The sequence below is a fragment of the Malania oleifera genome, chromosome 5 (assembly GCF_029873635.1).
Source record: "Malania oleifera isolate guangnan ecotype guangnan chromosome 5, ASM2987363v1, whole genome shotgun sequence".
Classification (NCBI taxonomy): Eukaryota; Viridiplantae; Streptophyta; class Magnoliopsida; order Santalales; family Ximeniaceae; genus Malania; species Malania oleifera.
Window position 1 is genome coordinate 65,008,336 of NC_080421.1, and position 144,179 is coordinate 65,152,514.

Below are 144,179 nucleotides of genomic sequence, written 5' to 3' on the forward strand. Positions count from 1 at the left end.
ATTGACCTATGTCATTGGTGATTTGTATGATACAGGGATAGGTTAGGTTACTTATTCACCCTCGGGTCCCATTACTAGGTTCGGGGTGTGACAGCTTGGTATTAGAGCTAACCAGGTTGTTAGGTCTTGCAGACTTGGTTAGGCATAGCTGTGTGTACATACTATACCATAGGAGGTTGGATATGGGTAGAGTTGGTTGAGGGATGTTTTGTTGCTAAATCGAGACTCTTCAGCGGTGTTCTGTGTTTTTTCTAGAATGACAATTTTAGTAAAATCACAGCAAACCATTGTTGACTTTCATGTTAGTGTGATGGGACAGACCTGGACCTGACAGGTGATAGTTAACATTATTAGGGTAAGATAATTATGTAAACTGTACATGTTGTAGGAGTCTTGATAGAACTCTGTTGAGTTTTTAGAATGGAGCCCAAGGATAATGACCTAGGAAGTGGCTCCGAGGAGACGGCGAGTGATGAGTCTCCTACTGTGCCTCGAGGACTAACGAGACATGTCCTACTAGAGATCGGGTGGAGTGTTAGGAGACGCGAACATTCTCCTACGTCTGTGGGATGCACCATTGAGAGGTTCACACGCATGCATCCTCTGACGTTCTCAGGGGGACATGACTTGACAATAGCAGAGGACTGGGTCGAGAAGATTGAAAGGATATTGGAGGTCCTACACTGCACAGACAGGTAGAGAGTTCTTTATGCTATCTTCCAGTTATTTGGGGAGGCAGGGCGATGGTGGACTGTCGTGAGTCTGCTGGAGAAGCAGAGGGCTGGTCTTGTGGAGATGTCTTGGAGCCATTTCAAGGAAGTGTTCTTTGACAGATACTTCCCGGCTTTTGTACATGACGCTAAGGTGTATAAATTTTCTACACTAATTTAGGGGAGTATGACGGTGCAGGGGTATGCTGCTTGGTATATAGAGCTATCCCGGTTTGCATCGTGTTTGATCTCAAACGAGTATGAGAAGACTCAGAGGTTCAAGAAGGGCCTGAGGAAGGACATCCGTAGAATAGTGGGTATGCTTCAGATTAGTGAGTTTTTGGTTTTTATGGATAAATCCACTGTGATTGAGACTGGTATCCGAGAGGATGAGAGGAATCAGGAGTCAAAGAAGAGGCTAGTACCTTCTAGTTTTCAGTCTAGATCTTGTTAGGGATTGTGGAAGAAGAGAAACAGGGGCTCGAGTTACCAACAGAATACCGAGCATCAGGGTTCTTAGATTAGCTAGGTGGGTGATCGTTGTACTAGGTGCCGCAGATGGCATAGCGGTGAGTGCCAGGCATTTGGGGGTAACTGCTACAACTATGGCTAGTTAGGTCACATGGCTCGAGATTGTCACGCACCGAAGAGGGGTATGCCTTCTTTGAGTCAAAATCAAGGGGTAATCAGGTATTCCGGGCAACCCACCAAAAGAACACAGCTCCAGCGAGGGTTTACTCGCTTACTCCAGCGGATGCTGAGCACGCGGGGAATGTGGTGACAACTACTATGATGTTGCTTTTAAATAGAGATGTGGTTTAATTTGATTCGAGTGTGACCCACTCCTTTATATCTGTTAATTTTGTGAAACTGTGTGGGGCGGCGACCCAAGTCATGGAAGAGGAATTGTTTGTAGCCACACCATCTGGGGCTATATTATTCTGTAGGAGGATGTTGGAGGACTGCCCAGTGGTAATCCAGGGGAAGCTACTACAAGCAAACCTTGTAGTATACAACATGTCAAGGTTTGATGTTATACTGGGAATGGATTGGTTATTTTCTAGAAGGTGGTAGTGTTCGGACCTCCTGAGGAATAGGAGTACGAGTTTGTGGGATCATGTATGCGTTTGACGCCACAGATTCTATCAGCATTGCAGGCGAGGAGGTTACTCGTAGATGGATGTCAGGGGTACTTGGCTTGTGTAAGAGAACCATCATGGTATGAGTTGAGGCTTTAGGAAATTCGGGTAGTTAGCGAGTTCCCAGATGTGTTTCCAGATGATTTACCCAATTTACCTTCGGATCGTGAGGTGGAGTTCGCAATAGAGTTGTTGCCTGGTAAGACACCGATCTCTAAAGCTCCATACCGGATGGCTCCAACAAAACTTCGGGAGTTGAAGGAGCATTTGCAGGAATTACTGGACAGGGGTTTCATTCGACCTAGTGTTTCGCCCTGATGAGCTCTAGTACTATTTGTGAAGAAGAAGGACAGGTCGATGTGCATGCGCATTGATTACAGTGAGATTAACAAGATAACTGTGAAGAATCACTACCCTTTGCCTTGTATAGATAATCTCTTTGACCAGCTACAGGGGACACAGGTCTTTTCGAAGATTGACCTACGATCAGGGTATCATCAGGTGAGGGTTAGATCTGAGGATGTGGCGAAAACTACTTTCTGAACTAGATATGTCCATTATGAGTTCTTAGACATGCCTTTTGGGTTGATGAATGCTTTGGCAATGTTCATGGATCTTATGAACAGGGTTTTCCATGAGTACCTGGACCGGTTTGTAGTGGTATTTATTGATGATATTCTAGTATACTCGAGGAGTTTGGAAGAGCATGAAAGTCATCTGAGGTTGGTATTATAGATTTTGCGGGAGAAGAAGCTGGATGCTAAGCTGAAGAAGTGTCAATTCTGGTTGAATCAGGTGGCATTCTTAGGTCATGTAGTAATTGGTGATGGTATATCAGTTGATCCTAGCAAGATCAAAGTTGTAGTTAACTGGGTGAGGCCGAAGAGTGTGCAGGAGGTTCGGAGTTTTCTAGGACTAGCGGGTTATTATCGTCGGTTTGTGGAAGGGTTTTCTAAGTTGTCTAGGCCTCTGACTCAATTGACCAGGATGGGGGTAAAGTTTGAATGGACCAGTGATTACAAGCAATGTTTTCAGAAGTTAAAGCATCGCCTAGTTACTGCTTCAGTGTTAACCATTCCTTCTAGGGAGGGCAGTTTTGTGATTTATAGAACGCGTCTATGAAAAGTTTGGGTTGCGTGCTTATGTAGCGGGGTAAGATAATAGCTTATGCTTCTCAGCAACTGAAGGATTATGAGAAGAATTACCCTACGCATGATCTAGAGTTGGTTGTTGTTATATATGCACTGAAGATCTGGCGACACTCTTTGTATGGTGTGCAATGCAAGATTTTCACTAATCACAAAAGCCTCAGGTACATTTTCACATAGAAGGAGTTGAATATGAGGCAGAGACGGTGGCTTGAGTTGATTAAGGACTACAATTGCACCATCAGTTATCACTCAGGAAAAGCTAATGTGGTAGCTGATGCGTTGAGTCGGAAGTCGGATCACATGGCAGTATCTGCAGTTGTAGCTCAGCATCACATCAGACAGGATCTGGAGAGCTCAGGTATAGAGTTAGTGCGTGGTGATCATAAGGCTTTCCTTGCTAGTTTGGTGGTCTAGCCGACTTTGTTTGAGCGTATAAAAACCGCGCAAGCTAGTGATGCACAGTTGACAGAGGTTGTGGAAAACGTACAGCAGGGATTGGCTTTAAAGTTCAACATCTCTGAGGGAGGTGTGTTGAGGTTTGGGACCAGGCTATGTGTTCCGAATGATGATGAGATCAGAAGAACGATTCTGGAGGAAACGCATCGCTCTTTGTATATGGTACATCCAGGTAGTACAAAGACGTATCGGGTCATGCGCGAGACCTTCTAGTGGAGTGGTATAAAGAGGCAGATTGCTTAGTTTGTGGAGCAGTGTCTGACGTGTCTATAGGTGAAAGCTGAACATCAAAAGCCTGCCGGGCCATTACAACCCTTAGCTATTCTGGTGTGGAAATGGGAGCATATTTCCATGGACTTTGTGACCGGATTGCCGCCAACACTTCACAGGCAGAATGTTATTTGGGTGATCGTGGACAGGTTGATGAAATCTACTCACTTCTTACCGATGAAGGTTAGCTACCCTTTGAGTAGGCTAGCAGATATGTATATGCATGAGATATTTAGAATGCACGGGGTACCGGTGTCCATTGTATCAGATCGAGACTCGAGGTTTACTTCTCAATTTTGGATGAGCTTCTAGGAAGCATTGGGGACGAAGCTTACTTTCAGTATAGCGTTCCACCCTCAGACTGATGGACAGTCGGAGAGGACGAAACAGATCTTGGAGGATATGTTGTGGGCTTGTGTGTTAGATTTTGGTGGTAGCTGGATACAGTTTATGCCACTATTAGAGTTCGCTTATAACAACAGCTTCCGGGCTAGTATCGGGATGGCACCATTTGAGGCTCTGTATGGTCGGAGGTGTCGATCTCCTCTGTATTGGAGTAAGGTTAGTGAACGTTAGCTGTTAGGACATGAACTTGTTCAGTAGGTATCTGAGAAGGTAGGTTTGATCCGAGAAAGGATTAAATCAGCTTAGAGTCAGCAGAAGAGGTACGCAGATGTTTGCCGCCGTGAGTTGGATTTCGAGGTGGGGGTAAGGTATTTTTTAGGATCGCTTCGATGAAAGGGGTGATGAGATTTGGGAAGACGGGCAAGCTGAGCTCAAGGTACATCGGACCATTCGAAGTTCTTGACCAAGTGGGTCCAGTAGCCTACAGGATTGCACTACCCCCAGCACTCTCGAGGGTCCACGATGTGTTTCATGTATCCATGTTGAGAAGGTACGTGTTGGATCCTTTATATGTTATTAGCTACGAGAATGTGGAGATTGGGGATACTTTAGCATACGAGGAGACACCTGTCCAGATTCTAGACCATAAAGTTCATAAGCTACGTACCAAGGACATATCTTTGGTGAAGGTATTGTAGCGGAATCATGAGGTTGAGGAAGCTTCTTGGGAACTGGAAGCAGAAATATGCCGAAAGTATCCACAGTTGTTCTGAGTTATGTACATTACCCTACTTTGTATTGGAATAGGTGGTTGGTCCTAAGGAGTGTGTGTATTTTTGAACTCCTGAGACGATTTATGTTTGTAACCACGGTATTCCTCCGCCATAAGTGAGGGTATGTATATGTTGTGACGGGGCTGCGTTATAGTAGTCGCCGGTTTTCTTCCTAAAGTTGAGTGTATAATTGATTTCATGAATGAGTTTATGAATAAGAGATAGCAAATTTTGAGGACGAAATTTTTGTAAGGAGGGGAGGTTGTAAGAACCCAAACCGTGATATAAGGAATTAATTAATTAAGAGAGGAGTAAATTGGTAATTAAGCAAGCTTCGTCGACAAAACCAGAGTTCGTCGACGAAGTCTTTGTAGTTCTTGGCAATGAAGTGCAGAGTCTCGTCGACGAGGAGTGGCTGGGTCAAAGGGTTATAAATAGATATTTTCATTACTTCTCAGCTAAGAAAACTCAAATTCTCTCTCTATCTCTCTAGAAACTCAACATACTCTCTATCTCTCTAGATTTCTTCACCGTATGTAGTGGGAGTCATAGATCTGACGTTACCACGAGGATCAGGGAAGGATTCTTTACAAGTTCTACGGATTGGATTTTCGTTTCGGGCTTTCTTAGGTTTTGGCCCAAAATAGAGGTTAGGCTTGGTTTTCAATTCTGATTCAGTAATCTTATAGGTAACAGAGTTGTGAGTGAATTTTGTACTATGGGTTATAGGTTTTGGAACTCAGTTTGCGGTTTAGGGGCCTTGGAGTTCAGGATTTGTCATTCAGGAAAAGGTAAGGGGATTTAGTTTATGTCAGTTATTTTTCAAATCGGACTAGGCAAAACTGTGGTTCACGGTCCTATGTGCGTTTCGGTTACTCATTTGGGAAAATTTAATGGGTAAAATTGTGGGTTTTTCTTATAACAGTTTTTTGGAAAAATGGGATACTGAGCTACAATCCCTGGTTTTGTTGGAAAATCTTTGGTATACTGTGTTATGTATTGTGTTAGGGATGGTCATGCCTTGACTTTATTAAACTGTATACGTTTGGAAAATCATGATTTATAGATTACCAAATGGGTGTGGTTTGTTTGGTTATATGAGCATGCATGGTTGTGTTTTGATGAAATGCAATAGGAACTGGGTTCCAAGTTGTTCTAGGTACTGAAAGAGTGTCCGGCTCTATATCCGAGGGCATGTGTTTATCACCTGCCATGTTTTGCAAGAGTGTCTGGCTCTATATCCGAAGGCGTGAGCCTTACCAGCTGATCACCAAAGGGTGTGGATCCACTAGTTGTACCGATACGATGCCATAGGAGCCTGGGGTTCACCATGTGCCGGGGACGCCGTGTATCGCGGGCCGGCTATGAGCCAACGCCGAGTATCATGGGCTGGCTTCAGGTTGAAGGGTATGACAACACCGAATTACTTGATCATGTGTGTGTGCGTGTATGTGCTGTTTTGAAACTATTTTGTGAAAGTACTAGAATTGCATTTAACTGTGTATGTTTTGCTGTCATGATAACACTCAAATGCCACACACTGATATAACCTGTATCTGCCTTATTAAGAGGTGTCTCACCCCTGTTGTACATACATTTTTTCAGGTCCTTCGGCTAATCGGAGCTAGCTACCTGGTTTAGGAGCGTAGTGTTGGTGTAGTGTGGGAAGTACCTAGGTAAGACCTAAGCTTATGCTGGGTGGTCTTTTGGTGGTTTGGACTGCCACCCAGATTTGTGTTGTATTTTGTGGAGTTAGACTCCTTTGTATAGACTTTGCTATGGCACTATACGTGTATAGAAAGACTTATCTTCCGTCGTGTTTCTGTGATATATGTGGATATGTATAGGGTTCCTGGGAACTCCACGGGGTCGGACCCTCATTCATTGTACTGTGTCATTAGTGATTTATATGATACAGGGACAGGTTAGGTTACTTATTTACCCTCGAGTCCCATTACTGGGTTTGGGGCGTGAGAAAATAAATTATACCAGGCTTTATTTTAATTTGAACTAGTTACCTTTGAGTACAAATAGTCGTATATTTATACTATGATTTTCTAAACGGTTTAGGCAATTGAAAATAAAAGCTTTGAATATAATATATATTTAGGAAAAATTGTGTGCCATGAGAATAATCATTTATAATTAACTGGTTGTGAATACTGTTTACTTGGGAATACTATTCAGTTGAGATACTGTCTGCTTGTGGAAACTATTTGTTTGTGAAAATTGCTTGTCTGTGGATATTGTTTGATTGAGAATACTACTTGGTTATGGATTATGTCTAGTTGTAAATACCGTCTGGTGGTGAATAATGTTGTAAATGCATTGGATGTGCAATGTGGTTCATGTAAATTGCGATATAGTGTTGGCAGTGGTATGAGGAGGTCATTATATAGTACCTAATATAAATTACCATCTAACGTTAGCATTGGCATGAGGAGGTCATTATATGATCATTTTAATTAAGGGGTAAAATGTTGGTAGTGGAATGAGGAGTTTGTTTTACCGCTTTACTTTGAAAAGGGTTGTGTGTACGGAATGGTAACCTGTGTGGTTATGAAGCTTGTGTAGTAACCTGTGTGGTTATGAAGCTTGTGTAGTAACCTTTGTGGTTGTGAATCCGATGTGGATATGGACCCTGTGTGGGTGTGAATGAAGTGTGAGGTATCCTGTGTGGATGTGTTGTGGGTATGTGTATACATGAATCTTTGTGGAATGATTAATATTGTATGTGCGTGAAGTAAATTGCATGAATATTTATGACAAAGTAAAACTCTCCGCCCAAGAGCTTACTAAGTAAGGTGAGTGCCCTAATCAATATCAGTTGTAGCCACACCCAGATTAAAGGGTACGGTTACAAATTGTATTAGAGCAAAGGGGCGTTACATATATGGGCGTGTAAACTCCCCAATCCTCAAGAACTTTGGCTATAAATATTGGTTATGTTTGTATGACTACAGTCTATATGCGCCTTGCTAGTTGTTGTTGATTAATTAATGAATATATTTTGTATCAATTAAAAATCCTTTTGCCACACATTGTTATAGTTTACTTCTTCCTTACTGAGAGGTGTCTCACCCCGGCGTATTATTATCTTTTTTAGGTCCTTCAGGGGATCAAGCTTAGAAAGCTCTTGGGGCAAGGTTTAGAATTTTGGTGATATTAAGCAGTTAAAAGAACAGTTTATGTTCTAAAATTTTTGGTTATGTAATATATGTGAATGGACACTCCTTTTTGGGTTGTATATAGTACTCTAGTTGTCACGACGTCCCGGGCCCGCTAGAACACTCTGGCACGGGTGCGACTATGAAGTGGGAAAAAATGTGTGTGAATTTTGAAAAAAGAAAATTTTCGCGGAAAAAGAAAGTGTGATGGAGTCGCCACTAACCTTTTGAAGTGTGGTTAGAGCACTTGATTGCTTCCCTATTAAGGGTAGTATCGGTCTACGTTACCAGAGTCGGGGTCAAGAGTACGGTTATGCGAGGGGAAGGTGTTAGCACCCCCTACGCGCCTGTTCTTATGAACGGTACCAGATTAGTTGAAAATTATCCCACAAGTCAAATGTAATAAGCCTTTAAGATTACTCCTTTCCAAGAATCAAAAAAATAAAAGTACTATATAGATATTCCCTCATAACCGGGGCATATCATGCTCTAGGGCTCATGTCTCACTTTGAAATCATTGAGATGGAAAATCGAGAAAATAGTTTACGAAAATACACTCCCAGGGTTTTGAAATCCTTGTAGAATTTTCTAAGTGAAAAGTAATATTTCGGGAGGTTTTTGGGAAGTTTTCCAAGATGGAAATCATTTTCTGGGCCTAAAATATTTTTGTGATTTTTTATAAGTGTGAAAACATTTTTGTGCTTTGGGTGATTTTTTTGATTTTTTTCCCAAACTTTAAAATAGCATAAATAAAATTGATACGAAAACCATGAAAGCAAAGTTCGAAAATATTTTTGTGACTTTTCTAACTTTTTATGTTTTTGTGGATTTTGGTGCATTTTGGAATTATTCAAGTAGAAATGACACAAACTGATCCGACTTAGCCGCGGTTCAGAGGACCCGACCTGTTCGGGGAAAAAACCAGAAAGGTCAACCTACTTAGGGTTTCATCAAGACCAAGTCAACATGCGGTGCCTAAGGAGCGCACATGTTAGCATGTGTTTTAGTGTGTGCGTGGAATGTGTGTAAATGTGTATGTGCATTGAGGGTACGTATGCATGTGCAAGAGTTGTGTACGCACATGAGTGCGTGCGCATATGTGACTGTGCGTGCATGAGTACGTGAATGTGAGCATTGCATGTACGTACATGCGTGAGTACATGAATGGGTGTGTCTAATTGTGTGACTACATGCATGTATATACATGAGTGTGTATGAGAGTGTCACGCACATGCATGTACGTGCATGGGTAGGTGTTGGTATATGGAAGTGCGCGCACGTATGTGTATGAATGTGGCGAAGGCATGTACATGCATAAAGGTATGAACGAGTAGTATGCATGTGCATTAGTGTGTGAGTTTGTATGAAAGAGTGTAGACATGCATGTGCATGAGTGTGTGAATTTGTATGAATGAGTGTGGACATGCATGTGCATGAGTGTGTGAATTTGTACAAATGAGTGTGGACATGCATGAATGAAAGTGTACATGTGTGGGGGTGTACGTACATGTGCATGTGTGTGTGTGTGTGTGTGTGTGTGTGTGTGTGTAAGCAAGAGGGTGTGAGAGTGCTTGTGAATGAACATGTATGATGGAATTATTTTCAAAAGGACTTAAAATATTTTTTGGGAATTTTCTCTTATTTTTCTAGATTTTTTGGCATTTTTCCTGAATTTTTACGAGTTTTTATGGATTTATTTAAAAGAAATTATTTTAAATGACATCACCGGTAGGAACCAGTTTGAGGAGGGGGCTAGACCGGTCAAACGTTGACCGGTCCAGGAAGACTAGTTTTAAGGTCTAGGTTAGGACCAAAACGCCACGTGGCGTACTGCGAATGGATAGGCAAGGTGAATAGGATCCACGTCGTGGCATCATCGTGAACATTTGTGGGGGTGCAGATCCAACAGCTAGCACATGACCATCTCAAGCATTAATGGCGCTAGGGATGGGCTCACCACATGTCGATCACTGAATGGAGACACGTATGATCATTAATGAGGACTATTGGCTCAGAGAGACCACAGCCATTGATGAGAACAAAAATCCAACAGTGTAAAGACAAGGGCATTCTTCGACATTGATTGCCCACTGAATAGGATGGACATGCATTAGCTACCGAGCGGAGGTGCATGCATGTGTTAATAATGGCTTCTGACCCAAGCGAAATACTTCCTGTTGGCATAAGGAGATCGAATGGTTGGGAGATGAAGTGCCTCCCTGCACTGATGACAATGGTGACGAGTTTGCCACGTGTTGCTCAGAAGGATGGGTCATGATTAATGCTTATGACATGATGATCATATCCATTGAAGCCTCGCAGGGATTGAACAGCAACGATCGAACATGTCAGAGGTGCTAACGTTGACGACATCGTGGCCCTTCAAACAAATCTAGATCGAACGGTGGTAGATCTTTTGTCAGTATGGCATCATCTTGAGCGTTCATGAGATGCTGATCGTGTGGTCTCGAGAGTAACACGTGGCTTTCGGATTGAACAGGTATGAACCTGCCACGTGGCGTGATCCTTGGGCTCCGAGGCTTTAGATACTTAAGCCGAAATTTTTAGTTTTGTTCACTTTTGTCCCCCATTCTCTCGAACACACCCTCTCTCTCTTCTCTAGTCCTCTTCTTTCTTGCTTTCTTCTCTCGATTTCCCTTCTCTTAGTCCCTCTTTGTTCTCTTCTCTCGATTTCCCTTCTCTCAGTCTCTCTCTGTTTCTCTTTTTTCTCTCCTTTCTTCTCTGTTTCTCTAGTTCTCTCAACTGCTTCTCTCACTCTCTCTGATCCCCTTTTCTCTTTTCTCTCAGACAGAAACCCCTTCTGTCTCCTCACTCCCCCTGTTCTCTCACTCTTTCACTCTCTCTGTTGTAGGCCAAGATGAGGCCCAAGATCCTGGAAAAAAAAAAGAGGGAAGCTTCAAGACTTCCCAAATTGATTCTGTGTTCAATGAAAGGAAAAGGGGTCCTCAGTAAGATAAGTTTTTTTTATTTTTTATTATTATTATCTCTTTTTTTACATCTTTCATTCTGTTTTCTTTTCTCTTTTCGTGTGTTTTTCTTTCTGGTTATGGAAAATAATGGGGGTGTGATGCGCTTGCTTGCGTGTCAATGATGGTGGGGATTGTTGCTTGTTAAGGCGTCGAATTCGAAGCCTCCAGTTGGATGTCTCGCTGCAGGATTGGTGTGGAAGACGAGTGAACTCGTCTTTGGCTCAGTGAGGAGAGTGAGTGCATGGGTTGACTCGTGCAAGTCAACCTAGGGTGACCGATATGAGTCAAACCAGGTTGACTCGCACGAGCCAACCCGGGTGGGTGGTGTTAATTTGAGTGTGCCACATGATTGTCACGTGTAGACTAAGTACGTGTGAGTCTTGGGACGAGCTCAAGTGGATTGGGCCTAAGTCAAACGGGTCAGGTTTTTCTTTTGAAAGACAGAACCGAGTTTCTTTTTAAAAAAGGGGGCTGGCCCGCCTCTGATTTTTTTTTTTTTTTTTTTTTAAAAAACAAGGTCCGACTTTTTTAAAATGGGGCTAGCCCACTTCCTTTTTATAAAAACGGGGGCCTAGGATATTTTAAAGTGGGCCGATCCACATCCTTTTTTAAAACAGATCCTAGGGTCTTTTAAAATTAGGGTCGACCTACTTCTTTTTAGAAAACAGGGGCCTGGGGTATTTCAAAATAGGCTTGCCCACGTCCCTTTTTTAAAACAGGGCCCAGGGTCTTTTAAAGTAGGGCCGAGGTCATTTAAAATCAAGGCCGACCCACTTTGATTTTAAAATGGGAGCCTTATGGGGTAAAAAAAATGGGCTCTAATTCGGGTTGTTCAAACCCGAGTGCAAGTTGGGGTCTAGGGTTCGGGTCTGGTGAGCGTTGAGAGATCCGAACTCGAGTTTGGGTTTCAGTCGGGTATTGGGAACCTAAGTTCAGGTTCAAGTATAAACCTGAGACCTGAGGTAAAGAGAGGGAGACCTGCATTCAACATTCTGCATTGGTATCCAATATTACATGTTGAATTTACCTTAAGTCTTGTGGTCCTCCAGACTTCTTTTCCAGATTCTGTGTATGTCTGGCTCTCTGATTTCCTTTTTGAATTCTGTAATTCAGCTTCTCTGCTCCTACATGTATGAACCTCAATGATTCAGACCTCTCTCTCTGCTCTCTACACTGTATAGTGCAGAGCTTCTCTCAATTTCTCACCCAAATTTTCTCTCAAATTCTGCAGAATCTCCCCTTTCTAATTTTTTTCCTCTCTCAATTCTTGCAGAGTCTCTATATTTTCTCCCCCCCCCCCCTTTGCTACAGTGTCAGGACTCCCTATTTATAATGAGTCTGGGGTGGCCTTTGGCGCCAATTCCCCTCACGGAATGTCAGAGGGAATTTTCACATTTATAGGTGTCGTTCTCTCCTTGTGCATATGAATTCCCATTTCTATTTTCCTGAATTTTCCCTTCTAACCACCTGATTCCTTTTTGTACGAAGGGGATTTGTTGAGCCAGATGGCAACATAGGAATGGCGGGCAAAACATCTGCCATTACTATTGCTTATTATTCTATTTTTATTTATTTATTTATTATTTTATTTTATTTTTTTCAATTTCCTTTTCTACTAACTAACTCATCCGTTTTTCTTTTCTGTGTGTAGGTGAAAGTCCAAGTGGCCAACCATAACTTGCGGGCTTTTGGGGTGCCTCCAAGTCACAACATGGGAATGGCGAGCCTTTGGGGTACCTCTAGGTGGTAGCCTGGGGGTGGAGGATCAAGAAATTGCTTTTTTACTTTTTTGTATTGTGTATCTTTATTTGTTCATTTTTCTATACTTGTATGCGGATGTATGCACTCCCGAGTGAACCTTTTTGTACATTCCTTTGTATTTGCAACATTTTATTATCTTACATGCTCCCTACAATGTCCTTTTGGAAATTTTATATTCCTGCATGCTCATGTGCACACACGTACACTCTGTGCAGATGTACACATTCCAAAGTCACAAATCCTATTGACCAATTTTGACTAAAGAAAATCGATCGCTTTTTACTAAACCAATTAACCGATTTTGACCAAATCAGTCAACCAATTTTGACCAAATTTGACCAAACAAACATGGTCACTAGGATATAACTTTAATGTCCAACACAAGCTAATTCTAAAATTAAGACCCAATCTCAAATAGTCTGAAGATTTTAAAAGCTCGATTTAAAATTTGAAAATTCTCGTGTTTGTGAAAATGTCAAGGACTTGGTCAACTAAACAAATTTCTACGTTTTGGAATTTAGAATTAGGACATCAAAGAACCATTAAAGAACTATATTCTATCAACATAAAAACTTTAAATCAACCTTGGTTTGAAATTAAAATTAAATCAGGAGATTAGGACCTAGACTTAATATGAAGGATGATGATTCTAAAATCGCAGTACTATGCGAGATAAGGACGCTTGATTGCTACCCAATTAAGGGTAGTATCGGTCTGCATCACCAGAGTCAGGCTCGGACGTCCGGTTACACGAAGGGAAGGTGTTAGCACCCCCTACGCACCCGTTTTTACGAACGGTACCAAATTAGTTGAAAATTATCCCACAACTCAAATGTAACAAGCCTTTAAGATTACTCCTTTCCAAGAATCGAAAAAATAAAAGTACTATATAGGTATTCCCTCAAATCCTGGGCATATCATGCTCCGAAGAGCTCATGCCTCCTTTTGAAATCATTGGGATGGAAAATCGAGGAAATAGTTTACGAAAATGCACTCCGAGGGTTTTGAAATCTTTGTAGAATTTTCTAAGTGAAAAGTATTATTTTGAGAGGTTTTTGGGAAATTTTTCGAGATGGAAATGATTTTGTTTGCCTAAAATATTTTTGTGATTTTTTATAAGTGTGAAAACATTTTTGTGCTTTGGGTGATTTTTTTGATATTTTTCCCAAACTTTAAAATAGCATAAATAAAATTGAGACGAAAACCATGAAGAGCAAAGTTCGAAAATATTTTTATGACTTTTCTGACTTTTTGTGTTTTTATGGATTTTGGGGCATTTTGGAATTATTCAAGTAGAAATGACACAAACTAAACCGACTTAGTCGCGGTTCAGAGGACTCAACTGGTTCGGGGAGAAAACCAAAAAGGTCAACCTGTTTAGGGTCTAGTCAAGACCAAGTCAACATGCAGTGCCTACGGGGCACATGTGTAATGACCCACCTATTTTAACGTAAATATTTTTTTTTCATAATAACATTTAATATAATAATCATGTACAACTGAATAACATAATCAACCTGGACCCATGGGTACCAAGGATATACGCGGAATACAACTTAGATACCTAAGTAGCAGGAAATGTAGTCACATACATATCATCCAGCCAATCACATTACCAGAGTTCTACTAAACCTGTTATATATACAATCATCCACCAAAAGGCCAAAAGTACCCTAGGGTCTCAACCCAAAAATAAACCTGACCCTAGCTCAACAACTCGGCCTTCAAATAGGGTAGCCCCACCGGTCTCTACTGTCGCAGAGCTCTATCCACTCCTCTACCTAAAATTCCTAAAATGTTTATATATAGATGGGGTGAGACACCTCTTTAAGGGAAATAAACTAATATCGGTGTGTGGCGTTATAAGCATTTTCGTGTTACACATATAAACAGTATGATAAGCATATTTGGTAAAATCTATATGTAGCAGAACTGAGTAAAATATGATGTGTCATATCATAATAAAGCATACTAGATTGCTATACATGAAAATCATCTTATATAATTGTACAATACTGAAATAACACTCTGGATGGATAGATAGTTGATGTCATGTCTTACCCCCACATGACTAGGTTGTGCCTCCTAGTCCCGGACCGTCAGGGGGACTACTCCACTCTACACTGAAACCACATCGAATGTCATCTCTCACACTACTAGTCATGTGGTAGCACTATTATAATTCTGAACATATAGTTATGGTACCGAGCTCCTAAAATTGAACTAAACCATACCATTCGGGTTTCGATAACATATAATATGTCTCATATATTGAACTTAACTGTTTCGTATTTCATAAATTCTGTCTTATCATACATGATTATAGCATCTGCACCAACATGAATCTCAGCATTTGCACCGGCATAACATAACATGAATCACGGCATCTACGCCGACATAACATAACATGAATCACTGCATCTGCACCGACATATCTTAATATACTGAACATAATTTTTCTATACTGTTTAATATGTAAAATCATGGTTCCTGCATTGTTTCATAATTGTCTTGAAAACTATCATATCATGCTTATTCTGGGAAAAGCATATTATTCTGACATACATAATTATATGGAAATTTAAACTTATGCCACAGAAATGGGTAATCTACTAAATGTAAAATCTGTTCCCAAAACCACATTTTCTGATAAAACATGTTTAAAACATAACCCTATTCATAACAGTATTTCCCAAACATAATTATATAATATATGTATTTTTCTGAAATTTAATGTTGTAAAATAATAAATAATTTCATGAAAATTTCTAACTTAGTTTATCCCCTTACCTAGCTTACTAAGAAATCCACAAAACCCCCCAATTTCTACACCTGTAGTGTTCCCAACACAATACCCTGAAATTAACATTTCCCTAACAAAACTTCAGTATTATCTTTCCTAACATATTCTCCTCAGTACAAAATACCAAATATCCAATAATACTAAAATTAATTAACTTATCCAAATTTTGGTATAGTTCCCAAATTAGCCTAACTAATGATCCACTCCTACAGAAATGAAGAGAAACTTCCCAGGAGTAGCGTGGCGGCTTCAGATCATCGATCCAGCGAAGAACCGAGCTGAAATCAAAAATAGAAGGAGTGAAGGACGGTTTTTAGTGAGAGACAGAGAGAGAGAAAGGAAAATTGCATGCAAAAATCTTGCTAGAAACCATAGTTTGAGGTATTTATACACCTGCCTTCGTCGACGAGACAAGTCACTTCATCGACGAGACAAGTCACTTCGCCGACGAGGCCAAGTAGAGAATTTTTCGATGAACACTTATTCATCGTCGACGAGTTTCAAACCCTGAAATGGCCCTCTTGGTAATTCCTCGTCGACGAGACACGTGTCCCCGTCGACGATCTCAATAAGCCGCTTCATCCACGAATGCGAGAACCTACTATGACCTCGTTTAAAAATTTCCTTTTCTCCCTCTTTTATTATTTAATTACTATAATTCTTCGGTCTCTACAGTACGTGTTAGCGTGTGTTTTAGTGTGTGCATGGAATGTGTGTAAATGTGTATGTGCATTGAGGGTACGTATGCATGTGCATGAGTTGTGTACGCACAAGAGTGCGTGCATGAGTACGTGAATGTGAGCATTGCATGTACGTACATGCATGAGTACATAAATGTGTGTGTCTAAGTGTGTGATTGCATGTATGTATATACATAAGTGTGTATGGAAGTGTCACGCACATGCATGTACATGCATGGGTGGGTGTTGGTATATGGAAGTGCGTGCACGTATGTGTATGAATGTGGCGAAGGCATGTACATGCATAAAGGTATGAACGAGTAGTATGCATGTGCACGAGTGTGTGAGTTTGTATGAAAGAGTGTAGACATGCATGTGCATGAGTGTGTAAATTTGTATGAATGAGTGTGGACATGCATGTGCATGAGTGTGTGAATTTGTACGAATGAGTGTGGACATGCATGAATGAAAGTGTATATGTGGGGGGGGGGGGTGTACATGCATGTGCATGCGTGTGTGTGTGTAAGCAAGAGGGTGTGAGAGTGCTTGTGAATGAACATGTATGATGGAAATATTTTCAAAATGACTTAATTTTTTAGGAATTTTCTCTTATTTTTCTAGATTTTTTTGACATTTTTTGTGAATTTTTACGAGTTTTTATGGATTTATTTAAAATAAATTATTTAAAATGACATAAACCGGTAGGAACTAATTTGGAGAGGGGGCTGGACCGGTCAAATGTTGATCGGTCTAGGAAAACCGGTTTTAAGGTCCAGGTCAGGACCACTGCTGACACGTGTTGGCCCCCAGGCGGAGGCACATGTGAAGTAAAGACTAGCTACGCGGTAGCATTATCATCATCCACTGAAGACCAAAATCCGACGATTGAGAAGGAAGCACGTGTGCTTCCATAAGTGTGTGGGGCAGGGTGGTTATGTGTCATGATCCTGGGCACACCCTACAGGAAGGAATCCAACAGCCAGGGCGCGCGCATGTTCGCTTCCGTAAGTGTGTGGCGTAGGAGACATATGGGACACGCGGTGAGTGAAGCAGTAGGTGTCATCATTGTTGCTGACAGAAGAGGATCTTAGCCGTTGATGAGGTGCTAGATCCAACGGTGGTGAAAAAGGCACTTTTCAGCATTGATTGCTCTAGGAACAGAGCTGACGCGTGTCGCATAGAGGAGCAGAGGGGCAGGTGAGCGTGCTAGTCGCAATCAATGCTTTGGGTATGGTGAAATCACCACCATTAATGGTGCCCAGAGATCTCAGCGTGGAGATTTGATCCGCCCAAATTGCTGTCGTGGCATGATCTCAAACGTTCAGTACTAACTCTGAATGAATGGTTCAGATCTGATCATGCACATGATTGATCCTGGGGTCATGGATTTTCCACGTGTTAACATCCCCTAGTTTCTGCGTTGATTATATAAAAACCAAATTTTCTTCTATCCCTCATATTTTCAGTTTTCCTCGAATGCTTTCAGCTTTCCTCCTCTCCCCTCTCTTCTCCTTCCTCCCCTGCCTTTTGCAAAACCTAATCCAAATCTTCTTTCTGCAACTCTCCAGTGCTCATCATCTCGGCAGTCCCTCTTTTTCTCTTACCTCTCTCTTTCCTACAATCTGTTGAGAAGATGATGCCTCATATGTCAAAGCTCTTCCCTCTGACCATGAATCAGAAGAACAAGGTGATGAAGCTCTGAGTGATTCGGGGGAGGTTAGATCTGAGGTTTGCTTGGATGTCCAAAAACGAAGCCGAAGGCTAAGTCCTCTTTTCCCTTCTCTATTTTACTCCTATTTATTCTGAGATTTCTTTGTTTTTAGATTTTGATGTGTGTGTGTGTGATACCAATGCTGAGTTGTTTGTGATGGTTAAGATGCTAGGGTGCATGAGTGTCGGACTTGCATATAGGGTTGCAGGTAGGATCAGGTCTTAGACTTAGGGACAAGGATGAGTTAACTCGTCTCTAGCTCACTAGATGATGCTAGGGTTGATTCGTGCGAGTCAATTCAGCGTGTCATGCGGCTTTGTGTGGGTCTAAGTGAAGTGAGTTGAACCGAGGTTGACTCGTGCGAGTCAACCCAATGAGTGTGTGAGTCAAATTGGGGTTGACTCGTGCGAGTCAACCGTGGTGAGATGGGTGGACTCAGGGAACCCTGAGTGAGCCACGTGGGCTTTATTGCATGCTCAAGTCACGTGCTTAGGTCACATGTGGACCTTAGGATTTATGGGGACGGGCCCGAGCGACTTGGGCTTTGGCTTGATTTTGAAGAATGGACTTGAGTTATAAAATGGGTCAGCCCAAAAAAATTTTAAAACAAGGCCTCCTCAAGTTTTAAAAACAGGCCGACCCAATTAGTGTTTTGAAAAACATGGCCTTGTTTATTTAAAAAAATGGGCTGGCCCAATTTGTGTTTTAAAAACAAGGCCTTGCTTTATCAAAAAAAAAAAGGGCCGACCCAATTTGTGTTTTAAAAATAGGGCCTCATTTTATTTTTAAAAAAAATGGGCTTTGAAGTCGGGTTAGCTTTCAAAACTGAAATTGGGCTCCAGTTGGGTCACTAAAGACCTGAATCGGGTTCCTGGGCCTGTACAACTGGGTCTAAAACCGGGTTAAACCTCAGTGTGGGTTCGGGTTCTAGACCCGGTTCGAGGATTCAAAATGGAGTATGGGTTCAAGGGGGGTTCAAATCGGGTTTGGGTCCAAACCTAGAGGTATTGATCCGAACCCAAGTTTGGGTTCAGTTTTGCATCTTGCTTAGTGGGAATTCGAGTGTGAACATGTATACTGAGGGTGATCACACCTACACATAAACATTCACACATAATTGCATGAATTGAAATGGTTTAGAGTTTACCCTTCTACTTAATCTCCTTCTTCCTTCTCTTTTGGACTCTGTGGATCTGACTTGAACATCTGATTCCCCAATTCTGATTCTACTTCTGGGTTTCTGAATCACAATGATTCGGAATTCGTTAAGCAGAATCTCCCCCTCTCTGTTGACTGAACCTTTCTACTCTTAATTGCTCCCTTTTCTCTCACGATTTTCGCAAAGTCTCTCTGATTTTTCCCTTTTTTTTGTAGAGTATTTCTATGCTCTCTGGGGTCCTTTTGCAATGTGCGAGCCTCCCTATTTATAGGGAGGCTTGGGTGGTATTTGGCACCAATTTTTCTTCTTCTAACTAGTTTCCTCACCAACAAACTTGGAAGGGAATAATTCCCTTTAACCACTCCCATTTGTGATTTTATTTTTGACTTACTTTATTTCTAAATTTCTGTTAACTAACCAGGCCATTCTTCTCACATGCGCAAGTGAATTTGAGGAGGGATCCAGGTGGCATGCTAAGACAGGAGGGCTAGGAATCTTGGCCAGGTGGTGGTTTAGGACATGTGGGCGTTTTGGGAGCCTCCAGGTGGTTGCCCGAGAGTGGAGGGTTCAGAGTCTTCCTTTTTTATTATTTTTGTTTTCTATAATTTTGCATGTATGAACCCCCATGCCCCCTTTTCTGCAACACTTTTTTGTACCACTTTCATTTTCATTTTCCCCTGACTTTATTTTTATATGCTCAGTATGTACCCCCTATGTAACATTCTTCAGTGTGCACCTCGCTGTGCACGCGTATGTCATTAACCACAATTTATTTTATTTTTACTTCAGAATTGACCAAATAAATTGACCAATTTTGACCAACCAGTTGACTGATTATGACCAAGCAAATTGACCAATTTCGACCAAACAAACACAGTTATGAGGACATAACTTTAATACCTGAAATTAAGACTCAATTACAAACGGTCTAAGATTTTGAAAACTAGATTCAAGGTTTGAAAATTCCTGGGTTTTTGAAAATGTCAAGGACTTGATCACCTAAACAAATTTTTGGTTTTTTTAAAATTAAAGTTAAACTGTTAGATTAATACCTTGACCTAATATGAAGGACGATGATTCTATATCCGTAGTACCATGCTAGATGAGGACTCTGAACTAATTGAAAGTGAAGTTAAAATTGGGAATTTAGAGAATGGGATTTTGACTTATTTCAAAGAACAAAGACTCCCAAGTTAAAAGATCATAAACCTTAGCCTACCATGACTTCAAGAACTAGGAACTCCACTGAGGATGCTTGAAGGGAATTAAAAGGACTCGACTTTTATATTTGAAAATCCTGGCTGCTTAGGGTCCTAATTTTAGAATTCTGAGTCCTTTAGATATCAAAGTTAAGTTTTGTTTGGCTACGTTTGCTTGGGGTGGCCTGGTTAAAATTGGGGTGTCGACACTGGTATTTTATTTGGAGTATGTTTAATTATTTTTTGCTGCGTGAATGGTATTAGAGACACACGTGAATTGTCTCATCACACCCCAAGCCCCACCTGATGGGTTCGAGGCATGACCAATTGGTATCAGAGCTTTAGGTTATAGGTTCTGTAGACTCTAAGATGGATTAATACTAGAATATAGGTTCGAGTTAGGACAAGGATAGAAATGGGTAGATTAGGATATTGTTAGGACTTTTGAGTTTTGTTTCGTAAGCTTGGGGGCAGAAATCCCTTGATGGTCTTCTGTGTTTTTCCTAAGCAGTAGCTAGCTTCAAAAAATCACGGTAAATCCATCAATGGTGATGTTCCCAAACTAAAAGACTAGAACTTGAAATTAGAACTCGAAGGTTAGGATGGTTGATTTTTTAGGATAAGCCTCTGAGAGGGAATTTTGATAATTGAAGTGTTGTAATTTGATAATTGAAGTGTTGTAATTTGATGATTGAGGTTAATTGAGTGTTTGATGTTAATCGAGGATTTGAATATCAAACTAGTTTTTATACTTTATAACTATGCTAGTTATGTTAAGATGTGGGGATTGTAAACTTGCCTTTGTCCTATCTTCAGGATGGATCCTAGGAGTAAAGGTGTGGACGCTGGAGGAGATAAGGATTCAGGGGCATCCAGTGGAGATGAAATTGAAACCTCCAGACTTCTATGAGGTATTGCCCCATAAGTTAGGGCAAAGATATGACGGGACCCCAAGGAATCGAGCTGCCCACCAATGAACTAGGGTTGTTTGATCGATCAATTCACCCTCCTAAAACCCTCTACTTTTGCGGGTGGCACTGACCCAATCACGAATGAGACTTGGATGTAGGAGATGGAGAAAATATTGAAAGTGCTAAATTGCACTGAGGAACATAAGGTTCTTTTCGCCACATTTAAGTTGACAGGAGAAGTTGAACGGTGGTGGCTAGCAGTGAAATTGCTAGAAGAGCAGTGGGCGGTACCTACTATTATGATATGGAGGTGTTTCAAGGAGGTCTTTTATGACCGGTATTTCCCCGCCACTACCAGGAATGCAAAGGCAGAGGAATTTTTCAACCTAACTCAGGGGCACCTCACAGTACAGCAGTACGATGCTAGGTTCGTGGAGCTTTCTCGCTTTTCTCCTTTTATGGTCCTGGATGAATATCAAAAGGTGAGAAGGTTTGAAAGGGGTGTGAACTAGAGGATCCATGAGCATGTGGTAGTTTTGCAGATACATGACTGCTCAGAACTGGTGGATAAAGTCACTGTAGAGGAGTTAAGCCTGCAGAGATATGCAAAAACATCAGAGTGGAGGAAGAGACCCATGCCTCCCAGTTCCCATGCAGATATCAAATAGGGTTCATCGAGGGGAGACAGAGATACTGCGGGTCAGAGGCTAGATAGAGAGGATCGAGGATGTTAGGGCGATCCGTCACGCCCCTATTGTACTCGATGCAATTAGAGGCATTGGGGTGAATGTCGGGGCAGGGGTGCTGTGTGCTATAGGTGCGGCAGATATGGCCATATAGTCTAGGAGTGTCGGGGACCGCCAAACAATGCACCCACTCCTGATCAAAATCAGAGGAACAATCTGATACCTCGCGCAGACCAGCACGTGTCTATACACTTGCCCCAATTGAGACAGACATTGCTAGAGGCGCAGGTAACATGTTTATGTTTGGATAAGTGAACGTTTCATTTACTTATGATGATACAATTGTTCGCATGCTATAATATATTGGATGTGTGAATGTGTGTTAGAGTATATTAGTTAATGAATTTTGACGACGAAATTTTGTAAGGGGGGAGAATGTAGTAACCCGAATCCACAAAAATAAAATAAAATAAATAAATAAAAGAAAATATATAATAAAAAAAAAAGCAAAGGAAAAGAAAGGAAATTTGGAGGGCAACATAGCAAGGCCTCGTCAACGAACGCCATGTGCTCGTCGACGAGGAGATCCCGAGAGTAGGGAAAATTCAGGTTTTTAAACGATTCGTCGACGAATCTAATCTTCTCGTCAACGAGTGTCCTTCTTTGTTTCATCGACGAACCCTTTAGACTCGTCAATGAACGTCGGCCTATAAATAGGCCCTAGATCCATTTCTGCGTAAAATTCTTTCTCCTATCTCACTCTCTCTTTAAAGCTATGACTCCTTCCCCTTCTCTCATCGATTCTGGCTTGGATTCAGCGTAATTCATAGATCAGAAACCACTATGAGGTTCTTGGGGCGATTCTCTTCAAGTTAATCGAAGCAGAATCGTGATTTGGAGTTCTTGGGCACCACCCCAAAACTAGGGTAAGGGAGTTATTTATGAAATTTATTAATTACTTAAAAGTATGGACTTGAAAATTTTAGGATATTAGGCATTCTGGGGGCCAAAACTAATTAAGATAGGATTTTTGGAATACAAGATCTCGTTTTTCGTTCGGTAATGCAGAATTTCGAAGAACCAAGTAAGGGGAAATAAATTATACTAGGCTTTATTTTAATTTGAACTGGTTACCTTTGAGTATAAAAAGTTGTATATTTATAGTATTATTTTCTGAACGGTTTAGGCAATTGAAAATAACGGTTTTGATTATAATATATATTTGGGAAAAACTATGTGGCATGAGAATAGTCCTTAATAATTAATTGGCTGTGAATACTGTTGGTTGAGAATATTGTTTGCTTGTGAATACTGTTCAGTTGAGAATACTGTCTGCTTATGGAAACTGTTTTTTTTTGTAAATACTGCTTGTTTGTGGATACTGCTTGATTGAGAATACTACCAAGTTGTGGATTTTATTTGGTTGTAAATATTGTATGGTGGTGAATAATGTTGTAAATGCATTGGATGTGTAATGTGGTTCATGTAAATTGCGATATTGCGTTGGAAGTGGTATAAGAAGGTCATTATATCGTACCTGATATAAATTACCATATAACATTGAAAGTGGCATGAGGAGGTCATTATATGATCATTTATATTAAGGGGCAAAACGTTGGCAGTGGAATGAGGAGTTTATTTTACCGATTTACTATGAACAGGGTTGTGTGTGTGGAATGGTAACTTGTGTGGTTGTGAAGCTTCTGCCCAAGAGCTTACTGAGTAAGGTGAGTGCCCTGATCAGTATCAGTTGTAGTCACATCCAGATTGAAGGGTATGGTTACAAACAGTATCAAAGCAAAGGGGCGTTACATGTATAAGCTTGTAAATTCCCCAACCTCAGGAACTTTCGCTATAAATAATGGTTATGTTTGTATGACTATAGTCTATATGTGCCTTGCCGGTTGTGGTTGATTAATTAATGAATATATTTTGTATCAACTAAAAACCCTTTTTCCACACACTGTTATAGTTTACTTCTTCCTTACTGAGAGGTGTCTCACCCCCAATGTATTATTATCTTTTTTAGGTCCTTTAGGTGATCGAGCTTAGAAAGCTCTTGGGGTAGGGTTTTGAATTTTGGTAATATTAAGCGGTTAAAAGAACAGTTTATGTTTTAGAATTTCTAGTTATGTAATATATGTGAATGGATACTCCTTTTTGGGTTGAATAGAGTACTTCGGTATTTTATTTGGAGTATGCTTAATTATTTTCCGCTACATGGATGGTATCAGAGACGTGCATGAATTGTCTCATCACACCCCGGGCCCCACCTGGTGAGTTCGGGGAGTGACACAAAACCCCCTTCCAGCGACGCTTGCATGGTTTTGGGTGAGTGGTCTCTTATTCTTTTATTCTCTCTGTCTTTTGTTTTCTCCATTGTCAGCAAACACTTTGCATCTGTTCATCATCCACCCATCCATTCTTTATTACCCTAAAACAATGCCTCGGTCCTGAATCTATGGTTTCTTCTAAACAACCCTAATCGTCTCGGGCCCCCACCAAGCAGAAGAGGGCCCCTGTTCAGCTGCGCAATGAGACGTCATCCAGGTTAGAGCACACACCACTCGCACCGGTGCCATAGAGTGGCCAAACAGCACAACCACAGCCTGAGAAAAAGAGAAAAGGCAAGGCCATGCAAAGGATGACTCTAGATTATTACGATTTTCGGCCAATGTATACATTCAAGCAAGATGCGACTCAAGCTCATGAAAGGAAAAAGTGTTGTTTTGCGATCCTTGAAATGCAACAATTCGACAACAACATAACCCTGCCAACTGCTGCTTACCATCTAGAGCTAGTTCAAAAATTTTATCAAAATGTGCAGCACAATCCAAACACCAGGGTCTAGTCTACTGATGTTCAGGGCATATGGATTGAGCTCACTCCTAAATTGATTGATTGGGCATGGTCCCACCGAGAGGCTGACACTACGCCATGGGAAGCACTTGATTCTTTAGATATCGACTACATCACCATGCATATGTTCCATGGACAGTATTATAATAGAAGTAATGCGCTGCGTGGTACATGTACAGCTCAGAGAAGAGTACTAGATTACTTGCCCCTTTGGGATCTAATTCTTCAACGAAATATCTGTGCTTCCGACCACCATTCCGGGTGGTGCAAAATTCATCTCTTGGCCCTCTATGTTGTGCACAAAGGTATGTAGAGGAACATCCCTCAGTTGATTATGGATGAGATGATCACGTTCTATATGAGGAACGTGAAACACCCAAAGATGAGGAGGCTGTCGCCAAAGCCCATACATGGACGACCTGCTAAGGAACTGAGGAAACCACTCATTCTTTACGCCCAGCTAATCATGGCAATATTGATGCATCTAAAGATTAACCTAGGTGACCCTCATGTGCACATCCCTATTTACGAGGTTACAACAGAAAGGACGTGGCACCAAAGTCTACAATTGGTAGCCATGGCCCGACAAAAAGTCAACAGATGGGCATCTTTCGAAGGAGTACCGGGGTCTGATTTTATCATCCCAGATTTCTATTATGACCACGAGGATGATCTAGCACAACCACTTGTGCCACCTCCTCCCCACACACCGAAGAAGAAGAAGAAGATAGTAGATATACCCTCCACGTCGGCAGCAACCCCCATAGAAACACTGCCTCCACGAGCATCCCCTTCTAAGCCTCAAATAGGGGATGACCTGGGTTGTCTACGCCATGATTTTGAGCATTTTCTTTTTGAGATGGCAGAGATAAGAAGAGAAATGCACCAGAGTTTTCGGGCCATCATCAAGATTCTTCGTATCACCTTCCCACAGGCCGTCGAGTCAGTTATCTCTCTAGGATTCACTACTGCGTTGTAACCAACTGCAATCCTGGCTCCCTCTTCCATACCCTCTATCTCTCTGCTCCATCCACCTTCCCCCGTAGCATCACCAGTGGCCCAGTCACCATTCCATCCATCTCCTTCTCCTTAGGCGACCTCACCAACCAGTCCGGAAATTATGATTGAGGTTGATTCCTCTGGCGAGAGGGCGAATGATACCTTCTCAGCTGAGACCTCACTATGAGTTGTTACCTCAGGCCAGGCTCAGTCCCCTATGCATTCTATTGACGAGCCAGTTCCTGAGCCTTCAGCACTTCTGTAATAACTCGAAGAATAATGATATTTAAATAATAAAAGGAAAGGGAAATGGAAACAGAAACAGAAGGAGGCAGCAAACTTCGTCAACGAACGCTTTGCATTCGTCAACAACGTTGCACTTTGGGATGCAATGACCAAGAAAATTTATCAGGTCCTCGTCGACGAACACAGGGGATTTGTCGACGAACACAAGGGATTCATCGACGAGGGTACAAGAGGGCCTACGAAGACAAGTTTTGTCGACGAGAATATACCGAGAGAGCATTTTGGGGAAATTTGAAATTCATTGATGAAGGTGTAGGTTCATCAACGAACTCTCTACAGGACTTGTCGATGAGGTGACGTGTCTCGTCGACGAATTCGGCCCTATATATAACAAAAACTCAAATTTTTAACGCATAAATTAAGAAAAATCGCTCCCTTTCTCTCTCTCTCCCTTTGGTTTCTCTCTCCTCTCTCTTCGATTTTGGCTCCGTCACTCACTGGATCGACGATCTGAGGCAACCACGACGCTCCTGAGGAAGTTCTCTCCAAATCTGCCGGAGTGTATCGTTGGTCGAAGCAAGTCGAAATTCATCCCTGAGTTGAGGCAAGACTTTTTAGGCCAAATTTGGTCTTACTATAGTTATAGGAAATGATATTCACGTGAAAATACCGAAGTTTAGTTCTGTGAGTTATTGGTTTCAACGTGTTGCTCGGGGAACCCTACAGGTGCAGAACGAGTAGGTTTTTAGGGGGGTTTTCTTTTCAGTGTTAGGTAAGGGAATAAACTAAAGTAGTTATTTTTCATGCAAATTATTATTATTTATCAGTAAATTTATTTTCAGGAAAGCATGTATTATATCTGTGTATTATGAAGGAAATGCACATTTGGGGAAAATACTGCTATTATGTTGAAATGTATACATATGTACAAGATGCATGAAATTATGATTTTAGAATATAATGTATGGTTTTCTACAGCAAATGTGTGGCATGAATATTACTTTACGTGAGAAGTATTATGATATGACTATGTTATGAATGAAGCATATTTTCAGGAATATGAAATATTACAGTACAAAATGATGTTGAAAATACATGATAATTGATTTATTATTCAGAATGATATGTATGAGATATTCGGCGCAAGGCCGTGATTGATAGTCAGCGCGAGGCCGTGTTTTACATATGATTTTGGCGCGAGGCCATATTTATTAAATGTTTGACGCGAGGCCATATTTATGAAATGTTATAATGCTATCAATCCATTTATGTTAAACGCTATATTATCATATATTATATGTTATCAGAACCCGGATGTTAGTTTAGTTCAGTTCAGGAGCACGATACCATAGCTTATAGATCATATATCTATACTCAGATTGGGGCTAACCACCCCACAAGGGGGTGGGAGATGGATAGTCGATATGGCTTTCATTGTAGAGTTGTAGACGTCCACTTGGCAGTTTGGACCAGGGTGTGGCGGGCCCATCGTACTTACAGACATTTTTGACTCGGCAATGGTCGGCCAGCCATTGTCCGGTCCCGCCTTTAGGCTGCACAACCTGTCATGGGGGTAATACATGACATTAGTTAGTTATTCATCTTGGGTATGTTTTTAGTATTATTAGCTATACCAGACAGTTATGATTAGTATAATTTATTAGAAATATGAAAGTATATGTTTTTGCAGTTATTAAATGATGAATGTTTTCTGGTATAAAGATTGTACTGTATATCTATATTATCATTAAGAATTCATGTTGCCACACAGTTTTATTTAGTTTATTTTCCCTTACTAAGAAGTGTCTCACCCCCAAACATTAAATGATTTTCAGGAAACCCGAAGAGACCGGTGGGTCAAGACCACCGCTAAGTGAGTTGAGCTTCCTTGCTAGAAGGGTAAGTTCTGAATTAGGATCAGGAGATTTTTGTTATAAGATCCTAGGTTCATTTTGATATTTTGGAGATTGTATATATAAATACAGTATCTTTGGAAATATAATAGACTCTGGTATTATGAATTATTGGTTGATGGTTGTGATTTACATTTACTACTGCCTAGGTTCCACTATGTATGACAGGTGTCCCCGCTACCCACGGGTTCAGGTTGACTATTTTATTTATTATGTTTTATTATATATTAAGATAAGTAGGATGTTACAGTTTGGTATCAGAGCCTAGGATACTAGGTTCTGTAGACTCTTGAGTGCAGCAGTAATAATAACAGAGTATAGGATAAGGAATTTGAGGTCTAGTTTTGAAGTCTAAATGCAGGACTTCCGTGGTGGTTTGTGTGATTTTCCTAGGGTGACAATTTTAGGAAAGTCATGGTAAACTATCGTCGGGTTGGGTATTTAGGTTGCAGGATTGAACCTTGAATTAAGATCAGAAAAGATGAATTAATCAAGAGTATATACTATATTGGTTGGGTGATATGTATAGTGAAGGGGTTCTAAGTTAAGTTCTTTGTTTTTCAGGATGGACCCTAGTGGCAGTAGTGCCCACACTAGTGGGAATGAGGATACTAGGCCCTCAGGCACTGCGGGCGGTGATTCAGATGTAGTCTTACACAGCGTAGCACAGCAGGTAATGGCAGAAATTACCAGGAATTCTAGGGAGCTAGGTGGTTCATCTACGGGCCACGGTAGTTCGATAAAGAAATTTATTAAGATGAATCCTCCGGCTTTCTCAAGAGGGACAGATCCTGCAGTCGCTGAAAACTGGGTGCAGGAGATAGAGAAAATATTTGCAGTGTTGCAGTCTTCTGAGGAGCAGAGGGTGCTATTTGCTACCTATAGACTGACTGGAGAGGCCGAGAGATGGTGGTTAGTAGTGAAACTTTTAGAGCAGCAGAGGACAGTACCTGTGGAGATGACATGGGAGTGGTTTAGGGAGATATTCTTCGATAGGTATTTTCCAGCCTCGTCTAGGGAGGCTAAGATTGAGGAGTTCCTGAATCTAAAGCAGAGACAGCAGACTATACAGCAGTATGCGGCGAGGTTCATCGAATTGTCTTGCTTTGCCCCATACATCATACCGGATGAAGCAAAGAAGGTACGGTAGTTTGAGAAAGGTCTAAGGAAAGAAATTTATAAGCAAGTGTCGATACTAAAGTTGCAGGATTTTGCTGAGTTGTTAGATAGAGCCACTATAGCGGAGATTGGAGAGCGGTTGGAGGCTGAGGAGCAGAAGCAGAAGAAGGGATTCGCATCTTTTAGTTCCCGGTAGGGAGTTAGTCATGGTTCATAGAAAAGAGGTGGCTATTACAGAGATCAGAGATAGGAGACCGGGAATCGCAGTTACCAGGGTGTGCAGCCATCTCCAGCTTACCCATCTTGCATGAAGAGACACCTGGGGGAGTGTTGTGCTGGGCGAGGTATCTGCTACTAGTGTGGAGAGCCAGAGGATGAGGGATTGTCAGGCTCAGATTGGTGCTACTCCTGCTCCTAGACCTGCTTGAGGAGGCTACCAGGCGCCACGTGGAGGCCAGCAGCGGAATATGGCCTCAACTAGGATTTTTGCTCTGACGTCGGGTGATGTTGAGGCAGCCGGGCGACGTGGTGACAGGTACGGTTAATATGCTTTCATTTAAAGTTATTGCACTTTTTGACTTATGAACCACGCACTCATTTGCATCTGTGGAATGTATTAAATTGTGTGGGGCCAAAACATAAACACTAGATAATGAGTTTTTAGTAGCTACACCAACCGGGTCAGCAGTGAGATGTAGTTGGGTGCTTCGTGGTTGTCCAGTTGATGTTCAAGGGAGGATTCTATTTTCCGATTTGGTAGTGCTAGACGTGCATGGGTTTGATATTATTTTTGGCATGGATTGGTTGGCAGCTAATTTTGCCAGTATAGACTGTCATGCAAAAGAAGTAATCTTTAGACCACCAGGAAGACTAGAGTTCAGATTTATAGGGTCACAAGTGCAATCTCTACCTCAGATGGTTTCAGTTGTTCAGACGAGGATACTGATCTTGAGTGGTTGTCAAGAATTCGTGGCCTTCATAAAGGAAACAACAGGAAATGAAATGAAGCTCACCAGTACGCCAGTAGTAAAGAAGTTTACTGATATGTTTCTAGATGAATTGTCAGGTTTGCCACCTGATCGTGAGGTAGATTTTCGTATTGATCTACTTCCAGGTACAGTGCCGATCTCTAAAGCACCGTACCGAATGACGCTAGTAAAGTTGGTAGAACTGAAAGATTAGTTGCAGGATTTGCTTGATAAGGGCTTCATACAACCTAGTGTATCTCCGTGGGGAGCTCTAGTACTGTTCGTAAAGAAGAAAGACGGGTCTATAAGGATGTGCATAGATTACATGGAGATTAATAAAGTGACCATCAAGAACAAGTATCCTTTATCCCGTATCGATGACTTGTTTGATAAGCTCAGGGTACACAGGTATATTCTAAGATCGACCTCAAGTTACGCTATCATCGAGTAAAGGTAAGAGCAAAAGATGTTTCAAAGACGGCTTTCAGGACTAGGTATGGGCATTACGAGTTCCTTGTTATGCCATTTGGTCTAACGAATGCTCCTCTGATATTTATGGATTTGATGAATAGGATTTTTCATCCATATTTAGATCAGTTTGTTGTTGTTTTTATTGATTTACTGGTCTATTCGAGGAGCTATGAGGAGCACGAGATACATTTGAGACAGGTTTGGCAGATCCTCAGGGAAAAGAAACTGTATGCAAAGTTCAGAAAATGTGACTTCTGGCTCGAGAAAGTTGTATTTTTAGGTCATGTTATCTCAGGAGACGAAATTTCTATGGATCCAAGTAAAATTGAGGTGGTAGTGAATTGGGCTAGACCGAGGAATGTCCAGGAGATCAGGAGTTTCTTGGGGTTAGCTAGTTATTACCGTCGTTTCATTGAGGAATTCTCAGTTTTATCAGGTGCTCTGACATAACTAATTAGGAAGAATGCTAGATTTGAATGGGATGACAACTGTGAGCAGAGTTTTCAAGAATTGAAGCAGAGGCTAGTCACAGTTCCAGTACTGATCATCCCGTCTGGGGGTGAGGGTTATACTATCTCTAGTGATGCATCCTTGAAAAGACTTGGTTGTGTATTAATGCAGCGTCGCAGGGTGGTGGGATATGCGTCCAGACAGCTGAAAGAGTATGAAAAGAACTACCCTACCCATGATCTTGAATTGGCTGCAGTGGTACACGCATTGAAAATTTGGAGGCATTACTTATACGACGAGCAGTGTGAGATTTTCTCTGACCACAAAAGCCTAAAGTATTTCTTCACCCAGAAGGAATTAAATATGAGATAGAGAAGGTGGTTGGAGTTAATTAAAGATTTTGATTGTACTATCAGTTACCACCTAGGGAAAACAAACGAGGTAGCTGATGCACTGAGTAGAAAGTCTGGGGAATCAGCATTGACGGTTATGGAGATCTAGCATCCGATCCTGATGAATCTGGAGAGACTCAGCATAGAGTTGGTAGAGAGTAATACTCCAATATGTATGGCCAGCCTAGTGGTACAACCTACTCTGCAGGAAAGAATTAAAGCAGCCCAAAAAGAAGACCTTGAATTAGTAGAGGTGATGGATAGAGTGCAAAGTGGTTAGGGGGAGGAATTCAGTATTGGAGACAACGGAACATTGCGGTTCCGTTCCATATTATGCGTTCCTGCCGATACTGACATTAGGAAGACTATTTTAGAGGAGGCTCACAGATCATTGTATACAGTTCATCCTGGCAGTACGAAAATGTACAGGGATCTGCGATAATTTTATTGGTGGAGTGGTATGAAGAGAGAAATTTCTGAGTATATAGGCCAGTGCTTGACGTGCCAGTAGGTAAAAGCTGAGCACTAGAGGCCAGCGTGTCAGTTGCAGCCACTATTTATCCCAGAGTGGAAGTGGGATCATATATCCATGGATTTTGTCTCAGGACCGTCGACATCGCATGGCTAGAATGCGATTTGGGTGATAGTAGATTGGTTGACTGAGACCGCCCATTTCCTCCCTATCAAGACCAGCTATTCCCTCAACCATTTAGCAGAGATTTACGTTCATGAGATAGTTCATTCTCATGGAGTGCCTGTATCTATTGTGTCATATCGAGACCCGCGTTTCACTTCATGATTTTGGAAAAGTTTGCAGGAAACTCTAGGGTCTCAATTATCATTTAGCACGACATTCCATCCCCAGTCAAACGGGCAGATTAAGAGGACAATACAGATACTAGAAGATATGCTCCGACCGTGTGTATTAGATTTTGGGGGTAGTTAGACTCAGTTCATGCCGCTGGTGGAATTTGTGTATAATAATAGTTACCATTCCAGTATTGTCATGGCACCGTTTGAGGCTTTGTACGGTAGGAGATGTCGATCTCCTTTGTATTAGGATGAGATGGGTGAGCGGCGAGTGGTGGGGCCAGAGCTGATACACCAGGCGTACGATAAAGTTCGGCTCATCAGGGATAGAATCAGTGCAGCTCAGAGTCGACAGAAGAGTTATGCCGATAATTGCCACAAGAATTTGGAGTTTAATGTGGGTGATCATGTATTTTAAAGATAGCTCCGTTAAAAGGAGTTATAAGGTTTGGTAGGAAGGGTAACCTTAGCCCTAGTTTTATCGGTCTGTTTGAGATTTTAGAGAAAGTGGGACTGGTTGCCTACAGGCTAACTTTGCCACCTACACTATCTAGGATGCACGACATATTCCACGTATCTATGTTGTGGAAATACGTCCCAGATCCTTCTCATATTATCAGTTATGGTGAGTTAGAGCTCAATGATTCACTAGTCTATGAGGAGGTATCAGTGTAGATTCAGAACAGAAAGGAACGAGAAATATGTAATAAGAAGATTCCTCTGATAAAGGTTCTATGGAGGAATCATGCAGTAGAAAAGGCTTCTTGGGAGCTTGAGGAACAAATCAAACAGAAATACCCGCAATTATTCCAAGAAATCCATATGTGATAAAGAAATGTGAGTAAATATGTAATGTTTCTTTTGCAGGTACATGTAATATTCTAGTAGTAAGTGGTATTTTAGTTTTGGGGGAATTTTCTTTTGGTTTATGTAATCTCCCAGGACTTGAAATGTAACCACGGTATTCCTCCGCCATAAGTGAGGGCAAGTAATAAAATAAGTAGACCATTTTGTCTATGAAGGGATGATGAATTATATGGATTGTAAATTTCGAAGACGAAATTTTATAAGGAGGGGAGAATGTAATGACCTGAAGAATAATAATATTTAAATAATAGAGAGGAAGGCAAATGAAAATAGAAACAGAAGGAGGCAGCAGACTTCATCGACGAACGCTTCGCGTTCATCGACGACGTTGCACTTTGGGATGCAATGACCAAGAAAATTTATCAGGTCCTCATCGATGAACACAGAGGATTCGTCAATGAGGGTACAAAAGGGCCTCGTCGATGAAGATAAGTTTCATCGATGAGAAGATATCAAAAGAGGATTTTGGGGAAATCTAAAATTCATCAACGAAGGTGTAGGTTCGTCAACGAACTCTCTACAGGACTCGTCGACGAGGTGACGTGTCTTGTCGATGAATCCGGCCCTATAAATAGCAAAAACTCAAAATTTTAACGCATACATTAAGAAAAATTACTCTCTCTCTCTCTCTCTCTCCCTTCGGTTTCTCTCTCCTCTCTCTTCGATTTCGGCTTTGTCGCTTACCAGATCGACAATCTGAGGCCACCACGACACTTCTGGGGAAGTTCTCTCCAAATCTACCGAAGCGGATCGTTGATGGAAGCAAGTCAAAATTCATCCCTGAGTTGAGGTAAGATTTTTTATGCCAAATTTGGTCTTACTATAGTTATAGGAAATGATATTCATGTGAAAATACCAAAGTTTAGTTCTGCGAGTTATTAGTTTTTGCGCGTTGCTCGGGGAACCCTGTAGGTGCCGAACGAGTAGGTTTTTAGGGGGGTTTTCTTTTCAGTACCGGTTAAGGGAATAAACTAAAACAGTTATTTTCCACGCAAATTATTATTATTTATCCGTAAATTTATTTTCAGGAAAGCATGTATTATATCTGTGTATTATGAAGGAAATGCACATTTGGGGAAAACACTGCTATTATGTTGAAATGTATACATATGTATGAAATGCAAGAAATTATGATTTTAGAATATAATGTATGGTTTTATACAGCAAATGTGTGGCATGAATATTACTTTACGTCAGAAGTATTATGATATGACTATGTTATTAATGAAGTATGTTTTCAGGAATATGAAATATTACAGTACAAAATGATGTTGAAAATACATGATAATTGATTTATTATTCAAAATGATATGTATGAGATATTCGGCGCAAGACCGTGATTCATAGCCGGCGCGAGGCCATGTTTTACACATGATTTCGGCACGAGGCCATATTTATTAAATGTTTGGCACGAGGCCGTATTTATGAAATGTTCGGCATGAGGCCATATTTATGAAATTATAGAAAATGTTATCAATCCATTTATGTTAAATGCTATATTATCATGTATTATATGTTATCTGAACCCGGATGTTAGTTTAGTTTAGTTCCGGAGCACGGTATCGTAGCTTATAGATCAGATATCTATGTTCAGATTGGTGCTAGCCACCTCACGAGAGGGTGAGAGATGGATAGTCGATGTGGCTTTTGGTGTAGAGTTATAGATGTCCACCTGGTAGTCCAGACCAGGGTGTGGCGGGCCCATCATACTTACAGACATCTTTAACTCGACAGTGGTCGGCCAGCCATTGTCGGGTCCCGCATTCAGGCTACACAACCTGTCATGGGGGGTAATACATGACATCAGCTGGCTATTCATCCTGGGTATATTTTCAATATTATTAGCTATACCAGACAGTTATGATTAGTATAATTTATTAGAAATATTAAAGTATACGTTTTTGCAGTTATTAAATGATGAATGTTTTCTAATATGAAGATTGTACTGTATATCTATATTATCATTAAGAATTCATGTTGCCACACTACTGTATTTAGTTTATTTTCCCTTAATGAGAAGTGTCTCACCCCCGAACATTAAATGATTTTTAGGAAACCCAAAGAGACCGGCGGGTCAGGGCCGTCGCTGAGTGAGTTGAGCTTCCCTGCTAGAAGGGTAAGTTCTGATCTAGGATCAGGAGATTTTTGTTATAAGATCCTAGGTTTATTTTGATATTTTGGAGATTGTATATATAAATACAGTATCTTTGGGAATATAATAGACTCTGGTATTATGAATTATTGGTTGATGGTTGTGATTTACATTTGCTACTGCCTAGGTTCCGCTGTGTATGACAGGTGTCCCCGCTACCCACGGGTTCAGGTTGACTATTTTATTTATTTGTTTTATTATATGTTAAAACAAGTAGGACTTTACAACTCCAGCCACCTGTCCCGGCCATGACCATATCTTTAATTCTGTCGGTAGACTTCTAGAGGCTCCTAGTGCCTTTCCAGGTACAACCACCTCCCATCATCAGGAGGTATGGTAGAATTCATACAAGGAAAGTTCGCTCACCATCTACCTATTCTGCTCCATAGGCGATACCTGCACCTGTCCCACAGGACCTTACTCGTGTGCCATCCCCTGCTCATGCTTTGCATGCTTCGCCAATTGTAACTGGCCGTATTTCGGAGGAGGCAGAGCTTGCTATGAGTACGAATTCTTATGAAGGCCACCAAACTATGGTGGGCACTCCATCAAATGCTTTCGGTGACCTAGGTGGTGGCAAGTCGGATGACAATGACAATAAGTCAAACGACAAGGAATAGGATGCGAATAGGGCTCGTTTGGATGATCATTCGATTGTATTCTTGGATGTTAGTGACAAACACTTGGCTGCAAAAGGATTGACCTTGTAATTTTGTTTCAATAGAATAATTTATTTCACAAGATTCATATCAGTTGTACATTCAACAATTTCTGTTTTCAAGGCTTTATTTGAAAATTCAATCCAATCAATATTTTATGTTAAAGACCAGTTTGAGCAAAAACTCAGATTTTCTTTAATTATTGAATGAAGATGATGTCAAATTGAGTTTCAAAATATCAAATAAATGAGTTTCAATTTTAAACATTCAGCACTTCAATATATCAATATCAAGTTCAAACCTTGATATGAATACACAACCAATATCAGATTTTAGTTTTGCTTTTGAATATGTCAATCCAAAAAACAATATAGTATGTTGATAAAGAATCAAACATAGAAATTCAGCAGCCTTTCAAAATTCATTCATCGATATCTATCAATCAACACACTTCCTTTAATCAAGGTTTCCACAAACAATTAATCAACGTACTCCCTTTAAGGTTTCACAAAAGATCAATTAACATACTCCCTTTAATTAAAGTTTCCGCAATCTCAATAACAAATTAATTTCCAACACTTAAATAAACATTCACGCAATTTATATATGCAGAAAATTAAAGAGTAGGGAAGAGAGTGAGACCAATTTTTTTTATGAGGTTCGGCTATATACCCGCCTACGTCCTCGCCTTAGGCTACATATCTAAGGATTCCACTACACCACTCCTTTACGGGAAGAGCAAACCTTTACAACACTCCTTCAGTAGGTTGGAGCCCTCCTCTCCGAGTGATACCCCACACTTGGTACACTCCTTCAATTAGGGTGGAGCCCCCTCTCCAAGTGATACCCCACGCTCAATACAACGATTCAACAATCCTGAATTGTCAAGAAAATCAAGAAACAAATTGGTGTACAAAAACACTCTCAACAAGAATAGATTAGTACAATTGAAAACAATATACTTCAATCAAATAACAATATAGAAAGATGAAGTTCAAGATAAATATCAACCAAAGTTGATCTTATATTTGAAATCTCAGTATAACGATCATAAGCTTTTGTACTTCAGCAAGAACTTTCAGCAGTGTGTATTCAATAAGAGAGCTTTTTGAAAGTATGAGAATAAGATTGTTTTGCTGCTTGTTGGTTTTTAATCCTTGGGTTTAACTTGTATTTATAGAGTTAAAAAGTGTATAAACGTATTCCCCAACTTACTTTGAGTATTCTCCAAGTTTTTACAAAGTTTGGTGGCAAACAAATCACTTTTGAAAGTTTTAAATGTTGTTTTAAAATAGCCGTTATGAGGTTCAGGTGCCTGGACTCATCGGGGTCAGTCGCTTGGAAAGGTTCTGTTTGTGTTCAGTCGCCTGAACAAATACAGTCAGCCGCCTGACAACTTTGACTACCTTTCAGTATTTCAGGTATAACATTTTCTATACAACTCCAAATTAGACCTTATTAGTATCAACAGAAAACTAAGAGAAAATCCCACAACTTTTATGTAGATCATTTATTAAGATAAGGAGTGTTTGATAGATAAAAATGCATATCAATAAGGATATAAAAAAAATAACAGAATTTGGAAAATTCTGTTTTGGTGCTTTCAATTTTCAAAAATAATTTAACCTTTTTGAAATAACTTTTGACCTTATAAAAATATTTTTCAAGTATTTTAAAAGATATCTAGGTCCAAGAAGAGTTTCATGTATCCATATTGAATTGTTTAAAATACTAACATAACGACTTCTTAAGACTTTGACATTCTAAGCACTTAAATCTTCATGCTTGTCTTTCTTTGACTCCATCTTGTTTTCAAGCTTCCATATACTTTAAGTTTCATCAATTTTTCTATTTTTAAATCTAAGCTTTTCTTTCTTCAATTTTCTTTTGTTTCATCATGGGCCAAGTATAATCTTCATGTGAGCTTCTTTAAATACTTGAACTTGATCTTTTATAAGAACTTTTGAATTTGATCTCTTTATGAAAGCTTTTAAGCCCTAAAACGTATCTTAGTAAAACATGCTAAGTTCATATAGTTTGTTATCATCAAAATAAAATTCTAAACTTTGTGAGACCAATAATCAACACTTTGAATATCTCATAATTACTAAGATAAAAAAAATCTATATTTCAATTAAAGAAAAAATTAAATAATTTTAAAACAAAAATACATTTAATATTTGAAAATATGAACTTGACAATATGTTACGTTTAGATTTCTAAAAATCCAAATCCCAATTTCTATTATATTTTTGAAAAATCTTTGAACGAAAAGATATATGCTTATTTCTTCACTTTATCATATTTTATTTATTTGATTTCAAATACTTTCAAAATTAAAATGATGGTTTTGTAGTTCTAAAGATAATTTAAAATTAATTTTCAAAATAATTTAGAAGCAAAACATTAGATTATATTTTCAGAATCTAAGTTCAAATTTGTTTTCAATTATTTAAAACTTTTAAATGAAGAAGATATACCTTATTTTTTTATTATATTTTTAGAATCTAAGTTCAAATTTTGCTTTCAATTATTTAAAAATTTTAAATGAATAAGATATATCTTATTTCTTTTATTGAAAAAACATAAAATCACTAAAATGTTTAAAAAACCAAAAATGCCATTCTTAATTTTCTAAAAAAAATCCATATTTTAATTCTTTAATTTTAAGATAATTCCAAATTTTCATTTTTAAGAATAATTTTTGAATATTTTTAAAAATATTTAGTTCATTCATATGCATAGAAATCAAGAAACTGAAATATTACTAGCAAATCAAAATATCGAGATATCTTTTTCAAAACTAATCAAAATCACGAGTTTTTGCAAGTGACGTTTTTTTTTAAATAAAGAAAAAAAATTAATTAAATTATATTAAATATAAACATTAAATTGAATTCATATTTCGACACATCGTCTCCCTACGAATGAATTTATTTGCTACTAAAGTTTATATATATATACAAAGGATACCAATCCGGGCAACCCACATCACTACTTAATTATAAGTCTTTTTTGAATAGTGGACGGATATTGAGCTGGGCACGTGTCTTGCACGTGCCCCTCCTACTAGTTTTATTATACAATATACACAGCATTTAAACTTGGAGTTTTTTCCCGTTTTATTATTAAAATAAAATAAAATATTAAATAATACTCTATTTAGGAAAATATTTCCCAAATTTATGCTCACCTAATCTCGCAGCTTGGTGCTACGAGATTTAAAGCTCAACGAGTGGGAAGGTGACGCGTGGCACGAAGCTCAGGAAATCTCGCAACACCAAGTTGCGAGATTTAAAGTTCCAGCCTTTTGTCTGACGACGCGTGGCAGAAATCTTACAGGACCAACCTGCGAGATTTAAAGATTCAACCCTACTAGTGGTGACGCATGGCACGAGTTGAGCAAATCTCACAGGACTAACCTGCGAGATTTACCGGCTATATATATAATATATACACATATATAAATTAAAATTTAAAATGCTTATAACCAATTAAAAAAATAAAATAATTTAATTCGAAGTTAATAAACCAAAATGTGTTTTAATTGTAAAAAAATTATAAAATATTTTCCAAGGAAGGCTTTTGAATGTACTCAATTTTTTCAACAATTAAATTAATAATTATTTGAAAAAAAAAGTTCCAAAAAATAAGTATTTTTTAAAAATAAATATACTAAAAATACTAATAATAGATAAAATTATTTTTAGATAAATATTTTTCGAGATAAGTATTTTTTGTAAAAAAAAATCTTTTCATTCAAGCATAAATTATTTAAATCTCAAGGAGTTAAATTTTAAAATAGTCCTTTTAATTAATAAAATTTAAATTTTTATTATTATTTATTCGTAATGACAAACTATTATCGTAAAATTGGAGTATTAATCAAAAGAACGTGATATTTACAAACATTTTAAAAAAAGAAATTAGAAGATATTGATAGATAATTACGAATCTAATTTTACTTACTAAATTGGCCCTAGTTAAATAAAAATGAAAAAAATTTATTTCGACTTATTTGAGTAGGTAAAATCCTTAAAAATCATACTTCACTCGATCTAATATATATATATATACATATATATAGCTCATACTCCTATTAGTTTGAAAATATTTTTTTTATCTATTATTTGTCATAAACTCTTAAAAAGATCACATTATTATTTGTTTTATATTGTCAAGATAAATTAAAACCGAATTTATAATTTGTCTACAAACCAATCAACAAGTAGTAATTAAGTGATCTAAATACACTTAGCAAAATAATAGGTTGGTACCGATTCTATGAAATCAAAGTGATTATTATGACCCCCAACAATTTTAGACACTTGTAGATGTTACGAAACGATTCAAACTTAAAATAACAAAAAATTGCTATCCATTGTAATTTTGGGTAAAGATTTCCGCACTTTGCATGTTGCAACATATATATATATAACTATTATGTGTCATTTTTTTTACATTTGGCAATATTTAATTCTTTGGAGCAAAGGTCGAATATTTTACTATTTAGTTAAATAAAAGTTATTTTATTCATCTCAATTTAATTTGAAAAAATATATAAATAAACTTCAAGAGTATGAAGTGTGCACAAGACACATGACTATACAAATGAAATAAAAATAATCAAATGTTATACAAGTGAAATGAAAATAATCAATGATATGTACAAATGAAATAAAAATTGTAATGACCCAAAGAATAATGGTATTTAAATAATAAAAGAAAGGGAAATGGAAGCCGAAAGAAGAAAGAGGCAGTCGACGACGTTGCATTTTGGAAGGAATAATCGATGGGAATTATCAAGGCCTCGTTGACGAACACAAGGGATTCGTCGACGAGGAAATACTAAGAGAGGTTTTGAGCAGTCTGAATTTCGTCGACGAAATTATTAAAGGACTCATCGACGAGAGGACGTGGCTCGTCGACGAATCCAGTCTTATAAATATCAAAAACCCGGATTTTTACTTCAAAATTAAGCAACCTCTCACACTCTCTCTCCCCCTTTGGCTCCCTCATCTTCTCCCTTCGATTTCGAGCTAGATTTCCACCAGTTCGAGGATCTGAAGCCACCACGACGCTCCTAGGGAAGTTCTCTCCAAATCTGCCGAAGTGGATCATCTGTGGAACTCCGTTGAAAATCATCCCTGAGTTGAGGTAAGGTTTTTTAAGCCAAATTTGGTTTTACGATAGTTATAGGAAATGATATATACGTGAAAATACTGAAATTTAGTACTGGGAGTTTTCATTTCCAGGGTGTTGAGTTGGGAACCCTGCTGGTGCAGGACAAATTTTCTTAGGGGTTTTTCAAGAATCAGGTAAGGGGATAAACTAAGCTAGTATTTTATGAAAACTATGTATATTGTTATAGCATTTTATTTCAGTGAAACAAATATATTTATATATATGATTTGTATTTGGAAAAATACTGTTGAAAATGATGGTATGTTGAATATGCAAAAAACCTATTAGTGTGGCATGAGTAGAAATTGTTATGAAATACTGTTTTCTAGGAATGTGTTAATGATACGGATTTTTATAATGGAAAACCGGCGTATGGACTGAGATTTTGATAAATTTGCTGGCGTATGAGCCGAGCTATGTGTATGATTTGCCAGCGTATGGGCTGAGCTACGGATATGTTTGTCGGCGTACGAGTCGAGCTATGGAAATGATTTGCCAACGTACAAGCTGTGCTATGATTTGCCGGCATACAGGCCGAGCTATGGTAAAATGTGAAATACCGATGTACGGACCAATGATTTTCATGATATGCATATATATGCAAAATGATACGATCGATTTGAAAACTAATGATATGAAATATTCATTTATCACAGTTTCAATATATGTTATATGGTATCAGAACCTGATTGGCTTGATTTAGGCTAGCACTTGCACGGTACCATTGCTATGTGTCCATGGTCTTCGTGATCATGATATCTGTGTTAACGCCGCTATACGGAGTGGTGTGAGATTGGATGGTCGATGTGGTTTTTAAGAAGTGTGTAAGCTCCCTTGATGTACGGACCAGGTCAAGCAAACTCATCAGACTTATAGACTGTACTTTTGACTTGGTAGTGGTCGGCCAACCATTGTCAGGTCCCGCCTTCGGCCCACACAACCCAGTCATGTGGGGGTAATACATGACAACAGCCAGCTAACCTACCAAGAATGTTTTTGTATTATTATTATATGAGATGATATATGTTTATGAAAATGCAGTATGTTCTGCCATGTTTTGATGATATATATGTTTTTCTAGATTTAACATAACAGTTTACTGAATATGTTTTGTATGGTGTATGTATAACACGGAATACTCATGTTGCCACACACTAGTATTAGTTTATTTCCCTTACAGAGAGGTGTCTCACCCCAAAATTTTATAAACTTTTCAGGAGCCCCAGATAAGAGAGCGGGAAAAGCCCCACTGATCTAGAGTTGTTTGTCTGTCCTCTTTGAAGCGTAAGTTCTGTAGGGACAGTTGGATTTTGTGGGAAATGTCCCTAGATTTTGTTTTTGTGATGTATATACTAAAATACAATGGTAATAGTGACTTTGGTATTTATGGTAATGTGATGGTTGTTTTCATATTTATAATATTGTGATTGTATGTTTCCTGCTGCTTAGGCTTCTATTATGTGTTCTGACGTATCCCTGGTACCCACGGGTCCAGGTAGATTATGATCTGCTGAGTTGAGGATTGTGATTTTGTAATGTGAAAAAAAAAGTGGAAATTAAGCAGGTCGTCACAAAAATAATCAATAATATACAAATGAAGTCAAAATAATCAATGATATACATACAAATGAAATGAAATAAAACTAATGCTAATCTACTCGGTGCCGCAACGAGGTTGTCTCCGGGGTCATGGTGGCTGCCATCTGCGCCTGCCCTCTACTGGTCATCTGCATCAAGTGTCTTGTCCCGTCGTCCTAGATGTGGATCATCTCCTCTAAGAGGTATTGCATAATCATCATCCATGCAAAGCCCACACGGTGAGAACTAATATGATGTCTCAGGATGAGAACGAGGCGGTATAACTAGTGCATCGACCTCCTCCCCCATCGAAAAGGTCGTCCGATAAAAATGACATCAATGGGGTGGCAGAAGAGTCAGATGGGGCGTCAGCCGGTCTACTAGACGATCCCATAATATCAATTGCAGCGGAAGGCGCATACAGTGCTGATGGACCGAATGCGTACTCTGCCTGTACAACCAGTGGTGAGGAGATGGGACTCACTCGACGACTAGAGGAGGCATGTCATCCTCCTTGTACTGGAGCTGCTCGACCTCCTCGTGGTGATACATCAGGTCGAGCAGCTGGGATCCATCGAACGTCCTCATGAACAAGGTCCAATGCAACACTCATCAATCGGACGAGATCTAGTCTGCCTCAATGACTATGTCAGCCTGCAGGATATGAAAATATTTGGTTAATGCATGCAAATCGTAACGTGTACATAACAAAATGAATTGTGGGTTAAAGTCTTCTTACGAGGCTCAAATATACAACAACGGTCCTGTCGATGAAGCGGCGTGTGATGGACCTATACCAAGTGAACTATGGGTCATCTGGATGCATCAGACCATCCTCCGCCACTCCTAGTATGATGTAGTCTCGCCAATGCTCCCACGCAGTGACGAATATTACATGCGTAGTCGACCAGTCTGTGACCCCTCGACTGCGCCCATCCATGTCGTGGAGGTCATCCTTAACTATATCTACCCCCGACGTCAGAAATCGGTCAGGAATGCCCCGTCGAAACCTGAATTGTCGCATGACTCGGTTAGGAAGATACCACTCGATAATATGAAAGCATATGAGTGGCACTTGAGCTACCCACAGGTCACTCCCGACTGCATAGTCAGGAGGCATGTTGGCTAGAATCTCAGCCGTGTAGAGCCTCCATAGGAACTGCACTTAGACATAAACAAAAGTTAAGCGAACTATAAATAACTGAAAGAAAGAAAGAGAACACCATGTGTTATACTTTAATTGGTTTATACCTCATGCTCTCGGTGCATGTTCAACTCGAACCTGTACCAGGGCAATGTGCGAAGCATAGCCATCGATGCCCTCAAGTCGTCCCTCCATCTGTATAAGATGACACGTAAGTTTCCGAATGTAATGACTAGGACGTACTATGAATTAGTATTCGTAGTACTTATAGAGTGAATGAGGAGGGATAGATGATGTTGGTAATAACTGATATGTGAGTGGGAGTGGGTCAACTGGATGACCGTTTTGACCCCTTTGAATCTGCAGGAAACCCCGTTGCGTATGAGCAAAGGAAGGAAATCTCTTCCAGACCCAAACTTGGAGTAGGTGAAGGGGGCCATCAATCTGTGTCTTCAAGTGGTGAGTGGCGCGACACATCTCCCTATATAGCCATGCAAAAGTAGCGGACCCCTAATGTACGAGCGACACACTCTGAAGTCCACAAGGAGTGGAAGGAATATCAGATGCGCATAGCTGCCTGAAACATCAGAAAATATCACCCCATAGATCAAACGCAACAAGTGGGCTCGTGCGTGGCATGCTATCTTCCATACATCTACATCTGTCGGGAGCTGACAAAACGCATCCCCCTAAAGGAACCGCATACGGATGCATGCACCAACCAACTTTCCGTCAGGTGGAACAACCCCAAACAAACGCTCACACATAGTACGCAGGGCGAGTCGTCCCTGACGGTCCGTAGGTCCCTCCACTGGTCCAACAGTACAACTAGTGATGGCTCGCCCATCAATTGGTAGCCCGAACAAAATGGCGACGTCCTGGAGTGTGACGGTCACCTCCCCATGAGGTAGGTGGAATGTGTGTGTCTCGGGTTTCCATCGCTCCACCAAAGCTGTGACGAGATGTCAATCCAGATGGATATGGGCAATCCGATAAATGCCATAAAATCCTGCATCGTGTATCAGGCAGACGATGTGGGGGTCTGCCTCCAACCAATGCTCCACAACTGTGTGCCCCCTTGGAAGAACAAGGGGTCGGCGTGCCCATTAGCCCACGCTCAGTTGGCCTTGTGATCATCGCCCATCATCAATACGCTTGGATCAGACGACCCTAGATCAATTCTGCAAAATGCATCATCGCATTAGAATAAGTATATACAAAAGAAGGGTCTAAATGACTCCCAAACTGCCTACGAAATCAATGTGATGGTCTAGCTGCGTACCCGGGTTGGGTCCTTCTTGGACACCTTGTGCGATTATGTCTTTCTTGATGACATATACTGCACGTGCTCCTCTTCCTACCTTCCCTTGCGTCCATCTCATTGTGTATACGGGAGCTCTTAGGACGACCTCTATGTCGAGTATATGCTGGAATTTCATGTATGGTTGGCAACGAGGATGCTGGCCAGTATGCCTCATGCATAACCGGATGAAAATTCGCCGCATATGTTGCATAGTGTTCGGCAGTGCTCCAACATGACTCAATGTACTGCATAGCATTCAGTCGTGTCTCCGCACAATCAGCGAGAAGGTGGGAGCATGTAAGTGTAACGCTTGCCACTTCCCACATGAGCATTCGCGTCTATCCTGAATGCTCAAAGTTTGCATGTTGTTTCCTTTATGAAGTCCCAACTGCGCAGTCGTGATGCTAAAAGTACCCCTAGACCGGTTGAACGTCATCACACGATGTTTGGTTGCCTTCAACTTCCTTCTTTCCATTGCTAGTAATATATGAGGAGTGAATGCATTTCCTCCCGATATTGTGTTACGAGCAGCCTCCCATCGGTTGTTGAAATAATGTGCAACATGATAAAATATTAGTTGCACAAGGGCCGTGATTGGGAGGCTATGTGCGCCTTTCAAGACGGCATTGAAACATTCGACGAGATTAGTCGTCATGTTCCCATACCTTCTACCAGCATCATGGCACTGAGTCCACATATGAGGAGAGATCTGATCAAAAAACGTCTTCACGGGTTCCCCACCCTTATCGAATATCCTCTCCATCAATATGTTAAACTTTCTTACCTAATGCTCCCTTCCCACTCGCTCAACCATACACTTAAGATTGACACTGTGCACTTTCATGCTAAAGTTGTTGACCACATGTCAAAGGCAGAATCAGTGGTAGGCACGTGGTGGTTGCCAATCGGGATTGCGATGCACTGCAGCGAGAATCCCTAGATGTCTATCTGATATAAGGCAAATATCGTCCCTGTCGGTAATGGAACGAAGAAAACACAGAAACCAATTCTATGTGTCCAAGCTTTCCTCTTGCACAATAGTGAATGCAAGGGGAAATATTTGCCTATTTGCATCCGGGCACGGCGCAATAAGGAGTTTGCCCTTGTACTTACCGTACAAGTGTGTCCCATCTACACATATAATAGGAGGACAGTGGGGAAAACCCTGAATAGATGCTACAAATGCCCAAAATAGTGATACAAATGTTGTGGTGTGATTGCTACCTGGTATAGGAGTCCACCTCCACTTGACAACAGTACCAGGATTATATGTGCACATTGCTTCCATCCACCTAGGCAAAGTCTGATAAGACATCTCCCAATCGCAAAATACTTGGGCAATTGCCTTCTATTTGCCTAACCAAACCTTTTTATACTAAATGGAATAGCTGAAACGACGATGTATGAACTCTTTCAATGTAGCGATTGATGTCGATGCATCACCCCTTATCATATTCACAATCTCCCTAGCAATGAGGGACGACGTGATTTGGTTATGGTCCTGCGAGAGAAATTTGTTCAAACACGTGTGCGAACCACCATATTGAGTGATTTCGAAAAATCAGTGTTTCTAACGATACATTGCACGCACTCTCCAATCGTAATCAGAGTTCTTACGTAAGTGGCATCATTCGTTTCACGAGGGGGGGTGGGTCGACATCATCGATGAACTCATTCGTCCCTTCACCAATTTCTTGCTCGTATGTGTCATCTTGTAAATGAACATCATTCGTGATGTTCATCCCCTTGTCTAACGCATTTTTCGCAATGGCGAACAACGATCCTGGACGTTCTGCTGGAACTTCTTCGCAAACACCATGATCATCTGTGCCAAGAATAGGTATTTCGTACGTGTGCGGCTCGAACGACGATCCCGGACATTTGTTCATATCCACAACAGGCATCCCACCAACATCTGTACTCGTGTATGGATTTGCATCTTCTTCCTCCGCTTCAACCACATGCTCAACAGACGTTCCCGTCTACCCATCCATGACGACACCCATGTAAGGAATGGTTTTGACATATAGTTGCACAGTTAAATATGTCGTCCCTACGCAGTGTGCATCCAACACAATGCGCAGACCATAATCGTCAGTTACGGGAACAACCTCATAAAGGATTGTATCATGATGCCTTTGCATAGGGTATCTTGCGGTTACCAGCAATGCATATTGATTTGGATCAATATGCAAATACTTGTATATCTTCGTACACAATTTAGTTAATTTACACCTATGGTCAATTCGAATAGGTCGAACTGGCGGAATACTATAACAAACATCGGTTGGTCCGGTTATAATGTCAGCCCCTATGTACAACAATACCGTCACCGGAGTACTGCTTGAACTTCCTGCCATTTAGATCGACGCTTGGGAAAGATAAAAGACCTACGCAAAGCAACAATTGTATGTATAAGTGACATGCTAAGTCAATAGTAATCAATAATTAATTTCACTACTTTCATGCGCATGCAATCTTCCCTAAATGTTTCACTCGTCACTTCAAAAATATTTTTGCATGCATTTATGACTTTTTTGGGAAAAGTTCTATCGAAATTTCGGCAGCATGCTGTCTGTAATTTGAACATTTACCTATTTTTACCGTGACCCTGAAACGTTTGCAAGCAATGTAATAACATAGTTTGAGCATGCAAGAACCTATAATATCTACTAGCATGCAATTCACATAACTGCATCTGCCATGCAGAAGGCATATAAATTCGTGCTCGGGAAAGAAAAAAGACCTATTCACTTGATAACAACGTATTTTTAATACTTATAATAAATTGACAAAAGACATTAACCTCTCCTCAGGGACCTCCATGATGTTTCAAGAAATTTAGGAATCTCTCTTGAGGTTTGCCATAAAAACATATATCTTCCTTTTTGTTTTACAAAAAGACAAGTATTTTAAGGGGAGGTTTGTGTCTTTTTGATAAATTTCAAGAGAAATTTGTAACATTTTTGAAACTCTAGGAAATCTTAGGACTGATTTTTTATCTGTGTCAAATCTCAGAGTAGGTTAGTGAATGTTTTTTGCTCAAAATAAAAAATCGCTGTTTTGGTTGGAGGTTGTAGTTGAAAAAATTGAGCTTTTACGGCTTTCCCATTGCCAACCATTGGATCATTACCAACTCTAAATAAAAAACATAATGTAAAAATTTCTAATGGCTAATTAAATATTATTAAATGTGTAACTTGCTTTAATATTGAATGCAACTTTGGAGAAATTTTCAAACCTTCAAATAACTTAGTTGAAAATATACAGAGTTTAAAATTTTCGTATGGTTAATCTTTGACCAATCTTTGAGCAAGCTTAGTAAAGAAACTAGAGGGACTACTAACAAATTGAATTGTGGGTTTATATTAATTAGTTGCAATTTTATATAGAAGACAAAGACAATAACGAATCAAAGGGAATTCCTAATAAATTGATCATATGAGTCGTTCTTTTGATACTGAGGTTAAGACAAATGCTTATCTAGCTGCTATTGTGGTTAGAGATTGTAATTGAAAAAAGATAAAAAGTTGAAAATTTTGTCATTACAAACACCAAAAGTTATACCATTACCAAATATTAGAAGGATGCACAAATTTGACACTAATTGCCTTCACGCAAAGTATTTTGACATAGTGGACCCAAATTTGAATATTTAAAATGTTTGACATATGCAATAGATGCTATAAAGGATGTATATGAGAGTAGCACGTGTTCACAAGTTGAAGACTTTTAAAATCTAGTTCAAGAATTACATGACGTGTGACGACTCCCAAATTACTACCATTTATTTATTAATTTTATATTCTTACATTTATTACTCTAATATCCATAATGATTTTCAACTTTATTTCTCTTGCACTGGTATTAGGATTGCTATTTGTAGATATTCCTCTCAATTGATATTTTAAAGTTAGACTATGCTAATTTGGAAATTAAGGTCTTGAATATTCTTTCAAACTAGATTGACCTTATATGTGCATGAGATGAGACCTTCTATATACGTTAGATTGTGACAATCGTTATCTCTGTTGCCTTGGACTATAAGTGTTAAATTTTGACAATGTTAACCTCAATCAAGTTTATTTCTAATTTTCTTTTTAAGTCAAATTTACTGTTTAAATTATTTTGTGCTTACTTGTTAAAAGAAAATTTAAAAATTAGTTTTAGAATGTATCTATTACTTTTGGCTATCCTTAGTTTGATCGCAATCTCTCAATAATTGCCACAAATTTTCTTAGAAAAAGATACATATGTTGAACAATTTTAAGTGACATGATTTTAAAAGTCATTAATTATCAATCCTATGGTCAAATTGATAATATCAACACATTAATATGTGTCATTACTATGATGTTATTGATAACATATATTATTTTAAACATTCAAAGAAATATATTATAATAAAAATAAATTATTATTTGAGTGATAGTCTATCTCACATTTTCTCTTCAATATCATGTATCTTATTTGGTTTATTTGGAATTGCATGTCATGCCCATATACAATAATTTTAACTTTGCAAATATTAGATATACATTTACACCTACTAATTATTAGAAAATATTTTCTTAGTATTATGTATGTGAGTAAGGATTTAATGTATTTGAATCTATCAAAAGAAATGGTCCATGATCGCATAAATTGGCGGAAAAGGATTCATATAGCCGACCTCACTTAGTGGGACTAAGGCTTGGTTTTGTTGTTATGTATGTGAGCAGTAAATTAAACAAGCAGAACATGAAAAAAAATATAAAAAAACAAATAAATTAAAACTAACCTTCGTCCAAATGCAGCTATGAACCGAAAAAATCCAGACCAAGCTATGAAACAAATCGAACTCAATGCAACAAATTCAAACTCGGTAAGTAAAACCAATAATACTCATTCACGTTTTTGCTAAATAAAAAATACCTACCCTATTTTCTCCTTTAAATGGCTTTCCTTACCTTTGAACGGTCACCTGCGCCCGAACGGTCACCTGCAATCTCCTGCCGTCCTCTCCTGCAATCTCCTGCCGTCTCTCCCTTTGCAAATGGTCTTTTGAGGGCTCGGGAGTGAAATGGGCAGACGAAGCAAATCTCGTAGGATGGACCTGTGAGATTTTCCACGTGTCACACGACGCGCCATTTCAGAGACAAATCTCGCAGCACCACGCTGCGAGATTTCTACCACGAGTCGCCAAATGAAAGGCTGGAACTTTAAATCTCGCAGCTTCGTGCTGCGAGATTTCCTAGGCCCCGTGCCACGCGTCACCTTTCCACTCGCTGAGCTTTAAATCTCGCATCTTGGTGTTACGAGATTTGTTTAAATCTTGCAGCACCAAGTTGTGAGATTACGTGAGTATCAGTTTGAAAAATATTCCCAAATAGAGTATTAGTTAATATTTTATTTTATTTTAATAATAAAACAGGAAAAAATTCTTTAAACTTGAGATTTCATTGGAGGTTGTGAGTGGTAGCAAAACCCTAATAACCGCTGCGTTGTGCGATTGGCGCCCGCGGAAGCCGAGTTTGAAAGGCCAGGGTGGCGCAACGAATAAATTTGATGGACCAGTCCACACCACAGCCTCTGCAGGGGCATCGTAGCTCATGACTCCAATGTTGCAGAAACGTTTCTTCTGCACCGAGCTATCCAAGACCCACCGCCTAAAATGGAACATAAAGCAAGTCACCAAGTCCAACTTCATTGAAACACTCGAAGAAATCAAGACCCATATCTCCGATTCGGACTACATCGCCGTTTCCCTCCAGAAAACCGGCTCCTTCTCGGCGCCGTGGCACCGTGTACTGCCCTTTGACGCCGCTGACAGCGCCTACTGCAAAGCCAAACACGCAGCTGAGCGCTTCCAGGTGCTTCAGTTTGCTGTGTGTCCTTTCTCTATTGAGGCTCCTTCGAAAGTGGTGGCCCACCCGTGAGTCATTCCTAATCTTCAACGCGTACATTTTTGTTTTGACGCTACGTTTGTTTTCTGGGAAAATGTAGGAAAAAATGCACAAATTGAAATTCCGGTTTCGGTTTTTCACTGTTATGGCCTTAAGAAAAGTAAAATCTCTACTTCAGAGATTAATGCGACTTTCTTTTTCCCACTGCTTCGTGATCAAAAGGGAGAATTAAGGTGTAATAATTACTGCTGCCTGCTTAACTTGCACATTTGACATATCAGAAGATAATATTAATGGATTAGTTTGCCACCTATGTTTGTGGAGTTATAGTTGGAGCTAGACTATTATAGAAGTTTGATTGAGAAATTGTATATCATGGAAAAAATTAAGGAAATTGTGTTTTTGGGGAACTGGAAGAGTTTGTAGCATGCCTGTATGCATTCCCTTCAATAACTGATTTTTGAGTATTTGCCAGACCACACTTTTTAACTCCACAAAGTAGTTTAGGGTACATTTAGTTATGGTAACTTCTTGTTTAATTTATAGCTCCATTGTGTGTGCTCGAAGTAGAAGTTTCTCGGTAAATAGCTTTGCTAACTTTCTCATATAGGATTTGATGGATCATTGGTGCTACTTTGCTGAAACAATGAACTATTTATTTTCTACAAAATCAATCCTTGAGCATCAAATCCCTTATTGGAACATGTGATTGAGAAAATGTAGGCTACCTACAATTATTTCTAAGAGAGGGTAAGAGAACTGAAAGAGAGAGCAATAGAAATCAAACACTCAGCCAAGGGGTTGATCTTCTGGGGTCTTATTTGAGGTAAAAGTGAAAGAATGTGTCTTTTTGGTGATGGGGATCAGCATGCCCTACTGTCACGGTTCGACTATTTTCACACCGTTGTGAAGGGCCGTGCAGTGCTAGCTAAAACACTCTTGTTTAACTAGCCACCCTATTGTTTACCAACATTCATACACGAAACACTTTCATTAGCATTCATTCAAATAGCAGCGAAAACAGTACTCAATTCATGAAAGCCGTGGCAAGCAAGTAGTAAACATTGAAGCAAACGTAATTCATTAACAAATCCTCCGTTGACATTGTGTACTTAGCGAGGGAGGCAAGTAGGCTAAGAACGCTGACAATAGCTAGTGAGTTTTACAATGACTGATGAACACTCACCCTCCCCTAAAGAGGTTTTTTGGTAATTATCATCCTGACACTAGGAAACATCAAAGTGACCAAGGAGTCATACTACCTTATTTGGCTTACAAAGACACTAGTAGTAGAAAATAACCCTACACTAGTATTTACATGATGGAAACCCATCCAAAGAACACGAGATAAGCGGTCATAGGCAAGCATAATGCCCTGAACAAGCTTAGCTCATGACATTCTCCCCAACTTATGCGGTCGACATCCTCGTAGACTTTGGTGGTAGGTACACTTCAACTTTGTCCACAAACGACTTCAAATCTTCCGCAGAATCCAACTAATTTCTTTGTCATCAAGGCACTTCCACTTCACTAGAAACTTCTGCTGCTTCTTCCTTGAGGATATGAACTTTCTGCTTGCAAGGATCTATTCCACTTCACGTCTGTCAGGTTGCACTATCTTCAACTCTGCTCTGTTGAACTGACTTCTGCTCAGGTCATTGGTGTTGGCATTGAATGGCTTGAGGCAAGTGACATGAAACTGCGGTCTCCTCCCTTGATCTGCCCACTTCTTCATCTTCTTAGAAGCTTTCTTCAGAAAGGCTCGGGCAAACTCTGCATTCTGTCTCCATTCTCTAGTAAAGATGTACGCCTTGGGACTCTTTCGTCTGTACGGCTCACCCACTGCGTGAGGTAATAGCAGCAGCTGGCCTGTAACAAGCTCAAAAGTGCTCTTGTTGGTTGTTAAGCTCCTTTGGGCATTGCCACAAAACGGAGCCACATCAAGTAGTTGCACGCCATTCTTTTGGTTGTCGTTTACAAAATGGCACAAGTACTCTTTCAATAGTTCTCTAAATCTCTTCATCTGTCCGTTTGTCTGTCGATGATAACTCGAAGAGATGTCAAGATGTGACCTGAATATCCTAAAAAACTCTGTCAAGAAGTTGTCTGTGAACATTAAATCTTGGTCACAAATAATAACTTGCGGGACATCCCAATGTTTCACAATAGTAAAAAGGAACAATTGTGTCGTCTCCTCTGCCGAATAGTACTTTGGTGCGGTCCAGAAAGTATCATACTTCTTCCGCTCCCCCCTGTCTTGTTGGCAAGTGAGACAAGTTCTGGTATGATCAACCACATCATCCCGCGTGTGTGGCCAATAATACCTCCCCAATAGTCCTGTCATTGGAGTCATTCTCCGCGAGTACCCCTCAACGAACTTCTTGCAATGTTTAGTAAGGCCAAGAAAGGAACGTAACTCTTTCACTGTCGTTGGGATCTTCCGTTCTTGAATCATTCTTACCTTCTCCATACCCCTTCGGATTTGACCTTGTTCAACCACATGACCAAGGAATTTGTTGCTCCGCTGAGCGAAAGAGAAATTCTCCTTCTTTACATTCAGACTATTTCCCCTCAGCTTGTCAAATACCTTCCGTAGATGCTCTTCATGTTTCCTCTGAAACAACACTGATGCTCCCAACAGTGTTTTGGAAGGGCGAAGGGCGAACACATCCCGCTTCCACTTCATCAAGCTGTTTCCCCAACTCTACTATCTCAAGAGGTGCAATCTGACATGGCCCTTTAGCAGGTGGTTTCACTCCTGATAACAACTCAATCTCTTGCTCCACAGTCCGTCGTGAAGGCAAATTTTAAGGCAGCTTATCCGGCAACACCTCCTTGTACTCATCCAACACCGCTTGGATGGTCGTAGGCTCCAGCTCTCGGCCTACTTCTTTGTTTACCACCATCGTGGCTAGATGTGTCTGCTCACCCTGACCCAATCATTTATTGAGTTGTATGGCTGAAAGGGACTTCCCGTCGTCTCCTTTCGTCGCAACGACTTACATCATGCACGAGTGATCTCCCATCAGACACAGGGAATCAGCCGAAGGCATCAGTACTGCCCTCGTTCCTCTTAGGAACTCCATTCCTAGAATGACTGGAAAGTCATCCAATGGCACCGCTGTGAAATTCGCATGACCTTCCCACTGTCCAAGCTTTACAGTCACTTGCTTGGCTACTCCCAGAGTAGGCTGGGTTACAGAGTTAACTGCTTTCATGCGTCCTGTATCCTTCTCTAAGGATAAGTTGAGTCTCCATGCTTCCAACTGCAAAACAAAATTATGAGGAGCCTCCGTATCCACCATAGCGCGGGTACTCTTTCCAATTATCCTCAAGTCTACAAACATTAACCCTTTTGCTCGTGTAACTTTCGGTGTTTTTGCCTTCTTTTCCAATGCGCTCACCAGCCGCACTGAACCCACCCTTGGGGCATGATCCTCTTCCTCCTCGCTTTCCACTCCTTTTCCCGGAGTAGAAGCTTCTAAGGCATTGAGTAATCCCTTGTGTTGATACTCACTCACTCTGTGTGATCCACCAAACAAGTAGCATGAAATTTTACTCTTCCCCTTTCCATTAGGTGTGTTGAACCCTTGAGATGACGAAACTTCCTTTGAGGTTGATGATTTAGAGTCGGCTCCCCCACTCTTGGGTTTGCCTTTCTTGAAAGACTTTCCACTTTTCCCCTCTCCGCCAAACCGTTTGGACGTAGCGGTATCATCACCAGCGTAGTCAGTCAAGCGTTCTGCAGCCACTTGTGCAGTTGACAAGTCTTGAACCCTTTGCCTATGAAGTTTAGTTCTTGCCCACGGTTTCATCCCCTTTAGAAAATAGAACAACTCGTCCTTCTTCGACATATCCCGAATATCCAACATCAAAGCAGAAAATTGTTTCACATATTCCTTAATCGACCCTGTATGCTTGAGATCTCTCTGTTTTCTCCTTGCATTATACTCAACATTTTTAGGAAATAATTGGGCCTTGAGCTCTCTCTTCAAGTCTACCCAACTATCGATTACATAGCTTCCATTTTCAATTTCTCTGTACTTGGTACGCCACCACAGTTTGGCATCACCAACCAAGTACATGGTCGCAGTATCCACCTTTGCCTGTTTTGAGGCCATTCTCACAGCGCGAAAGTACTGCTCCACATCAAACAAGAAGTTCTCTAACTCCTTGGCATCCTGGGCACCCCCATATGTTCTGGGTTCTAGCACCTTGGTCTTGCTAATGCCCGGAGTGTTGGAGTTCCCCATAGCAAGAACCATAAGATTCACCTTTGCATCCAGATTAGCCATCTGCGACTGCAAAGTTTCAACTGTGTGGCGAAAGTCCTCTGACATGTCGCCTATCAAACCTGCTTGATGTTTCTGTGATCCCATCACTTCATCAACAAGTTCTCTTATCTTGGCCACCTCTGTGGCCATAGTGTTGGTTGTTGTCTTAACCTGTACTTCCAGCACGCTGATCCTATCAGCATTGTTTGGTGCCATGGCCACTTACCAAAGCTTTCCAAATCCAACAACGAAGGCAATCGAATTCACGTAGCAACTCAACCTCCGGCTCTGATACCAAGTGTCACGAACTTAGCTATGATACCAAGTGTCACGAACTTAGCTTTGATATCAAGTGTCATGGTCCAACCATTTTCACACTGTTGTGAAGGGCCGTGCGGCGCTAGCTAAAGCATTCTTGTTTAACTAGCCAGCCTATCGTTTACCAACATTCATCCACAAAGCACTTTCATTAGCATTCATTCAAATAGCAGCGGAAACAGTAATCAATTCATGAAAGCCGTGGCAAGCAAGCAGTAAACATTGAAGCAAACGTAATTCATTAACAAATCCTTCGTTGACATTGTGTACTTAGCGAGGGAGGCAAGTAGGCTAAGCATGTTGACAATAGCTAGTGAGTTTTACAATGACTGATGAACACTCACTCTCCCCTAAAGAGCTTTCTGGGCTATTCTCACTCTGACACTAGGAAACATTAAAGTGATCAAGGAGTCATATTGCCTTATTTGGTTTATAGAGACACTACTAGCAGAAAATAACCCTATTTAGTATTTACATGATGGAAACCCATCCCAAGCATACAAGATAAGTGGTCACAGGCAAGCATAATGCCCTGAACAAGCTTAGCTCGTGACATTACCTATGTCATTTTCAAATGTTGTGACACGTGGACGGCCTCCCGATGTCCACATTTCCTTTGCCGACATGATGACACGTGGACGACCTCCCGATGTCCACATCGGTTCATAATTGTTTGTAGATTTTGGAATGGATTATTTGAAGACTTGTTTTGGAGACTTTTTAGTGTGAGAAAGACCCGAGTAGAGATGCCGAAGCAAGTCTGAGTTCAAGACCTATGTGGGACCCACACTGTCTTGTGGGCCCGCACGACTCCATTGGGCCCCACACAAATTGGGCCTCCCTTTGACTTTTTTTTTTTATATATATAATTTGTAAACATGCAAGACAACTTGCTTGCATGTGCTTGTCCTTAGTAAGTTGTGTGTTAGTAAGTTGTGCTTAGTATTTAATATGTCTTGTAAGTTGGAGTGTTGTAAGTTGTATGAGTATTTATTATGTCTAGTAAGTTGGTGTCTTTATTATTTGTGTCTCCCATGCTTGTATGAGAATTGTTAGTAGTTTAATATCTTTGTCCCCCCATGCTAGCTAAGCTTATTAATGCTTTGTCCCCCCATGCTAGCTATATATACCCCTTCATTGTAAGAACTATGTAGAGAGAAAAGTTTTGAATATTGAAATTGAAAGGAAATTCCTTTGTGAAGCTTGTTAAGCTTTGTCCAATCCTTGTGATTGTGTAGTGAGAGGCTACATTGTTCTCCCCGAAGATCAGGTGATGAGAGACCACTATTCTATCCAGCGACTCCATCCCTATCCCACTTTATGACTTCCCTCCATCCACCACACGGCCACCACCAAGTTACACCCAAGGCCAACAATCCACCATTCCATTGCAGCATACATATTACATTTCAAAGTTTGCACGTAGGACTTCAGGAGAGTTCTATCTGGTGTAGAATATCGTCAAGTCAACCATCATTTTGATGGGTAAATTCAGCATTCATTTGGATCATTACATACTTATAGTAGTTCCACTTCCATCATTGCATTTCAAAGCTTATTCCAAGGAATTTTTTGGTGTGGTCTAAGACGTTGTTCATTGACTTCAATATTGATAGTTGCTAGTTTAAAATCAATTCTGGGAATATAATTGTGCTAACATAGAACTTTATTCTTGAAATATTGAAAAAACATCTTTTCCGCATTTAAATTGATTCCTTTGTGAAAGAATTCTTGGGACTTATTTCTGAACAACATCATACACCTTTTCAAAATCCTTAAACATGTGAAATATAGTGTGATTTATTGTGTTTATGTTTGGATAACTGAATTCTTAATTTAAAGTGTTTGAGTGTGTATGCTTGCTTGTGAGGGTTGAATCAGTAGGACTAGGTCACCCTCTCCCGTCCTACATCATCTAGATTGTTTATTTCAGAAAATATTGGGCTGCCCCCTTCAATCACAATCCCTTATATAGGAAGAAAAACCCTACTGAGGACAAATTGTCGCCCTTGGATTAAGTTTAATCTCAGCCATCTCAGGTAATTTAGAAGAAGGTAACTGAAAATGAAAAAAAAAGGCCCCTAAAAAAATGACTGTGACAGTGATAAGAACAGTTTTGTGCTGCAGTAATTTGCTGCAACGCTGTGAAAATTTCAGGCTTTTGCTCCTGCACCTACTCCTTTGGGTGGATAGAAATTCATCCTCAAGTTTGGATTCCATCTTCCATTCCCAAATAATGATTTTCGATATTTCTTTATTTGATTTCCTACATCAAAGAACAATTAACAATTTACTCTGCTAAAATGCAGTTGTGAGAACTCTTGCATATAACACCCAATTTTTCCAGTTTGCTATCTTTGCTTGGCATTTGAAGCAATCAATTTTGAAATATATATATATTTTTAAAATAAAAAGAATATAATTTGTTCAAGGGCAGTAGGGCACCAAGGGCCTTGCCACACAAGCACAAAAACAATGTGAAAAAGAGTTCACCCATAAAATCGGGTTTCAATAAAGTCAAGAACATTATGGGAGTCAATTATGTGCAGTCCACTTTGCCAACTAGTAAAGTGCTCATCATCTGTCTTTGATAATAGTCAACCATGTTGTTGATCCTTCAAAGGCTCTTATATTTCTTTCCCTCCACAATCAATAAAATGGTTAGACCAAAGAGGAATAAGAGTCAGAGCTGTCTTTCTTCTTTACTTAATTGGAATCCTTTCCAAGCCCATATTTATTTCACTGTTGTCAGATCAATGACCCGCTGCTGCCTAGACATTGCAATAGCCAAATCCAAGAGCTGTTTGTTCCAGGGGCAGTGCAGGAGAATATTGTTCGATTATCTCATTGTCCTCTTTGCGCAAATAGCATCTGTTAATAAGGAGCAGTCCCCTTTTACGCAGGTTGTGAGGTTTTTTATCGCTTTATCATGATATTTTTTTCTAAGGTTGCCTCCCAGGTGTTGTGTTTGGTGGCTCATTTCTTGAGTGGTTGACATACACAAGAAGGAGAACATAGTTAATATCAGCAATCTAGGGGAAACTGTCGACGGTTTCACTAAACCATTGACGGTTTGACTGAAATCTCAGAATTTCTGTACTTGGAATCTTTTTGCCGAAGCAAACTGTTGATGGGTCTTTGAAACCGTCGACGGTTTGGCTTGGGACAGTGAGGCTGATTTCAAATTTTGAATGTGAACGTTAATGTGGTTGGGATTTGGGGGGAAACCTTCGAAGGAAACTTTATTTATACACTAGTCTGAGTGTATTTTGAGAAGAGGATCATTGTAAGATGTATTGTAGTGTGTGTTCTTTGATACTTACATAGTGAAAGTTTGCCAATTGCTCCCGTGGATGTAGGCATTGTCGAACCACGTAATTCTTTTTGTTGTTGTTCTTGCATCCATATAGACTGCGTATGTGTGTTCCATATTTGTTCTTCATTGTTGCTGCGTTTAATTTTTGCTGTGTAAAAATCCGAGTTTATTCACAACAATTGGTATCAGAGCACTTGTTGTTATGGCATCGGATACTTCGTCTGGAAAATTTGACATTGTCAAATTTGATGGAATCAAAAACTTTGGTTTATGGCAAAGAAGAGTGAAAGATTTGCTTGTGCAGCAAGGGATGGTGAAAGCCTTGTATGGTGTTCAACCGGAAGGTATGGATGAGGCTAATTGGAAAGAATTAGAGGCAAAGGCTGTTGCTACAATACGATTGTGTTTGGCTGATGAAGTGCTTTATCACGTAATGGAGGAAGATTTTCTTGTAGCTGTTCAGGAAAAGTTTGAAAGTTGGTACCTATCCAAATCTCTTACCAACAAACTTTTTCTTTAGCAGCGTCTTTATTGGCTTAAGATGGTGGAGGGTTCAAACTTGAACCAACACATCAATGCATTTAATCAAATCATAAGTGATTTAATGAGGGTTGATGTGAAATTCGAAGAGGATGATAAAGCGTTGATGCTAATGAATTCTTGGTACCGACTCACTCGTATGAGAATTGGGTTACCACTCTTACATGGGGGAAAGATACCCTAAATTGGAAGAGGTGACAACTGCGTTGTTGAGGTTTCATCAAAAGATGAAAGTCTGTGATGAAAATTCACACGGAGAAGGACTTATGGTGAAAGGTAACCATGATCGTGGGAGAGGAAAATTCAAAAATGGATCGAGTCAAAAATTTCGAACTCAATCCAAGAAGAAAAAGGATATTTGGTGTTATAAGTGCGGTAAAAAGGGGCACATTAAATCGGAGTGTCCGGATTGGAAGAAAGGAAACGCTGAAAGGCTTGAAGGGACTTCAAAATCAGCAAATGTATTTCAAGAAGGAAATTCAGATTGCAGTGATGGTGATGTACTTTCAGTTTCGTCGGGGTTGGATCGCCTCACGGACTTGTGGATCTTAGACTTGGCATGTTCTTACCATATGACTCCAAATAAGGAGTGTTTCAACACTTACATGTTGGTAAATTCAGGTTCAGTTCTTATGGGTAATGATATCTATTATAAAATTATTGACATAGGAAGTGTTAGAATTAAAATGTTTGATGGTGCTTTGAGAACCTTGAGTAATGTATTACACATATCGGACCTACGGAAGTGTCTCATTTCACTTGGCACTTTGGATTGTAATGGATTAAAATACAAGTCCAAAAGTGGGATTATAAAGGTATGCAAAGGTAATCTGACAGTGATGAAAGGACAAAAGTTAGATGGAAATATATATACACTGCAGGAACTGTTGTAGGTGGAGTTGCAGCCGTAGATTCTAAATTTGATGAAACCGTTTTGTGGCATATGCGACTTGGGCATATGGGTGAACATGGTATCAAAACATGTAAGCTGATTTTTTGCAAGTTTTGTGTTCTTGGGAAACAAAATAGGGCACAATTCAAATCAACTATTCACAAGACAGAAGGTATTCTTGATTACATATATTCTGATGTTTTGGGGCCTGTTAGATTGGCATCACAGGGAGAACATGTTTATTTTGTGAGTTTTGTTGATGACTACTCACGGAAAGTTTGGGTATACTTCATGCGGCAAAAGTTTGATACGTTTACCAAGTTTAAGTTGTGGAAAGCTGAAGTGGAAAACTAGACTGGGAGGAGAATCAAATGCCTTAGGTCAGACAATGGGGCTGACTACGCTGATTTTAGGTTCATAGAGTTTTGTGAGCAGCAAGGCATTAAGAGGCATTTCATTGTTCCCCGGCCACCTCAACAAAACGGTGTGGTTGAAAAGATGAATCGAACTCTAACTGAAAGAGCTCGGTGTTTTAGGCTTAATGCAGAGCTATTAAAGAACTTCTAGGCCGAGGTAGTTAGTATGACTTGTTTTTGGTAAACCGATCACCAAGGCATCACTAGAGGAGAAAGTGGCAGAAGAGGTATGGACGGAAAATGCGGTAGGCTATTCCGGATTGAAGGTATTCCGTTGTCTAGCCTATGTTCATGTATCTAGTGAGGAGAGATCGAAGTTTGACGCAAAGTCTAGATGCTACATCTTTTTGAGATATCAAAAGGGTGTGAATGAGTTCAAGCTGTGGGATCCAATGACAAACAAGGTGGTGATCAGTAGGGATGTAGTTTTCGATGAGGAAGCTGTGGTGAAGCATACTCAAGTTGATGATGAAGAGAAACAGGAGCCAGAAAACTGGAGTAGAGACGAACATGTTGTGCAGGTGGAGTTAGAAACTCAGGGCAATGATAATGATCTTGGTCCTCTAGTTGTAGGGAGTTCTAGCTTGGGAAACCAGCAAGTCGACAATGTTCCTATATGGAGATCCAGACGCATTATTAGACCACCGCCAAGGTATGAGTTTAAATAGTTAGCATCTTATGCATCATCATTACCAGTTGCAATGATCCAACCACTTTTCAATAGGCAGTGCATTGCCTGGAGAAAAGTAGGTGGATGGGTGCTATGATTGAGGAAATGGAGTCGCTGCATAAGAATCAAACTTGGGAGTTGGTGGAGCTTCCAAATGGGAGGAGAGCGATAGGTTGCAAATGGGTGTATAGGAAGAAGGAAGCAATTTCAGAAAATGATGGTTCTCGTATTTTCTTATTGTTGTATGTCGATGACATGCATAGTAGTTAAAAGCGCGCCTAGGCGCAAGGCGCAGCGAGGCGAAGAGGCTTGCACCTCAAACCATGCGGTGCGAGGTGTCACGGCTCGACTATTTTCACACCCTTGTGAAGGGCTGTGCGGCGCTAGCTAAAGCACTCTTGCTTAACTAGTCAGCCTATCGTTTACCAACATTCATCCATGAAGCACTTTCATTAACATTCATTCAAATAGTAGCGGAAACAGTAATCAATTCATGAAAGTCGTGGCAAGCAAGCAGTAAACATTGAAGCGAATGTAATTCATTAACAAATCCTCCGTTGACATTGTGTACTTAGCGAGAGAGACAAGTAGGCTAAGCACGTTGACAATAGCTAGTGAGTTTTACAATGACTGATGAACACTCACCCTCCCCTAAAGAGCTTTCTGGGCTATTCTCACTCTAGGCACTAGGAAATATCAAAGTGACCAAGGAGTCATACTGCCTTATTTGGCTTACAATGAAATAAATATTGGAAAATAACCATACACTAGTATTTACATGATGGAAACCTATCCCAAACACACGAGGCAAGCGGTCACAGGCAAGCATAATGCCCTGAACAAGCTTAGCTCATGACACGAGGCGATGCGAGGCGAGACAAGGCACAGTGAGTTGCGCCTTGTAAATTTTTAGTCTTTTAAATGAGAGAAATAGCCACAGCCAAAGCTGTAGCCCTCATTCGACTTGAACGAACAGGAGCCCTAGCCCCTTTCAACCCTTCGAAGCCCCATGACCCTTCGCGACTTCATTTCGAACCAGCAAGAGCCTTTGCAATCCTTCGAACCAACAGCGTGAGTTCGTTTGTAAGCCTTTGAACCAGCTAGAAGCCTTCGCGACCTCGTCTTCGAGCTTTGAACCAGGACTGTGAGTTCGTATTCGACATTTCGAAGCCCCATGACCCTTTGCGACTTCGTTTCGAACCAGTAGGAGCCCTCGTGAGTTCCTCTGTCAGCTTTCAAATACCATATAATGCTGTACGTCTGAGCAGCTTTCCAGTGGCACTTGAATCGATTGGACGATATGGTCCTGGAATAAAGCCACTTAGCTATCATGAAGTGAGAGTTCCTTTCCTAAAGCATGAAGTTAGTCGAATGAAAGAGTTGTTGAAGGTCCATAAGGAGGAATGGGCATAACATGGCTACTCAATTATGTCTGATGGTTGGAGAGATTCGGTTGTTAATAAGGACATAATAAACCTCTTAGTGAACTCTCTAAGGGGATTGGTGTTCATCAAGTCTATTGATGCTTCTAATCTTGTCAAGAATGCGGATAGAATGTACAAATTACTTGATGAGATGGTGGAGGAAATTGGAGAATCAAATGTGATTCAAGTTGTAACTGACAATGCTTCAAACTATGTTGCAGCAGGTAAGAACTTATTTCTAGAACTACATTCTATAATGTATATATTGTTTATTTTAATATTTTTATGGCTTCACTCCTTGATTTTTGAACAGGGAGATTGTTGGAAGCAAAGAGGCTACATTTATATTGGACACAGTGTGCTGCTCATTGCCTTGATTTAATTTTGGAGGATATTGGGAAGATGCCTTCAATTCATGCAACTTTGAAAAGGGCAATTTTTTTGAATGGTTATATCTATAACCGTGTTGGTGTGGTGAACTTGATGAGACGGTTCACTGGAAGAAAGGAGTTACTAAGGCCTGCAATTACAAGATTTGCAATTGCCTTCATCACCCTTCATTTAATCCACCTTCAAAAGAACAACTTGAGGAAGATGTTTACTTTTGAAGATTGGAATACTACTAAATGGGCAAAGGAGGCAGCTGTCAAAAGAGCAGCTAGTATTGTTTTGATGCCTACCTTTTGGAGTACCATCGTCTATGCTCTTAAATTGGTAGGCCCACTTGTTTGTGTACTCTGTTTGGTTGATGGGGAAAAGAAACCCGCAATGGGATACATTTATGAAGCAATGGATAAGGCTAAGGAAGCCATAGCTAAGGCTTTTGGTGAGAGAGAGGATAAATTCAAGGAGGCATTTGAAATTATTGATACGAGGTGGGGATGCCAACTCCATCAACCGTTACATGCAATTGCACACTACTTGAACCCGAAATTTTTCTATTCAAACCCCAGCATTTTTGCAAAATGAAGAAATTATGACGTGTTTGTACAAATGTATTGCAAGGTTACTGCCAACCCTTGAAATGCAAGATAAAGTTTCAAATGAGTTGGAAAAATACAATGTCGCTGGTGGCGTCTTTGGAATTAGTTTGGCAGTGAGACAAAGGAAGATAAAAGCACCAAGTAAAGTGGCATTTTTACTACCTCTTTCTTTTTAAAATTATTTTTTCTATTTACCTAGTAGGTATTCATTTATAATTTATTTTATAATAGGGCAATGGTGGATAGCATTTGGATCAACAACTCGAAACTTGCAAAAGTTTGCTATGAAAGTTCTTAGCCTCACATGTAGTGCTACTGGCTACGAAAGAAATTGCAACATATTCCAACATGTAAGTCGTTAGTATATTGTGGATTAATTATTAAAGAACAAGAACTACCAGTCTACTGCTTTTAGAATCATTATTTACCATATTACTTTAAACTTTTTGCAGCTTCATAGCAAAAGGAGAAATAGGCTATCCCATCAACGCTTGAATGATTTGGTATTTGTGAAATATAATCAAACTTTGAGGCGTCGATACGAAAAGTGTGACACCATTGATTCCATCCTTCTAAAGGACATTGATGATAGTAATGAGTGGTTGATTGGTAGGATGGATGGCGATTCCAATTCCGATGATGAACTTGTGTTTGAAGATGATATTTTGACTTGGGATTCTGTTGCTAGAGCTGCTGGACCAAATAACCCCCCGCATCACACTAGATCAAGAATAAGTGCAAATATGTCATCATCGTCTAGAGGAAGAGGAAGAGCTTCATCTAGTAGTGCAGCTAGTGCTAGGGGTTGGACCACAATGTTGGAACTTGTAGATGAGGATGAAATCCAACTGGATAGTGTAGAGGAGACAGAAGAGGAAAAAGATGTTGGGGAAAACAATTCTGATGATGAAGAGGAAGATGATGATATCTTTGCAGACTTAGTTGATGATGAGTGATGACTGATGATTGAGGAGGATTTTTAGTTGAAATCTATTATTATACTCTTTTCTTTTCATGTTGAACTATGTTGAATTGTTGATGCTTTTGGGCTTCGTCTTGGCAATTTTATTAAATTTCCAATTTTGTTATTGAATGTTTTGGCATTTTAAATTCTAATATTACTAGATATTCATATGTTCATATATCAATTACCCCAAATAGACATTTACACAATTTTAATGATTGTGCGCCTCACGCCTCGGCTTCAAAGACCCTTTGCGCCTTGGCTCGTCGTGCGCCTTGGTTCGCCATGCGCCTCTGACTACTATGATGACATATTAATAGCTGTGAAGGATTTAACTGAGGTAAATCAATTAAAGGATCTGTTGCATAACGAGTTTGACATGAAGGATCTTGGTCTAGCCAATAAGATACTTGAGATGGACATTCACTGGGACAGAACTGCAGGGAGGTTGTGGTTATCTCAGAGCGTTTATGTGGGGAAGGTGTTGAAAAGGTTCAACATGGCTGGTGCTAAATCGGTATGCATACCTCTAGCGAGTCACTTTAAATTGTCTATTGATGAATGCTCAAGTACGGATGATGACATCTGAGACATGTCAAAGGTCCCCTATGCTAGCGCCGTGGGGAGTTTAATGTATGCCATGGTGTGTACAAGAACAGACTTAGAACATGCAGTAAGTGTGGTGAGTAATTTTCTTTCTATTCCGGGTGGACAACATTGGGAAGCCGTCGAATGGGTTTTCAAATACTTACGGGGTACTTCTAGCTATGGCACCATGTTCAGATAGGATAGTCCATCAATTGTAGGGTTTGTTGATGCTGATTATGTAGGGGATATTGATGACAGAAGGTCTACAACGGGTTATGTCTTTACCCTTGTACGAGAACCTATATGTTGGAGGTCCATGGTACAATCCTTGGTGGCATTGTCTACAATTAAATCTGAATATATGGCAGTTGCCAAAACTGCAAAGGAAGCCTTATGGCTTACTGGTTTGGTCAAGGAGCTCGGTATACAACAAGGTGGAGTTGTGCTACATTGTGACAGCCAGAGTGCCATTTACTTGGCGAAGAATTAAGTGTACCATGTTAGAACCAAGCATATTGATGTAAGGTTCCACAGGGTCCGGGAATGGATTACTTCAGGTGAACTTGTATTGGAGAAGGTTCACACATCTGAAAACGCAGTGGAAATCTTGACAAAATGGTAAGTTCAAGCATTGCTTGGACTTGCTTCATGTCTCTAAGTGCTAGAAGGGAGACGAACCCAACCTAACGTTCTAAGGTCAAGGTGGAGCATTAGGCTATTTTTTTCAAAAATTCACCAAGGTGGAGATTGTTTTGTTTGGTGGCTCATTTCTTGAATGGTTGACATACACAAGAAGGAGAACATAGTTAATATCAGCAATTTGGGGGAAACCGTCCACGGTTTGACTAAAATCTCAGAATTTCTGCTCGCGGTATCTTTTTGTCGAAGCAAACCATTGATGGGTCTCTGAAACTCTCGACGGTTTGGCTCGGGGTAGCCAGGCTGATTTTAAATTTTGAATGTGAACGTTAATGTGGTTGGGATTTGGGGGGAAACCTCCGTAGGGAACTTTATTTATACACTAGTCTGAGTGTATTTTGTGAAGAGGATCATTGTTAGATGTATTGTAGTCTGTGTTCTTTGATACTTACATAGTGAAACTTTGCCGATTGCTCCCGTGGATGTAGGCATTGCCGAACCACGTAATTCTTTGCATTGTTGTTCTTGCTTTCATATATATTGCGTGTATGTGTTCCATATTTGTTCTTAATTGTTGCTGTGTTTAATTTCCGCTGTGTAAAAATCCGAGTTTATTCACAACACCAGGCAAAGAAAGCAACCTTTGTTGGCCAGGTGTCATTCAAATAAGCTTCCTGCACTCTGCTGTTTACTGCTGGAGGCATGCATTCCCTGTAGTAGGAGCTGATTGTAAAGCTGCTACTTCTATCCAGGATCCACTTTGGTTCATTAGGGATGTTTAGGAATGAATTTTGTACCGGCTGTCAACGAAATCCACAAATCCGCAGCGCTCCAAATCTACCAATTGTGGGCATTCCTCACAAATGGGATGTCCCAGGTATTGGCTGAAAGTTGCTTCTAAGTGCATCTATGTGGCTAGGTAAAGCTAGAAATAGTAGGTGACCTTGTGCTAAGAGGAGAGGGGCCGCACCAAATGTCAAACCAAGAGAAATTGTCATCCCTGTACCCTAATCCTCACGTTAAATTTGATTGAGGATAAAAATCTTCCTAGTCCTTTTGAATGCATTTCCAAATTCCTACGTTATAGGTTTTTCTAAATTTTTTAGAAGTCTAAACGTTGTGGTCAAGGCCATAACCTAATTCTTCATGGAACATATCCAATAATAAACCTTTAGCACATATAAAATCACTCCTATACTCATTGCGATTTTCTGAAATATTACCCCATTTTGTTTCCTCCTCAATATAACTTCTTCATTACCCTTCTCAATCCTAGGACGACTCTATATAAAAATTCCCTTCTGAATATCTTTTTTAACAGTTTATTTTCCTGCATATGAGAATTTTTTCGATTATTAGAAAGGGCTTTACTTACCTAGCCCCTCCTGCCTTGTTGTCTAATGCTTATACAGGTTGGTATTACTGGCCTTATTGCAAGCCTTGCATCCTTTATTTCCAAATTCCTATCCCTGTATTGTGCACCACCTCTGAATGCAAACAATTGCCTATTTGATCCTTGCCCTGATCCTTGATTTCCATCTAGTTGAGCCTCCTACTCCACCTGAGATCTTCTACATTAGCAGCCTCCACAAAAGCTCTCTTGAAACCCCATCAAAGGATTTATTATGCCCAGTTGACCTACCTGTCCCATCAACGCCCTTCTGCTTCTCCCATTGACCAACTTGAGACCCTTGCCCAATTTTACCTCCTCTTTTTTTTTTTTTTTCCGTAAATGATGGCTATCCGCCATTTGAAGGCTCGTGTGGACTGCATGGAACCTTCCACATATTCCTTTGTTCACTAACTAACATCACTGTTCAAAGCATTGTTTGATCCTTGCCACTGTGCAATCGTTTTGGGAAGCCTCATGGTGGGAGAATCATATTTTTTGCTTTGTTTCCTTGTTTATACCATCTTTCTTTTGTACATAATGGGGGCTGTTTCTTCTTTTTTGATTTCTAATAGGGAGAATTTTTCTTGGAATTCCCATTTCTATATAGCTCTAAATGATAGAGAGGTAGTGGAACTTGTGTCTTTGTTGAGGTTTTTGGAGGGTTGCTATCCTTCCAATAGGGAGGATGTGAGGTAGGGGAGGTTGGATGTAATGACCCAAAAAAATAATAATAATAAATAAATAAATAAATAAATTATAGTAAATAAGTAAATAAATAAAAAAATAATAAATAAATAAATAATTATTATTAATTAAATAATATAATATGATATAATGTTATATATATATATATATATATATATATACATAAGGATATACTAAAGTAAAGTATAATATTATATTAATATTATATATATATATATATTATATATGTTTTGATTACCTCCTCAGGAAGTAATCTCCACCCTAAATTACAGAGAGATCGTCTCTCTCTCTCTCTCTCTCTCTCTCTCTTCGTCTCACTCTCATCTCTCGTCTCTCGTCTCCTCTCTCCAACTCTCTTCAATTTCACGACCGATTTTCGCCCGATCGAAAATTAGAAAATACCGCTGGACTCCATTCTCCGCCAACGACATATCTAACGGAGCGGATTTGTCGTAGGAGCGGCGTAGGCATATCTTTTGGGGTAAGGCCAATTCTTATACTTACCTTGATTTTACTTAAATCATAAGCCCAATTAATGAACGGAAATTATCAGGAGATTCGTGGGGAGATTCTCTCCAATCTAGCTGGAGCGGGTTTTCGAGTTGGAGCTCCAGGGCACCAATCCTAAATTGGGGATAAGTTTAACAATTTAGGCTTTTATAGGCTATTTAGGGTATTTAGAACTTAGGGAAATTTTAAGGAAATTTACTCTGGGAATTGTGACAAATAATATGGTGAAGTTTGAATTTCAGGGTTTCAGGGGTTTTGAACACCGTGGGACGTAGGTCGGGATTGTATCGGGCTTTTCAGGAATCAGGTAAGGGGGATTAAGTTAAGTCAGAATTTTATTAAACATGAATTGATTAAATTGTTATATATTTATTTATTTATGAGTTCAAATAATATTTTGAAAACCAACCGTTCAACAGGGACTTTACAAACGTAGGATATATGGTATGATATTTTTGAATATTATGAACGGTGGAAAATTTGAGTTATTTTACAAACTAAAAAATGCTGTGTATCTTGGTTGTCTTCTGGACTATTTCCAAATACTGAAATTGTGGTAGGTGAATGATTTTATGGTTTATTGTGAAACTGAAATTGAGAATGGTTGTGAAACATATTGGAACTGCTTATGAAAAATGCAGGTTTTGATATAACGGCCAGTGGCCGGGTATTGTTTGATTGGCCAAGGGCCAGAATTATTATTTGATGGCCGAGAGCCGAGTTTTAATTGACGGCTATACGCTGGGTTGTATTTTGTGGTCGGGGGCCAAGTTTTTGGAATAATAGGAAATATATGTGAATTGATGTTTTAAATGGTGATTTCTATTATATAAATTGCATGATATGCTTTAGGAACCCTGAGGACCAGTGTATTGTGAGCACAGTACCGTTGCTAGTTAGACCATGTGCACCCACACTATGTTGGATAGAAGTGTAGGGGGTCCAGCCGACTACTTGCGTGAGGTTGAAGTAAGGGCGTCGGACCTGCAACTTTGCTATGGATGCCAGCAGATGTGTTTGCAGAGGATGTTGTTTCTTTTGACTTTGTTTGGGCTGATCACCCAGGCTTAGTCCAGCCTTTGGGCCGCACAACCCGTGTCATGGGGGAAGTAAATGACGTGTTTGTCACAAAGATTGTCTTATATGCATATCTGTTAATTTATATGAATACGGATAATTAATAAGATAACTTTGGGGGCTTACTGAGAAAGGTGAGTGCCCTAATAGCAGTAATGGTATTAGAGAAGAGGGAAGTTACTTGTATGGATGGGTAATCTTCTCTATCCTTGGCTAATTGTGTGCGTGAGTGTAAAATAAGAATGATTTCATTAATGTGTTTATCTACTTAGTGAACTGGCTATTTTCTGTACACTAAATGCATGCTGACCACACACTGACATTAACTTAGTCTTTCTCTTACTGAGCTATGCCTCACCCTTACTTTACAAACTATCTTTTTAGGAAATTCCGAGAAACGTTCTTAGCAGGCTAGAGGGGCTGACACAGTAGTATAAGTTTTTTTTTTTTGTATGTGGCGAGTGTAGTTTGAATCGGTTTTTGTATAAGTATAATACATTGGTTTGTAATGAGGATTTTGGAACCCTTTTGTATATAAGGGTAGTATAGAACTTTGGTAATGGATTTTTTTTTTTGGAGATTGTATTTTTTATTTCCGCTGCATTTAATATGATGAGTTTGGTATCAGGTACACAGACGTCACTAAAGTAGCACTTCGGGCCCCACATGGTGGGTCGGGGCGTTACATTGGATCTGAGGGATTTTTCTTGCAAATCTTTCTTGAGTAGGCTTCTTCGATGAGGTCCATGTTCACGTCGATGAAGGCCCTTATGTGGTTCGTCGCCGAAATTCAGTCTCATCGACGAAGAGATCCAGAACGGCCGAAAATATTAGGTTTAGGGTTCTTTGGCGAAGGCGCCACTTCGTCGATGAATTTGACCAGGTCAAGAGTCTATAAATAGGATTTTTGTTTGCTTCTTCATTAAGAAAGCTAAATCTCTCTCTCTCTCTCTCTCTCTAGAACCATGAACCACTCTCTCTCTTTGGTTTCTTCGCCGTTCGTTGCCCGATTCGACGATCGGAAGTTATCACGAGGATCAAGGGGTGAACATCTACAATTCTAGCGGAGCAGATTCTTGATCTCGTGAAAAAGTTAGGGTTTGGTTTTCGAGCGTTTCAGATTCTTTTTTAGAAATAGGTAAGGGGATTAAGTTGAGTCTGTTTTTTAACGAAATTGAACTGTTTGAAATGTTTATGAAATAAGTATATTCAGGTTTTTAGTTGAAATTTCTAAAACCAACCGTTCAAAAGATCTGTTTTCAAACTTAGGATATATGTTATGGTATTTTCAGTAAAACGAACGGTGGAAAGCTCAATTTTATGTTTTAATCTATATATGCCATGTTTTCTTGGTTGCCTACGGGCTATGTTTAAAGTACAGGAAATTGTGTGGCGGGTGAATGATATGTATATACTATTTCATAACTAAAATGATGTATGCTTGTGAAATACTGGAACTACTTATGAAAATGCAGGAAGACTTATATGATGGCCGTGTGAGGGCCGAGATTTATATATATGATCGCCACGAGGGCCGAGTTTTGTACTATGTCAGGTTTTATATGAAAGGAATATGAAATATGGTTTTATTACTTAAATTGCACGATATGCTTTAGGAACCCTAGTGGACCATTATGTTATGAGCACAGTACCATTGCTAAGAATTATTTATGTGACCATGTGCACCCACACTGTACTGCGAGAGTGTTGTGGGTGGTTCTATGCCGATTAGCCTCGGTAGAGGGTGTACCATACCTGGAAGCCCGGACTTTCAAGACACGGTAGGGCAATCGGGTCACGCAAGTAAAATTGCGGATGCTTGCGTAGTCGGAGTTATGAGGCGGATGTATGTTGACTTTATTTGGGTTGATCATCTCGGGCTTAGTCTAGCCTTTGGACAGCACAACTTTGACCTCGGGGGTTATACATTTAGTCCCAGGAGGTGTCTTTTATGCATATTTGTATATTTATGTAAATGACATTATGAAATGACTGAATTGTTTATGTCAGGAGAATGAAACAAGTATTTCCAACTATATAAGTACGTATGATGTAAAGACAACTATTTTCGATTATATGAAGAATGAATTTTTTTCTGTAAACACTAATGCATGCTAGCCACATACTGATATTAACTTGATCACCCTTATTGGGAAGTGTCTCACCCCAATATACAAATCATCTTTTCAAGAAATAACAGGTATCGCACTTAGCGGGATCAGGGGGTGGAAGATAGAATAGTTCCTTTTTGAGTGTCTGTAAGAACTCAGATGTGAGTAGCTATGTTGTATGCCTCTGGGCTTGTATTATGGTCATATGGACCAAACTAGTTGTTCAGTTTTGGTCGGATTGTAATATGGATATTTGCAAACTTATATGTATGAAAGGACTTAGAACTCTGGTAATGTATGTTTGGTGATTGTTTCAACACTTCCGCTGCATCTTTGTTTAATGGTTATGGTATCAGGTACACAGAAGTCACTAAAGTAGCACCCTGGGCTCCCGAGGGGTTCGGGGCATTACAACTGTACCATTTCTTTTGCCCCCATCAGGATAAATCTGACTTCTGTCCCTGTTCCTGTCTACATATATGGGAGTTTTTTGTAGAGTATACACTATCTATCTGTTGCAGAGTAGGAGGCATTCTAAGGCTTTATCCCTTGAACTGTATTCTTTGTTTTGATAGTTCTGATTCTTCCTCTTCTTTGTTTATGAATTGTTTTTTCTCATAGAGGATTTGGGGAAAAACTTTTTTATTGTGGAAAGCTGGGTTTGTCTGATGTTAGTGGAGGATATCTTGGCCATATCTTTTTTAGTGTTCAGAAGGAGTAAAAATAGATCATCCCTTTGGAGATGTGGGTTGTATGCTGTGTTATGCGGTGTTTGGATTGAAAGGAATATTTTTGTCTTCAAGGGGAAGAAGATTTTTTGGTCTTTGGTTTGGAAAAAGATTCAAATTTTGGCTTTAGCATGGGCTGTTGCTACTGGGTCTTTCATGGGATGCCTTTTGAGGATGTTTAGCATGATTGATTGCTGTTTTGGATTGATTTGTTTTTTGTTTTCCAACTTTGTTCTCTTGTTCTTTTTAGAAAGATTTCTTACTCTCCTGTCTTTTACATTCCTTATCTACTGATGCTATTATTCTTTTCGTTCAAAAAATGTGAGTTCTCACTAGCCTCACTTGAAACCTAAAGGCCTTCGGTCATAACCATGGGTTTTTGCATAAGCCTTCTGGTCCTGAAAACTAGAAGCATTGTGGTTTTGGTCCTATTCACCCATCTGGGAAATAAACAAGATTCCTTTCCTTTCCAATAACAGGCCTAGGTTCAAAACAATCATCAAACACACAGGCCCGTTTCGAACTTACAAAGTTCTCTCACAAAAATGCAAACCATCCCCTTTCAATACTCTAGGAACAAACATTGAGAATTTTTTTCCTTTCCATCCAAGCCTTAACTCCAAAACTTCCCCAACTTTGTTGTTCGAATCACCACCCAATACCTAATGCTTCCAAGCTAAACAATTTGAAATACCCTACTTAACCTTCTATATATTCGTTAAATTGGCGACAATCGATTCAATAACCATTTTTCTGCAACTCAAGAAAACCTCACCAACCTATTCAAGTCAGATTGTGCTTGAGAATACAAAGAGAAGTTCCCTATTCCACTCTATCTAGTCTCAGATTGAAGGTCTTCCCTTCAATCTGAAATGAACACCTTGCAAACCTCTCGTTTCAAGCCCTACCGCAACTCTGGTGATAATACCATGAGAGAGACAAGAGGAGAGAGGGAGGCCTCATCAGAGGGACATTTTCTAAGGACCTATTCGTCTTTCTTAATATGCTTTCTTTTATTATATATAAAAAAATCTTTGGAACCTATAAGTACTGCATATAAAAGATAAGGCTGATTAAGATGGTTTGAGCACTTTCAATGGAGACCAGATAGTGCCCCAAATAAATTATTCGATTGACCATGTCTGTAGGAAGGGAGGGTCGACCTAGAATAACTTTGATTGATATGGCACACTTTGGGAAGATGTTGTCGCCTAATAGAATGGTGAAAAGGATTTGCATAGATGACTTCATCTACTTGCACTTGAGGCTTTGTTGTTCTTGTTGTAGTTATGTGCAAAATGTGCGTGCATTCGCATTCTTGTTCTCGCATCTAGGTTCTGTGGATCCTTTTGATGAAAAGGATTTGCATAGCTGACTTCATCTATTTGCACTTGAGGCTTTGTTGTTCTTGTTGTGCATGTTGTAGTTATGTGCAAAATGTGCGTTCATTCACATTCTTGTTCCCTCATCTCGATTCTGTGGATGACTTTGATGGATTTGTTCAAAATTAGGTATGGAAGAGAATCTCCACAAATCACTGCAGATAAAAAGAAACACTTTCAATCTGCAATATGGAAAGGTTGGGGTATGGGCTTTGTTCAACTGAGGGATAAATCTCAGAATATAGCCACTGGATAAGGATTACCTTATTGGCTGTAGGTGGGTATGCAACTATTTGCCCTTGTTTTTATTGAGATTGGAGTAGGTCACTTATTACTCGAAGTTTGACAAGATACAACTTTGCTTGGCGATTAAATCAAACAAGAATGGTCTTTTTCTGGAGCAGGGTTTGCGATGGAACAGCAAGGGTCATTCATCCGTCATCCCTGGAAGCATGGAAGGGAAAGTTTGGCAAAGTTTTTTGCAAGAGTTGCAGACCTTCAGGGATTCATGTTCACCAGAGTTGGTGGTTCTTTCTGGTAGTTCAGTGGCAGCGAAGGGTGGATGATGGTCTGGGAAAACTGTGGAAGTTCCCAACCAATAAGCATTTGAGCAGTGGTGGCTGGTGGTCCACGACGTTTTAGGGAAACTAGGTTTGTGATGGGAAGGGAGCAATTGCATGTGCAGCCGAGTGTGGGTAGGCCAGGGATTCATAATATTACTATATATCTGGCCCAGTTAATGGAAAGTAAATTGGGCGTTTAAGGGAGATGTGGCCCACTTGAAAATTCCAAAATGTAGATGGTGTCAGATGTCCAACTGGACTCGAAGGGTTTTTCAGGGAGATTTTTAAGGGCTTTTTGATTCTTTAGCACACTGGGGATTTTGTCAGGCCACAATGGGATTGACTCATCACCACAGGCCCATGTCTATCTGAACTCAAGGGCTCAATGTACAAGTGAGGAGGGTGTGCAGTTGAACACACTCAATCCTATCAGTTCTCGCAGCAGAATGGAAGTGTAGGAAAGGCTTTTGCAATGGAGGCTTTTGAAATGGATGGTACAGCAGGCATGGTTTTGGACAAAGCAGGTGGAGGAGAAACAGATTTTTGATACATCCTTTCCAGTGAGAGGGGTTAGTGCCAGTGGGCAGCACACTTTTTGTTTTTTCTAGTGGGCCAAGTGCTGGGGGAAGGGATGTCTTGAAGGGTGGTAAGCTTATCGGAGGGGTTCCCATGGAGGATGGACCTCAGGAGGTACAAATGGTGGATAATGTTATGGCTGATCGGCTTGAAGATCAAGATGGTGCACCTCAGGTTGCAGAAAAGTCATGGTCGAATGTTGGGGATCATTTGGAGGATCGACATAGACCAATCATGTGTAGGTCACGTCTTTGACAGCCTTTGGAATTGCATTCATTAAACCTTATAATGTTATAGAACAAGTTTGCACATGGAATAACACCAGCCTTTTTTTTCCCTGTAGAGACTGGTTCAACTCTTCCAGTGAAATCAAGATGACTATTACCCTACGTAAGTAAATATCCTCTCCAACTCTGTTGAGCTTCCATGCCCCCTTACATTCCTTAGTTCCCACATTGCCTCTCTCTCTATTAGTATTAATAAAGTTCCCTGGCTTGGCTGCATGCTATTAAGATTAGGGGTTCCTGGCTTGGTTGTTAGGAAGTACAAATGGTGGATAATGTTATAGCTGATCAGGTTGGGAATCGAGATGGTGCACCTTAGGTTGTGGAGAAGTCAGCAGTATCATGGGTTTACACCTGTCAGAAGCAGAGGGGTATGGGAAAAAAAGAGGACTCCTCAACTGAGGCAAGTCAGGGCGAATGGGAGGCCAGTTAAAATTTTTGGAAAAAACATAGTGATGTCTGTTTTTGCATTGAGGATCTTTTGAAAAATAAGGTTAGTGAGAAAAAAAATCCTACTGGCAAGAAGAAATGGGATGATGTATCAGATGAGAAGGGTTAGCTGCATAATGATTTTGGTTTTAAGAGGGCTACTTATAGATGAGATTTGTGAACAACTTGGGTTTGGATCAGTTTCTTCTTATTTTTTGGGTGTAACGCTCATTCAGTCTCCATCTCCAATGCATGGTTGGGAGGAAGTTTCTGGTTCAGAGAATAGTGGAATAGGTGAGGAAAGAGACAAGATTGAGTAGAATGAGGTTGGTATTTTGCCTGTCCCTGTATCTTGCTTTCAATACCTGCTGGATAAAAAGTGTTTGCAGTTAGCTGATCCAGAGAGAAAGGAAGTCCACTTGGATGGTGGAAAACCTATGACTAAGAGGGGACAGCAGGAATGGCTAATTTGCAGTGCTCTATTAAAACTATAACTGAATGGGATTGAGAAGGGTTTCCTTTTTAGTTTGTATTCTATTTCTCTCTCTTAATTTATTTATTTTTTATCTAACAAAATAATTGCACATAACTTGATTTGACCTTTTATTGCTTGATTTGGCCCTTACCTTTTCTATCAATTTACCAATTTCTAGTGCTTTGGAGAAGTCTATGCCTGATTAGTAGTGGAAGAATTTTGCAGTTGTAGTATCTTTACTGAAGTCCTTTTGAGGATTCCTAGCAATTAGTGCTTTAAGGCTTTAGAAAAATACAGCTACTGTAGATTGATTTTTTGATAAGGTAACATACACACACACACACACAAGCAGATATATACAATTCTTTACTACTCACCAGAGTTGACTACTGATGGTTTGTACTTTTTGGTGCAGATATAACTTTCATCTGTTTCCTAGGGATGAACTGAAATTGGGGATGCCATCTTACAGTTTTTCATGTCAAACATCATATTTGACGTCCATGGCCCAAGAAGGTTTTGATTTTAATGCCTGCATATATGATGGTAAGCATTGCTTTTAATCAGTTGAATCTCTAATCATTTGTTTAATTTGATAAAAAAAACAAGACATTTCCTAATCTCATTTATAAAATTTTTTTAGCAAGAGAAGGTTTTTGCTTTTTGGGGAAATTTTAGAGCAAAAATGAAGATTAAGAACTCGGTAAAATTGTAGATGCGAACAAGGTGATTATATTCACTTGCTAACCTTTATAGAGAAAATGTTTTGAAGTTTATCTCTGTTTTTCTCAAATTCTGGATGCACAAAAAGTTGTAATTTAGAATATTTTTCCCTTCTGTATAAGCACCTATTGAGAATCTGAGATTCCCATTTTCCCAGTTAAGTTGGCATCCCAAGTAGTCATGATTTGGTACTATTTAATGATTTTTTTTAAAATTTTAGTTTTATTTATTTTTTATAGGAAACAAAGAAATTTCATTAAAAGATAAGGAATATACAATGAGGAGAATAAGACATCTTCCTAGAAATAATCTGGAAAAACCCATAAAGGAAAATAGAACATGAAGAAAACAGAACAAGAAAAAAAAAATCTCAAAAAATCAAGCCACCAGAGATAGCCAATCCTGTTAAATATCTGAGAAGCTGACCCCTTTAAAGTGCCCATAGTCAACACACCAAAGTGACGCCAGGTAAATGAATCTTCTCCCAAACCAGCAGAGGATTCATCTTCTTCCCCCCACAATGCACATTATGTTCCAACCACAAACCCCACATTAATGCAAAATAAGCGCGTTCGCAAAGTGCTGCCCGGTCCTTTCTCCTTCCAAAACCAAAATAGGACACTGCCAAAAAAATCCTCTACCATCTCTGGGCAAGCCCAATTCTCTCCCCCTGTAAACCAAATAACTTATTCCACATTTCCAGGAAAAATCAGAGTGATAATGGGATGCTTTTTTTGGAAGGTTATGGCAAAGAATGCGACATTTGGAGAAAGGTCTCCTTTTCTGCAGCAAGTTGTTTGGTATCGACTTCCAAGCACAACCAACCAGATAAAAGCCTTGAATTTTGGGGAAACTTTGGCCTTCCATAATATTTTATAGAGTGGAAAGTAAAATTTTGAGTGGGTAAAAAAATCGCAAAAGATTTGCACAAATATACCTCCAAAGGATCCAAAGACCTAGAATGACTATGGTACTACATAGTGGTAAGTACATATTTCAAGAAGTGCTGAATTTTATGAGTTCTAATTATAAATTCTGAACTGCATAAATACTAAAAGTAATAGTTATTTTTTGGCTATGTTAGAAGTACTAATTTTAAGTACTTGTAAAATGAGTAATGTTTGCCTGCTCACATCATGATAATTACTAAATTTTTGCACATATTTCATCCTGGCAAGATAGGTTATTATAATTGACTTAGGGTTTGTTGTTAAGAGAGCCAATTTAAGCACTTGATTTTCAAAAGGGAAGGAAGGAGGGATGGGTCAACATTTCCAGCGAGAATCAACTTTTCTGTTAGCTTTCCATTAGGCTGTCTTTGGATTGCCTAAACATGCTAGCACATATATGTTGAGCCATAGTATTCAAATCAAGATTCGAACCGGGAATTGAAATCCTAATTTCATGAATCAAAAATGGAATCCAATCGTAAGATTCGTTACAAAATTTGATTCCAAATGTTATGAATATATGTACAACAAACACAATAGTAAAATACATTAAAATCTCAACAAATATGGACTGAAAGTTGATATACTAAAAGCCTAAGAGTCAAAACAGAAGCAGTAAGTCTAATTTGAAAAAAAATTAAAATTTATGATTATGGTGCAAAAAGCTGTAAAAACAAAAAGAATTTGATATAAAACATGGCAAATTGTAGAAACATAGAAAACTTTGAAAAGTATAAAGAGGCAAGAAAGATGCAAAAAAGGCTAGTAGTGAAGCTAAGTAGAGCTTATGATAATTTGTATGCAAGACTAGATTCAAAAGAAGGGGAAAGAGATATATATTACTGCTAGAGCTAGAGAAAGAAAGTGTTAGGAATTGGGTAGTGTAAAATGTATAAAGAATGAGGATGATGACGTATTGTTTAAAGAAGACATAAAATAGAAGTGGCGAAACTACTTTAATAAGTTGTTTGATGAAGACCAAATTGAAAACTTAAACTTAGAAGCGACAGATGAGGGAAAATCTAAAAATGTTAGGGCTCATTTTGGTTGTGGAAAATAGTTTTCATTTTCCATTTTAGTTTTCGAAAAAATTGCAAAAAAGTTAGCTAATTTTCATTATTACAACATTTATATGAAATAAATGAACAAAAATATTTGTGACACTATTTTCTTGTGTAAATAATTTTATTTTTCATTTTTAATTTTTTCAAAAAGTCACAAAAAGGCCATCTTGTTTTCCAATCTTCCAAATTTATATAGAAAAGTTGGAAAACATTGTTCATTATTTTTATAGATTTCTAACTCTTAATTTGGATTGGAGTTTAATTTGTGGATTTTGCATAGAGTTTCTTTTATATCCACATGAAAAATTGTTTTGCACATTTTTAAACAAAATATTTACTTTCTACCCTTTTTAATATGAATCTGAAAAGATTTCAAAAAAATAGGCTAAAATTTTTATAATTCTTTAGAAAACTAAAAATTGGAAAATGGAAAATGTTTTCCAAAACTAAATGGGCCTTTAAACTTATTCGCAAAATTAGAGTCACTGAAGTTAAGATTTAGAAAAGATGAAAAGTGGGAAATCTGTTGGACCTGATAACATCCCAATTCAAGTTTGGAAAGTCGAGGGATTAATGGAAGTATATGGTTAACTAATTTATTCGACACAATTATAAAAATAAGGACAATGCCAGATGAGTGGAGGAAAAGCATGTTAATCCCCATATACGAAAACAAAGGTGATATTTTAAATTATAATAGCTATTGTGGAATTAAACTGATGAGTCATACAATGAAATGGAAAAGGATAATTGAACAAAGAATAATGTTAGAAACGAGGGTCTCAACAAGGTTTTAAATAACGGTAATGGTCTGCGTGCCGTAACCGTAATGGTTGAGGTGTGACGGTCATGGTCATTGCATAAGTTACGTAATGGGTAATGGTCACTGCGTCCATGAATTCATTTTTTGCATTGGCAAACTTCTTAAAAACATATAGATTCGCATGTTTTGATCCTAGAATCCTTATACTAACGCTTTAAATGATTTTTAGTAAATTTTAATCAATGTAAATATAACATATACTACAAGTATTAGATGTCATGCTTTAGTTGATATGGCAAGAAGAAGCATGCATTTGCTAATATTTTTCACTACTTTATTGATTGTAAGTGAAATTCAAACTAAGAAATCATAAATACCATGATTTGTACTCTTTTAGTATTTCATGGAATTTTTGTTATCTAAAAATAAAATATAAAATGTTCATATGTTAAACAATAACAAAAATGCATGTAATAGACTGTATTTTAGTTCTCAAATTAAGTGCAAGCAAAACAGAAAAAAAAATAAAATTGAAAGAACTAGGAATACAAACATATGTAATTTAATGAGAGAAAAAAAGCTGGATTTATTTTAGTGGTAGTTATTGAGAAATGCATACTAAATGTCAAGGACAAACTCAAAACTGATTTTTTTTAATAAAAAATACCAACTAAACAAACCAAGTTAAAATTGAATTTCTCAGATTCAATAAAGGGAAAGAAAGGGGAAAATGCAAAAAAAAAAAAAAAAAGGATCAAAAACCAATTTTAGTCATTCACAGCCGGTCTGACACTGTAACAGCCTGCAACATTCTGTAACTGCTGTTACGGTTGTGAATCAGAGCACCCCCGAGATATCACCCTGTAATGATCTTGGAGGCCACCAAAACTGTTGAGTAACGTCTGGATGGCTGTTACACATTGATTTTTGCAACTATGGGTCTTAGCTCTTAGAGAATCAATTTGGTTTTATGCCTGGGAGAGTGACTGTAGAAGCTATTTATCTTGAAGAAGATTGCATCTGAAATGTAGGGCAAATAGTGCACTTGTGAGGAGTGATATAGTCACTATTACCGGTAGTAGAAGGGATAGGGGTAGACCTAAAATAACGTGGAATGAGATAGTGAGGAAGGATTTAATGAGCTCTTAAGCTGTTCGAGGATAAAGCCTTCAATCATGTGAATTGGTGGAAAAAGATTCATGTAGCTGACCCCACCTAGTGGGACTTGAGGCTTATTTGTTTTGTTGTTGTTGTTGTTTATGGTGCAAGTCTAATATATTTTAACAGTAAAAATAATCATGTGTATACTTTTTTTCTTTGAAGAAAAAAACAAAGGCAGGAACCAAGAAATCATAAAACCTGAACCTCATGGTTTTCAAGGAAATGAATCTGCAAAAAACAATAGAAGTTTGAACTTCATGGTGCCTAGTAAAAAGCCATTTTAATGCATGGGTATTCTCTTAACAACTAAACCAAGAAGAAAAAGTAAATAAAAAACATAAACAAAACTGATAAAAATTTTAAAAACTTAAAAAAAACCAGAAGCTCACCCCAACCCTGGCCAAGCAGCTTTCTTGTCAGTGGCAGAAGGATGGGTTGGTTTTCTTCTCAAGTCTTGGCAGAAAGCACAAGTGCAAAATGAAAAGGTCAACAAAATTTTCTTCTCTTCCGTACTAACATAAATAACAAATGGAATGTCATTGTGTAAAAAGAAAAAGGTTAAAAGACTCTAGGTGGTTTCGAAGTAGTAGGTTTTAGTAGGATAGACAACAAACTTACCATAAATTGTTCTACATTTATTTAGGAAACAAATCTGTCAAACCTACCATAAATTGTTGTATAGCTATTCAGGAAACAGATCTGTAAATATCTTTCCTGAATTAGGGGTCAATGCTTAATGTTAGGAGATGCTGTAATTAGGAGATATTGTACTTGAGGGATATATTGTAATTACGGGAAATGACTTCTATATAAGAAAAGGACCACTTGATTGAGGTTCATTCATTGAGCAAATCTGACATGGTGTCAGAGCCACTCTCTGAATCAACCTCCTCTTTGGTCCAATTTTCGTGGTTCTAGGCTCTGGTTTTCTGGTTTCTTGGGTGTGGGTTCTGGTTTGCAGTTTTTTGGTGAATTTCGAGAGATTCTAGTTATGGCTAACAACTCCAACTCAGAAGTCTTTCAAACTTGGTTTACAGGGAAGAATTATGCTGCCTGGGAGTTTCAGTTTCAACTTTTTGTCATGGGAAAGGAGTTGTGTGGTCATGTTGATGGGAGTGATCCAGCACCTACCAATCCTACGAAGTTGGATCAATGGAAGGTGAAAGATGCTCGCATCATGACTTGGATTCTTGGGTCTGTTGATCCACTGCTTATACCGAATTTAAGGCATCGCAAAACGACTAAATTGATGTGGGAGTACTTGAAAAATGGCTATCATCAAGATCATTCTGCCTGGCGATTTCAGTTGGAAACTGATCTTGCGGCCTATTCCCAAGGTACTCTCTGTTCAGGAATATTTCTGTGGTTTTCAGAATCTTTGGTCTGAGTTTTCCGACATTGTGTATGCCAACATGTCGGCCAAGTCTCTCTCTGCTGTTCAAGCAGTCCATGAAGCTAGCAAAAGAGACCAGTTTTTAATGAATCTAAGGCCAGAATTCGAGTCTATTTGCTCCAACCTGATAATCAGGGATCCTTCACCATCTCTTGACGTGTGTTTTGGAGCACTTCTTCGAGAGGAACAACGTCTTCTCACTCAATCTTCACTTCCGCAAGAGAATGCTGTCGCATACACTGCACAAAGCAAGGGGAGGGGTCGAGACATGCGTACGGTTCAGTGCTACAGTTGCAAAGATTATGGGCATATTGCTGCCCATTGTGCTAAAAAATTCTGCAGCTACTGTTAACAGAAGGGGCACATAATCAAAGAATGCTCAACACGTCCTCAAAACCGACCTGTGAATGCTTTTCATGCTACTGCTACTGGCCACACTTCGGATGGGGTAACCGGCACTCAAAATCTCTCTCCAGTGTCACCTTCCACTGCTGCTACACCTGCCCTTACACCAGAAATGGTGCAGCAAATAGGTTGCATGGAGTCATGTTAGAGAGAGAAGCTCTCTCCCTCTCTCTAGGACGCACGGCATGGCTGAACCTCTCTCTTGATTTCTGGATTCCGATCGGCCATGGGGAGCTTTTATGCCTTCATGGCCATGAAGAGTGCACAGAATTTTCGATTGAATAAGGAAGATGAACCTGCCCATGATTTCGTATCTCTATGGGTCACGAATCATACGCAGCAATTTTGCTCGGAGGCTGAAAGGCTCTCAGTTGAGGCCAATCGTAAATCGATTGGAGCTGTTCGAGTTGGAAAATTCCTTTCCAGTAGGAAATTGATCCCTGATGGTGTGAAGGAAGACCATCAAGGTGATGATGATGATTTCCATACTCTAAAGGATATTTTTCGAGTCAACGTGGAAGCCAATCATAAGACTAAATTTGATTCCCATGTTTCAAAGGTCCTGAATATTACGGCTTGCAGTAGCTGTAGGAGTTCCTTTCGAACTGTGGAGTCGGAAGTCTGGCAGGTTTTCCGGTTTCGAAAGTTTATTATCAATTTTGATTTAGATTTGCAGAAGAGAAGGACACTGTTTCAGTGTTCGATGGTGATTAGTGCGTCTTCCGAGTGACCCTCTTTGTCTGTTTGGAGGTTACTTTGCTTTGTTTTTTGTTGTTGGTTGATTTCATTCTTCAGTTCAGCATTCTGGTTCTTGTTTATTCTTGTCTCAGTTCAAGAGTTGCCTTTCCAGGTCATTCTGTTGGTTTGGTTGTCTTTCCGATCGGATTTTTTTTTGGTGGTTGATTTTGTTCTTTCCGATCGGAATCATTCATCCTCATTTTCTGTTGGGATTTTTGCTTTGAGTTGTGTTTGTTTTTCATTCTGTTCTGCAGCTCTTCCTTCGTTTTTGTTCGGCGGTCAAAGTTCATTCTGTTCTTGCTTCCGATTGGAGTGGGTGTTCATGTTTTTTTCTTTTGATCTTGGTGTTTCATTGTTTCTACTATTCTTCTTGTTTGTGGTCCGCGTGTCTCTCCTGTTCCGCGTGTCATTTTTTTATTCATTATCTTCATCATTCCTAGTCCGCGCATTGAATCGGTTTCTTTGACCGTCTGTCTTATCTTGCTTTCGGTTGTCTGCAGGCACCTGTTCCATCATTGGGGTTGGTGTTTCTGCAGGTGGCCGTGTGGGCTGTTGATGTTTCCAATGTGTTTTGTCTGTTGGTGTTTTTGCGTTTCAAAAGTTTACCTCCAAAACAGTTTGAATTCAATTTTTGAATTTCGTTTGGGTTGCTAATTGCTCCTTGCGCTGATAGCTGGCCACTATAGTGGATGAATTGTCCAATGTGTTGAATGTTGGGGGGTCTGCGTGGCATGTTGACTTGCTTCGTCTCTTGTCATTTTTGGTTATCCCATTTCATCAAAGGAGCGATTTTGGATTGCGGTTTTCTTCAAGCCGTATTTGATATTGTAATTTTGTGGGTTCTTTTGGATGCGAAATTGCAATGTTTTGATGCTATATTTGTTATGCTGCTTGGATTTTTCCTTGTATTGATTGGCTTTGTGCCCTTGGGTATGTCCAGGTCTGATGTAACTTTTTGTTACTTGTGTTGTTTGGGTTGGGAGCTTTGGTCTCCTTGCTCGGTGTATGTTCGAAGTCCCATTTTGATCAATATATTTACCCTTTACTGATAAAAAAAGAAAAAGAAAAAGAAATGATGCAGCAAATAATTGTATCGCCATTTTCCGCTTTAGGGCTGCAAGGTAAGGGTACTATACCCTCTCAATCTGGGCTTGTTGATTCTGCTGCATCCAATCACAGGACCAGTTCTCCAGATATGGTTAGCAATGTTCGTAAGTACACTGGTTCTTCTAATATTCAAGTTGGTAATGGCCATCGTTTACCGATTACTGGGGTTGGTGATATCGCACCATCACTTACTAATATTTTTGTATCACATGGGCTTTCTACGAGTCTTATCTCTGTTGGACAATTAGTGGATGGTAATTATAATGTTCAGTTTTCTCGTGATGGTTGCCATGTGCAGGATCCGGTGTTGGGGAGGACAATAGCAAAGGGGCCTAAAGTTGGGAGACTGTTTCCATTATACTTTTCCATTCCTAGTGTCATTTCATTGGCTTGTACTACTATTTCCAATAATTGTGAAGTATGGCACAAATGTTTTGGCCATCCAAACAATGTTGTTTTATCTCATTTGCTGAATTCTGGTTCGTTGGGAAAAAAAGATTCTTCTCTGCCTCATGCTTTTTCTTTTGATTGTTCTAGGTGTAAAATCGGAAAAAGTAAGATTCTTCCCTACCCTTCTTCCGGGAGTAGGGCAAATAATTGCTTTGACCTTGTTCGTAGCGATGTATGGGGCATTACTCCTGTCATTTCTCATGCTCATTATAAATTCTTGTGACGTTCATAGATGACTATAGTTGGTATACTTGGGTATATTTTCTGCGCTATAAACCTGAAATCTTTGCTGTTTTCAAATTGTTTCTAGCATATGTTGAGAATCAATTTACCACTAGCATTAAAACTTAATGATCTGACTCTGGTGGAGAATATATGTCTCATGAATTTCTTGAGTTTCTTTGTCACAAAGGAATTGTTTCTCACTGCTCGTGTCCTTATACGCCTCAACAGAATGGCATGGCTGAGCACAAAAATCGACATTTGTTGGATGTTGCTAGGACCTTGTTACTTGCATCTTCTGTTCCTCCTAAATTTTGGGTTGAAGCTGTGGCTACAGCAGTATATTTGATTAATAGGTTGCCTTCTAAAGTGCTAAATTTCGATTCTCCATACTATCGTCTGCATAAACAGCACCCTAGCTTTCTTGACTTACACACTTTTGGCTGTGTATGTTTTGTGCATCTACCTCCGCATCAACGTCTCAAACTCTCTGCGCAATCTGTGAAATGTGCCTTTATGGGATAACTTATCTCAAAAAGGATTTGTGTGCTATGATGCTTCTTCCAATAAATTTCATATATCTTGTAATGTTTTTTTCTTTGAGCATCAATTTTTCTTTCCTAGTTCTCTTACATCATCTCCTGCAGTTTCTGTTCTTCCTCACTTTGATGATTTGATATGCCCTCCTAAACTCTTCAAGCCTGGTTTTGTGTATGAACGCCGTTGGCCAACTCTACCTTTTCCTGAGTCTGATCTGCCACTTGATCCTGATCCCGTTTTGCATCCTCCTCAACGATCTGGCCGTGCTTCTCATCCACCAGATAGTTTTGGTTTCCCTTATACCTCCTTCACGGCTACCTTGTCAACTATGTTGATTTCTAATTCCTACTCACAAGTTGATAAACATGAGTGTTGGAGAAAGGCTATGCAGGAAGAACTTCAACTTCTTCAAGAAAATCAGACTTGGGACATGGTCCCTTGTCCTTCTCATATCAAGCTAATTGGGTGTAAGTGGGTTTTTTCTGTGAAACTTTGGCCTGATGGGTTTGTGGACCGTTATAAGGCTCGTTTGGTTGCCCTTGGTAACCGCCAAGAGTATGGGGTTGACTATGAGAAGACCTTTGCTCTTGTCGCTAAAATGGCCATTGTGCGTACTATTATTGCCATTGCAGCCTCTTAGGGATGGTCTCTTTGCCAGATGGATGTGAAGAATGCATTTCTTCACGGTGATTTAGAGGAAGATGTTTACATGACACCTCCTCCTATCCTTTGCTCGTTGTTGACTTCGAATGTGTGTAAGCTGAAGCGCTCTTTGTATGGTTTGAAACAAGCTCCCTGGGCTTGGTTTGATAAGTTCCGGGCTACCTTACTTCGGTTTTCTTTCATCCAAAGCCAGTATGATTCCTCGTTGTTTCTTCGTACGACTTCTGTTGGTATCGTTCTTCTTCTGGTTTATGTCGACAACATTGTCATCACTAGGACTGATTTTGCTCTCATTTATTAGCTCAAGTAGCATCTTCATGATTCCTTCCATATGAAGGATCTTTGTCCTCTCCGGTATTTCCTCGGTTTGGAAGTTCAGTCTGATTCATCTGGGGTTTTCTTGCATCAACATAAATACATGGAGGACTTGATTTCCTTGTCTGGTTTGCAGGACTCCTCTTCAGTGGATACCCCCCTTTGGAAGTGAATGTCAAGTATCGATGTGAAGAGGGGGATCTCCTTCCTGATCCCACGGTGTTTCAACAGTTAGTTGGTAGTCTCAGTTATCTCATTATTACACGGCGTGACATCTCCTTTGCTGTCCAGCAAGTCAGTCAATTTATGCAGTCTCCTCGCCACCTTCATCTTGCAGTGGTCTACCGAATTATTTGATATATCCGGGGTTCCTCTCACCGTGGCTTTTTCTTCTTTACTGGTACTCCTCTTCACCTTGTGGCTTTTAGTGATGCTGGCTGGGCAAGATGTTCTGATACTCACCGGTTTGTCACCGGGTGGTGATTCCCTTATCTCTTGGAAGAGTAAGAAACAAGATCGTGTTTCCAAATCTTTGACTTAGTCAGAGTACCGTGCCATGTCGGCAGCCTGCTCGGAGATTGTGTGGCTCCGTGGCTTACTTGCTGAAATAGGTTTTCCTCAGTCTACTCCCACTCCTCTTCATGCTGATAATACGAGTGCTATTCAGATTGCTACAAATCTTGTCTATCACGAGCGTACCAAACATATTCGAGGTGGACTGCCATTCTATTCGGGAAGCTATTGATACTCGGGCGACCTTCAGATAGCGGACATCTTCACTAAAGCTATGACACAACTACGTCATCAATTTCTTGTTGGCAAATTGATGTTTCTTGATCGACCAGCATCAATTTGAGGGGGGATGTTAGTACGATAGACAACAAACTTAACATAAATTGTTCTACATTTATTTAGAAAACAAATCTGTCAAACCTACCATAAATTGTTGTATAGTTATTTAGGAAACAAATTTGTAAATATCTTTCTTGAATTAGTGGTCAATGCTTAATGTTAGGAGATCCTGTAATTAGGAGATACTGTAATTAAGGGATATATTGTAATTAGGGAAAATGACTTCTATTTAAGAAAAGGACCACTCGATTGAGGGTCATTCATTGAGCAAATCTGACCATAGAATCTGACAGGATCAAGGACAAACTAAATCATACAATTCGTAGGATTCAACTCAATTCTATAATTCACCAGGAACCCTCGCATAATTGACACCGTACCGGGGCGCCGACACGGCATAGCCACTCAAGCTCGTTGGCATATTCTACTTAAGTATTGGATCTTATAAGGATAGTTTGTCTCTTCCCATTTTAGGTAACAAGATTATAACCCACGAATGTAACATTCAGTAGTAGAGCTTTGATCTTCAACAGAGTTAGCCCTACTTGCATCTGAGTATCCCTTAGTGCCACTGTTTGTATTGCATTTATATATCAAATCTCTACTGATGAAACCCTTGAGAAACCAAAAAATCCTAGCTGCTTGGGATTCTTGATAAACTGACTCACCACCCCCTAACAATTGATATTTCTAATGACACTTGAGTAGATCAACTGGTTTATCAACTTCCTTTGCTGACATTTGTCATCAAAATTCCATCCAACATTCCTAGACAACTTTATGTTAGGATGTAGGAGTATTAACTAGTTTAGCTGCCAATGTACTAGTCTTGTTTAGCAAGTCCAAGGTGTATTTTTGTTGAAACAAGTTCAACCTTTTCTTAACTGGTACAATCTGATTTTCAATCCTAAGAAAGTAAGCCAAGCATCCAAGTCCTTGATTTTGAGTTTTTCTTAGCCAATGCGTGACTTATTCTTTCTTGCTTGGTCATGGCCAATGATTATTATTATCAACATAAAGTTCTAAAAAGTACCCTAGCTGTCTCCTTTTTTCGCTGATGAAGTTCGAATCATCCGAGTAGCATTTCATAAAACCAACTGCAGAAACCATCACACTAAATTTAATCAAACCAAGCTTGAGGAGACTGCTTAAGACCATAAATGAACTTTTGCATCCTACATACCCTACCACTCTCCCCTTGAATAATATACCCCAAAGGTTGCTCCATGTACACCTCTTCTTGCAAATCCCCATATAAGAAGGAATTCTTCACATCCAACTAATAAAATGGCCAATAAAAAATAACTACCAAGGAAATCAACACATGAACAGAATTTAGTGCCCAAAAAAGATCTTGGTTGTTTCTCTTAATACCTAATGGGCGAAGGGAAATGACCCTCATTCATTAATTTCCTTCTCTTGGCACTAAGATGATTGAGTAAATTTAAACAAGTACTTTTGGGATGGGTAGAATACTTTTATTGATCATAGAATTCTCTTGAGCATCCTTTACAATTTCATTTGCGGGAGAAGCAGCTCCACAATCAGAAAGATAATCAGATAGCATATTATTTATAGGACATTCTGGGAAAGGAACAAATGCATTAACCCCCCCCCCCCCTCTCTCTCTCTCTCTCGCGTAGTGTCCAAAAAAGGAGCATTCACCCAAGTCTGTTGTAAAGTCTGTAATAGCTTCATAATTAAGCCGTGAGTTCTTCAAAGAATGCTCAAACTTCTCCTATAACATTCTCTGCCATCAATTGATCGATCGATAAGGTTTTCTAGGATTCGCACATACTCCTAAACTCATCATCTATCTCTTCTAACTTGTTATCACGGGGAGAAGATTCCCCCAAAATCAGAAAAACTCACTATCCTTCTCATGTTTATTCTTTCTTTTCTGTTTTGACTGCAAAAAGAAATATATGTATATATATATATATATATGTATGTATATATATATATATATATATAAGAAAAAGAAATATATTAAGAAAGAGAGTGGAGAAAGTTACAAAATATGAGAAGACAAGAAATCCTCAAAAACTCAAAGCTTAAAAAACAAAAAAAAAGTAATTGAAAAAAAAAAAAAAAACAAAGACAACTAAAATCTAAGAAACCCTAACTAAGAAAATCCTCTTTAAGCCCTTCCTTCATAATTGTTAGAGCTCTTTAATCTTGCTAATTCCTGATGCCTTTATTCTTTTTTCTTTTAGCTCCATCCAATCGAACTTTGTTCCCCTCTGGGGCAGCCATCCACAATCCTGTACCATCCAAAAAGATTTTGAGCAGCAACATTCTGTTCACTAATCTTCTCCACAGGAGTAGGTAATATCCCATTCCTACATTGATTATTGACCAAGCTCCCATCCAAATCCCATTCCTAAAAACTAGATACATTCTCCAAACATTAAAGTGGAGGAGGCACATAGAAAATATCCCTGAGTGCATCAGAAAAGTCTTGAAGCACAATCCAATTTTTCGCGAATCTCATCCAACAATAGACCACTAACATGCATAATCACTATCAAAGTCCGTGTCCTTTTCTGATACATCCCCCCAATTTTTATCCTTTTAAAAATGATTTCTTCCTTTTCTATGTCAGATGTAGCGTAGTTATGAGTCTTCATCATAAAACTTCCTAGCAATTACTATTTAGAAAAAATTGCCTCCCCTCATGTTTAATTCATACAATTATAAAAAAACACCTTTTTTCTTTCCTTTCCCCTCCCTTTTTGGTCGATGCTTCTAGGCCTTTGTACCGACAATCTTCTTACATCCATTTCCATCCTATAGTTTCTCTGAAATACCCATCACTAAAGATGAACCTTTGCTAAGGGCTAGTTTAGTTTTGGGAAACTGTTTTCATTTTTCATTTAGTTTTCCAACAAATTACAAAAAAGTTAACTAATTTTTCACTTGACAACATTTGTATGAAATAAATGAAAACAATAATCAATTTTGGCACTATTTGCTTGAGAAAACAATTTTTTTTTCATTTCAATTTTTTTTTTCAAATAATTACAAAAATGCTACCTTGTTTTCCAATTTTCCAAATTTATATAGAAAAGTTGGAAAACATCTTTTCATTATTTTTCTAGATTTCCAACTCTTACTTTGTATATGGGAGCATGGGATTTGGATCTTGAACTTTAATTTGTTTGGGTTATGTATTGAATTTTTTCTAAATCCACACAAAGTCCAAATTCAAGCCCCAAAATCTATGATTCCGAATATTACCTTATATAAAATATGGAAAATTGGAAACAAGTTATCTTTTTTTTTGTGATTATTTTAAAATCTAAAAATAGAAAATGAATTTTTTGTTTTTTGCATATTTAACACTCTTTATTTTCTATCTTTTTTAAAGCGAATCTTGAAAAATTAAAAAATAAGCTAAAATTTTTATAATCCTTTGGAAAACTAAAAATTGGAAAATGGAAAATGTTTTCCAAAATTAAATGGGCCCTAATATTCTCCTGATTCTTACCTCCTACTGAGTGAACTTCTTGCCCCACCTGATAATTTCCCTTGCTCAAGTCTTTTTACTAAAATCGCTCTACCTAATCCATCACCCCCAGCCTCTATACTATAAGAACCCCGTCACTCTCTTCCTTAAGCCTTGGTTCTTGCCACAAGAGGCTTCTTGGGCTTCTATACTACAAGAACCCCCACTAAGGATTCCCCCCCTGACCCTTATTAGAAACAAGATCAGACCTAGACCTGGCAAAGCGAATCAGGTCGCATAATACATGGCGGATTAGGCGGATTATTAGGTGAAAATATTACAATTCATATCCGACTCATTTAAGTAGTGGATTTATGGTGGTTCGAATCGGATAATCCATGGCGAATGGTGGTAATCCGTCATTCTCATCCCTAATATAATTTTTTTTTTACCATCCAATGAACATTTTATTTTGTAACACAATAACTTAAGTTATTTTAAAATTATAATTCGGTAATGTATTAAACATTTAATAGTTAATCACAAAATTTTATATTTATATATATATAGCATAAATTTAGAGACTTTTATTTTGATCACAAGAAAATTGAGTATTTGGGCTTGAGTTTGAATGTGGGCATAGTGTAGACCTGGAGACACATACAGTAATGCAAGAGTTGAGAGTGTGGGACTAGGCCTTGGCCAATAGAGCTTATGCTAATTGATTTGATGCCTAATAAGCATGAGCATAGGGGATTATCAATGAATTTAAACATTAGTTGTTAGCGGATGGACGGATATCCATCGGATAAAATCCTAAATCTGCTAACCGACTCTTTTTGAGGTGGATAAAAAAAATTCAAACCATATTCGACACATTTAATGTGCGGATGGGTTACGAATCAATTTAAGCGAGTCGGATTCGGTTCGGATTAATGGATTTTTATCTATTTTGCTAGGTCTAATCAGACCCTTGGGCGATGGTTCCTAACTCCAAGTTTTGTTAATGAAATTTGAACAATGGACCTTTTCATTAAAGTATCCCAACCTAGAAGAGGGAGGACCTTCCTCTTTTCCATATAAATATTCAATTCTGAGCCATTTACATTATGGGCATGGTCCAGCCCAGACTCCTTTATCAAATAACTGGGCCAACTCCATAACCAGCAAGAGCCCTGTTTTCATCTCCTCATTCTTCCCAAGAGAAATCCTAGCTGCCTCTACCACCTTTAAGACCCCAGTGAAAACACCACTTGCCTTGACTGGAGGACCTATTGTCTTGGAATGAGAACTACTGGCATTGGGAGCTAAAAGCCTAGGATCCTTTGATGCAGGGGCAGCATCAAGGTTCTGCAACCATGGAGAAATTAGAAGAGATAGAAGAGATGAAGGAAAGGGAAGGGAGGAGAGAGTATCTACTAGGGGGGGAACTCACGTTCAATTCAACAATTCAGATTCATTAACTGCCTACAACAAGGCTTTCACACACTATTTATAAGAAAGCCTCTTTACATGAAATTACACATAAACTCCTAAAACGTACATTACAAATATACCCCTACTTTACACAAATATTACAAACAACCAACAAATACACATAATCCTATACTAATCAATACTAAACACATATAATAAACTACTAACTTAACTTCACAATTCGTCAACCCTACTCTTCTTAATTATTCTCCCGCAAGGATCTTCCCAAGGTCTTGCGCCTTGTCCTACATCAACTCTCGCCCAATTAGAAAAATTTCGGCCTCAAATTTTGGAATGTTGGAGAATCAAACGGGAGAAGCAAACTTGGATTCTTTGAAAGCCAGTGCTTAAGTGATACAAGAAACCACGATCCTTTGGTAGCATCATAGACTTGAATTGAGGGTTGGCATCAATAGGAACATCGGGAATGACAAACTCAACAATTGGAATGTCTGAAGGAATTTGGATGTCTTCAACGCATTAATTTCTTCCTTGTATTGTCTTCAAGCTGAGTAATTATGACTGATTCTTGGGTCATTGGTAGAGCGGACTTCCAAATGATTTTCTTCCCATTATAGTGAAAGACATGTGTTCCCATGTCCTTGAGTCACACCTAAATTATCAAGTGAAGGAGTACATGGCCAATCTTCATAGGTAGGATATCACACCAAACATTAGCCAAATATTCATCCATTTGGATGGGAACCAAACATCTTTTATAAACATGTGCAATAGAGTTATCAACGCATGACATCTCATAAGGCTCCGGGTGAGGTTCCAGATGAAGTTGCATTTGAGTGACTCCATTTATGGAAACCACATTCATCGTACATCTTCCATCAATAATGATTTTGCTAACCTTTTCTCCGCATTTGAGAATGGTGTTGAAAAGCTTGAAATTGTGCCCGAAGGTTGGCAAATGGCTTTCCTTTTTCCTATTATTTGTCACCATGTTGCTGAATTTATGCGTATACATGCTGCAGCTATATATCACAACCCTTTAACACAATTACCACAAGCCTTACTCCCAATTTCTCAAAAAACTATCTTTAATTCACCTTGATATTGATTGTCCTGCTGAAATGAAACAAATTCACGAAGAAAACTCACAAATTATGGCAACAAAACCTGATTTTTTATGCTGGCTGTGACAATTTCTAAGGTTTTGTGCTAAATTATCGCACTTGCTTACATTATATTGTGTCCGCGATCAAAATATCAAGCTGCAGATCAAATTATAGTGGAGAAACTTAACATATCATGGCTGCAGGAAATTCCTCATGAGATAGGATATTGAAGAAGACTCTGGGAGACTTACTCACACTTCATTGGTGTGTGGGGTGCGTGAGTCGCTGGCAACAAGATTCTGGCGATGAAACTTCAGGCGATCCTAGATCAGTGGGTGGGGAGCACAGTGGTGGTGGTGTGATGAGAATAACACAAGACACTAGGGATTCTTGAAGGTTGACGGATGGAGTATGTTTGTATGGTGTGTGGAGGTTCCTCTGGTGGTTGGACGGTTATAAAAATTTGAGGGGAAGGGTTTCAAGGGGTTTTGAAGACACTAGGGATTCTTGAAGGTTGACAGATGGAGTATAGTGTTGGAATTGGTGTATTGCCAAGAGGGGGGTGAATTGGAATTTTAAAATTAATCTCCTAGGTTAAATGAAATACCCGTATAATACAACCTAGGGTCTTTCTATGCAATTCCAAATGTGCCAATAATATAATGTGTGGAAATTTAAATCAAGCACATCATTCACATCATAACATACATGTGCGGTAAATATAAAGTGCAGAAATATAAACAAGGCACACGATATGTTATCGGGGTTTGGCCAACTGTGCCTACGTCCCCCGCCTCTAGCTCGCAAGCCCGAGGATTCCACTAAAGGCTCACTTAACGGGTGGAGTGGCACTGATTACAACCAGGTCAATTAGCACAGGATTGACCTCAACCTTTACAACCACGTCAATTAGCGGGGCTGACCTCAAATTACACCTTAATAGGATGGTGCACCTAGCTTTCCTAACCGGGTTTAAGCCAATCTGGGACTATTTCACAAGGCTAGTCTCCCTCTTCAAGCCCGTGCCTGGAAATACAACAGTATTTTCACAATCAATGAAATGGCACAATGATTATGCTTTCAAGTAAAGAAGATATGTACCCAATACGTGCAATCACATACACCACAAAATGATTTAATATGTAGGCTCAATGTGGTCTAATATTTCGACTCTCAAATGTATTTGCTATCAATGTAATGAGTGTGTGAGAGTGCCGACAAGCAATTTTTGTATCACAAAATATTCAATCAACGTGTTCACACAAAGATATCAAGCAAGTCTCAAGAATATCAATCAGTAGAATATCTCAATCACGTAAATATCAAGTCATGTATATGCTTGGTTTGCAAAAGATATTTAATCTTTCTATTCAGCAAAGGATATGTAAGTTAATGAATGTTGCAGCAAAGATTAATATCACATAGACAAATATCTTTTCAAAAATATGTTGAAATGAATCACCCAAGATATTTGAGAATGTTTTTTGAAAAATGTTTTTGTAACCCAAAAACAAATACAAGCTTTCTAAGATATTGCAACACAAATGCAATACTCAGAGGCTCAATGCAAGTCTTCTTAGGATAGACTTATCAACAAAGTCCCCTAAGAACACTTAGGTTTAGCTCTCGATAAAATCGAATCTACCAAACAAAGATGGGAGAGCAAACGTATCTAAACAAACACTCAATCAACTTATAGAGAATTTAAGCAATAGAAGAGGGTAAGTATGAGTGATTTGAGTATGAAAATGAGTAGTAGGATTTTTGAGGATGAGAGAGAATTTCTTAATCGGGTTTCTTAATCCTCTTCCTAATTTTTCCAAATGAAGGGGTATATATAGACTCCCCTAGAATTATAACCGTTAGGAACATGGTTGGGATTATTAGAAAAAATTTAATTATTAATTAATTATTTTAAGCCTATTTTACCGAGTTAACTGCGGTAAAAAATAGGTCCTACTCGAGAGCACCGGTCGACCAAGATGGGTTCGGTCGACTGAAGTTCTTGAGGCTCGGTCGACCAGGCCAAAAATGAACTGCAGGGTCGGTTGATCGGACAAGTATGTCCGAGGCGATTTTTCCAAATTAGCGAGGTTCAGTCGACCAGACCGTTGGATTCCCACACGTGGGAACTCAGTTAACCACGTTGGTGTAGTACAAAAATCTCTCGGTCGACCAGGAAATCAAACTGTTGACTTCAGGGAGGTTCGGTTGACTGGACTATGGTCAACCGGTTGACCCAGACTGGGTTCGGTCGACCAGGGGCAGAATGAACTGCATAGGTCGGTGGACCGAAGGTGCACATTTTGTGCATTTCGGTCCTGTTTTATTACACAATCACCCTATTCAAGTGCCTAACACATGCAAGTGCAATGGTGAGTGTCCTAGGGTAATTTCTAAGTCCAGTTTTAGTTATTATTCGGTCTGAGCTTACCTATTAGACCATGCATGTGGGGTGTGTGATTATTACAAGTAAAAACCCTAATTATTATTATAGACCAATTACACAAATGAAATATATTACAACGTAAAGTAATTAGGTCTTCAATCTTCACTTTCTCTATGTGCATTCTGATCTGTCAATTTAAGTTCCTGCACACAATCTCAAACACCCATTAGATATAATGAGTATATGTCATAATCAAAACTGGGCATGACCTATAAGGTCAACAGGAAGGGTTTCGGGGGGTTTTGTTTTTGGTGATGTTGATGATGTTGCAGGATGGTTGCTGGAAAGTGGTGTTCGAGATTTGGGGACATGACTGGAATTTCTGAAAAGTTCAGAAACTGCCTTTTGGTGGTTTTTTTAAGAGATGGGTGGTTGGAGGAGTTGCTGGACAGAAACTGCCAAGAGACAGCCACAGAATTCAGAAATGAGAAAGAGAGTTGAGAGAGTTATGGGAGAGAATTAAAGAGAAGAAGAAGAGAAGGAGAAGAGAAACAGAGAGAAGCAAGAGGGCGGAAGGCTGCTGGGAGCGAATGATCAGGGACAGAACAGGAGATCAGAACAGAGAAAAGAGGAGAAAAAAATCAGAAATGGAGAGAAACTGAGAAAATTAGAAGAAGAGAGAGAGAAGGGGAGGAGAACAGGGCAGAAGAGAAGGGAGAAGGGAATGATGGGGGGGGGGGGGATTGAAATGGAAGAATGGTGATCAAAGTCAGGCTCTGATACCAAATGATGCAGGGGCAGCATCAAGGTTTTGCAGCCATGGAGAAATTAGAAGAAATAGAAGAGAGGAAGGAAAGGGAAGGGAGGAGAGAGGAGATACTAGAGGGGAACTCACGTTCAATTTAACAATTCAAATTCATTAACCGCCTACAACATGGCTTTGACACACTATTTATAAGAAATCCTCTTTACATGAAATTACACATAATCCCCTAAAATTACCTTACATTACAAATATACCCTACTTTACAAAAATATTACAAACAACCCCCAAATACACATAATCCTATACTAATCAATACTAAGCACGCATAATAAACTAATTTAACCCCACAATTGCTTTACCCTATTCTTAATTATTCTCCAGCAAGGATCTTGCCAAGGTCTTGCTTCTTGTCCTACATTGTTCTTCAGCTGAATCTCATCACAGCATCGAGAGCGAATCTGCCCTTCTCCTTCAACCACACTCTGGCTCCATGGTAGGTCACAACATCCACCACAAGCCTTCTACGTTCTCCAGGACCTGGATTTGTGAAAGCCTTTTGTATGGGAGAGTCGGAAACTGGATTTCTGGTATTATAATTCTGAATATCAGGATTGGTTTGTCCCTTGCCTCAGGCACAGAAAATCCCCAATAATGATTGTTATCACCTTTGTTTCCTGGTTCCTTTTACTCACTTCAAATAGAAGACCTTCATATTGCTTTTAATACATCCAGCTCAGGTTCTTTATCTCTTTCCAATTCCATTTTGAGCACTGGTCCTAACGTCATTTCCCTCAAAAGGCCTCTCTGACCAAGTTGCTTTACCTGCAGAAATAGGGCACCAACCCAACTCCTTAATCGTGGCTCTCACCTTATCCTTTTCTGAAAGTGAATTCCTATAAAAATCAATTATCTCAACACTCTGCTTGATATTCTTTGTGATAAGACCCATTCTCTAATTCTTTAATGAAATTCCTCCTCTCCCTACCGCTTGCCACCGTATGAAAAACCATCATATTACAATCCTCATCCTTAACCCATATGATCCTAGTGTTCTGCCTCCAATTAGCCTCTTCCCTCAAAATAACTTACTTGAACCAATTTAAAGACTTTATTCCTACGTCAAGTCATTTGAAAGATAATCTTCTTCCTCTAAACTATCAATCATGCCTATTTCCTATAAAATATCTCTTTTTCTAGTATGTACATCAGCGAAGACCTCCACATTCCATAGTTTTTCGTTTACAAACTTCATCCTCATAATATAAAAACCATGGATTCAAAACCCAGAGCTGTGACCAATCCAATGAGGTCACTGGGTTTGTATAACAGGTGGGTCAAACCCAATGATGTCACTATGACATTATATATACATAACAATAATAATATTATACAGATGAATAATTGCTAATAACAATTTAGATAAAATCTGTACTTTTTGATTTATGTAAAATATTCCTGAAACTTACTGTTGTTATAATTATGATGAGTTAAACAAATATTGAAAGGCAAAAAGAATTCAGGAGTTTTGTTTGAATCAATTAATTTTTTTTAACACCATGCTTAATACATTTACATATCCTTGAGCTAGTTTTTTTTAATAATTATTAGGAGTCAAATAAATATTGAAAGAGGCAAGAGAGAAGACAATAATTCTCAATTTAAAAATTATTTAAGTTGGTTTCAAGGTGTTGTATCTAGTGTGTATGTTTATTATTTACATTGAAAGGGAACAAATAGTTTGTTAAGTGCCAACTTGCCTCCCATTGTTTGTAAGAGGTCTCAGGTTTGAGCTTTTCCAGAGGCGGTCATCCATATAATACATTATTATTATTATTGCTGCTGTTGTTGTTATCGTGTAAAAGTGCAGTATGGCACACCAGTGACTCCGGTCTAGGCCCCATTCTGACTGGGTTGGCCAGGTCAACACCGATTCACCTCAAATATGGTCTCTGGATTGTTCCCAGATGGCATGAAACTGGAGGGTCTGGTCTGGGTTTTAAAACCATGATAGAAGCCTTCAACTACACACATACCCCTCCACTCCCTAACGGAACTTCAAAAAGCTAAACGAGTCAACCATATGTTCTCAGAAGTCTAAAAAGGGAGTCGAGCCCCATCTCACTTCATTAGTTGTTCGTAATAAGGAAAAAAAAATGGTGAAAGAGTGACTTGATTAGACTTGAGCACTAAGGCACAATAGTCTGAAATTGCTCTAGGAATCACCTCCTGAGTTAGAATTGTAAAAATATTCTCCCACTCTGTAGCGAGGAACATAGTTCATCAAAAATTTTTAGTACAATGCCTAGCTCCAGCTAGATTCTGCTCATATGCTAAATATTAATGAATTTTACTCACTTTCCATCACTATGAAATGTGTAACATCTTTGAATAAATATATCAGCAGCTATATTTTGATTAGATGTTAATTTATTGCACATTGTAATCATCTGTCAATAATCCTACTAATATGTTTAACAATAAAATTTCTATATATAAAAACTTCCAAGCTCATGCACTAAGCAAGCAAGGTAATCTTGGATGGCTAAATGAAAAAAAAAAATAAAGATTTTTGGAATATGAGGTTATACTTTACCATAAATTTTTAAGCTAGTTTTAAGCAAGTACTCGACAATATGCCACATAACATCACTCCTAAAAAATCTGAGCAGCTTTTAAGTTATGTTCTACAGAAAGATTAGTCATGTAGCCCATTGAAGTTAAATGAGCTGGTTGAAGATGACACCACCAATGGATGGCACTTCTTCTTTTGCTTTTCCGGAAATTTTCTTGCTGAACAATTTGTCAATGTAAAAAGAGAAGACTAGAGTTACTGCAGTGAGGACAATGTGGTTGCAGGAGATGTCCATGGGGGCCCTTTTGGATACTATAGCATAATATCTCAACAGAAAAAACAAAATAATAATTAATTAATTAATTCATCTCTCTTTCTCAATTTCTGCAGACCTGTATGGTATCGACATACTGAAAAAAAATGAAAAAAATAAATTCTACTGCCACATATGCTAGAAGTGGGGCAAAAGAAATTCCAGTTAAAATACAAAAAAAAATTCCATATTGTTCAGTACCCAAAAAATTATGACTCCTATAATTCAGACATAATCTGCAGTAGATTAACTGGAAAAAAAGAGAGAGAAGTTATACAGTGAAAACATGCAGATTCTATCTTTCAGTTTAGACAAGTCCATTACAGATCAACAGGAAAAAAATCATTCTAATCAGCAGGAAAAAAAGAAAAAAAAATAGATCTAGTCAGTTGGGAAAAAAGAAAAGAACAAGGCATGGAAAGATTCCTCATAGCCATAACCCATTTCTGGATTCAGATTTCATGAGGGAAAAATTCTGAATCTGATAAGTGCAGCAAGTATGATTTCAAATTCTGATTTTTGCAGCATATCAACGGAAATTAAAAATCTTTTCTGACTCTAATTTCAGATTTTTTTTTCAAAATCCAGATTCTAATTTCACAACAGTGACATTCCCAGTGACAAGAAAAAATTGATTCTATTATCCACAACAGAAAGCTCATTTCATCTGGAAAAAATTCTCTCTCCTTAAAAGAACAGAAGGTGCAACAGATTCTGATTTCCAGAACAAGAAAAAAACAAAATAAAATAAAATTTAATTCTAATCAACAAACAAAAAAAAATAAAATCTGTTTCTCATCTGCAGAAGGAACAAATAGTAGATCAACAAGATCAGCAGAAAAGGAAATCTTGATTCTAAACAGCAAAAACGAAAAAAGATAGACGGCCGTTCAGAACTCAGCTTGCAAATCAGAAGCCAGTGTTCAGAACATAACATCTGAACAATTTATCAACAGAAAAAGAAAGGTACCTAGTGTGTATGAGGGAGGTGAAGCCTTCATGGTTGCCGGAGAAGAAGCGAAGAATCTTGCTGGAGAGGAAGTAGAGAGAGAGATTTCTTGTTAGTGCTGGAGGGGGAAGAAGCAGGTGCAAGATACATTCAGTTGATTTATGAAAGCTTGTTTCCGTCTGTCATAGAGAGTGTCTGTGTCCTGAGTTGATTTTGCCTCGGTTTAAAAAAGTTAGCAACCATAGAAAGTGGGTACTGGACCACTTATAGAGTGTCAAAAACTATTTAGAAATAGTTAAAAAGTACTCAAAAAAGGGAAATTTTATTTAAAGTACTTCATGCTATAAGTACTTATTTAAGAATGTGCCAACCAGAGTCATCATGTGCAACCCCTTTTCATAAAGCTGCTAGTAATTTTTTTTTAGTAGTACCGAACAGGGGCTTAAGTAATTTATTTATTATGTTTTCAGGTCTTTGTGTACTTCCATTATGCCGTGCATACTTCTATGTTTAATTGTTAGAGTTACGTAACACATGCACCCCAAAATCATGCGCCCACACCTCACACACCTGGAAGCTGAACTCTGGTTGCACTTGTCGGTCCAGTGTGTGCGCCATTGAGCTAAGCCGCCTATTCATTTGATTCACACACTATTTATGTGAGAGAACCTTCAGCATGGTTTGTGAATGGACTTCTGTTGAACCTTCTCTAGTGAGGCCTGTTATTTGTGATTCCATGTAGGTATTAAATTTCCTTGTGTTGTTTTTTCATCCACTCAGCTTATTCTATTTGAAGTTTTTGCTTCATCAGGATCTCCCAATATGTTTGTGCTACAACTCGTCATAAATTATGGTGGGCATTTAGTAGATTTCTTTTATTTGGATTTCATTGGTCTAAACTAGACATTAAGTAAAAGAAGATTCATGGATTTTCAACTTCATCTTTCCTGTGTTTTAAAAATTTTGCATCCACTTCTCTGTGATTTGTTCATATATTTATTTATGTTGGTGAGTTAAAAGAAATTACTGATTTACTTCTCTAGAGAATCTAGTCTTATCACACAGAGACACGATGTCTGTGAAAAATATTGAATTGTTGTGAGTTATATTACGATTAACTTAAAAACTTGTAAATTTTTAAGTGCCTAGAATTTACATATTGACTAGTGGGGATCCATCTATGATACTCGTGTGGTGTATAATGTTCTTAACATAGGGTTTTTTTATTTTTTTATTTTTTTGTGACAGGCATTTCTTACTTATCTAGAGCTCAAGAGTCTGCTATTAAACATCAAATAGGGAGTCTGATACCTAGTAGTCAAGTAATCAGATCATCTTCTTCTGTCCCTTCAGTTGCTGATGCAGTTTTTATGGGAAGAATCAGATCACGGATTAAATATTGGAGAAATGAATATAAAGAGTCAAGCAAGAGGGCTGATGGCAAGTGCTGCAGTATTGTGTTCTTATGTAATCTAATTTTGTCCCTTTATTTTCTATATTTAGGTATATAACGTGTTTACCAATATATTTCAGAGGCTTTGGTGGTATCCCTGAGAAAACTTGTCTTAGGAAGTGAACTATATGGATCGCGACCATGCATAAATATTGATGTTTGCAGTGAACATCAAGTGAACCTTGTGCTTGAGGTGGGTTAATGTGTTGAATATTTACATCTTTTGTTGGAAGTGATGCCAATGCATATCTCCGTATGTATTGCTATATAATATCTCGTGCGCTTACATATTTCAGATTTTCATGCTTGGTTGCAGATCCTGCGTGAGTTCTCTGAGGACCTTGTACCTTTAATAATCCCAGCAAAGGGTGGGGGAACCCAGGCAATTCGGGTTGTTTTGACAAGTTCTAGTGAAGACAAGGATCTTTTGCAGGTGATGAACTGAACACAATCCTCTGTTATAGAATGATAATGCATGGGGCTTCAATTCAGCTGAGCTTGTCAGAGCTCAGCTTGTTGTGTGACTGGGCTCATGAAAAGGTTCATATATACTAGTTCGAAAAGAGTATAACCAGCATATGAAGCTCACTAGTAAAAAAAAATTTACTTGAAAATTACTTGTAGATTAAATATCCTATATATGTATATATTTTATGCAGGACTGATTGGTGAAAGAGAAGGGATGCGGGAAATTAGAAGAAAAGAACAGGAAATGAGAAGAGAGTACAAAAATAAAGACAAAACTCAGTTAGGGTTGAATGCTCAATATCCAATCTGTCCTTCATAATTACACAACAAGCCTTTATATTGGCTTTCTCCTAATAATAAGTAAAAATCTCTAGGAATTAATATTGAATCACTAAAAAGTAAGCTACAAATAATGGTAAAATATTTAAATCATAAAAATCCTAGGTAATCATAAAGACCCTATACTATGTCTATGCCTATGATAGACAAGAAGATCTCACTAAGTGTGTTCCCATCAATTCCCCTGTGGTGCGAAAACCTTGTCATTGGCAAGGAAAGACAGGTATACCTTTAATAGATCCGGATCTAGGTGATGCAACTCATCATTAGTATCCCATGTGGAGTTGAATATGCTCTCAACATGCTCATCTTCTGGACTGCTCTTAACATGATTTGCAAGAGGATGGAAGAGATGGAAGTACTGGAATTGGAGTAGATGGAGAACCATTCCAGAAGGAGAGATATCTGCAGCACAACAGGAGGTTCAAAGGTGCCCCGGTAAGGGGTTAAGCGATTAAGTCCTCAACATTGAAATGGGATTAGTGCTCATATTGGATGGTGGTTCAATACAAAAACATTAGGGCCTGAATGATGAAGAATGTGAAAAGAATGGAAGCATGGACATGTAAATTCTCAAAAGAATGCTTAGGGTAGCATTTAGGATGGATATGCACCATCACATAATCACCCTCTTTTAAGCTGAATTCTTCACACAGTGAAGGCTGTGCGGCACTAGTTGTAGTACACAAGCTTAGTTAGCCAGCTGAAAGTAGATCATGGTCTGGCCACATGACCTAATTCACAAGCATCAAATATAAATTAAGCAGAAGCAATAAGAAAACATCAAAGAAAACATAAGTTACATGATAAATTGTAAAGCAATGTAATTCCTTTCATTATATCTCCATAGGCAACATGTGTTTAGTGAGGGATACAAGTAGGCTAAACATGTTTACAATGGTTGATGGATATTCACTCTCCTTACAAGCTTTCTACGTGATTCCTACTCTAGCACTAGGAAACATCACTTTGACTTAGGAGTCATACTCTCCTTTTTCTCTAAGGCATTATCCTACCCAGTGAATGAAACCTACACTAAGAGTGGTTAGAGGCAAACGTAATGTCCTGAACAAGCTTGGCTTGTCACAATATTGGAGTATCAACACCTAGCTATATTGCACAATTTTCATATCATTCTCTTGTCTAACATGTCACATGTCTGTTACAAAGGAGTCAAATGATATAGATGGATGGATGGGTGGATGGGCATTAGGTGGCAAAGGCAATATCTATGGAAAATTTCAGAAGGATCTTTTAGTAGACCAATTTACTGAACTACTACATGCAAATTTGTAGTAGGTGACAACAAATCTAATTGGCAGGTCCGACACTGGGACACAATCCTAGCAACATCTTTGTTTAAGGGACAATAGAACCTATCGTCAACTAGAAGAGTGGTATTATCCCTACCAAAATGGCCAACAAGGCTGCCAGCATGCAAATTTTAGACCAAAAAATCATGCAGGAAAGTGCGAGGAATGCAAAGTCGAGTCCCTCTAAATGAATAACCATCCTTAACCACAAAATCAATATAAGCATGACGGTTATCATTTTGCACCTCTTTGAAAATGATACAAAAGTTAGGAAAAGAATTGTACTAACCCCTTGTATGCTCAAATCTCATTAGAGTGTAAAAGTGCTACAACTCAGCTAATCAGCGGTCGTATTTTCTGTACCAGCACAATGCCTCTTAAAAGAATATTTTTGGAGAAATTCAACTCATTTGTCATGCCTAGCACTAAGATTATTTTGTGTGTGTAGATAGTTAAGTGCTAGGTGATAAGAATATATGAAAATCTCTTGCGGTAGCATATAATGCCTCCAATGCCTAAGGGCCTATAGCACAACATAGAAGTCATTGTCATATGGTGGTATATTTCAACTTTGCATTATTGAATTCTCGCTGAAGTAGGCTAAAAGGTGACCCTCTTGTCTTAAAACTCTGCCAATACCTATTCTAGACACATCACAGGCAACCTTGAAGACTTTAGAGAAGTACAAGTGCGATAAGATAGGTGCCTCAGACATCTTCAGCATTATCTCCTTTGAAGCTCTACCAATAGCCATAGACCAATAGAACTCCCCTTTCCTCAAACGATAAATTATGGGAGTGATAATGTTGCTAAAGTTCCGAATGAACTGCCTATAAAAGGTGGCTAGCCCATGAAAACTATGCATATTAGAAGTGGTTTGGGGTTTGGCCAGTCTAATGTAGCTTCCACCTTCTCAAATCAACATAAATGCCTAGTGCCGACGACACACCCTAAGAAAACAACATGAGTTAGAAGGAACATTTAATAATGCTGCATTTTACCGGGCCAAAGAGTAATGGAAGATGCACGAAGATGGTCCAAGTATTACTCTCTAGCCTTAGGTGTAGATCAAGGTGTCATCAAAATAGATACCTTAAGAAAACAACACGAGTTAGAAGGAACATTTGTTAATGCCACATCTTAGCAGATCAAAGAGTAATGGAAACTGCATGAAGATGGTCTAGTGTTCCTCTCTAGACCGATTGTAGATCAAAGTGTCATCAAAATAGACAAAGAACTTACCTTGAAAGGGATGAAGTAGTTTTCCCATGACTTATAAATGTGTTGGGAATTAAACAACCCAAAACGTATGTGAAGCCACTAATAAATAATCTTGAAAGTGGGTTTTCCACTCATACGGTTGCATGGAGCTCAACATCGGCGACAAGATCTTTGAAACCACCATCCGCACCATAACAGCTAGCAGCCCAAACCCACACATGTTAATTTGGTTTGTTTGGAGTGTGGCAGGAGGATGTTCAAACATCAAAGAGCTTGGCGAGTGGTGCTACATAATGTTTTCTTTATTTTTATTCTTTTCCTTTCATTTGCTGTAGGAAGAGACCTTGTTCTACATTTATTGTAATCTTGAATCTTAATGATATTTATTCTTGTCTGTAAAAGAGTTTGACTTAGAAGTGCAATTTTGGAAAGGCCTCATTTAATAAACTACTTTGAACAAGACTATTGTCGATGCCCATTTTGAGCCTAGTATTTCTTACTTTGGTTTAGTGGGCTTGGGAGAGGTCTAAGGTTTTTAATTGCAATTCAGGGGCCCCTTAGGGGCCTCTCGAGATTTATTGGCGTTTTTGGTGCCGTAAAGGACCTCTTAGGATTTTTGGGGCCTCTTGGTTCCTATAGGTCTTTACAGGGCTCCTTGCAGCTTTTTTGAGCCTACAGGGCCTTTTTGGGCTTCTTTGGGCCTCTCTGAGCTTTTTTAAGCTTTTCAAAGAGGCTCCTTGCAACCTTAGGGAGCTCGATTGGGCCCCCAAAGGCCCAAGAGGATACTTTTAAACCCTAGTGGCAAGGTTGTAATTAAGCTTGCCCCCAAGGACACTCTTGTCCTTCTATTCTTATGAGCTTCTCCCTTTTTGCCTATAAATAGGAGGGAGAAATATAAGTTGAGGTGTGATCCCAAGAGGGGGGTGAATGGGGTATTTAAAATTTTTTATGCGGAAGCTTAATCAAATTTTAATATGATTTTCACACGCAATCTAACTACTTCAATAAAAACAGTATTCTCAGCAAATAAATATATCAAAATAGATATCCTTAAATATGAAAGAGTTTATGCTATGATTTCACCACGTGACCAAACAACACAACGAAAATAATCTTTACAGAATTCACAGCAGATAAATGAAAATAATCTTTACAACATTCACAATAGATAAATATCAATTTAAATATGCTTAGAAATAAAAGAGTAAAGCAAGAGAGAATGACACCAGATTTTTACAAGGTTCCGCGATTCGTGCCTACGTCCTTTCCTCAAGCAACCCGCTGAGGATTTCACTATCCCTCCTTCAGTAAGTAGAGAAGCCTCTCTCTTTTAGTAGGCGGAGAAACCTTTTACAAACCCTCCTTCAATAGGCGGAGTCGCCTCTCTCCTTTACCTAGGCAGAGTAGCCTCTCTCCTTCACTAAGCAGAGTCGCCTCTCTTCTTCAATAGGTGGAGAAACCTCTCAAGCTAAAATCCCCTTTCTCTTGTACAAAGAAGTAATCAAATAGAGTTGTACAAGAATAACTCTCTGGATAGAGTATATACGTACACAATAAAACTCTAAAACACTCTCAGAAGAAGATTGCAATGAAGCTCAAGAGTTTAGCTAGGGTTTTCTGGTTTTTGAAAAGCAATAAGCTTGAAAAATGAACTCAGATAAACTTTCAGCAAGAATGGCGTTAATGACTTACTATTTGAGAATCTCAGAGATTTTTTGCCATTGAGAAACTTATCATGAGCACTTCGGTCGACTAAACTGAATGTTTGGTCACCGAACCAATTAAATCAGGAATTTCCAAAGTGGCAGTAGCCATTCGGTCGACTGAACCCTGAGGTTCGGTCGCCTGAACTTCCTGATGCTAGGCTAGTGTTCAGACTATGCATTTGGTCAATTGAGCACTTTGCCTCAGGCGGCCGAACTTTGTGAAATACAAAATCCTTTATATTTTTCATTCCAAAAATGATTTTGGTCTTTTGAAATAACTTTTGAACTTATAAAAAATATTTTCCAAGGATTGTAATATGCCAAAGGTCCAACTAAGTCACCTAAGAGCTTCATCACAAAATTCAAATGAGGTATACTTACATGAATCCTAATTTGCAATATTAATAAACAAATTATTCAAGTCTTCATGTATTTAAGCTTGGTCTTCATACAAGCTTCATGTCAATAGCCATCTATCATTGTCTTGTATGCTTCATGGCTTTCCATTTTGCATCTTTCATTGAGTTTTAAAATCTTAATACCTGTTACACAATGGCACAATTAGATGCCTTGGTTTGTCATTATCAAAATGGGATTAAGCCTTGTTAGGCCAACAAGTGAGAGCCAAGGAGGAGGGGGTGGGGGGGGGCTCATTTGTCGGGTGAGGAGAGTGAGCTAGAAGAGAAGAGAGTCTTGAGAAAAGAGAGCAAGAGTTAGAGATAAAAGGAGAGAGAGAGATATAGGAAAAGAGGCTATGACCAAAGAGAATGTGCAAGAGCTAGGGATAAAAGAAAGGGAGAGAGTGAGCTAGAAAAAGGGGAGGCTACGGCCAAATGAAGCAAGGTAGGATTAAAAAAAAGAGAGAAAAAGAGGGTTTAGAGAGAGAGGAAGAAAATAACAGAGCAAGGGCTAGAAAAAAAAAGTAGTGAGCTGGAGTAGAGGAGAGGCCACAGCTAGAAGAAAAGAGGTTTAAGAGAAAGAGGAAGGGAGCAAGGGTTAGAGCAAGAAGGTGAGGAAGCCAAAAAAAGGAAACCCTGACCAAGAAGGGAGCAAGAAGAACTTTTCAGCCGTGAACTATATTGCAAATTGCCATCTTAAATGTAAGTATTTTTTTTTCGTGATGTGGTATTTTTTGGTTTTGATTTCTTTTCGCATTGGGTGAATGAAGTCTTGGTAAAGAGGGAGAAACGGCTGCTAGGGCCAATCTTACTGTGTGTGCACGAGTTAGGCAGAGTAGCAGCAACTTTGGCAGCTGCTAGGGCTTTTTCTTGCTGGGTTTGCATGAGTTTGGGTGAGAAATAGCAGCAATAGCAGCAACTTTGGTGGCTGCTAGGGCTTTTCCTTGCTGGGTTTGCATGAGTTTAGGTGGGAAACAGCAGCAGCAACTTTGGCGGCTGCTAGGGCTTTTCCTTGCTGGATTTTCATGAGTTTGGGTCAAAAACAGCAGCAGCAGCAGCAGCTGCAAAGCTGTCTGTTAGGTTTTCTTTGCTGTGTTTGCGTGGTTTTGGGTGAGAAACAGCAGCAGCAGTGGCTGCCAAGCTGTCTGTTAGGTTTTCCTTGCTGTGTTTGCGTGGTTTTGGGTGAGAAACAGCAGTAGCAGCGGCTGTAAAGCTGTCTGCTAGGATGTCATTGCTGTGTTTATGTGAATTCGAGTGAGAAACAGCAGCGGCGGCGGCTGCAAAATTGTCTGCTAGGCTTTCTTTGCTGTGTTTACTTGAGTTTGGGGTAAGCAATAGCAGCAGTTGACTGCTGTGTAGGCAGCAAACATGGGGGATGGCTGAAAGCTGGGTTGTGAGCTGTTAGAGGCTTTCTTCTTCCTGTACATTGAGGGTTATGGGTGCAATTGCTGCTCACAGCAGCAGTAGATTTTCCCAGTTAACAGCATCTTATGTTTGATTGCTGGGCATACATTGTCATTGTTTTTGCAATTTACCATCTTTGTAGCAATATATTAAGTAACTTAGATGCTGATTTAATTATTGTTCTTGTTCATTTAGACACAGTTTGCCATCTTTGCAGCAATTTTTTAATAACTTAGATGCTGATTTTAGTGTTTGTTCTTGTTCATTTAGACACAGCAAGCTTGATCCCTTTAATTCATATTCTTGTGTCGAAGCCTTGTCTTTCATCATGATCCTTTGAATGGCTAACTTGGTTACCTTCAATGAAATGTGAAAATTCATGCCTTTATCTTAGAAGCCATTTTATTCATATTGGTTTCTTTGAATGGTTAACTTGGTTCCCTTCAATGAAATGTGGATGGTAACTTGTTTTTTGTGGGGCTGAATAATATGGTGTGAATATGCTAAATGTGCCATGGTAAGTGGAATATTTCTCTTGAAATTTGTCATTTCCATGAAATATAAAGCATGTAGTTCCATTAATTATATGAGGACCGTTGCAAATATTGGAGGTGTGCTTAGAATTGCTCGTGTTTATGTTCACTATCCCTAATGCTAGTAATGATTTCTTACTTATGTATGTGTGCTCGTTATTAAGTTGCCATATTATGATTGCATGTAGGTCAAACATCTTCTACTTTTGGTCCCTATTGTGTCCTTTGTTGTGTCCCCAAGCTTTGTTCAAGGCCTCTCAACCTAGCTAATGACAGGATGATAGGGGAATCTTCACCGTATGGTGTCCACTCCCTTTTCAACCCTAGGCAAGGACAAGCACTCTCCATTAAGCCTGTATGAGCAAACGGGAGTTGACGTTTGCACCATGGTATTGAGAAGTCTGGAGCAAGTTTGGAATTCCGTTTTCCAAAAAACTTTCCTTTTTTCCAAAAATCCATTCAAATTGTTTCCTTCCAAGGAAAATGACAAAGTTTAGTTATTTTTCAAAAACCTTCCTTTTTTGTCAAGCATCTTTCCTCAAAATGGAAACTTTCCCTTTTCAAAAATGTCAAATCTTTTTCATAAATGGTGATTACCTTAGTCAAAGATACTCTATCCAATCAAAGTAATTGAAGCCTGATTGACAATCAAAGATTTCTAAGTATTCAATCAAGAGTTGACTTGATCGTGAGCATTAAGCTCTAATTGACAATTAGAGATTTTAAAAATTATCAATCAAGAGTTGACTCTATCCTAGCATTACCATGATTTTCAATAAGGGATTTTCGAATCCTCAATCAAAAATTGACTCTATCCTGGCATTAAAACCATGATTGTCAATTAGAGATTTTCAAATCTTCAATTAAGAGTTGACTCAATCTTAGCATTAAAATCTTGATTGTCAATGAGGGATTTTCAAATCCTCAATTAAGATTTGACTCTACCTTAACATTAAAACTTTGATTCTCAATCAGGGATTTTCAAATCATCAATTAAGAGTTGATTCTATCTTAGCATTAAAATTGTGATTGTTAATAAGAGATTTTCAAATCCTCAATTAAGAGTTGACTCTATCCTAGCGTTAAAACCCTAATTGACAATCATATGCTTTTTTCAAATCTTCAATTAATGAATAATGATTGACTCAATTAGAACATTAAAACCCTGATTACTAATTAGAGATTTTTTTTTTTTCACCTCTTCTAAAGTTGACTCAATCAAAGGATTTTCAAACCATTCATTAATGATTGACCTCAATAAATTTCAAATCGCTATTGCCAATTGGAGGACTTTTCAAATTTCATGAATGACTAATTTATTTCAACTCTCCCTTAAGACTTGATGTCAATCAAGAGTTTTTCAACCCTATAAACATTGAAATCTCTAATTTTAATCATAGGATTGTGACCACGATTCCCATTTATTCGAAATTCAATCAAAAACCTCATCCACCTCATCTAGCCCATGATTGAAATTAGACATTTTTATGTGGAGTTTTTCAAAACCTTAATTCCAAAGGAAATAGTCATATGTGAATCCAAGGCAATCAATCCAAACATTTTGCATCATCTATTCCATTTACCTCTTGTTTACAGAATTTAGGATAATCTAAGGCCAAATTCCCCCTTTCAAACAAGAGTAAGTCAGGGCTTTCAACTCTGTTGTTTGGACTCTTAGTGATTCTTCACTGGATGATCCAAATGGGACTTTCCTTCCTTTCTTTCTATTCCTTCTTTATTTCTCAGTCAACACACATAGTGGTAGTCATTCTTAAAACGGGTGTTGGTAGGGTGTTGGTGGACTGATCCCCCTTACAATGGTTAATCTACCACCTTTCCTACACACAAATGCACTCTCGAACCTGTTTTCTTTGCCTCGTAGACCTTTTTAGGTTTTGCCCATTGTTTTCCCCAAATAAAAATAATAATAATAATAAAGGTGGCAACTCTGCATTTTCAATCTTTGTATTTTCTCGAGTCTTATCCACCCCTATTTTAACTATCTTGTTTGGGGGATCACCATGCAAACAATTTTCCCATCCGTCAGCATGTCCCCAGACAAGAATTTGATGTCGACAAATGTCCTCAAGATAGACTTTAAATTTTGATTTTGAGTAAAATTTTGAGGCTTCAAAAGTACTATAATTTTGATGTTAGTGTCAATGTTGATTTTTTTTTATTTTTAAAAATGATGAAAATTAGATTTCTATATTTTTTTTTAATGAAAATTTGGAAACTATTAATTGACATTGTAATGCAACATTCATGACAAAAATATTGTATACATCAATGACATGCATGTGGTGTTATAAGGAGCAAATAACCATATTAAACATGAATGAAATTCATAAATAAGTTGTATGTTTGTTATTATGTGAATATAACTAATTTAGGCTTAAGAGGCCGAATAAAATGTTGTAGCTAATATATAAGAAGTTCAATTTTGCATGAGATTTCAAAAATATGAAGTTACTATTCGTATTATTGCAATAATCTTTATTTTCTATAAGAAGACATATTAAGAAATTTCAATTTGGTTTTTAAATCTCAAAGTTCTATTTCAAGTAAATTTTGCTCATAGTCAAATAATTGTATTTTCCATTGAAATTTCAAGAGTTTTTTGCTTTATGAAAAGAGAAGAACATTTAATAACTTTCAAGGGCGGGCTTGATAAAAGCCAAATAAATATGTTCTTAACTAGGAAGGGGGATCATCTATCTTGTAAGGATTGTAAAGTTATCGGAGGCGAAAGTTTGACAGTAGAACAGAATCCTAGTATTAGATATACGTACTAAAAAATGGAAGAGAGTAACATAAATCAACGCAAGAGGACTAGGTGGTGGAGCTTGAAGGGAGATAATATAGTAAAATTCAAAGATAAAATGATCAAAGAGTGATAATGTCAAGGGTAAAGGTAGATATAAATATTGTTTGGAATAAAATGGTTATCTTTATCATAAGGATAGAAAAAGATATTTTAGATGAATCCAAAGGAAGATACTAGGATAGTAAACAAAGTTGGTGGTGGGATCAAGAAGTCCAATAATTCATTAAGAGAAAAAGAAATTGGTATAAAATATGGCAAAATTGTAAAAATATAGAAAATCTTGAAAAATATAAAGAGGGGAAAAAAATACAATAAAGACTATTAGTGAAGTTAAACATAGAACTTATGATACTTTATATATTAGACTAGATACATAGGAGAAAGAGACATTTATAAACTTGCTTGAGTTAGAGAAAGAAAATGCTAAGATTTAAGTGTTGTAAATATATAAAGGATGAGAATGATAATGTTTTGACTAGAGAAGAAGACATAAAAGAGAGATAATGAAGATATTTTGATAAGTTGGTTAATGAAAATCTAAATAAAAGATTGAACTTGGAAGTGACAAATGAGGAGAAGACTAAAAATAAGAGATTTATTATCAAAATTGAAGTCTTTGAAGTTAAGATAACATTAAAAAAAATATGAAGTGGGAAATCTATAAGACTAGATAAAATACCAATTGAAGTTTGGAAATGTTTAGAGGATAAAGGAAATACTTGGTTATCTAATCTGTTGACCGTTATTATAAAAACCAAGAAAATGCCAATGGAATGAAGGAAAATCACGTTAATACATTTATGCAAAAACAAAGCTATATTCAAAAGTGTAATAACTATCGTGGAATTAAGATTATGAGCTATACAAAGAAATTATGGGAAAAGTACTTGAACAAAGAAGAAGCCTAGAAACAATGATACCAGAAAATCAATTTGGTTTTATGCCTAGGAGATCAACAATAGAGGTTATTTATCTTTAATAAGTTTAATGGAAAAATTTAAAGAAAAGAAGAGAGACTTGCATATGTTTTGATTTACCTAGAGAGACCATATGATAGAATACTTAGGGAAATTCTTTGGTGGGCCTCATAAAGGAAGGGGGCATGCAATAACTATATGGAGGTCATTAAGGATATGTATGATACAGTTGTGACTAGCATTAGGATTGTAGGAGGGGAATCTAGAGATTTTCGAATTACAATAGGTGTACATCAAGGTCCTACTTTGAATCCTTGTTTTTTTACTTTAGTGATTGATGAACTTATTAGAAATGTCCAAAATGAGATCCTTTGGTGTATGTTGTTTGCAGATGATATTGTGTCGATAAGTTGATTGATGATAGTAGGAGTAGAGTGGGATTTAAGTTAGAAATTTGGAGAACCGCATTAGAGTCTAAAGGTTTTAGGATAATTAGGAATGTGATAGAATATATGGAATGTAATTTCAATAATGTTAGAAGCAGTAGTGGAGAGAAGATTAAACTTGATAATCAAGAAATTAATAGCACTAATAGATCTCAATATCTTGGATCTAGTATGCAAGCGGAAGGGGAAATTGAAGATGTAATACATAGAATTAAAACAAGTTGGTTAAAATGGAGGAGTGCATCAGCATGTTATGTGATTGTAGAATACCATTTAAATTAAAAATAAAGTTTTATAAGACAGCTAGAAGGCCGACGATTTTTTATGGTCAGAATGTTGGACAAACTAAGAAGCGTGTACAAAAAATAAAAATTTTTGAAATGTAAATGTTAAGTGGATGAGCGGTATAACATTAAAAATAAAATAAGAAACAACCATATACACAATAATTTAGGCATAGTACCAGCTGAAGACAAGATAAGGGAGGGGCGGCTTAGATGGTTTGAACATTTGAAACGCAAGCCTAGTAGAGCCCTTGTGATGAGGAGTTATTGTTTTTGACATGAAAAGGGGTAAGGATAGGCTTCAAATAACTTGGAATGAGATAGTAAGGAAGAATTTAATGGCCCTTAATTTAATAGTGGAAAATGCTCTCAATAGGGTGAATTGGCTGAAAAGGACTATATAGCTGGTCCCACCTAGTGGGACTTAAGGCTCGTTGTTGTTGCTATTGTTGTTACTGAAATTTTTAGATTATGATAATTTCAATGAAATTGTGGAAATTTCAACTGAAGTAGACTGCCGTTTCAATTTTGAGGGTAATATTAGAAAAGCAGAAATTTCAATAATGTTATGGAAATCTAAGGCCATGTCCTCAAGCTCAGGCCCAAGCTCAAGGCTGATCTCAATTTTGAACTTTATCTGATAAATGAGCAAAGATAAACATGTAAAAGCTTGGTATCGTCAAGCTTCTCCTAATCCATGCAATTGTGGCTGTGATTGACAGAAAGAGCTTCAGAATCTTGAAGAGGAGCAAAACAAGAGAATTCGTGGCTTTCGAGAGGTGATCGATTTGATTTCTGCTTCCCAGAAACCTGTTGTCTCCCACAACTCCCTTAATGGTGTAACTCTATATGAAAGTTCTGATCATTTTAAAGAACTGTGCAGAACATTTGCTCTATTTTCTTATTCTTTATATTTTTTATTTTGCATTGTGCAGATTTTACGTTTGTTCATTCAAAATTTTTAGCTCCTCTACCTCCTAATGTCGATGAGTTCAAGCATTCCTTGCACTTGATTTTTCCCCACATACTTGACATCAACCACTTGATGATGGATATTGGCCCTCGGAAGAAGAAGACAAATTTGCCTGCAGCAATTTCCTACTTGAAGAGACGGTTCTTTGTGCCCATTGATATGGAAATTCCTCAAGAAGGTTAGTTGCTCTTGCTGGTTTCCCAGTGTGACAGAAAATGTATGCAGACTATTGTTGGAATTTCTTTCCATGAGATAAAAGGTCAAGATTCCTGAATGATATAAATTCATTAAAAGAAAAAAAAGAGGCTTGGTGGGACCTGCATGTTCTTAGTAATGTAGAGAAGCCCCAAGTTTACTTTTTGGAATGTTGCATGTTACACCACTGGATCTTAATCTCTTGGATTTTACTTGAGAGTGCTGGTATGTCTAATAATTAAAACCAGATCTGACCCTATTTATATATTTGGTCTTATTAGCTGGGGCAAAAGAAGGCAAGATCCATGGGCATAATGTTTTGAGGATTAGCCATTTGTTTGTGAAACTCTGCTCCATACTGAAGATTCTTCATGATACTGCCCAATCTGATATCAGTGATCCGATTTCTGTCCTTGAAGGCTACACAAACATATTCAATCCATGTTGTACCTCGTCACAACCAATTGATGGGAGTATCAGAATGTGGACTGGTGACAAAAGAAAAGTAAGCAGTGAGGATTTGGTTTTCTTGTGGGGATTTAGAGCTGGGATGTCTGCTGGAGCGCTGAAGAGCCTACTACAAGGGTCCCATGACATTTTCTCTGGGGATTTTGATGTCCGCTTGGTGGATAAGAGCTGTGGCGTTGTAGTCTTCTGGCAGCCCGGTTTGTCCAGGAAATTTTTGGAGCTTATGGGTGGTGAGGGGCTTTGTGGATCCTTGAGGGAGATGGTCACAGATGGTCTAAAAGCAGCAAGTTATGAAACTTACGAGAGAGTCTGTAGTTTGGGATTATGGGAGGTCGATTTAGCAGATTCCTTGGACAAAACCCTTGCAGATCCTGACTGCCTTCTGGATGCAGGTTCTGAAACAAAGCCATCAGCGATATACTGGAACAGCGACTCTATAATTAACTTTTATGACCTTTGATGTTGTCTTCTTTTTGTAAATGTGATATGGGATTCTTTGATTCATGAACTGGCACAAACTGGCATCATCTTCAATCCAGTAATGAGTCGGCATTCATGGACATAAAACTGTGCGAGAACCTTGAAAACCCATGATCAGATAAAATGGTTGTTGATATGCGCTGAACTCAGGTTGGACACCATGCAAGCTACAACAACTTACGTTAAACATACAATGTATGGTTCATGTGCTCCTAGCACAAAGGGTAATGCATCATGGGCTCAGATCTTTTATCTTCATGAATGCTGAAGCACTTACATTGGTGTTAGAAATGAAATGAAGCTGAAATTTATGTCTTGGATTTGTTATTATTGTAACAAATCATTTTTTTTTTAATTTGCAATGTATAATTTATATCAGACATCATATATTAAATAATGTAAGTGTAATTTATTACAGGCATCAAGCTTGATTCTCAAACTCGATACAGCACATTGTTGGACTGATGATTGGACTGGTTATCTGATCAGCAGTTTGGTGCGTGATTCCCTTGGGCGGGCAAAGGATATGGGCCTAGTCTGTTTGAGAACATTGGTGATAAGAAGTTATTGTTTATCTAGTATTATTCCTACTATTTGTTGGCGACTTCATTCTTGGACTCTTAACATATCCTCTAGTCTAGACAAGCAATTAAAAAATAAATCATTTCAGGCACAACGCACGCAAGTCATTTTCCTAGTTCCTAGCTTGGCAGCACTCTAACCGGTCAATATGGAAGAGCCACTCAATCTTCTCGTGACATCAATTCTTGTTTGAATGGCTTGAAGAGGCAACGTTTGAATTGATTTGCAAACCAAGTGAATTGGTTGGACACTCAACCCAATGGGACTTATTCCTATGTTTGATTAAGTGGAAAAAATAAAATTCCTCTTTTCTATTTTCACCTTTTTATGAAAATGAAAATGAAAATGACGAAAGATACAAGTCTAATGAGATATATATTGAAAGGATTAAAATGACACAACTCGCATATTTAGATATTATATAGTGAACAGTAAAAATTATTCAGTATTTCTGTTTAGTGTACAAATTAAAATTTTGAATTGATTTGTTGAATCATATTTAAATTTAGTCTTAAAACACTAAACATTTAATTTTATCAGATGCCCACTAAGCCCAAAAAAGCAAGTGTAATGAAATAGGACATGAAAGCTACAACGCTTATGGAAATAATGCTAACATATGAGAATCTTTTAACCTAGTTCTTGAGTGAGAAGTTACCACAGTTGAGCAAAATAGCTAACTTGAACAATTTTGATTAGTGTTTATTTTCTATGTCCATGCTTGATTATTAAGACGATGTAAAACTAATTATTAAGTGTCAAACATCAAATTTAAATATGATCTTATGAGTTAGTTATGAATTTTAACTTGAACTAGTCATTAATCTAAATCCAAAAGTATTTTAATTGCTGCACGTGTAACATCTTAATGTGTTAGTGTTCAACTTTACCACTCATAATTGCATAAAGCAAATGGATTTGGTAAAATTACGAGGTAATGACATAAATCAAAGTTTTTAATTGAATATGAATAATAATTTTTGTCAATTATTTATTTAATATTATAAATAAATAATACTATGGCTTCTTGTTAGACAAAATAAAGCTTGCTATTTTACCTTATTTATATTTCAAGTCATGGATCATCACTCCATATGTTATGTTGACATTGCACACATGCTCACACATTTATAGCTTTTGAAATTGAAATATAGTTTTTCTTTTGTTCTTTTGTTGCAATAGAGAAATGGCGAGGTCATTCGGAAAATTGATTTGAAAAACTCATTAGAACTTCAAGTCATTAAGAAAAACAATACATGGCGTAAGAGTTGTTGGAAAAAAGAAGTTACCTACCAAAAAGTATAAAAGTTAGAGCATGCAACTGTTGAAGGAGACGACTAGAGTCTTTCTCGATCACTTTGTGAAGGATAATAGGTTGGTTTTAAGCCAAACTAACATGCTCTTTCTTGACTATTTTACCAAGGTTATCAAGTTGATTTTAGATCAATTTGACATTATTTCTTAATTATTTGTTTGATAAAAAATTAAACACCTTTTAAGTGATTGTGTGGATTTAGGTGGATTGATGGTGAATGAATTATGAATGGATTCGTTATGCTAACCCCCCCCCCCCCCCCTTCTTCAAAGGTGCAAGGAAAGGGATGATGAGAATCTGAGAAATCGTAGAAGGATAGAGAAAAGAGGGAGATGAAATATTTAGATTAGGAAAGGTAAGGAAAGATAGAGATGAAAGAGACTATGGGGAGAATAGAGTAAGAGAGAGAGATGTTCGCCTCAAGGTCTCATAAATCTTGTTTTGATCATGACAAACTATTTAGTACTAATGGTTTGGTGTTTAAGTAGTTCTTCTACACGATTAAGCCATTGAAATTGAATTAAAGTTGAAAATTTGAGAAAAGAAGTTGAAGAATTGAGAGAAAAAATGAAGAGTTTATTTGATTTATTTGTAGTATTATTCTCTCATTTATAATGTACATTGACTTGTAAAATCATGAGAAAATATAAGGCATAATACATATGGACCAAAACTACCGTGGTCAAGTTTCCCTCTCTAATGGCTAGTAAGTGATCGACTAGACTGAAAGCCAAAAAGGTTCTAACAGACAAAAAATAATTGTGTGCTAGCATTAATTCTCTCTTAATCTCTCTTTGTACTTTATTTGCTTACCTTTGAGAGAAAAGTTGTAGAGACCCGAAGAATTATAGTAATTAAATAAAAAAAGAAAAGAGAGAATAATGATTTTTCCTAAAGGGCTCAGCAAGTTCTCGTCGACAAACACAGAATGCTTGTCAACAAGTAGCCTTTTTGGGCACGTTGACGAGGGCACGTGTCTCGTCGACGAAGAGTTACTGAGAGGGTGATTTCAGGGCTTGAAGCTCATCGACGAACCTTAAGCTTTCGGTGATGAACTCCCTTCTTTGACTCGACGACGAGGAGTTGTGGCTCGTCGACGAAGCCACGTGGAAGCACTCTATAAATAGGTCAAAACACATTTTTCAACGAGAAACTTTGCATACGAACCCTCTCTCTCTCTCTCTAAAATTCGCCCCTTCCACCTTCTCTCTTCATTTCTGGCTTCAATTCTCGCTAGATTGACGATCGGAAGCCGCCACACTACTCCTTGGAAGATTTTCTTCAAGTCTACTAAAGTAGTTCGTTGGTTAGGCCAACTTGAGCACCATCCCAAAATCTGGGTAAGTTGGTTATTTTAAATTTTATAAGATATTTGGTATTTCTTGACTGAGGAAAGGCTAGTAGATAGAATAATACTGAAGTTTTGTTTGGAAAAATGTAAATTTCAGGGTGTTAAGCTGGGAACACCGTGGGTGCAGGTTTGGATTAAATTGCGAGCATCTCAGTAAGTCAGGTAAGAGGAATAAATTATAGCAGGTGTTTTTGTGAAATACTGGGTGAATTATATGTGAAATGAATTATTGTGTTTTCCCTAAAATTAATATGATATGATTAATAAATGAAATTTGTGTGGCATGTGATCATATGAAAATGATAAAATGTTAATTGCGATTTCTCGATAATAATGAAATGGGATAAAATGATGTATGGAAATGATTTTTATGAAAACAATGAAAGTGTGAAATATTGATATTTGTGTATATAGAGAAATGTGGAATTATGTAAAATATGGAAAGGGTTTTATGAAATGAGGTAAATATGAAATATTGATATGTGCATACTGGAAATGATGAAACATGTGATATGTAATATATTTTCATATATATATATATGCATATTGTTATGAAAGGAAACCGGTATTGAAATACTGAGAATTTATTGGTAGACAAATGTAAATTTACTAGGAATATTGAAATGTGAACATTGCAACTAACAACTGCAATGAATATTGAATTTGAAAATGCTGATATGAGAAAAGTGAAATAGTGGAAAAGAGAACCCTGATAGAATGGATATGTAAACCCCAGCAATGGGTTATGATATCGAGCACGGTACCGATGCTAGCGGATGAAAAGTACAACCACACAGATTCGTGGAGCGTGTGGCAAGGCAGTACGAATGGACCAGAGAAGGATTGTATATTGCCCCCTGGATTCTGGACCAGGGTATAAGGCAAGTCATTCGTTACTACAGACAAGTATATGGTATTATTTGATCTAATCGGGTCGGCCAATCACGGTTAGATCTAGCCTTCGGGTCGCACAACCCTGATCATAGGGGAAAGCATGGTGTGGAGAAAAATCCTCAAGATAGCCATAAGTTATAGACATGGGTGTATGGGTTACCGAGGATACTCATGTGCTAGATATAGAAATGGAAATGGAAAATGGAAATGAAATGGAAATGGAAAAGAAATGAAAATAGGAAATGAAATTTGCTGAGTAAATAAATAATTAAAGCGAAGTAAGACACACCGCCTAGGGGCTTATTGAGTAAAGTGAGTGCTCTGATAAGTATCAGTTTTAGCTAAACCCAGGTTAAACGGGCTAGGCTACAAACGATTTTAGGGCAGAGGGAAGCTGCTTGTATGGACGGATAAGTTTCCCTATTCTCAGGAACTTCGCGGGTAAACTTGGATTATGAATGAATGATTTTGGAAATTGAAGTAAAAACTTATGAAAACTTGTGTTGTATATCTATATGATTATGATTATGGAAATGATATATTTTCTCAGAAGATACTATCACTGAAATGTTATATGCTATGAAACAATGAATCTCATATTGCCACACACTGTAAATAATTTATTACGTCTTACTCAGATATGTCTCACCCAATCATTTAAATATTTCAGGAAACTGAGATCAAACTAATGATAGAGCTCTTAGAAATAGTGGAGCTGGTACCCTAACATACAGGGTGAGTGTGTATACTAGGGATGGATGATTCCCGAGTTTTGGTTATTTTGAGATGTATGTGATTATGCGATTAAACTGTGTAATTAGGCATTTTAATCCGGGTATTAGAGCTTATATTTTTAATTAAATACCTAATTACTCTCAATATTTTAACAAGACATTCATTTATAATATTTGGGTTTTATTGAGTAATTTATGAATTTTTGGCATTATTTTATCATAGGAAAATTCCCGGGAGCCAAAATCTGCACTAGTTCGTAATTCACATATAACTTTCCCGTCCAAACTCCAATCGAGACAATTCAAATTTTTGGAGAAAAAGGATAAGATTATCTACAACTTTCGTGTTTTGAGTTTTGAGAGAAACTGGCTCCAACAGATTCAAAACAGGTCGTGTTCTCAAAGAGAAAAATGAGAATGAAAAAAAGAAAAAAATATATATAAAAGCTGCTTGATGTGACCCGAACATGTAGGGTGGGTCGAATCCTTCAGTCGGGTTAGCCAGCTAGGTCGTAGGGCTCTCCTCCCCCAATCTATTTAACCTCTTCTTCTCCCTCGTTTCTGGGTGTGCCCTCGCGCACCATTCTCTCCCTCTCTTTCTTCTTCAACTTTCTTCTTCTCCCTGATTTTTCTCCCTCTCTTTTTTCAGTATCTTTCCCCTAACTCTCTGCTTTCCCTCTTTCTCTCCCCCTATTTTCTCTCTCACATTCTCTCCCTCTATTTTCTCTCTCCACCAGCTCCCCTTTCTCTCAATCAACTTCCAGAAGATCACCCAAACTCCCTTTGCTCTAGCCACCATCCTCGGCCACCACAGTAGTGGCCATCCTCCGCACTAGCACACTCGAGATCACCATTTCACAGCAGTCATCAAGGAGCACCACAGACATCCGAGAGCCCCAACTGCAGCACAGGTGTTGTGGCTACTGCTACCAGCCGAGACTCGAGACATCTAGGAGCTACTGCTGTTCCACAATTTTTTTTCCTTCTCTCTCTCTCTCTCGTTTAATATTTTTTTTATGGTTGTTTCAATACATTATTTAGTTTAATATTAGATTGAGTATTTTTCTTCACTTTATTATTTGAGTAGTCTATGGATTAATTAGATTCTTGTTCTTTTTAGTTTGTTATTTTGAATGCTTCAAGGTTAGTTTAAGTTGTTTAATTTAGTATACATTTAAGGTAATGTTGGGCATGATTATAGGGTGGATTAATTAGTTTTCTCTTAGTATTAGTATACATCTAGTTTATTGTTCTTTAAGTTGTTCTCTTTTATTTTATTATTGCAATGGTTTATTTTGGAATTAATTTGACCCGAAAATGGTAACTCGGGTTGTGGGTCAATGTCGTTTGTTTTCCATGGTTTGTTAGTTCTCCTATGATATTATTAATAAACTTTTATTTGGTTAGAATCGAAAAATTGAAGGCATCATTGATAAATCGCTAGCTTTTATTTATTGTTTTTTTTGTTCACGTTAGGCACATCAAAACCTTTATTTAATCTAAGATTTTCATCAACTAATTTTTACATGAAATTCGGTTGATGCTTAATGAGAGTTTTTATTTTCTTTTGTTCGGATGTGGCAAATTTACTCGAGCTTTAGTAATAAAATTTCATCTTATTAATGCCTTGATTAGATTAAAAATAAGAGGAGTAAGGCCTAGGAAATTAGTAAACGGTGGAGGCAAACATACGTTGAACCCGTAACTCGAGTGTTTGGTAAATTGTTTCAGTTAATCTATTTAGTTTGGTTGCATTAGTAGGTTTATATTTTTGGAAATTCGATAAAAGTTCGGTCACATTTTAGCATTTTTCTCAAATACCTCCCATTTTTGTTTATTGTTTTCAAAATCATAAAAGACCAAAAAGATTTTCAAGCCACATTTTACAGCAACAGGATTTCACTAAACTTTCATAAATACTTTGATACTCAGTGGTCCATGTGGAATACGATCTTGAACTTATCCTTGATACAACTTGACACTTCTGCACTTGGAAGCACAACTCAGAACGAGTTAGTATGTTGATGTATAAACTTCTGGTTAGTTGACACTCTTGTATGTGTATTCATTGTGATGTATATATTTTGTGACTTCCGCTGATAGGAATACCAATATGACCATTTTATTCGGTACCCACCCCGGGCCAGGTCATGTTTAAATGGTATCAAGGTGGTGACGTGGTCGATATGTTATGTATGCTAATATGTGGAAAAAAAATGGTATGAAAAATTGGGGCGTCACAAAAACTCTTGAATTTCATTTGTCTATTCTTTGAGAGTTTCTTGTGTGGGCATCAAATTTAAAATAATTCTTTATAAGGAATTTTATTTCTAATCACTTTTGTAAATTGGGGTCCTTGCCTCTATTAAATTAAGGTGTTTGGTTTCTGTTGACCTAATGAGTCCTAACCCGTTTTGATTATGACAAATCCAAAGTATCTCACTTGTGCATCTAGTGCTTAAACAGATAATTCTTTTAGAAGGCATGTAGAGTCAAGGTACGATGGAAACCATGATGAAATGAAAACTCACTTCACCTAGCATGTGGCATGGCAAAGTAAAGAACAAAAGTTGAAGATATTTGTTATTTGAATTGTAATTGCATTAAGTTTGGTCTATAATAATGCATATCATGCATGATGTGGATGAGTGCTCAAACAAAGACCATAAGCTAACTTTAGGGAACCAAAACTTTTCTAGAAAAACTTTTCATAAGTTGTCATACTCATACCCTAAAAGTCTGAAAAGTTTTAAAGTCAAAAACAAGGCTAAATCTTTGATTTTAACGAACCTCAGTTGACCGGCACTTACACGTTCAAACAAGCCCAGTCAACTGACCATAGCCTTAGGCCAGAAACCTATTTTAAGTAAGCCCAGTCAACTGGCTATGTAATGTCTTACAAGCCCCAGTCGACTAGCTTACTCATTTGGCCTATTTTTAAAGCCCCGACCGACCAGCCTAACTTATAACTAAAATGCCCAGTCGACCGGCCTTCAAAGCCCAATCGACCGGATCATCAAGCCAATAGACCAAGTATCGATTTTTGGGAAATTGCCTTGGTCCAGTCGGCCGGAGATGTCCTTAGTTGATCGAGCCCCTATCTGTTTTTTGAAAAAAAACACTGAGGCCAGTCAACCGATGGCTTGCCCTATCGATCGGACCTCTTGTGAAGATTGAAATCTTCCTAAGCCCAGCCGATGGAGGCTTCCCCAGTCAACCGGACCTCTCGGGTTGGGCAAAATTTCAACGCTAAAACGTCATTAATTTTTTATTAAACAAATTATAAAATGCCCACCGTATCCCTAAGGGTCAAAATTTTTAAGAACTCTATATATAGCCCACTTATAAGCTTAATTAGCAACTTGATTAGCTTGAAATTCTCTCAAAATATTTTTTGCAAATATTTCTTATGCTCTCACATATACAAGCATATTTGATTTTCTTTCTCATATTTTTTTAAGAAATCATCTTAGAAAGAGAGCATTAAATTAATCTCCTTCATTTGCAAAATTATTGCAATTTTAAAGTTGTTGAATATTCATACTTGTGGGCATTATACATTTCATTTAAAAGCATTTACTCTCACTCATTCATTTGTTTTTGAAAATCATTTTGAGAGTAAGCTTTGAGTTCTTCGCATATTATTTTTTTGATAAATATTTTTTTGGGAAAAACTCCTTATACCTTGTAAATCTTTGTGCATATCTGACAGGAATGGTGTAATGACCCAGCCTTTTATACGGACCCAGGTGTCACTCATTCATACATAATACCTATACCTGTTCAAGATATGGAAACAACCCGCCCTAAACAGGGACATACGGGTATAAAACATACATAATCATGATGTAAATGTCGTAGAAAAACATAAACATCCATTGAGATTTCTACTAGACTTATACCAGAGTTCTCTAATACATCCATAATTTACATAAATTCATACATAGGATAAATTCTTGTTATTACAATCCTCCAAAATGACTTTCATCTAGGTTTAATACAAGATTCAGGTGCTTACTTAAGCTAACCCAAAAACAATCTTCCTAGTCCTTTAGCTATTAGGACGGACGCACTGATAGACCTAAAAACAAAAGTTGTATGATAGGGTGAGATACCTCTCAGTAAGGAAGAAGGAGTTACACCAGTGTGTGACTGCATACATGCATATTTTAGTTCAACGTCTAAAATATAAATCAAATATTTCCAATACAACAATGCATTAGGTATATCATCATTCGTATTACAAAATTCCCACATCCGTCTTTCGACCATTTAATGATTTATCAGATGACCAATAGTAAAATATCCCTATAACCAGTTTTACCCTGTGGCCCGAGTTATGCGTTGATACTCGTCCAATGCCCTGTTCGTGCATACACTGCCGAGTATCTACTTACGATCCGACTGCCTCCATTGGCCCAATATTAGCCAATGGTTTCACCCTGCTGGCTGACCATCTTGGTACCCACATCATTTAATACGTGTGGTTGCACGTGTACATCTAGCTACGATATCGCGTCGTATTATATAACAGTGGTTTCATTTCACCCTGCAAAGAAAGTATTTTTCAACCCTCTTGGGACTCTCAAGTTGTGGTTCCGTGTATCATAAATTCAATTTATACAAATATGATAACCTGCGCAATTCCAGTATTTTTCACAATTTCACATAATAACATTGGGTTCAAACCGGCGTCTTTCCACTCAGTTTACCCCTTTTTGTTTACTGATGCGGCTCGGTGTATCACCAGCCTCCGTTTATCACATACTCAGTATAACAAATTTGGAACTTCTTTCCCATATTCTATATCAATAGTATAGAAAATCCATTCATTCCCATATCAACATATATCACACAAGTTTGATACAAAAACCCGCTAAATGATAGAAATTCAATATATATAGATTAACTGAATAAATAAAGGATTCGAGCCTCCCCTACTATAGCATAAACACAAATAAAAGATGTTTGTAAAATTTGGAGATCACACGTCGAAATCCTCGTTTTTACCAAAAATCGTAAAATTGACAAACCGACATTTTTACTCGGTAGAATTTCACAAATAAGTAGTTAAATCATACATAATAACATAATCTAGTTTTTTAACGGTTTAGTTTTCCAAAATAACTGTTGTAATCAAGTTCCCCTTACCTTATACTCAAAATGAAACTTCGTATGAACACGGTCCAAATCGACAACCTGAGATCCCGAAAACCTAAAATCACAGAACATAATCTTACTATGTTTTTTACTGCTATCCAAATATCCAATCAAAACTAGGATCAAATTCCTACCTCGATTTTTGGGAAAACCCAAAACTCTCCGAAACGACGATCTGATCCATTAAAAGTGTAGATTTTCTTTTCTGATCCACGTAGTACCCTCCGTTTTTGAAAACGGACGACGAATGGCGAAGAATCCTAGAGAGAGAGAGAGAGATTCGTAGGTTAGAGAGAGAGAGAGAGGGAGCTTTTGGATGAAACTTAGCCCTTAAGCAACTCAAATGAGATATTTATAGGGCCTTTGACCTGGTCCACTTCGTCGATGAGGCGGCTTCTTTGCCGACGAATCCACCACACAATTCATCGATGAGGCCCTGAATTTCTTCGATGAGGATTTCCCAAGAACCCCCAAAACCTCTCGGCATTTTCTCATCGACGAGGCTCTGAATTTTTTCAACGAATCTCTGAAGGAATTCGTCGACAAATGTGATCCTTCGTCGACAAACCCAGTTTATGAAGGTTCAGGTCTCTACAAATGGTGTATTCCCAAGAGGGGGGTGAATTGGTATGTTAAATCAAAATCATAATAAGTGTTTCGAAACCTAGTGTCTTTCTAAGCAGATACCAATTCCACAGATATTCAAAACATTTGTTATCGGGGTAGAAATTAAGACAATAAATATTTAAACATACATGTGTAGAAATTAAAGTGCGGAAAATAAAGAGCACACACAATATTTGTTATCGGGGTTCGACCAATCTTGCCTACATCCCCGCCTCAAGCTAACTAGCAAGAGGATTCCACTATTTTCTTACTTAACCGAGCGGAGTGACGCCACTTGCAATTCTCCATACAGGGGCAGAGACTCCCCAGCTCAATTACGGGGCTGAGCCACAACCGATTCTACTTGTGGGGGGGAGTCTCCTCAGCTCAATTACAGGACTGAGCCACAACCAGTTCTCCTTGCGAGGCAAAGTCTCCTCAGCTCAATTACCAAACTGAGCCAAACTGATTTCTCCTTACAAGGCAGAGTCTCCTCAGCTTAATTACAAGACTGAGCCAAAATGGCACAATAGTTTGAAATTTTGTGTACAAAAACAGTGCTTCTCAAGCAAGCTGAGATGTACAATATGAAGCTCAATATGCACTCTTGTATGATGAGAGTTTATGCTTAGTAGAGTTTAGAAAACTTGTCTCTCAAAAGTGTTTGTATGTGAAATAATATGAGAGATGATAAAAGTGATCTTTAATATATAATATTCACTAAGCATAGTTCAAAGATCTAAAGCCCAAATAATATTTCCAAAAGTATTGTCCAAATATGAAGTATAGGAGATGTTGGAAGCTTCACAAAAATATTTTTGCAATAAGCACAAGATAAGCTTTTCAATCTTGCAATATAATGTGCAAAGATTCACAAGCTGTAAAGAAGTTTTCCCAAAAGGTATTTATCAATCAAATAATCTGGGAGGGAAGAACTCAAGCTTACTCTCTAAAAAGGATTTTTAACAATAAAAGAATGAGTGAGATTTTGGAGTAAATGTAAACTACCCACAAGAATATGTATTTAATCAATCTTCAAGTTGCAATTGATTTGCAAATGAAGAGGATGAATTAATGCTCTCTTTCAAAAAGGATTTTGCAAATGAGTATGAGAAAGAGAGTGAAAAATATGCTTGCATATGTAGGAGTAGAAAAATAATTGCCCAAAATATTTTCAGAGAATTTCTAGGCTAATCTCATGCTAATTATGCTTTAGAATGGGTTGTATATAGATTTCTAAAAAAAATATGACCGTTTAGGGACACGCTTGTCATTTTAGAAATGTTTAAACAAAAGATTAAACATGTCTAGCGCTGAAAAATTTGGGCAACCTGAGAGGGTCGGTCGACTGAGCTAGGGCCAAATTTGAATTTTCTTCTGGGTTTGGTTGACTGATAAAGAGGTTAGTCAACTGACCTATTGCAAAAATTCAAAATAACTTAGGAGCTTAGTCGACTGAGGTGCGAGTTGGTCCACTCGCAAAAAAGTGATTTCCAAGCCTTTGTGGTTTGGTTGATTGAGGCTCAATTTAGTTCAATTTGGCTGGTCGGCTAACCTTGAACAAAGTTATAATTTTTCCCTTCAGGCATGGTCGATTGATTGAGCTATTTTAGGCGTGTGTGGGTCGATCAACCGAGGACAGTGAAAAACCTAAAATTTTGCCCAAATTTTGACCTTAATACTTTCAACCCTATATGCTAAGAGTATGGAATTTTGAGTGAAAAGTTTTCCATGAAAATTTATGGTTCCCTAAGGTCAATCTACGGTCTTTGTTTGAACATTCATCCCATTATTCATGATATGCATTATTACATATCAAAATACTAAATGCAATTACAAATGAAATCACATATGCTTTAAGTATACGCTTTAAGTTCTTCATTGGCTTCCATTTTCAGCCCCCTTATGTGTGTGTTGAAATATAAACCTATTCACATGTTAGGTACACTCATAAGATATTAGTGCTTCGGTAGTATCAAAACATGGATCAAACTCAAAAAGTCAATAATCTCCCCCTTTTTTATGAAGACAAACACACATGAGCAAAATGGGTTCAACCTAAAAATGCTTCCCCTAACAATATGTAGAATTTAACGAATGGACAATATAGCTCAAGCATATTTAAGAAAGAAGACATTTCAGATAAATCATGCATTTTGCTTAAACAATTCTCCCCCTTTTGGCATTGGCAAAAGGGCTAAGCTAAGTGTAAAATAATTTTGATAAGAAAAAACTTAACTTAAAAGAGAACTCCCCTATTTGACAAAAGTTTTGGGCATATTAAATGGTTTTATAACTATTTTGAAAAAATTGGTAATTATGCACATAAAATAGTATAAACAGTCATTAAAAGATTAAAAATGACATGATAAACAAGTCTAGACCAAAAATGTCTTCAAACCATTACAATTCAAACACTATTTAAGACATGTAAAAGATTTGAGTTTATAGCATATGGCATATGATAGCAAGTGTAGGTTTGAGCATAAAATTGGACTAACTAATTCGCATGCATTTTATATATGATCAATGAACTAATTAAGTAATGCATTTATCAAGAAAATTATAAAACATAAAAATAAAATAAGAAAAATAAACATCATGACAAGCATTTGAATTTTATAAAAATAAGAACTACATGTCATGAATCATTTGAGGCAAGAGAAAAGAATATTAGTTTAAACACATTTCTTGCCATAAAAATATTTTCCCCTTTAATATATTCAAAAAGTATCGGGGAATATGCTTGCTGAAAAAGAAATTTTAACACAAAAGTTCAAGCATGCTTCATTTTTCTGGTTGTGCATTTAAGAACATTCCACAAGATAACCAGAAAAGAGATATTAAGGCATGAAATAGTGCACATAACCGAGAACAATCCATATCAATTCATAGAGCTTTAAGAGTTGGATATGATGTTTAGGGTTTTCAAAAGAGCCTCACTATTCAAAAAGCTAAACATAATGCATATGATGCTGTTATGCTTTGTCTCTATGGATGGAGCTCAGCTCCCCTACATATGCTCTCATGCAAGCATCATCAATTAAGGATGAAGATAAGATATTCATTCACTACATAGACATCCTTTAAAATAAAGTCCAACATGCAACATATTATGACGATTCGGTACGTGGTTACTGTATATTGTATTCCATTTAGCACTTGATAGCCAATCAAAGCTATACTCAAATAATTATGCCATAATCATGCAGTTTACACATGCATGCACCAAGTCTTAATCGTTTTAAGTACATGGATTATGGATTTTTATTATTTTGGGAAAATTGTAATGAAATTTTGGCAGCATGTCGTCTGTAAATAAAACATTTTCCCATCAAAACTTGTTTGTTTTCAGCAAGTAATTTACATAAAGCATGCAACAACTTAATTCCACTAGCAGCATGCAATTCACATCGTTGTATCAGTCATGTAGGTGGCATTCAGTTCAAGTATGCAAGAAAAAAATTTACAGCATTTATTTCAATATATTTCAATTACAGTTCATATTGTAATATCATTTAACTATCCAATAAGCAATTTAAATAATATGGCAGGATATGGATAGTGAAATGCAGTGCTATTCTCATAAAGGAATACATGCATAAATTGTAACAATCCGGCTCTTTAAATAGACCTCGATTGCTACCATGCCTACTGAAAAACCTGTAGCTGATAACATACAACAACCACCCGCCCTACACAGGTACATACGAGTGTATCATACACATAACTGTAATGTAAATGTTGCAGAAAAACATAAGCATCCATAGAGATTCTATTAGACATATACCAGAGTTTACTATTGTATCCTCAAATACATTTATCCAGACTTAGAACATAACCTATTATTACAACCTCCAAAAAGGTACTCCAACTAAGTTTAATACACAAAAAGAACACTTACGTAAGCTTAACCCAAAAACAACCTCCCAAGTCCCTCTAGCAACTAAGACCGATGTCCTGATGGACCTAAAAACAAAGGTTGGATAATAAGATGAGACACTTCTCAGTAAGGCAGAAGATATTCCAATCAGCGTGTGACCACATATGCTTATTTCAATTTAAAACTGATATGTACAACTAACATTTTCAATACTGTAATGCAACACACATATCGACACAAATACTATAAATTTTCTCCATAAAATCTTTTAAATCATGTATATGAATATTAGAACAACGATCAGCTTGGTATGACATATTATGCCTATTTACCCCATGGCATGGGTTGTGCACCAATAACTCTAACAATGCCCTGTTCGTGCATATACGAGCAAGTATCTATTATACAGTCCGACTACCCCCACCTAGTCCATTATTTCAAATGTGGTTTCATTACTCCTGCAAGCCGACTATCTCTGTACCCACACTGATTCACATGTGCGGTTGCACTGTACTTTACTAGCTACAGAATCGAGCCCTTGGGAGTATCTTTCAACCCCTTTATACTGAAGTATGTTTCAACTCCTTTAAATTGAAGAATCCTTCAACTCTTTTGGTAGAAAGCTGTGGTTCCATTTATCATATATACAATTTACAATGAAAACTTAATAACCTGTGCAATTCCAGTATTTTCGCAAACTCAAACAATCACATCGAGTATAACCAGCACATACCCTCTCGGTTTACCCTTTTACGTATATAGCACGGTATATCTATCTGGCACCTGTTTTCCACATTTTCAATATAGAAAAATGGAACTCCAGTTCCCATAATTCATACAAATATTATAAAAGATTCTCACGTTCCATTTCGATACATATGTCACACTAGTTTGATCAAAAGTCCGCTATATAGGGTATAATTCAATAATCATCATTTAAATGAGAAATAAGGGATTCAAGCATCTACTACAATAATATTAGTGAAATAAATAAGTTTTGTAAAGTTTGGAGATCATACGCCAAAATCCTCATTTTTGCCAAAAATCGTAAAATCGTAAAACTGACATTTTTACATAGTGAAACTTAACAAATAAGTAATCAAATCATACAAATAAGCATAATCTATCTATTTAGCGGTTAGTTTTTCAAAAAGACTGTTATAAACAAATTCCCCTTACCTTAAATCCGGAAATAGAAATACGTACAGATCGGTCCAAAACAATGACCCTAGATCCCCGAAACCTAAAAACCACAAAACATTACTTCACTAGAATCTTGACTACTGTACTACTACCTAATCGAAATCAAAATCAAATCCTTGCCTCGATTTTTGGAAAAATCTGAATATCTTCAAAACGACGATCTAATCTGCTAAAACTGTAAAGTTTCCTCTCTTGATACCCGCAGTAACCTCTAATCGTGGAAACGGACGACGAACGGCAAAGGATCATAGAGAGAGAGAGAGAGAGAGAGAGAGAGTGAACTCGCTAGTTCTAGGGAGAGAGAGAGAGAGAAGGAGAGAGCTTTTGGGTTGTCTTAGCCCTTAAGCAACCAAATAGGATATTTCTAGGGCCCTTGACCAAGTCAAACTCGTCAACAAGGTGGCACCTTCATCAACGAGCTAGCCACGCAATTCGTTGACGAGCCCGCCTGGATATTTTCTTTGGCTCGCTCGGTGTTCCCTCGTTGACGATGCTTTGAATTTTGTCGACGAGGTACTGAAGAAACTTCATCGACGAACCTTCTGCCTTCGCTGATGAACCCTATTGCAATACCCCTTTTTCCTATTTATTTTCCTTATTTACAGGTTTGAGTCTCTACAATCTCCTCTCCTTATAAAAATTTTGTCCTCGAAATTTATTAACCGTTGCTAAGTATAATCTTATCTTATAACTCTATTCTACTAAAAAGTAGTTAGCCACCCACAAAGAGGCCCCGGTCAAGTTTATTACGTACCCTCACATATGGCGGAGGAATACCATAGTTAGAACATAACATTTCGAGAACGTACAATATACATACAAAACACATTACTATATATACATTCCCTTACCTGACTAACTCAACTATCTTTGAACAAATGAGGATATTTTTGGTGTATCTCAGTTTCTAATTCCCATGAAGCTTCCTCCACTGCATGGTTCCACCACAATACTTTCACTAGCGGTATCTCCTTAGTCTATAACTGCTGAACTTTCCGATCTAATACCTATACTGGTACCACCTCATATGACAAAGTATCACTGATCTCCAGAGATTTGTAACAGAGTACATGCGATGGATCTAGTACGTACTTCCTCAGCACCGAGACGTGAAACACGTCATGGACTCTAGATAATGCTAGAGGTCAAGCCACTAGATAAGCAACCAAACCTATCCTTTCCAAGATCTCTAAAGGCCTGATATACCAAGGATTTAGCTTCTTTTTCTTTGCGAACCTCTTCACCCTTTCATCGAAGCGATCCTCAAAAACACCATGTCTCCTACCTCAAATGCCAACTCTCATCGACAAGTATCAGCATAACTTTTATGTCGACTCTGAGCTGTCTTGATCATTTCCCTGATCAACTCGACCTTTGCAGAGGCTTGCTGAACTAGTTCCGGACCCAATATCTACCGCTCACCTACTTGATCCCAGTACAACAAAGATCGACACTGACGACCATAAAGTGCTTCATAAGGTGCCATCTCTATGCTAACATGGTAACTGTTGTTATATACAAACTCAACAAGTGGTAGATATCGCATCCAACTATCACCAAAGTCCAGTATACAAGCCCGCAACATATCCTCTAACGTCTTAATAGTCCTCTCAAACTGTCCATCCGTCTGCAGGTGAAAAGACGTACTGAACATCAGTTGTGATCCCAAGGCCTCGTGTAACCTCTTCCAAAAATAAGACGTAAAATGCATATCTCGGTCTGAAATAATAGAAATAGAGATACCATGAAGTCGTACCACTTCCTGCACATAAAGCTCAGCCATCTTATTCAGAGAGTAGTTGACTCTGATTGGAATGAAATGTGCAGTCTTCGTCAGCCAATCCACTATCACCCATATAGCATTCTGCCTATGCACCGCCGCAAGTAATCCCATCACAAAATCCATAGAGATGTGCTCCACTTCCACTCGGGAATACCAAGTGGCTGAAGTGGTCCTGCTGGCCTCTGGTGCTCTGCTTTGACCCGCTCACATGTCAGGCACTGTTCTACAAAATGGGTGATCTCTCTTTTCATGTTGGACCACCATAAAGATTTTCTCAAATTTCGATACATCTTAGTACTACCAGGATGTACGATACAGAGTGAACGGTGTGCCTCTTCTAGAATGACCCGTTTAATCATGGCATCATTTGGTACACAAACCCTATTGTGAAATCTCAATATCCCATCACTAGAGATATTGAAATTCAGTTTCAACCCATTTTGAACTCCTTCCCTCACCTCAACTAGCTCTGGATCCTTCTCCTGCGCTACTCGGATCCTCTCCTATAAGGTCGGCTATACCACTAAGCTGGCAAGAACAGCCTGACGATTTCCTTCCACTACCTCCAAGCCCAACCTTTCCAGGTCCATACAGATCTGGTGTTGAATTCCCACTGTTGAGACTAACGCATCAACTGACTTCCGACTCAGAGCATTAGCTACCAAATTAGCCTTTCCTGGGTGATAGCTAATAGTGCATTCATAGTCTTTTATCAACTCAAGCCACTTATGCTGTCTCATGTTCAGCTCTTTTTGGGTGAAAAAGTATTTAAGACTTTTATGATCAGTAAATATATCACACCTTTCACCATATAGGTAATGCCTCCAAATTTTTAGTGCAAACACTACCGCTGCTAATTCCATATCATGGGTCGGGTATTTTTTCTCGTACTCTTTGAGTTGACACGAAGTGTAAGCAATTACTCTACCCTGCTGCATTAGAACATAACCAAGACCCTTTTTAGAGGTGTCACTATAGATAACAAAGCCGCCATCCTCAGATAGAATAATCAGAACTGGAGCAGTAACCAATCGCTGTTTCAACTCCTGGAAACTCAACACGCACTCATCAGTCCAATTGTACCTCACGTTCTTCCTCTTGAGTCGCGTCAAAGGACTTGCTAAACTGGAGAACCCTTCTCGAACCGACGGTAGTAACCTATAAGACCTAGAAAACTTCTGACCTCCTGAACATTCTTCAGTCTCGCCCAGTCCACTACTGCCTCTATCTTACTTGGGTCCACCGATACACCTTCTTTGGACACCACGTGCCCTAGAAATGCAATCTGTTCCAACTAGAACTCGCACTTCTTTAGTTTAGCATATAACCTCTTATCCCTAAGCATTTGCAATACCAACTTCAAATGAATTTCTTGCTCTGCAGTGCTCCTAGAATACACTAGGATATCATCAATAAATACCACAACGAACTGGTCTAAATATTCATGAAATACCCTATTCATCAGATCCATAAATGTTGCAGGTGCATTAGTCAAACCAAAAGGCATAACCATAAATTCATAATGGCCATACCAGGTTCAAAATGCTGTTTTTGTAACATCCCCCACTTTCACCTTCAGCTGGTGATACTCAGATCGTGGGTCAATATTTGAGAAGACCTGCGTGCCCTGAAGTTGATCAAGCAAATCATCAATCCTGGGTAGTGGGCATTTGTTATTTACTCTCACCTTGTTAAGCTCTCTGTAGTTGATGCACATCCTCATCGACCCATCCTTCTTCTTCACAAATAATACCGGTGCTCCCTAAGGAGAAACACTTGGTTGAATGTACCCCTTATCTAATGACTCCTGAAGCAATTCTTTCAACTCTTTCAGTTCAGCTGGAGCCATACGATATGGAGTTTTCGATATTGGCGCCGTACCTGGAGCTAATTCTATAGCAAATTCCACTTCACGGTCCGGAGGTAATCCTTGCAAGTCCTTTGGAAACATGTCAAGGAACTCGCGCACTACTGCAATCATCTTTAGTTTACATTCTTCAATTGGCGTGTCTTTCACGAACGCCAGATACCCTTAGCACCCTTTAAGGAGTAGCCTCCTAGCTTGCATAGCAGAAAGGACCCGTGGTGCGGAACGCACACACGACCCTAAAAATTGAAATTCCTACTCTTCTGGCGGTCTGAACAACACTTCCCTCCTGTGACAATCGATGCTGGCATAACTGGCCGATAACCAGTCCATCCCTAAGATGATATCAAAGTCATACATGTCATACACCACAAGGTCAATAGGTAGCACCCTCCCCTAAATTTCAACTAGGAAGTCATGGACTACCTTGCTACATCCGACCACAGACCTAGACAGTGTAGCCACCACCAGTTCATAATCTAACAATTGGACCTCCAATCCACACAATTTAACAAATTCACGGGAAATAAAAGAATACGTTGCCTCAGAATCAAATAATACAACATCTTTATGAGAAAGCATGTAAATGATACCTATGACTACATCACCGGCGTTCTCTGCATCGCCTGGAGTCAAAGAGTACACCCTAGCCTGGGCGGTACCCCTTTGTTGACCAACATGCTACGCCTGAGCATTTCCTCTATATGGCTATTGTGGGGCTCCACTGTTTCCCTACATGCGACAATCTCTCGCCTTATGTCCCTGCTTACCACACCGCATGCAAGTGCCCATAGTCATCCAACACTGCCCAGTGTGTTTCTTACCACACAAGGAGCAACCATAATAAGAAGTGGTACCCTGAGACATACCACCATTGTTCTTTTTCCAGTTACCCTACTTTGCCCCGGACGAAGAACTGGGAGGCATTGGCCTCTTCTTCAGGACCTGAACCTCTGCATCCTCAAGCAAACTCTCCTCTGCCATAGTGGCTTTTTCAACTAGTGTAGCAAAGTCCTGCAACTGCAAGATTGTCGTCTGCCTTCGAACCTCCTTCCTCAAATCCCTCTGAAACTTCCAGGCCTTCCTCGCTTCATCTGGTATCATAAATGGAGCGAATTGAGATAGCTCCTAGAGTTTGGCAGCATAGTGTTGCACCGTCAGCGACTCCTGCGTCAAATTCATGAATTCCTCCATCTTCGCATTTCTGACTGTGGCTGGAAAATACCGTTCAAAGAATAGCTCTTTGAAATGAGCCCACATCATCGCTATTGGTATCGATCGGTGCTCCTCCATCTTCTTAACTGACACCCACCATCTCTTTGCCTCCTTTAACAACTTAAATGTTTCAAAGGTTACCATTTGCTTCTCCATGTAGTTCAAAACATCCAAGATCTTCTCAATCTCCTAGAACCAATTCTCAGCATGAACTAGATCTACACTTCCTACGAAAAACAAAGGCTTCGACCTGGTGAACTGATCAATAAAGCAACCCATCTCAGTCGTAGGATGGTCCTGACCTCTATTCGTTTGCACTACCTCAACGATAAGCTGCTGTGCGAAATCTCGCAATACACTAGTAGAGTCACTGCCAACCTCATGGCCAACACCCTCACTACTACTGCCTCCCACATTGGCAGTAATGTCCCTGGATTCCATTTTGAAAAGCAATTGAGAAATTCATTAGAAGGGTAATAGCCTAAGAACCAGCTAATACTATCATATTGTAGACTCAGTCCCCTAACTTCATATCATCAACATTAAATACTCCATTAATTTGACATCATCATTCTAACTCAAATTTCGCCCTTCCACTTGGAAACAAAACCGTCAATAGATTGCCGTGATTTTTTGAACCTTTTGATTGATCCAGAAAAACACTGAAGTCTGTCGATGGATTTATGTCTCCAGGTATATAAAGCAAAACCCAAGGTCTTATCCATGTCCTATACTCTAGTATATTCTAGACTACAAGAACTAGCAAACCTAAGTTCTGCATATATCCCTAACTAGGCAGCATGAATCAAATCACACTTCTGACAGTTTAAGAGCTCTGATACCAACTGTAACAGCCCAGTTCTTTAAATAGACCCTGATTGCTACCATGCCTACTAAAAAATCTGTAGCTGATTACATACAACAACCACCCACCCTACACAGGGACATACGGGTGAATTATACACATAACTGTAATGTAAATGTTGCAGAAAAACATAAACATCCATGGGGATTCTATTAGACATATACCAGAGTTTACTATTGTATCCTCAAATACATTTATCCAGACTTAGAACATAACCTATTATTACAACCTCCAAAAAGGTACTCCAACTAAGTTTAATACACAAAAAGAACACTTACGTAAGCTTAACCCAAAAACAACCTCCCAAGTCCCTCTAGCAACTAGGACCGATGTCCTGATGGACCTGAAAACAAAGGTTGGATAATAAGGTGAGACACTTCTCAATAAGGTGAAAGATATTAGAATCAGCGTTTGACCACATATGCTTATTTCAATTTAAAACTGATACGTACAACTAGCATTTTCAATACTGTAATGCAACACGTATATCGACACATATACTATAAATTTTCTCCATAAAATCTTTTAAATCATGTATATGAATATTAGAATAACGATCAGCTTGGTATGACATATTATGCCTATTTATCCCGTCGCACAGGTTGGGCACCGATAACTCCAACAATGCCTTGTTCGTGCAGGCACTGCCAAGTATTTATTATACAGTCCGACTGCCCCCACCTGGTCCATTATTTCACCAGTGGTTTCATCACTCCTGCAAGCCGACTATCTCTGTACCCACACTGATTCACATGTGTGGTTGCACTGTACTTTACTAGCTACAAAACCAAGCCCTTGGGAGTATCTTTCAACCCCTTTAAACTAAAGTATGCTACAAAAAAAAAGGCAATTCCACCCAATGAAAATTTTCAAATAAGTAGTCACATCGTACATAATATCATAACCTACAATTCTACTGGTTTAGATTTCGAAAATAACTTATGTAAACAAATCTCATTACCTATTTCCTGAAAAACACCCAAGATGCTTTTCTCGAGATTAAGAATCTAATCCGCTAGACTTATGGATATTCGCACCTTGATCCTTGCAGTAACTTCTGATCGTTGAAATGGGCAACGCACAGCAAAAGATTGAAGAGAGAGAGAGAGAGAGAGAGAGAGAGAGAGAGAGAGAGAGAGAGAGAGAGAGAGTATGGGCATTGATTCTAGATAGGGAAAGAGAGAAATGAAGTTTCTTAATGAAGAAGTAAACAAAATATCCTATTTATAGACCCATTGACCGGGTCAAATTCGTCGATGAATTGACGCCTTCGTTGACCAAAGAAAAGTCTCGTCGATGAACCCTAAACCTAATATTTTCGGATGTTCTAGATCTCTTCGTTGATGAAGCTCTAAATTTCAGCGACAAAGCATTGAAGGGGATTTGTCGACGAGATTTGGGACTTCGTCGACGAAGCCTACTGAAATCCCCTTTTTCTTTTTCTTTTTCTTATTTATTTTCCTTATTTTACAGGTTCAGGTCTCTACACTCTCTACGATCCTCGCTTCATTAAAGCCTGGTTTGACGATCGGGAACTGCTATGAGGTTCATGGGGAGATTCTTTACAAGATTGCCGGAGTAGAATGTTGGTTTGGAGTTCTTAGGCACCATCCCAAAATCAGGGTAAGCGGGTTATTTTAAGGTTTTCATGATTATTAGGTATTTTTGGACCCATGATTTGTGTTAGACAAAAAGATATTGAAGTTTGAATTGATTAAATTAGGGTTAATATGAAACACAGGGTTTGTTGCAAACACCGCAAACACGAGATAAAGATCCTAGTGGATACTTCCTCAGGAACTCAGGTAAAGATGATAATAGTTTATAGTCTAGGAAATTATGAATATGCGGTCTAGAAAAGATGTGAATTGGATAACTATACTGGGAAATTATGTTGATTGACTGAGAAAAATATATATGCATAATTTCAGGGTTTTGGAATCACGAACGTTGTAGGAGTGATGTAACGCCCCGACCCTCTACGTGGGCCCGGAGTGCTACTAATCCATTCATTTACCTGATAATCTACATTCTAATATCATGTACGTAGTGGAAAACATAAATATAATCTCCAATTATATAATACCAGAGTTTACTATTCTTATTCATAATCCAAATTAACTATTCACCACCTGTAATCACATATATACATGTCTCCAAAACATTATTCACAAATACCAATATTCACAACTATTCATCTATCTGAAGACTTTAATACATAAAACATAAAATATACATCTCGAAATTAACATAAATATATACCCTTTTCTCTTTCTATTTCCCAAAAATGCTATAAAACCTCGAACTCTCTAAAATCAATCTTGAGGAAATCCTAAAAAAGATAAATTCATATTCGAGTGAAACACATCTTAGTAAGGGAAAAAACAATATATTAAAACAATATGTGGCTAACATGAGTTTATATAACAACATAATATTTAATATTTGAAAATTGTTAACATAATTTCTGAAATCATTTTCTGATCTTATTCAAACACATGCAAAATATTTAACCCACAAGATTACCTAAAGATAGAGGTGATTACGCGCCTATACAAGTAGCCACTCTCTACTTTGATACTTAGAAAACCCAAGGGTTGCTAGTGAAGCATACCAGGGCACGCACCTTACTTAGTAAGTCCTCAAGTATTAAATTGATCTCATACTCACATAGTTCAAACAAAAGTTTACCAGTGAAGACCCCAAGGATAGGGAAATCTATCCGCTCATACAAGTAGGTTCCCTCTGTCATAGCACGTTATATAGCTACTGCCACATCTGAAGTTACGAGCGCACTCGCCTTTCTCAGCAAGCCCTCTGGCGAAGAGTACGCCCTGCCCAATCGTAACATGTTCTACGAGCATAGATACTTCTAATATCATAATACATTATTCTTTCTGTCATTATTCAACCATTCACCTATGTTCATGTTCATAAATTTAACATTTCACTTCATTTTACTTTAAGTGACTCTTTTTCATTTTACATTGTTCACATTTCACACTTCATTTTCGTTTCATTTATTTCCATTTTCACTTCATTTCATTACACACCTAACATCTTTCAGCTGTTTTATCCGACATCTTTTAATTGTTTTACCCAACTTCTTTCAACTGTTTACCCAACATTTTTCAACTATTTTACCCAACATCTTTTAGCTGTTTTACCTAACATCTTTCAACTATTTTACCCCAACATCTTTCAGCTGTTTTACCTAGTATTTTTCAACTATTTTACCCAACATCTTTCAACTGTTTACATAGTTGCATTAACACGCACAAGCAACATAGTTCATATCATATTTCATTTTCAATGCATTACTTACTTAACTTGCATCTCATACATTTAACATATATTTGTATAAAACTTACATTTACTCATGCCACACAATTTAGTAATAAAATTCATACACTGCCTATAAAATAAGCCAACCAACATTTAATGTTTATATATTGAAAAATACCTTTCATTTCTTACATAATTATTCTGAAAATATTTTCCACTTTCATCAATTCATTTTCGCATATACGTACCTAATAAACAACTCTAAACACGGAAAAACATAATTTAAATTGTTGGCATTTTAAACCCATACCGAAACATATACACATATATATAACACAATTCTGTTTCATTAAATTCATAAAAACTATGGTTGAATATATATTTTTCCCCTTACCTAGTTTCTTGAATTACGCCAACAAGGACCCCGAAAAGATGTTTGCGGCGCTCACCCGGACCTTAAAATAAAAATCCTAATTCCATTAAATCAACCCTAAATAAAATACTATTTTAATATTTCCTAAACCCATAAATTCCAAATAAATAGTTATACCCTTAAATATAACCAATTTATCAAATTTCTCAAATCTCACTCTTGCTTTGGAGTGGGGCCTAGAAACCCCAATTAAAAATTTACTCACACCAAAATGACGACGATCATGACTAGGACCCCATGGTGGTGTCTGATCGTCGATTTGACTAAAAATCTAAGGAGAAATTAAGGATTTAGAGGAAATATATCTTTCCCTAAGAGTGGTGCCTACGCCGCTCCCATGACAAATTTACTCTAGTAGAAATGTCGGTGGCAGAGTTAGGAATCCAATGGTACCTTCCGTTTTCCAATCGACTGAATATCTGTCGGACAATTGAGGAGAGAGGGAGAGGAGACGAAGGAGAGAGATGAACGGAGAGAGAGCGCAAAGGCTCTCTCTCTCTTTGCAATTCAATCTGTTCTTAGGCTTCTTTATCCTTTTTTTATTTCTTTTTTTTTTTTACTTACTTTAACTTAACTTATATCATATACTTTTATATATATATATATATATATATATATATGTATGTATATGTATATATAATCACCATTTTACTTAACTTAATTAATTCAAGTTAATAATGTTTAACTAATTAATTACTAATAAATAATTTTAATTTAATTTAATTCTTTTTTTACTATTCCATTTATTTGTTTATTTAATACATTAATTTAATAATGTTTTAACTAATTAATTGATTAATAATTTTAATTAATTAATAATATTTTTTTTATTTAATAACTTTTTTTTCCGGGTTATTACACCTGAATTAGTGAATAATAAACGAGTCTTAGTTAGTTAGATAAGGGAAATATGTTATGCTAGTTAAATTAGAAATTTTTACTAGTAAAATATAGTATATGATTATGAGTTTCCAGAGTAAGATTTTGAATTATTTAGAGTAAGAAATTATACAGTTTTATAGATTATATTTAATGAGTTTTAATTATTGTGTGGCATGAGAATATTGGTATAGTAAAAAATTCTATACAGCTTTTACAGAACTACGATTATATAGTTTTTACAGAATCATGATATACATATCATACACTTTTATTTACAGAGTTATGACTATATAGTGTTTTACAGAATTATAGTTTACATGGTTATATAGAACTATGATATACAATTTTCACAGTACCATGATATTCAGATTATAGAACCATGATATATAGATATTATAGAACCGACATACAGATATTACAGCTTACATAGATCAGTTTATTACAACGTTATGATTAACACAATTTTATAGAATCATGATTATTACAGTTGAAATAGAATCATGGTAAAACAGTAAGATATATTAAATAGTATTATATAATATCAAACCCTAATAGACCATATCAGATTACAGAGTACGGTTCCATAGCTATTATAGTTCAGAGTGCAACAACACATCTCAGATAGAGTGTGAAATTTATGAGTAGTTAATTATGCCTTGGGAGAGACGAAGACTCACTTGTAGTCCAAGTTGAGGCGGCCAATCTGACGACAGAGGTTTACAGTTGACTTATCTTGGTAGGCCAGCCAGTGTTAAGTCTAGCCCACGAGCCGCACAACCCTGCCATGAGGGGTTAAATCATGACATATAGTTATCCATCTAGGGAAGTTTTCACAATTATATATATGTACATAGATTTTTTGAAAATAGAAAGTATATAGATAGTAGCTAAAAGTATGATTAAGTAGAATGTTAATAAACACTTGTACTTTAAGTGACATAAGTGTGAATTATGATGTATCTTATCTTTATATGATATCCCAGTTATAACCTAATTAATAAATATATTGCTCACATAGACTCATTTGCCATACACTGGTAATAACATATTTCATCTTACTGAGAGTTGTCTCATCCCAGTATTTATAAACATTTCAAGTTATCTAGTTAGATGAGTAGATCAGGTTCAGAAATAGAGGAGACCCTTGTATTGCCTTGTCTGTAGGGTAAGTGATTTTGGGAGATATATTTTTGAGTAGTTCCTAAGGGATTTGGTGGATGATTTTGGAGAGATGTGTATGTACGTTTGAAAAATACTGAAACTCTGGTATTGTAATTATGGTGATATAATTTATGTTTTCCGCTGCATAGGTGTTTTGTTTCTATGAACAGGAATTCTCGGTGTCCACTTTGGGACAGAGACATTATAGTAGATTTTATAAGAGTGTTGACCTAATAAGGCTTACAATTCTTATTTTGATGATAACAAATCAAATGATATATTTAATATGTGTCAAGTAAAAGTGTTTAGGAAAATAATAGAGCTCAAGCGCATAAGAAAGTTCATGGATTAAAAAGAGCATGAAGAATGAAGTCATATTGTGAAAAGCTCAAAGGAAAGAATGCAACTACAAAGATGGCGGAAGAACAAGTTTTGAAGACTAGATTATACTTTTAAGGATATTCTCAAATGTAAGTACTTCAAAGTAAATCTTAAGTATAAAGAAATTTGAAGCTCATAAAAATTGAAAAATATGTTTTTATATATTTCTTAAATCCATAAAAAGAAAGGGTTTAAGAAAAGAAAATTTTTTGAAATAATGAAGTTTTTAAACATATTTATTTCAAAATATTTGGAAAATCAAAAATATATTTTTTAAACATATATACTCTAAAAAGTTTTTTTTAATAAATAAAAAGGGCTTAAAGAGAGAACATTTTTTAAACCATGTTTTTAAACATATTTATTTCAAAATATTTGAAAATGAATTTTAGGAATCTTTGGGAGTAATGGATGATTTCAAAAAAAAACTCTATAAATAATTCTAATCTCAAACATTTTAAATAATAGAAAAGAAAGTACAAAGAAAGAGAGAAAGAACTTTGATGAAATATTGAAATTGAGAAATCCTCTAAAGTTTCCAGATCAAGTACTTTTCAACAACTTTTCTGATCCAGAGATATTCAAAGGCTTTTAGATCAAAGTAAGTTTTTTTCTTTAAAGGTTTTAGATCAACTAATCTTCAAGTATTCAAAATTTTGTT

The 144,179-nt window shown here is 38.2% G+C and overlaps 3 protein-coding genes across 6 annotated transcripts; all 3 read left to right on the forward strand.

The window, feature by feature from the left end:
* Window positions 1-21,386: 21,386 nt before the first annotated feature.
* On the forward strand, window positions 21,387-21,893 carry LOC131155994 (uncharacterized). Its single transcript, XM_058109449.1, has 2 exons — window positions 21,387-21,707; window positions 21,768-21,893. Exons 1-2 carry the CDS (start codon window positions 21,387-21,389, stop codon window positions 21,891-21,893), a joined length of 447 nt encoding a protein of 148 aa, XP_057965432.1.
* Window positions 21,894-50,456: 28,563 nt separating this feature from the next.
* LOC131156331 (poly(A)-specific ribonuclease PARN-like) lies at window positions 50,457-116,527 on the forward strand. Of its 4 annotated transcripts, XR_009136972.1 has the most exons (9): window positions 50,479-50,939; window positions 76,583-76,713; window positions 101,742-101,933; window positions 102,027-102,139; window positions 102,263-102,379; window positions 114,525-114,639; window positions 114,738-114,953; window positions 115,252-116,142; window positions 116,337-116,527. XR_009136972.1 is itself a non-coding variant. In XM_058109926.1 (8 exons), exons 1-8 carry the CDS (start codon window positions 50,617-50,619, stop codon window positions 115,896-115,898), a joined length of 1,854 nt encoding a protein of 617 aa, XP_057965909.1. In that variant the 5' UTR covers window positions 50,457-50,616; the 3' UTR covers window positions 115,899-116,357. The 4 variants fall into 4 exon arrangements, 3 of the variants coding, with proteins under 3 accessions (XP_057965909.1, XP_057965910.1, XP_057965911.1); XM_058109926.1 differs by having other exon boundaries at window positions 50,457-50,939; window positions 115,252-116,357; XM_058109927.1 differs by having other exon boundaries at window positions 50,465-50,939; window positions 101,847-101,933; window positions 115,252-116,357.
* On the forward strand, window positions 63,981-64,756 carry LOC131156332 (uncharacterized). Its single transcript, XM_058109929.1, has 2 exons — window positions 63,981-64,093; window positions 64,196-64,756. Exons 1-2 carry the CDS (start codon window positions 64,028-64,030, stop codon window positions 64,697-64,699), a joined length of 570 nt encoding a protein of 189 aa, XP_057965912.1. The 5' UTR covers window positions 63,981-64,027; the 3' UTR covers window positions 64,700-64,756.
* Window positions 116,528-144,179: the final 27,652 nt, after the last annotated feature.

Bases quoted from the DNA above. Each gene is read 5' to 3' on its own strand.
- LOC131155994 (XM_058109449.1), top strand. From the start codon at position 21,387: ATGGAGAAAATATTGAAAGTGCTAAATTGCACTGAGGAACATAAGGTT. The intron at 21,708-21,767 runs GTGAGAAGGTTT...GTAGTTTTGCAG, and splicing joins TCCTGGATGAATATCAAAAG to ATACATGACTGCTCAGAACT.
- LOC131156331 (XM_058109926.1), top strand. From the start codon at position 50,617: ATGACTCCAATGTTGCAGAAACGTTTCTTCTGCACCGAGCTATCCAAG. The intron at 101,934-102,026 runs GCAAGTGCTGCA...AATATATTTCAG, and splicing joins GTCAAGCAAGAGGGCTGATG to AGGCTTTGGTGGTATCCCTG. The intron at 102,140-102,262 runs GTGGGTTAATGT...GCTTGGTTGCAG, and splicing joins AAGTGAACCTTGTGCTTGAG to ATCCTGCGTGAGTTCTCTGA.
- LOC131156332 (XM_058109929.1), top strand. From the start codon at position 64,028: ATGAAAGTTCTTAGCCTCACATGTAGTGCTACTGGCTACGAAAGAAAT. The intron at 64,094-64,195 runs GTAAGTCGTTAG...AACTTTTTGCAG, and splicing joins ATTGCAACATATTCCAACAT to CTTCATAGCAAAAGGAGAAA.